Source organism: Astyanax mexicanus, chromosome 2 (genome assembly GCF_023375975.1).
Source record: "Astyanax mexicanus isolate ESR-SI-001 chromosome 2, AstMex3_surface, whole genome shotgun sequence".
Taxonomy (NCBI): domain Eukaryota; kingdom Metazoa; phylum Chordata; class Actinopteri; order Characiformes; family Acestrorhamphidae; genus Astyanax; species Astyanax mexicanus.
This window is the reverse complement of record NC_064409.1, coordinates 20,034,482-20,136,040: the sequence shown is the minus strand read 5'-3', so window position 1 is coordinate 20,136,040 and position 101,559 is coordinate 20,034,482. Positions and strand designations below refer to the sequence as shown.

Below are 101,559 nucleotides of genomic sequence, written 5' to 3'. Positions count from 1 at the left end.
AAAGCTCAATGAGGTTACCAAACCAATTTTGTGCTTCAGTCAGTCAGTAAAAAGTAGTTAGGAGTATTCAAATCAATAAAATGATAAGGGTGCTCAAACTTTTTCATATGACTGTATGTTTAAAATAAAAAAAATAGTTTGTTCAGAAAATGTTTTATATTCTTAGGCATTGTTAATTATATCAGAGTAGATGGGAAGGTCAGTTTCTAATACACATTTTAATTACATAACAGGTCTAAGTAAGGTCTTCAGTGTTTCAATGTTAATTAACATAATTCTGAATGGATTTCGCTCATTCAAACAGTCCGCCTGGCTTTAGGATTTATACAGAGAGGTCTGGTTTATTTTTTACGGCAGTTTAAACGCCGATACTCAGAATCCTTCGCAATGTTTAAATGCTTATGAAAATGCCATCAATGCCGCTCCATGACACTTAGATTTTCTTATGAATTAAGTCAAGTGTAAAGTAGAATTTTATTAAATTCAATTACCAACACAGCGGACATTTGAAGCACTTGGGGCTTTTATTTTACCTGAAGAAACAGTTCCCTGACAAAATCAGAGGGCTGAACTGCTTGGAGAAGGCGGGCATATGTAAATTCTGTCCGTTTTTGCATTTGAAACACCTGGAGGCGTTATAAAAAAGCCTGGAGGTGTTATGAAAACGCGGGGTGGCGTTACGTAAGCCCCTGGTGCTGCCACACGCTCTAAAATGCATGACGTAATCTCTAAACAACGTTTTGGACGGCGTTTTTTAAGCATTACGCACACATTATGCGTCGTCCATGTTTCAATGTGAGGGAAATTGAGACTATTAACCAATTAAAAATGATGTATTTCATTGAACACTGTGTTGTAAGATTTAACATTAAAACTAAATGTATGATTTGAACATGTCCTATTTTTCTTCTTTGTTCCTGCCTATACACTTCATGTTAGTTTCGCTTCCTTTTCTAAAAGAACATGACCCCCTAAAATTTAGAACATTAACTCAACACTGTGGTCACATTGTGTATGACTAGGCACATATAAGAGATGACTTTACCATGTATGGATGTTTCTAGAATGTTCTGTGCCTCCCAGAAAGGGGTATAAAGATGGTTTTAAGGGAAGTGAGAGCCAGAGCAACTGTGTGTCACTGAATGAATGTCTTTGTCTTTTTCAATAAATGTACTTTCTTATTACAATGAATGGTTGGCTCGATATGATGACCTTAAGCCTTAAGTTACTGTATGAAAACATTCAAACTGAAACATGTTTTTTTTATTAGCTCTAAAATTAGATATTTAAATAAATAAAAAAATATTAAAATGATGCTAGATTACAACAGATAATCAGTAATTATTGCTATTAAATTACAAAATATTATAAATATCCTAGATTACAACATTTATCGAGTAATTAACAAATTATTACCATTACATTACAAAATATTACAATTCTCCTAAATAACAAGAGATTAACCATTAACCATTAATTTACTAATTATTACTATTAAATTGTGGAAGATTGCCAGAATGGAACATTATAATAGATAACCAGAAGTTACAAAATATTACCATTAAATAACAGAAGATTACAATGATCCTAGATTACAACAGATAAGCAGTAATTTACAAATGATTACGATTAAATTACAAAATATTATAATTATTCTACATTACACCAGATAACCAGAAATGTTCATAATATTAGCATTAAATTATGGAATATTGCCAGAATGGAACATTATAATAGATAACCAGAAATGTTCATAATATTACTATCAATTTACAGACGATTACAATTATCCTAGATTACAACAGATAAGCAGTAATTTACAAAACATTACCATTAAATTACAGATGGTTACAATAATCCTAGAGTACAATAGATAACCCGTAATTAACAAATTATTACCATTAAATTACAGAAGATAACAATGATGCTAGATTACAACAGAGAACTTATAATTTACAAATGATTATCATTTAATTATGGAAGATGATCCTAGATGACAACAGACAACCAGTATTTTATAAATTAATATAATTAAATCATGGAAGGTCACAATTATGGTAGATTATAGCAAATTGCTGGAATTTATGTAAATAAACAATAAAAGTCATATGAATGTGTCATATTTACTAATTTAAAGAATTGTTTTCATTAAACGCACTTATGCCATTTTTAATTCAGATTTTTGCTGGGTTTTCAAGATTCTTTTTTTTCATTTACAGACAGCACTCTAAGATGTATAGTAGCCTATAATGTACAGTATGTGCACACTAAAGCAAATTGTCTATATAGCGTATATCTGAATCTCATCATCCTCTGTATATCTGTTTGCTTTAGGCTCATCTCTCTGGCTAATTGTTCTAAATACTGGCTAACAACGTCCGACATGTAAAAGTAGGGTTTACAGACGAGGCTAAGCCACAATGAACTGATTTCCATGTCAGTTATTATTAACTGACATTATCTGTATACCTAAACTTAGTCCACACTGGTGTCTCTGTTCACCAACTGTCATCTCAATAACCCCCCAGGCCATACCTGTCAAGTCTCCCGTTTTGGCCGGTAGGCTAATCATGTAAACTGTGATGAGATTTTTCTGATAGCTGCTTAAAAATACAACTTGTGACTTTAGAAAAAAATACAGCTTGTGACTCTAGAACTAGAAATGTGGAGAGGACCGAAATTAACTGAACTGATCAGGGGTGGAGTGATCAAAAGAAAGAAGTATTAATTAAAATTTATTGTGTAGGCCCCTTAGGACAAATTTTTACTGATGGAACATATCTGGGGTGGGTTTCCCGAAAACGATCAATCTTAGCGAATAACGAACGAACTAACGAATGACGTGTGTAAAGAACGAGCCAGTTCTGCGAGTGTTTCCCAAAGAGCTTCGCAACGTGAAAATTAACGAATGAGGTTAAAGAACATCTTTGTTGACTCCTCCCCCGAAACAGCGCGCTCAATCGATCCACAAATATCGATTCAACACTGCAATATGCAGTATTTATTCACTATTACACCCTAAAAACATAGAAATGTGTTGTAATTAACAACATTATACTCCTAAAGATATATATGACTAAATAAATACTCGAAAATCTAATCTATTTTAAAACATTAAACTTATTTTTTACATTTTTAAAACTATTATTGTTAATATATATTATATTAATAGATATTATACTAATATTATTAATAGTAATATTGATAGTAATATTAATTTATTATTATTCTAATTTTTAATATTATAAAAATAATATAATAATACATATGTTCCTGTGTGTGTGTATATATATATATATATATATATATATATATATATATATATATATATATATATATATATATATATATATATATATATATTACATTTTAAACCAACAGAAATATGTTTTGTACTTTATACTGTGAAGCTCCAGCTCATCCTAAATCACCATCTCAGTTGGGTTAATGTCAGGGGATTGTCAAAGCCATGCACCTTTTTGTCTACTAATTCCATTTGCGTCAATTAGTTTTCATGGTTTTAATATTAATCGACAATGTAAAAAAAAAAAAAAAACATGGAATGAGACGTGTCCAACTTTTGACTGATATTTGCGAGCTGACACACCCCAGAGTTTGCCCAGATGAACTTGGTGACTTTGCAGCTTTGCTTAGAACGTGAGCATCATCTGCAGGAATTGACTGATTGCATTTCTTGCAGCATTAATGTCAAGACTTCTGTCATCGCTAATCAGGATTTAAATAATTTACTCGTGGGTTTGATTGCCCAGTTAGACTACAAGCCACAGTTGGCATTATAATATAATATAATATAATATAATATAATATAATATAATATAACTTATTCACTCATTTACTCACTCGTCAACCGCTTTATCCGTCGATGCTTGGTGGCTGGAGTCTATACCAGCTGGCATCGGGCTGAAGGCAGTATACACCCTGGACAGGATGCCAATCCATCACAGGGCAGACAGACACAGACAGACACACAGACACATTCACTCACACACTCACACCTAAGGGGCAATTTTTATCCGACATCTAATTAGCCTGAACTAATTTCTTTGGACTGTGGGAGGAAATCGGAGCACCCGCAGACACGGGAAATAATATAATATAATATAATAATTATATAATATAATAATAATTATATAGTAATATAATTGATTATAATTAATAGTAATGTAATATAATTGCTTCAAACACGGAAATTATCATTTTTCTTCCTCAAAATTGGCGGTCCCTGGTGTTTAAGGTGCTGAACTGCAAGTCGAGATCCCCTAAAGAAGCTCGTTAAAAATAACGACTGGGTGAGGGCACTCGTTAATCTGCGATCGAGTTTACGTAGTACTTTAGTTACGCACGGGTTTGGGAAACACTCTTTAATTAACGATCAATCTTAAGTACGAGTTAACGAAGTTCTTAGCGTTACGAAGCTTTCGGGAAACCCACCCCTGGTCCATGTCCTTTTAGTAAAAGCTCATGATACTATTTTTAGTTCACCTACAGTCATTTTGCAGAATTTGTGCACCCTTTGTTCAATTTTAAATCCATTAAATAAATAAAAGATATATCATATAAAAGAGTGCATTTATTACAAAAAGACATGAAATCTTAATTTTTTTAAAAATATATAGAAAAGGGTATTTAATTTGGCTGTATTAAAAGAATGACATATGTAGGAATGTCCACAACATTTCAGATTCTGATAATCTAATTGTAGTGTGTAAGTGGTTCACTTGTGGTTATTTTAGATTTTTTGTAAACCCGTCTTAAAATGTAAGGGATACTGAACCTTCGTTGGGCTGGTGGGACGGCTTTAGGAGTACAGAGGAAAATATCCCTTATTCTTAAATCTAAAACTTGACAGGTATGCCCCAGGCACTTCCTATCACACAGCACCAGGGGCCAGATTTGCATACCTTTATTAACCCCTACAGCTCCTCACAGCTTTAGATAGAGCACATTTTGAGTCAATATATCTTGAACTGAACTCAGGGTAACAATGGATTGATTTTATATGGAATTATAAAATATCATATAATTTTAAATGTATTTTTTAAAAGTGTTTTCTTCCTTAATGAATTAAATAATTAAATAATTAAGAACAACAATATAAAAATATCTTAACCCTTGTGTGATGTTCATATTTTTGTTACTCGTTTACTTTGTTACTTGTATTTAATTCAGGAAAATTAAGCAATTTTACATTAAAATGCTTTACACATGCTTGCTTCACCTAAATTGCAAGCAATATAAACAGCTTACATGGTTAATATTTGCACTTTGTCGAAAATGTGTTTTGATATATGTTTTTCACAAAAAAAAAACAATGCCAATGAGTTTGAGTTAGAAAAAATATATTTTTAGTATCATTTGATGAAAAATGAAAACGGGTCCCACAGACCCGAACACCACACAAGGTTTAAAAATATGTCTTAATATTTTCAGACAATATTTTCTACTTCTAAAAGGGGTTATTTGTTTATTTGTTTCAAGATTTGTTTTTAAGAGAATTGGGTCTCATTCCCCAATATCTTTGTAAGAATTTTCCCAAATGTTCTCAGTCAATGTTCTTAGTTTCTACTAAATCACAAAATAAACATTTAAATAAAATGTACTGTAACAAAATACTGTAATAAAATGTACCGTAAATGTACATTGCCAAGATAAGCATTAACGTCTGACTGTTGACTGTTGTCTACATTAACTTTGATCAGTGGAGCACCTGTATTTTCCGTTGCCAAGATAACAATACTTCAGAAATTCACCTGAACACAGAAATATAGACACATATAGATATATTTGTGAGCTCCATTGCTATTCAAATGACGCAGGTGCAAGATGTAAAAATAGACTGTTTACATGATGCAGAGTGTAAAAAAGGGTCTCTAAGTCGGAAATTGAATGTCATTCTTCAAAATTTCTCAAATCCTAAAATGTTTTTTTTTCTCTTAGCAAACATTTCAAGAACTATTGATATTCTTAAAAAAAAAACATGTTAACTATAACCTCACAATCAGCTCACACCAGGTTGACACTCACACTAGACTTCAGAATGTTGATGAAACTAAGATAGTAAGATGTAGAAGGTATGAATAAAATAAAAATAATGAGAATCTTTAACTGCAATAGGTTAAACAAAAGTAAAAAAAATGTCTGTAATCCACATTATTTATTATTTTAAGTGATGTCAATCAAATCAAACAATATTCTGCAATTAACTGAGTTTAATCACACTTGTTCTTCTTAAGACACACATTTTAATATTGAACATCTCAGCTTGGTTGTAAGGATTTCTGAATTTCAAGCACACGCAAGACTTGGGCAGCAGGACATACCGACCGAATGAGTCAAAGGTGTGCAGAATGATCAATGAGGTGAGGAAGAATCCTTGAGCATCAGCTAAAGACTTACAGAAATCTTTGGCACATGCTAACATTTTTGTTGACAAATGTACAATACGGAAAACATGAAACAAAAATGGAGTTCATGGAAGTACAACATGGAGGAAGCCACTGCGGTGCAAAGCAAAACATTGCTGCACATCTGAAAGAGCACCTGGATGTTCCAAAGCACTACTGGCTAAATCAACTGTGGACAGATGAAACCAAAATTGAGTTGTTTGGAAAGAACTCCCAACGCTATGTGTGGAGAAAAAAAGGCACAGCACACCATCATCAAAACCTCATCCCAACTGTGAAATATAGTGGAGGCGGCATCATGGTTTGGGGCTGCTTTGCTGCCTCAGGGTCTGGACGGATTGCCATCATCAAAGGAAAAATGAATTCCCAAGTTTATCAAGACATTTTGCAGGAAAACTAAAGACCATCTGTCCACCAACTGAAGCTCAACAGAGGATGGATGATGCAACAGGACAACGACCCAAAACATAAGAGTAAATCAACAACCGTATGTCTACAACAGATTAAATACGCCTTCTGGAGAGTCCTGACCTCAACCCAATTGAGATGCTGTGGCATCATGACCTCAAGAGAGCGATTCACACCAGATATCCCAATAATATTACTGAACTGAAACAGTTTTATGAAGAGGAATGATCCAAAATTCCTCTTCACCTGAACACAAGCTGCAACTACAGGACACGTTTGGTTGAGGTTTTTGCTTTCAAAAGGAGGTTCAACCAGTTATTAAATCCAAAGGTTCACATACTTTTTCCACCCTGCACTGTAAATGTTAACATGTTCGATAAAACCATGCAAACATATATAATATTTGTGTGGTATTAGTTTAAGCAGACTAATTGTGTTTGTCTATTGTTTTAACTTAGATGAAGATCAGAACACATTTAATGACCAATTTATGCGGAAATCCAAGTAATCCCAAAGGGTTCTTGCAACTGTAACAGTACTTATGACTGTAATAAACATTGTTAAATGGTAAGCAATGTCTCTACCAGTTATTAATTCACACTAGTTAAGACATTATGAAACATTACTACATTTTAATGCTAAAACACAAAATATTATGTGTTTGAGTGTTTGACCTTTTTTTGGTGACTTTTTGTTTGATCAGGCAGTGTATTGTTTACAGTTTTAAACTGTGTTAAATGCCGGAACAGTAAAGTTATCAACAGTAACTCATTAAAATGTTTCTGAGGAACACCACCTTCTACTTGAAATGACTTTCATAAATTCTCAAACAAGTTTCCAAACCAGTGATTTACTGGTTCTTGTGTCTGGAGGAGCAGAACACCTTCACCGGTTTCTAAACATTCGCGCCCTGAGAGGAAAATGCTAAAAATGTCAGCTGATGAAGAGAGTATCTGTTGTTATGTGTGCTCCACAGGACCGGAATATGCTGCCGGGTGAGACTTTACTCTTCAACTGTGACTAATGGAAATATTTAACGAACTTGTTCTTCTTTCTGAATTTCACCATGCAGTTTCACACGCTATACAAACGAACATTACGCCAGACAGCTTTTTGGTGACTTATGAAAACAAAGGTGATTTATTGTGTTATGATATGAACTGAGATTCAAAGACATGGATCATGTTGTTTTAGCTGACTAAGGTGGTGCCACAGTTATCCAAAGATCACAGGTTCAAATAACTTTTTGAAGGGATGTTTGCTTAGTGGGTAACAGGTTCGCCCTGTCTGGGTGGAGTTTCAATGTTCGTGGGTTTAATCCGGAGACTCCGGTTTCCTCCCACCAGTGATGGTATAGTTACTTTGAAAAAGTAATCCGATTACTGATTACTGATTACTCCTTTAAAAAGTAACTTAGTTACTTTATGGATTACTTGATTTTAAAAGTAACTAAGTTACTTTACAAGTTACTTTATTAGTTACTTTCAGCAGCTGCAGACACCACCTCCCACCGCCTTAACATAAACATTATAACCAGTTTTGCCAATACTCCCTTTATTGGAAAATGCATTTTTAACAGCAACAGTGTATCTCTAGACATTTAAAGTTGAACTATTTCCTGAAAAAATAAGTTTTTTTTAAATAAAAAAAAATAAAAGACCATTTCTTTTGAATTAACTTAACATAAATATTTTTTTATAAAAAATAAAATATGGTCTTTCTTGATTTCACTTAACACAAATACTTGTTTTTAAACCGTGTATATGGTCTAGGCCAGGGATCACACATATGCGGACTGTGGTCCGGGTCCGGACCCAGACGTTGTCCAATGTGGACCCAAACCAATAAACTACTGAGAAGGATTTAATTCTGACAGTGTTCATTTAAAGCGTCAGAACTTTTCTTGTCTTTACGGTATACGCGCTCAGCAGCGCAGTAAACTTGCAGACCAATCACGTGTGGTGTAAAATCTTCAAACGCTCTCCTCTGCCAATCAGATCTGTGCAGACTGCTGCCCTGACTAGTGAATTGGGACGCGACCGGGAAAAACCAGAATGGGCGGAAACTAAAGACACGCCCAGAGCGAGAGAGAGAGAGACGGGGGAGAAAGTGAGATGCGTGTGATCGGGGGAGAGTGGAAAGGGAATGGGGAATGGAGCGGTGAGGGTGTGTGTGAGTGTGTTTGTGTGTGTGTGTGTGTGTGAGTGAGGTGGAGAGAGAGAGAAAGAGAGTAATGCACAGTGATTTGGATAAGTAACTTTAATCTGATTACTGGATTGGAAATAGTAACACGTTAGATTACTCGTTACTGAAAAAAAGGGTCAGATTAGAGTAACGCGTTACTGACATCACTGTTCCCCCCAGTTCAAAAACATGGAGATCAGGTAAACTGGATACACTAAATTGGCCAGAAAAATGCAATACTCTAAACTGATCTGCTGTGTTTGTGTAAAATGAACGATGGGAGTCGGCTCCTGAGAGTGACCCTTTTTTTTTGTTGGCATGTGATTGGTGTGTCTACACTGAGAAAAGGCGGAATGAAATGGAGAGTGCGCAGGATAAACGTAGTTTATTACACTGTAAGCCCGGATAAGTTGACTTTACTTAAAAAAAACTGAGGAAATTTCTGTTAGCAGTTCTAAATAAATTTGGATTTGGTCCATCCTTCATAAACTGGATTGAAACATTATATAGCTCTCCCAATGCACGGGTTAGGACAAATGATCTTATTTCACAAAGCTTTAGTCTGCAGAGAGGCACCAGACAGGGCTGCCTCTCTCCCTCACTTTTTGTATTTTTTATTGAACCACTAGCAGCAAAAATACGACAAAGTGTAGATATTAAAGGAATTCAAACAGAAAATACAGACCATAAGATAAGCCTTTATGCTGATGATGTATTACTTTTCCTTAGGGACTCACAAACTTCTCTGCTAAAGACAATCACAGTTCTCATCTGTATCAGATTATTCCATTAACTGGAGTAAATCAACAGTTCTACCTCTGAATTGTACATTTCAGAGCACTACTTCACTACAGTCGGGCAACATTAATATTTAGGTATACATTTTTCCCCCAAGCTATCAGACCTGATACGATTGAATCATACTCCTCTACTAAAAACAATAGAGGACGATCTCACACGATGGAATTCTCTACCTATATCTCTTATTGGGAGAGTTGCTACTGTAAAAATGCTAATTCTACCTAAAATCAATTATTTGTTTTCATTAATCCCTAATAAACCTCCTGCTGCTTGGTTTAAGTCATTAGACTCAAACATTTCAAAATTTTTATGGAAAAATAAAACATCGAGAATAAGTCTGAAGACTTTACAGAAGCTAAAATGCCATGGTGGTCTAGAACTACCAAACTTCTATCACTATTTTTTAGCCAATAGATTGCAATATGTTACAAGTTGGATTAAAACAAACCCTTTAGGCAGCCCTTGGCTGGACCTAGAACAAACACTCAGTGGAAAAGTGAAAATCTCTGACTTACCTTTCATTAGCTCCAGTATTAAACACTATAGCTGCTTTAAAAGCCTAAACATAAACACCACTCTGACAGCTTGGTGGGAATTTTTAAAGATAGCTAAGTCTTCACTAATACCATGTAAAAGGACACCCATTTGGAACAACCCAGATATATGTCAGAAAAAAACAGTTATTAATTTTTCGCAATGGCAAGAGAAAGGAATTAAGAATTTAGCAGGAGGGGACCTTTATGTCATTTGAAGATCTTATTTCAAAATAGGAAATTAGCAGTAGCAAATTTCTGGAGTATCTACAATTAAAGTCCATTATACAAGCAAGATTTAATTTAAATAATCTAACATTAGAAATCCCAGTATTGATAAAAGAGTTCATGAATCTCTATACTCCTAAATTGTTATCAAAAATATATAAGTTATTATCCAAAATTAATGATTCAATATCCCTCCCAATTACAAAATGGGATCGAGATCTCTCCATGAACCCAGATAAGAACTTTTGGACACAGATATGTTTAAACAATTTCAAAATGACGAAAAGTCCAAATTTACAACTCATACAATACAAAATTCTCCATAGAACACATTATAAAGGGCATAGAATGTTCCAAATGGGCCTTAGAGAAACAAATATATGCACTAACTGTTCGGGCAATCATATTGAGAATTATATACATGCTATATGGTTTTGCATGCCTGTTCAGAGATTCTGGCAGATGATATGTGAAGACTTATCTACCTGGTTTAATTGCAATATCCCAGCTTCACCCAAACTATGCATTTTAGGTGATGTAAGTGAACTAAACATGGAAACAAATATATTGCACATAGTTCTCACTGTCTTATGCATCGCTAAGAAAACTATCCTCATGAAGTGGAAATCAAAAAATGATTTATGCATAAATCACTATAGAAATTTACTTTTAGACCACATTAGTCTGGAAAGAATGTCTGCAACCTCAAAAAACCAATTGGCTACATTTGAATCTCTCTGGTTCCCACTGATCAGCTCCATCACATGATGGGGTGGGCGGCTGTAGTCGTGTCTCCTGGTGCGTCTGGCAGGTGGCTGGGGGGGGATCGGGGGATTCGGGTGTCTGATGGCTCTTGGACTGAGGACGGTGGCTGCCGCTTGGTGATTTCTGTGTGCGGGCCCTGGTTGTTGGTGGGGGGGGCCTGGATGTATGCTCTTGTGGTCTTGGGGTGTGGGTCTGGGGGGCCCATGGTGTTGGGTGCTGGCCCTGTCCGGTTGGCTGGGTTCCCCTGTGGCGGTCGGGGTGCGGAGTCCGGGGCCCTGGTGCCCGTGGGCGTCTGTCGCCTGTTTGGGTCCCTCCCTGCGCTGGGGAGGGTCTATGCCTCTCTTGGGCGCGCCGTCGTGGGGGGTGGTGGTTTGGTCCATGTTGGGGTGTCTGGTTGGCATTCCGGGATTCTGGGTGCCCTCCCTGTGGGGAGGTAGGGGCGCTCAGGTGGGGAAGCGGCAGTCTCCCACTTAAGACCGGTTGGTCCTGGGCTCAGAACCACTGTGTGTGTATGAGAAAGAGTGGGATGTTGAGTGTAAATGTGTCTGTGTGTGTGTGTGTGTGTGTGTGTGTGTGTGTGTGTGTGTGTGTGCGTGTGTGTAATATCTGTTGTCTTTTGTATGTGAGTGGGGTGTGTATTTATGTTGTATTGCAGTGTGGGGATGCGGGCGCTGTCTTGCAGAGCGGCGGTGTCCTGGGGCCGTAGCCACTCTACACCCTGGACTTGCCTTCCCTGTACTGCGGTTGGGTGTATGGAACTGGGTGCCTAGTGAGCCAGCAGTAGTTGGCTCTCTTCCTCCGGGGGTAGTCCTCTGCCCCTCGGTCCTTTCCTGGCCCTTCCCCGACTCCTACTCAGTCTAACATCGCATTACACATACAAACTCATCATACAGCTTACACACATCATATTACACATAGGGTTTTGGGGGGCAGGTGCTCCCTGCTCCTCAATTTTATTTTCGCATTTTAGACATTGAGGGCCTTTGGGGGGGCAGTGTGGTTGGGTGCTGTTATTCAGTTCTCATATTACAGCTGTCCCTCCAATTTTAATAGCACTGTAGCTTTCATTCATTCTTCTCATTATACACATTCATATCACTGCAACATGCTGGGTGGGGGGAGGAGGGGGGTCAGGTCTTCTCACACCCTGGTTTCGTGCACCCTGCCTGGGGTGTGGGTCGGGTGGTGGTTCGGGGCCGGGTTGGCTGCTTCCCTAGGTTGCCGCTGGCTCGGTACTGGTGCCCGCATGCCCGCATTAGGTGTTTATGTATGTTCTGTGTGTGTGACTGGTGTGCGTGACTGGTGTGTGTGACTGGTCTGTGAGTGAATGTGCACGTGTGCGACGGATGTGTGTGTGACGGGTGTGTGAATGTGCATGTGTGCGTGAACAGTTGGTCCTGGGTTTGGGGCTGACTGAGCATGGACACCTGTGGGACATGGTTGCGGAGGGCGGGTTTTTGCCCCCCCTACCGCTCCACGCTGCTCTCCGCCGATCGTCACTGCCGTTCATGGGGGGGTGGGCGTCCGTGGGTCCATGGGTGCGTGGCCGGATGCCCTAATGTGGTCTCTGGCCTGCCCCCTTGGTGGCCGTGGCCTGGGGGTGGCTTGGGCCCCCTTGGCGTTGGGGGGGGGGGGTGGCCTGCCGGGTGTTGGGCTGTTCCCGGGTGCTTGGGATCTCGGGGGCCGCATGCTCGGCTCGTGCAGGGGGTGCTGGCCTGCCGGGGGGGTGGGCTGCTCGCTTCCTTTGGCTCTCTGGACTCTTGCTCTTTGCCATGGGGGCTTCGTCTGGAGTCTCCCCCGTCCTCATCTGGGGTGTGCACATGGTTACCATCGGGATGTGTGGCCGCGGGTCTTCTGGGCTCCTAATGGGCTGTGGATGATCTGGGTCCACTGGGCTCTTCCCTATCTGCCTCTGGATCGCAGGGGCATGGTGGCGGTTTCTTGCCTCCATTGTGGTAGGCATTTCATGACATAATCCGTAACACATGACATATTTTTACAAAAAACAATAGAATAGAAGTAACTGTGCGTGTGTGTGTGTGTATTTATGTGTATGTATTAATATGTATGTATATTTATGTATGTGTGTATATGTATAAGCATATGTATAGTTAGATATGTGAGTATGTGTATATATGTATGTTTGTTTATTTTATGTTTATTTTATTTTATTATTATTATTATTTTTTTGTTTGTTTGTTTGTTTTTTGTTTAGTTTTTTTTTTTTTTTCTTCTTCTTGTACCCCCCTCCTGTACCTCACACTCCGATCCTTCCAACCCTGAACTCCCACAATTATATCCACACAAAATATATATATATATATATAAAAAAAAAAAATATATATATATATATATATATATATATATATATATATATATATATATATAATAATAATAATAATAATAATAATAATAATAATAATAATAATAATAAATAAAATAAATAAATAAATAAATAAATAAAAATAAAGTATTAATTGTCCTCCGAAGAGGGGGGTGGTGGTTGGGCCAAAAAAAAAAAAGAAAAAAAAAAAAAAAAGAAAAAAAAACTGAGGAAACTGTTGTTGGGTAATGGGTAATGAAAACTTAAGTCAGCATAACTTAAAACATCAAGTTATTACAACTAAAGGGAAAGTGATTTAACTTTTTTATTTTTGTTATACCGTAAGACCAGATAAGTTGAGTTTATTTAACTTTTTTAAAGCACCCGGTTTGCTCAATTTTTTAAGTAATGAGAAATGAAAACTTGAGTTAGCATAAATTAAAACATCAAGTTATTACAACTTAAGGGGAACTTGATCTATTTCTAAGGTAGTCCAGGAGGAATGACTACACACTGATGGTGAGTGTTAGTCAGAAACTGTTGGACACACCCAGTATGCAAACAGATTGTGACAGAAGCCAATGGAGAAGAAGCTGTCAATGGCAACAGACTAAACTCAGTTATTATAAGTTGGTTCAACTCAAAGATCTAAGTTTAAATGTTTATGTGCCCACAAATGTTCAGCTAACCCAACATAGTTGAGTATTGTTTAGAAATATCCAATTTTATGTAAAACAGACTTAAATCATTTGAGTTTAAACAACTTCTGGGTTTACAGTGTAGTTACAGTTATACAGTGTGAATCTCCTTCAGTCATAATAAGTGTAATTATATACAAAGTGTAATTATCGGTTATTATGCTTTCAAACTTTTTTTCTATATATTTAAACTTTTATTTAAAGTTTCAAGATGATACAAAGAGGGGTTTGGACAATGAAACTGAAACACCTGTTATTTTAGTGTGGCCAATCTTCATTAATTGGACATTGCACCAGTAAGAGCAGAGTGTGAAGGTTCAATTAGCAGGGTAAGAGCACAGTTCTGCTCAAAATATTGCAATGCACACAACATTATGGGCGACATACCAGAGTTCAAAAGAGGACAAATTGTTGGTGCACGTCTTGCCGGCGCATCTGTGACCAAGACAGCAAGTCTTTGTGATGTATCGAGAGCCACGGTATCCAGGGTGATCTCAGCATACCACCATGAAGGATGAACCACATCCAACAGGATTAACTGTGGATGCAAGAGAAAGTGAGAAAGTTGAAGTTGTTCCAGGGCTGGATACTTCAACAAGACAACGACCCTAAACACTAAATACTTCTCAAAATCTACTAAAGCATTCATGCAGAGGAACATATACAACGTTCTGGCATGATCATCTCAGTCCCCAGACCTGAATATTATTCAGAATCTCTGGTGTGATTTAAAGCGGGCTGTTTATGCTCAGAAAACATCAAAACTGACTGAACTGGAGATGTTTTGTAAAGAAGAATGATCCAAAATACCTTCAAACAGAAGCCAGACTCTCATTGGAAGCTATAGGAAGCGTTTAGAGGCTGTTATTTCTGCAAAAGGAGGATCTACTAAATACTGATGTATTTTTTTGGGTACCCAAATTTATGCACCTGCCTTATTTTGTTTAAATAATTATTGCACACTTTCTGATCCAAACAACCAATGATTTCTAAAGGAAAATATGGAAAATGATAAGGGGTGCCCAAACTTTTTCACACCACTGTAGAACAACAATCTGTGAATTGAAACACATGTTCACCTAAATCAAAATGTTGAGTAATATATGGAATGTGAAATATATATGGCATATATCTGCTTTATGTAAAGTGAAAGCCATACAGTAACTTACAGTGTCAAATTCATGTGAACCTGATCAACCCTAGTGAACTTGGATAAAAAACCCTCAACAGTGTGATCAATATATTAGTAATCAAACCACGGCGACACTATCAACATTAAATTACGTATAAAATAAGCTTCAAATCTAACATATAAAAATAATCAGCAACCAAAAGACATGCAACCAAATTCAGACATTCAAAACTTCCTGGTATAAAAAGAGAGATAATAAAAGGTGAAGACAGTAAATCTACTGTTCCTGTGGTTCTGACGCCACTGAAAAAAAAAACTAATTTTAAATTATGCAAAACATATAATTTATATCAAACCACAGAACCAGCATGTGTTTTAAAATATGAGTGACAGATGACCTAACCCTTTATTCTGCTGGTAGAGGACTTCCAAAAATATTTATTTTCTTCAGTAGCCTAAAAAAAGAAAGGAGACAATGGTGAAACAGTTTAAAAAATATATAGTGTTTCTAACATTTACTTTAACTTCCATTGATTGCAGAGAATATGAACCCAACATATTTCACGTTTTATCTGGTCATTTTATTTATTTAATATTCTGCGCATTAGCATAGCATGCATTTAACACTTTATAATGCTGCCATTCCGTCTCACAACACTAAAAAAAGAGTTATAAAAAGGTATTATTTTGGCCCATTGTTGCTGCAAACATGCTTTAACGTGTGCAACAAAAGTTGTCATTGAAGTATCTTTCTCTTTTAGAGGTGGTATTAGTGAATATAGAAACTCTGTATTGTAGAGCTTGTGTTCTGTACAGTAAAGTTGTGAGTGGTATTAGTGAATACAGTAACTCTGTATTGTAGAGCTTGTGTTCTGTACAGTAAAGTTGTGAGTGGTATTAGTGAATATGGTAACTCTGTATTGTAGAGCTTGTGTTCTGTACAGTAAAGTTGTGAGTGGTATTAGTGAATATGGTAACTCTGTATTGTAGAGCTTGTGTTCTGTACAGTAAAGTTGTGAGTGGTATTAGTGAATATAGTAACTCTGTATTGTAGAGCTTGTGTTCTGTACAGTAAAGTTGTGAGTGGTATTAGTGAATATAGTAACTCTGTATTGTAGAGCTTGTGTTCTGTACAGTAAAGTTGTGAGTGGTATTAGTGAATATAGTAACTCTGTATTGTAGAGCTTGTGTTCTGTACAGTAAAGTTGTGAGTGGTATTAGTGAATATAGTAACTCTGTATTGTAGAGCTTGTGTTCTGTACAGTACAGTTGTGAGTGGTATTAGTGAATATAGTAACTCTGTATTGTAGAGCTTGTGTTATGTACAGTAAAGTTGTGAGTGGTATTAGTGAATATAGTGACTCTGTATTGTAGAGCTTGTGTTGTGTACAGTAAAGTTGTGAGTGGTATTAGTGAATATAGTAACTCTGTATTGTAGAGTTTGTGTTCAGTACAGTAAAGCTGTGAGTGGTATTAGTGAATATGGTAACTCTGTATTGTAGAGCTTGTGTTCTGTACAGTAAAGTTGTGAGTGGTATTAGTGAATATAGTAACTCTGTATTGTAGAGCTTGTGTTCTGTACAGTACAGTTGTGAGTGGTATTATTGAATACAGTAACTCTGTATTGTAGAGCTTGTGTTCTGTACAGTAAAGTTGTGAGTGGTATTAGTGAATATAGTAACTCTGTATTGTAGAGCTTGTGTACTGTACAGTAAAGTTGTGAGTGGTATTAGTGAATATAATAACTCTGTATTATAGAGCGTGTTGTTGATAAAGGTTAGTAAAGTATTTTCTTGTTCATGCGATTCTATTAGCTACAGTTGAATGATGGTTCCTCATGCAGCGAAGAGTTCATTTGCAAAACAAATAGGAACTGGCCTTTAAACATGGAAACGTGCATCAGCTTTTGCAAATGAACTCAACTTGCAAACTTGCAAGTTTCACCCAAAAGGAAACAACTGACCTGAATAAATTTAGATAGCTAGTCAGAATAAATAGATTCACCATGAGTACACATTCAGAAGCCCTGCTGTCTAGGGTGCAATTTTGTTCAATGCCAGATAACCTTTGGTCTTCATTACAGATTAATCATTTATTATTCATGATTAAGGTATGATATCCTGCAACCAGTTCCAACAGGACAATACTCACCCACATACTGCTGCAGTCTCAAGAGCTTGCCTTGAAAATACAGGTACTATACCATGACCAGCTGCATCACCAGACCCATCACTAATTAAAAATGTGTGGGACACTATTGGACTAATTATTCTAAAATACATTCCTACTGCAAAATCTGCAAAAACTGTGTGTGAATATTGGAGCTGCGTGGGATGGATTAGAGCAGGACTGGCACACTGAAAAAAATGATGCGTTAAATTTACTTAAAAATAGTTTTGCAACTTTCTTAATTTGCTTTTTTTATGTAAATTTAATTATAGACAAATTTAAGTAACTTTAACTCGGTTTCAAGAATTAAATGTTACATAAGTAAATAAGTGAACTGAACTTCAGTCAATCCTTTCTTTTAATAAACTTTACTTAATTTATTTTTTCTGAATCAGTCCTTTATTTTAGTAAACTTTTCTTCATTTCTGCAAACAATATTACCTAATTACAATTAATCAATTTATACAATATCATTATACATAATTTTAGTTAAAACACACATTCAAATATTAATATAATCTCAAAGATTTATTCTGTAACTAAACCAAGTCTCACTGTCTCAACACATAGGTGGTATGTAATACATTCTTTTTAGTTTTAACAAAAATATTTACATTTCAGGAATTATAATATATTATGCATTATAAATTATTTGAGTAATATTGTGTAAATTAAGTAATTGTAATTAGGTAATATTGTTTGCAAAAATTAAGTAAAGTTTAATAAAGGAAATTATTGACTGAAGTTCAGTTCACTTATTTACTCTATGTAACATTTAAGTCTTGAAAGTTAAAGTAACAAAAAATTATCTGAAATTAAATTTACTTATAAAAAAGGAAATGCAGAAAGTTGTGAAACTTTTTTAAAGTAAATTTAACACATCTTTTTTAGTGCACACATTACACATTCATTCTGTGTGTATTTCAATAAATATAATATAAATATAAATATATAAAGAGTTACCCATATCAGTCTCAGTCCGTATCAGTTGTAATTATTTACTGTTCATGGCAGCCTTTCTTCTGAATAACATTGAATACACTGGTTGGAAAAAAATGTCTAAAGTGTATTAATTTACAGGCCAGAATTTTTTTTTATCAATTGTCTGTCTTAAGTGAATTAATCTGCATTAATTTCAGAAGTGAGCATTAATTACAGTGATTATATTTCATTTTGGCACAAATACAAATACTGCTTCCAGACAAAATGCAATCCTGTGCATTGTAATTTGCTTTTAAACATTTTAAGTACCGCACAATGCAGTTGAGCTGATTGCATTTTAAAAAGGTGTACAATTCTTGCACTAATTCAGCGAGTAGTAAACTCTTGTGTATGGTTCAAGTGCATTGGAATGTAATGTAATAGTGGTTCAACATTTCATTTTGGCACATATTCTGCATGTTAGTGAGGAAAGGCAATACATCTTGTGGATTGCATTTATGTTTTTCTACGGTAGTGTTTGTTTTTTAATTTAGCACTAATTCCTCTCCATACTTGTCAGTTCACTGTTATTGTTCTGTTCTTCCTTGTTTTTTTAGTCATATTTTATCAGTCTAATTTTCTTTTGCATTATCTTACCCGTGTTTGCTTTTGGTCTACTCATTACCTACCTTTACGTCCGCACCTTGACACTCTCTTTACAATACAGAACACTTCCAGGTGTATTAGTGAGCTATTAATGAACTTTTATTGACTTTATAAACTCCAATACAGCATTAAATCTGCCACTGTCTAAAACTCTCATGGAACTCTCATTGTGCTGCCAATCAAACACTAATAAAATATAGAACTAGAATGAACACTTCATTCTCTATAATTTGCTTAACAGGGTGGTAACACAGAGTTTAATGTGCATCATAACGAATAATACAGCTATTATTAGTGATTTACACAAAACATACCACACATTATGTACTAATAAAGGAACACAGTTTCAATAGAGCATAATAGTACTGAAACATTACATTGGCAGGGTGACATGTTGAATATTTATTTTGTGCTTTTTTTAGTTGATGATTATTGATTATTGTGTCAGGGTTCAACAATAAGGGGACACGGAGAGTGGACGCAAATGTAAGTATATTTATTAATAAACAAAGAAGACAAACAATAGACCAAAAACAGAAACTCTGGGTACAAATATGAAACATACAAAACCGACAAAGGGAACAGGAAACACAAGGCTGTAAATACACATGGGCGGGAAAGGAAACAGGGAACATCTGGAGAAGATAAAAGGGGGGGGGGGGGGGGATTGGGGGTTAGAGCTACAGATGAAACACAGGTGAAGGCACTAGACGAGGGTAGAGACACGGAAAAAGACAGAGCAGAGCACATAGAGGAGAAAAACAAACAAGAAGACGGTAGAAACACGGAGACAGAACAGGACAGACACGGAACAGGGACAGGATGTTACATATTGATACAGAATTCATTCATTTTATTTCCAAGGAATGTGGGTTTGCAGTGTTGAAAGATCTTTTCTTACAAACCCAGATAGCAAAAATTATCTGGCCCGGATCCGGCGCAAATCATCCAAATGTTCTGGCCCGGTGTCCTTTTGCACGGTGGGCCAATACAGGTACAGATTTGGTTTGCAGACATGGGTTAAATCCGGTCCAGCACCGGGCCAGATCTCAGCGATTTCTTTACTCATATGGCGCACATACTACAATAGTAGTAATCATAGACTCCAAATTATTCAATAATAAAGACCGCACATAGATTATTTACAAAAGTCCAATTTAAGCTTTACTGAGCAAAGATACAAAACAAGATATTAATGTGTCAAATCTGTGTTGTTTGTGTAAATAAAGTGATACCAAAACTGTTCATAACCCGTTTTAACACTTACTCTGCCAATGTAGGCCATCAAACCAAGCTGAACTGCTTAAATTTTTGCACCTGGAAGTGGCCTAAAGTTATCCAAAAGCATTGTGTAAGACTGGTGGAGGGGAACATGCCAAGCATGAAAACTGTGATTAAAAACCAGGGTTATTCCACCAAATATTGATTTGTGAACTCTTACAAATGTATGAATGTGAACTTGTTTTCTTTGCATTATTTGAGGTCTGAAAGCTCTGCATCTTTTTCGTTATTTCAGCCATTTCTTATTTTCTGCTAATAAATGTTCTAAATGAATTTGTTGTCCGAAAAATTAACTATACCTAAGAATATATAAATAAACAATGCTGTAACCTTAAGATAAGATATTAATGGCTCCTTAAATTTTATTTTTAGCTTCTACAGCTTTCATACAACCCTTCTAGCAATTCAGATGCCTTAAAAAAATTGTTTTACATTCTTTACTAGCTCTGACCTGATTTACCTCCCAGTGATGGTCTGGTGCAGCCCGTAATTCCACTGTCCAGGATAAACTGCTAAGCTGCTTATGGTGGTTTGAATCTAAAATAACAAAATATACATAAAATAAATACACTGACATGCCACAAGTAATGGGATAATGTAACGACCACTGTTTGACCATTAAATGAGTCTCAAACCAGGGCTGCTTTCCACTGTTTATTCTGAAACAGATTTTAAACCAAATAAATCTTCAGATCTTGCAATGTTATTCTGCAGGTGTAATACACATCCATCTCAGAGCACTCACTCGCCTGAATGTTCTTTTTAAAACAGTATTTTTCAAGTGATCGTATAGCTTGTTTTTCATAAAAATTATTTCAAAATTTACAGAGGAAAACATTGTTTTCTCTTAACACACAAAAGGATTAGAAAAAACAGTTCATAACATATTCAGAAATATTTATAGTGCATTTTTGCAGGGAAAATCTAGGGAGAAACATACCTGAAACTAAGATTTTAAACCAATTAAATCTTCAGATCTTGCAATGTTATTCTGCAGGTGTAACACACTGAGGTTGTAAATAAAATAAAATAAAAAGAAATGAGCTTAATTCACATTTTACTAATGGAAGCATGAGTTATATAATGGAAGAAACCTGGAAGAAACCATCACATCCACATTCAATGCAGGAGACCCCGCCCACATATCCCACAGATCAATGCAGTGTTTTATAGCTTTGTTTAAAAAATTAAATGTGGCAATAAATATGGGACACAATACTATGTCCCACCTGTTTATGTCCCGTGAATTTTGGCATTTTAGTGATGCTGCAATGCTGCAAAACTGAGCAATGCAGCACAACATACAATACATGTCCAAATGTTTGTGGACACACAATCCCAAAAGAATATGACTCTCAGGAGCAGATAAATTGAACATGAACCTTCTGGCACCATGACTACCATATTTTTCGCAATATAAGGCGCAATAAAATCCTTTAATTTTCCCAAAAATCATCAGTGCATCTTATAATCTGGTGCGCTTTATGTATTATTTTAGCAGTCAGGTTGTAAGGAGCAGTAAAGCCACTCTGCTGAAGTTCAGCCTTATACAGGAGTTTCAGTTAAGATCTCCAGAACCGAGACTTGAAACTGGAGCAGTATTAGCATTAGCTGCTAACCGCGTTAAGCGCTTGTTCTTTTTGGCACCCAAATAAACAGTTTTCAGGAGAGAAATCTGTGTATATAAACATCCAGTGCTCGTTTGACTTTGAAAGAAAATGGTGTTTTTAAGAATTTTGGTTTTGTTTACTTAACTTTGCTTTACTTAGTTACAGCAAATCACAACCGCAGAATTAGAAGGAAAACATGGCAACACTCCTGATCCTTCCTAGTGTTGCATAATATGCCTTATATTTCCGTGCACTTTATGTATAAAAATAGAATAATAATGGAAATAATAGAAAAATGGGCTAGACTTCATGCAGCACTTTTAAACTGGGATTTGTTGGTTGGTTGGTCAGTTGTAAATTAAGTTGGTTAAGGCTCATTCTACATCCTGACCTCAGTAATGTTATTGTTATTGTTGCTGAATGCAATCAAATTCTTACAAAAAATAAAATAAAACTGTCCATATAGTGTAGGAGGTAGAAGTTATATTTGTTGTTTTGTTTGTATGTGTTCTGGTGTATGTGTAAGGTTATTAACGAGTGGAGATAGAGGGTACATAACCCATTTTCTCAACACCAGCATTAGCACTACCTGCTAACCGTGCACTATCCGCTAACCGTACAAAGTGCTAGGTCTTTCGCTAATGCTAATGCTGCTCCACCTAGCCTTTGTGGAAATTTGGAAATCTAAGTTTACTGTAAATAAACGGAAGCATTTTACTCACCCAAATTTTCCCAAATAGTCCAAAAATACGGTAATACCATGTGTGGGCTAGACATCATCCAGCACTTTTAAACTGGGATGAGTTGGTTAGTTTTAAATGAAGTTAGCTGAGCCTCATCCTACATCCTGACCTCACTAATGATATTGTTATTGTTGCTGAATGCAATCAAATTCTTACAAAAATAAGCAGGTGTCTCTTGTTGTAGAAAAGAAAATGAAAGGTGGGCTAGCCCCCACCTCTCGTCCGGGGTACAACTCCCCTGCATGTTCGTTTGATAGAGAGAGTCAGACAGGTGGAGTGAAGTTGAAAGCAAACCAAGTATTTATTACAAAGTACTGAATATTCAGGAGAACTAACACATGAAAGACCGTCTAACAGCCGTCCCAGTATAAGTTCTGACCCCCCTCTAATCTGACTCCTTGTTTATACCCAAAGATGACGTGAAGCCTGTTGATGAGGCGTTGCTAAAATCATCTCATGTTAGTATGCGTAATTTCATGTGTTAGTGCTCAAGTTTCACAGGTCTGATCAGACCACTAGTGTTTGGCCTTGACTGTGTTCTTCCAGAATGGAACATCGTGGCACTATCTGTGTGTGTGCGTCACCCCCCTCTTTGAAGCCGCTGCAGGTTCCCCCACACACAGAAGGCCGCTTTGATCTAAAAGCCTCCTCTGTCGAGTTGATGACCGTTAGTTAGGGTCATGCAGTAAACAAAATACTTCAAGCCTGAGCTACATCTCATATGTTATATGTTAATGTGTTAGTAACGCGTGGTTAGTCCGCCATATAATAAATCCTATGTGTTAGTAAATGTATCATGTGGGTTAATTTGTCATATAATAGAGTCTGTGTTAGTCACATGCCTGATCAAACAATGTTTTACTATATATGTAAAGAGTATATTGTGATTATTGGTTAATCTTCTATATAATTGCGTGTAAAATACACTGTGAGTAAAAATGATCAAATATAATGTGAGTATTGGTTAATGCATATACAATACAAGGTTTCACACAATAATTATGTAATTATAGATACTAAGATAAGTAATCATAATTGAAAGATATTTGTCAATACACTCAAGGTAAAATAAACAGTTACTCTTCAATTCTCCCTTTTGACGTATCAACCAGATACGTCAACACATCGTAATTCCTCCAAATATGTATTTACATATGTTCAACACGTGATAAACATATGTGTGAACATTTAGCTAAAGGTGAGAGTGAAAACCTGTTCCGGCAGCCTACCAACCAATTTTGACAGGAAAAATTCTCCCACAGCCTCTCTGCCCCAGGCGGCTAATAATTCGAACTCTATCAAAGGAGGAAGTGACATCATTGCCTTAAAGTCATCCCCAAGACTGGTTGGTTTACAGCATTTCCTCCTGCTCTTCCTCACACTCCAGTATAGGTAACATATATGGCGGTTTATCGTCTTTGCCCTCCATCATTCGTGTTATCGTTCTTTCTATCAGGGATCTAATACACGGCACGCAGCAGCATCCGCATGTAACTAAAATAGCAGCGAATACAGCGAGTGCCGAAGCCATAGATACAAATACCCCCGTCCATTGTCCGAAAGTTCTCACCAGCCATTGAGTAATTGGATTATCTACCCCCGTGTTTTCTGCCATTTCTCTGGACAGGGCTTTTAGGGCAATTAACGCTTTAGTTACCATTCCATCTGGGGCCGTGTTATTAGGGATTACGGTACAACATACATCTCCGAACATATGACAAACGCCACCCTGATTCGCGAGTACCATATCTAATGCAATACGGTTTTGTATGGTCATTAGTGAGGTTGCTGATAACTGTTCTGATAAGCCTGTTATTGCCGCCCCGGTAATGTTAGCCAGTCTCATTACTTGGTAATTTACGTAATTAATTCGATCGACATTCTTGTTTGGTGTGATCCAAATTAAGATACTTTCCCATCCGGCGGCTATCTGATCCACTAATTTATGCTCGTCTGGCACGCCCCGAGGTACGCCTATTGCGTCTATGTACGTGGGAGTATTTTTGGTCGAAATCATAGTCATCCGATCTCATAGGCCTATTCAAATTAGAAACGGTTTTGTGTGCGCCGTACATAGTGATTGGGGAAATTAGTCTTACCATGGCGCAGAGGCCTTGGCTACGCGAGGGTAGTCTGAGCAGTAGGGTTGATCCTCCACAATAATAATACAGTCCCGCTCTAGCCCATGGGCCTATAGAGTTACCGGAATCGGCATTGAATATAGTGTGGCACAAATTAGGGTTTATATTGCCTAAGTGTTTCGGGTGCATTGTCTCATCCCCTGCCGTGTGGTTAAAACAAGTAAAATTACCTGAATCTGGAATCTGAAATTGTCCTGAGCCGGTGTTGTTTGCTATAACTGGGAAAATGTTTGACAGGGCAGTACAATTAGCGGGGTTTGGCATACGTGTTAAATTAATCATGCACTGGAATCCTATCGGGTCTTCTGTTGGAAACAGTGGTGCCGGACCTAAAAACAATGCCGGCCTAGCAGCGGCACATGCTACACACCCGTCCATGTTAGCTTCTCTTGCTTGTGCATTTATCCATTTTATCCATAAGTTGCTCCCTTCGAACCCTGTGCTTAGCTTTACGATCTGTTCAGTTGTCCATGTAGAATAATCTGCTCCCAGTATAGACCGATCCCCCCCATTGTTGTCTATTGCGTTTTTTGTGGCCTTGTCGGTGTCAATGGTCGGTTTATCTGTAACTCTAACTTTGATCCATCCCACAGGGTCATTACCATGTACATCCACCCCGACCCCTATGAAAAATGCCGAAGATCTTTCCCCATTAGGATCGGATTGCCACTCTAATGCAATGGTTATTAGATTGTTTATCGGATCGTTATCTCTTTGTATGTTAAGTTTGTGCCATTTTTCCCGCTCACGAGTCGCCCAACGTTCGCTCGGATCCCAATTGACATGCGTTGACCTAATTACGTGTTCCCACTTGTTACAAGGTCTGGCCTTATAAGCTGCTTGGTCGGTGTTATGGTTACACTTAAGATTATCATCACGAGACCAACACAAGTACACCGCTTCCCCCTTGGACCCCAGCTTACCACAAGTCACTACGTCGCATAAGTTCACTGTCCATGCGGTCGTTTCACCCCAATAATAGTCTAGTTCTATACCTCCCCAGCGCCTAATGCATTTTTAGTTGGACTGGGCGATGGTTGATCATTTGGTTCTATTAAGTTGTGTGGGCTGGTCTTTAGCTGTTGCATTTGTCGGGTGCATGGTCGCCGAAGTGTTCATAATTGTTCCCTCTACCGTTGTTAGTTGTTCTTGCTTTGAGACAATGGCCAGTGTTATTATCATTATACCCATGAGGGCAACGGTTATTATTATCTGGAGCCATATTGGAATAGCCAGAGGAAATGCTGGTTGGTTATAGTGTCCGTACTTTGACCTGTCCCACTCCCTTTTTCCGTACCAAGCCATTATTAAACCATAAATGTGTATTCCCTCTAAGTTTTACACTATTCAGTAAACTTGTTATCTATAGCCCTATATGTGTAAGTGTTAAGGTTACAGAGTGAATTTTTTTTTTTTTTTTTTTTTTACAATTTCGTTTTTTCAAGAGTCCAAGGCAACCTGCAAGGGAAAGCAATGTTCAGGACAACCTGTAAGGGAAAAATAATGTGTTCCCTCCCTAATTTAGCAAATCACAGTCTATGACCTTATATGTGTAAATATTAAAGTTGCAATGCGTGTAGTTCTCTTCTTCTTTCTTCTTGCTTCAGGATTCTGAAGGTAGACTCCCTCAGCCCCACGTACGAAGAGCTTTATTCTGGCTCTTGATGTCTGCAATATCAGTGAATGAAAAGTATGAGTTGGTGTGTGATAAGACCATGTGTGTTCTTCAATGAGATGTGTTTAAGAGTCTCTGTATGTAGTGTACTTTGACGCAATCGAAACGTTGCTGAATGAGTTACTCCCTCACTTCCGCTCCTCAGTTTTCTCCGCTGTGGCCAGGCCAGGCCCGTGCTGCGGGGGCTCTGCTGCCCCTCCTTCCTGCTGCTGCTGCTGCGGGGTGAGTGTGCTACCCCTCCTTCCTGCTGCGGGCCTGTTGCTGCACAGCTGTCGAACCCTCGCCTATCAGTTGATCTGCGTACGTTGTTCTCTCAGTCACCTGGAAAGGCCCAATCCAGCCAGACTCGTTCCCCTTTCGTGCGTAATGGCGGAGTAACCCTCACTCTGTGTCTGGACTGGTCCACCTTTGCACCACGTTCTCCTTCTCCCCCTGTGTAAACAGATCTGCTCAAAAAAGTGGCTCACATGTTGAATAATGAAAGTTTAATTTTGTGATTTCTGAGTTTCTTATTTCTTATTTTTAAATTAGGATTGAGTGTGTCTTGAAAGCTAAGACTTTTCCTTTTTTTTTTTTGAAAGTAATTGCTCATCTGCATAGTGGTTGTTTTAAAACCAAAAGTTAAAAATAAATAGATACATAAATAAACTAAAAGTTGAACAATGCTCTATATGTATAAAATAATGATTGGTAATTTTTTTTTAGTAATAGTGGTGAGGGATGAAAAAGGTAATAGGTTTTAAAAAGATAAAAAAGTATAAAATAATTATTGGGCAAATAATGGTGGTAATAATGATCATCTATTCACATCTCCCCCTTTTTCTGAAACAGAATTTCTGTTTCAGAGAACTTAACGCAAAATTGCTTCACCCTGGGGCTGGTCTACCCTGCCCAGGCCTCCACTGACACACACCCCATCACTTCATTCATCCACTCACTCTCGCCTGGGCTGCGCTTCCCTTCCATGATGTTTTCTCCGTGTTCTGTTAAAATGCATGTGGTGGTCAGATCGAGACTGTGCCTGCCTTAGGTTGTCCCTTTGTAGTACGTTGGGATCTTACCCGTCTTTGGCTAACCAGCCTAGCCCACTGAACCACACACAGCGTAGCAGCACTGTTTAATCTACATTCAGTGCTGTAGTGTTCCTGCAGGGTACAGCTAGGGAACGCCAACCCAGGTATGTCAGACTGTCATAAACTCACACTCTGATGTTGACCGCGAAAGCCCGTGCAAGGCACCAAGTACCCATGGTTTATGATTTGTTATTCTTGTATACATATTTCATTTATTACCATCAGTATCACCCCTTCTCTCCCACTGAATTTAGCTTAAATTATTTGCTTTGATGCCACTGCTCTGGAATAGACCCAAAAGAGTGCATGTCAATGAATAATTATTCAGATTTTGCATCTGTACCTGAAAGGTGTACCCTAAGGTTACCTTTTGGTCCAGTTTTATTTAATATATACATAAATTATATTGCTGGCTCTGCTTCTCAGATTGCAAACTTTACCATTATGCAGATGAAACAATTTTATATTGCTTAGCTGATTTTGTTCATGCTACAGCCAGAAAATCAGGCCTATGTTTTATAGGTGGCATTGTATAAGCATGAAAACTAAATTTATGCTGTTTTCCAGATCTCTTTCCAGTCTAATTTAATACTATACAGAAAGAAAGCAAAGCAAGTTCTTCATTGCAGAAAGTAAGCATATTGAAAACAAAATAGAAAGCTCAATTTTTTTTTTACGTTTGATTATGTCCCCTTATCAGAAAGATACCAAATTCCCTGTAGCTTGAAATAGATGCAACACTGCGTTTCCTTTAAGAAATAATAATAAAAATAAAAATAAGGTCTTTCCTCACTGGTTTCTGAAATCTACTCTTGCTCTTAAGAGGATCAAAATATCAGCATAGACGGAGATGCATAAAACTTAGAGAAATTAGATATTACATCTATCTTATATAGATCTCATTCAGCCAGGACTGAACTGAGATCAGTCTGAATAAGAAACGAATAGTAAGATAATTAACTAAATCACCTGATAGAAAAAGCTGTGTTTGGAATGGCTCACTTATTAACTCATTCACCATTCACTATGTAGCATTTTCCTATTTATTGAACTGATTATTTAACAATCAAACAAGAAACCATGTTTATTTGTCCTGCTCTGAGGACATCTTACACAGCAGTACTGCATGGTATAGTATATTTGGAATTTCTAGCATACATCTTCTGTACAATATTATCATAATATAATATAATGAATAGTGAACTATATGGGGAAAAATGTACTGCTGAGTTTCGACAAAGCATTGTAAAAATGGCCAGTCCAAATTGCTCAGTATTTCTGCAATAGGAAACGATTCCGACTCAGCCACACACCTTTATTATTTTCATTATTAGATTTGCTTATAGAATATAGAGTGAGACATATGTCCCTGTTAGGTTAGGGCCCCCAAGATATAGTCCAATACCCAAAATTAAGCTAATTATTTTCCTCAATTCTGACTCCCCCTTTTCTTTTTTTCTTTTTTATTTGTGTTGCTAACCAACCCCATAATCCCTTTATTAAATTCTATAAATTCTCTAATTATCTATCCAGTCACACACCTCTCTGACATCATTCAACAACTTAATTATTTATATTAACACTTCCCCAACCTTGCTTACATTAAAGTACACTGTACTCATGATAGGGTATTCACATGTTCACATTTTCATTTTAGAACTGTCTTATAACATATGCATATTTATATTATATTATATTTCTATGTCACATCAGTTACTTTACTCTGTTAATTATTTAATTATTTATGACCATTAGTAATATCTACTGCACTGCTCCGTTTACAGATAGATCTTTACCTTGTATAGTTAGGTTTTTTTATCCTTATATTTTCTTATATAGATATATCTATCTACCCATACAAAAGCATTTTCCCCCTGTTCACCTCTGTCCCCCATTTTCACTGTGTATTACTCTATTTCCCTACTGAACTTATGTTCTATTTTCTATGATGACTCACAAGCGTCAACAACCTCTCAGTCTAAAACCAATAGGCTGGACCAACGCCACCTACTTCACCTTGGACTCCTCCCCTGCAGTGGGACTCATCCATTCCTATTTCGTTGTCACACAAGATTTCGTACACTCAACCAATCACACTGCTCACCGGAGCTCCGCTCACACACAGTTTCCAACACATACACACACACTTCTGTTTCACGCACTCTGTCTTACACACACTCTTTAATTCGCTGCCATACACTTTCTCACTCACTGCCACACACACATTCTTTCTGTCCGCCACACAAAATAACACATTTTCTGTTTCTCTCTCAGGAAAACTGGACACGCACACTTTCACACTCACAGGTACACTTTTAATCCCTGTAACAGACACTCGTAGACCCTTTTCTTTTTCTCTCTGTCAGTCGCGCATACACAATCACAAAGTCAGACACACTCAGTCCCTGGAAGAAGCACACATACACACGCATACTCTCTCCCATTTATTGGCCACAGACTCACTTCCCTCAAACGTATAGTTTATACTGCTATGTATACCCCTTTTTATTTGTTTTCTTTTACCCCAGACAAGACACGAATAAGCCATGTACACAAGCATTGGGTCGCTGCCCACCCGCGAGATACCGCTCCCGGTCCGCCTTCGATTATACCTAAGGACCCCCGTTCACACTTTTAAGCTACTCATTTATTTTAAACTAACACTCACGCGCTAATGAAGGCGTTCCATATGGTCCCAGTCACGCTTCTTAAAGCCCGCAACTTTCAACATGAAACGCTCAATATATTAACCCGATCTTTTGTCAATTATTTCTATCTGTATTAATATGTAGTAGGTACAGCGTCTACTAATTTTTCACCAAATTTCTTGAGCAGGAACAGCATCTGCTTCTTTTTTAACAAAATCATATAATACTTGAGTATTACTATTTTTTATTTTATTGTCTTTTTTATGTATTTTTTTTTTTTTTTTTTTATTTATTTATGTATTTTTTTGTTCAGCCGAATAAAAATAGAGAAGTAGGTACAACGTCTACCCGAGCAGGGACAACATCTGCTCTTTTTAACCGAATTAAAATAGAGAAGTAGTGTACTTCGTCTACCCGAGCAGGCACAACATCTGCTCTTTTTAACCGAATTAAAATAGAGAAGTAGTGTACTTCGTCTACCCGAGCAGGTACAGCATCTGCTCTTTTTTAACCGAATTAAAATAGAGGTGAGTAGGTACAGTGTCTACTCTGGCTTGTTTACGAGCGGATCAATCTCGAGGTGAGCCTTACACCTGGCCTTTATCCGAACTTCTCGTCAGAAGCCGGGGGGACACGCCAGCTTCCAATCCTTAAAACCAGTAGGTACAGCGTCTACCGTTTAACACCCTGGAATAGGAACAGCTTCTATTCTCATTTAAAACTCTGGAGTAGGCACAACTTCTACTCTCAATTAAATAGCTTGGTATGCTGCCTGCTCCCCTCCGGACAGCAGCCCGACAGCCGCTCCACTCAAATTTGAAATAGCCAATATGCAGAATTTGATTAAACCGGCTCTGCTTACCTGGTTTGTTTAAGTTCGGCCGTGAGTGGATTAGTGCCGGATGCTGTCCTTCGTCAGACTCGTTCAGAGGTCGGGGTCACCAAATTGTTGTAGAAAAGAAAATGAAAGGTGGGCTACTCCCACCTCTCGTCCGGGGTACAACTCCCCTGCGTGTTCGTTTGATAGAGAGAGTCAGACAGGTGGAGTGAAGTTGAAAGCAAACCAAGTATTTATTACAAAGTACTGAATATTCAGGAGAACTAACACATGAAAGACCGTCTAACAGCCGTCCCAGTATAAGTTCTGACCCCCCTCTAATCTGACTCCATGTTTTATACCCCAAATGACGTGAAACCTGCTGATGAGGCGTTGCTAAAATCATCTCATGTTAGTATGCGTAATTTCATGTGTTTCACAGGTCTGATCAGACCACTAGTGTTTGGCCTTGACTGTGTTCTTCCAGAATGGAACATCGTGGCACTATCTGTGTGTGTGCGTCACCCCCCTCTTTGAAGCCGCTGCAGGTTCCCCCACACACAGAAGGCCGCTTTGATCTAAAAGCCTACTCTGTCGAGTTGATGACCGTTAGTTAGGGTCATGCAGTAAACAAAATACTTCAAGCCTGAGCTACATCTCATATGTTATATGTTAATGTGTTAGTAACGCGTGGTTAGTCCGCCATATAATAAATCCTATGTGTTAGTAAATGTATCATGTGGGTTAATTTGTCATATAATAGAGTCTGTGTTAGTCACATGCCTGATCAAACAATGTTTTACTATATATGTAAAGAGTATATTGTGATTATTGGTTAATCTTCTATATAATTGCGTGTAAAATACACTGTGAGTAAAAATGATCAAATATAATGTGAGTATTGGTTAATGCATATACAATACAAGGTTTCACACAATAATTATGTAATTATAGATACTAAGGTAAGTAATCATAATTGAAAGATATTTGTCAATACACTCAAGGTAAAATAAACAGTTACTCTTCACTCTCTACTTTTGTTCATATAGTGTAGGAGCTAGAGGTTATATATTGTGTGATGTGTGTGTGTTCTGGTGTATGTGTAAGGTTACTAGCGTGTGGAAATAGAGGATACATTACTAATTTCCTCAACACCAGCATTAGCACTACCCGCTAACCGCGCTAAGCGCTAGCTTGTTCTCTAATTCTAATGATGCTCCACCTAGCCTTATCTGGAAATCTGTAAGGTTACTAACGTGTGGAAATAGAGGGCACTTTACACATTTTCTTGAAACAAGACAATATCAAATGTTTCAGTACCAAATACATCTTTTTTTTTTAAACCTTTTAAACTCAGTATTCTGACTGTAACTAAACTGCAAATGCTGGATATCATATCATAAACCAATCAGCTCATGTTATCAGTACTGCTAGCATTTTAGTGCTTAAAACCTGTCTAATGTAGAAACAAATGAATAAATATACAATTTTTTTTACAGGTAAGTTTTTTATTTTTTTGGATTATTGCTTTTTTAAGTGTTTTGCTGTCATTTACTGATATAACAGGAAAATAGTAAACGTTTAAACTCCTATACTTTCGTTTAAACGTTTAAAGTTCCTATACTTTCTTACTCACTGAATGGAAACCAGCAGTGTTGTTCTGAAAAGTACTTGAGCACCACCTTGTGGTTGAATTGTATCACGTTTGCTGTGTCGGCTACTGAAATAGAAGGTACAATATTTGCATTAAAAAAACACCTTTTATTCCAGTATTTTCTGGTTGTTGGACTCTAAACTGAACATGAATGGGAGGCTGGTGAGTCCTGCTGTTAGAATGAGATGATACGGGCAGTTGTATTTATTCCAGGTGTGATGGCTCCAATTTGAAAATTAGAAATACTAAAAATATTGAATAATAATAGCAGTAGAACAATAAAAGCCCTAGAAAGATAACGCCATTTAATTTTCACCCACACAATTTTTTTCATGTGATTTTAATTGTGTTGCTGCTGTCTGAGTTGCATGGGACTTTGGGTAGCTTCAGGTTGCAAATTGATGTCATTAATGTTATGGTTGATTCCCTTCTCTTATCAATTTTTTTTTTAAGAGGCATGCATTTGGGTGATTTTCATCCGATGTTAGTGATAGAGATTAACATATTTTATGGGTGTAATTTACCTGATGTTAGTGTTTGTGTGTTTAAATCAGGCCCAGGAATGGGTGGACTAAAGACCAAGTTGCCAGCAGCATTCTTTTTTTTTAGGATATTACCTGTTACCAAAGGTGGAAAGTAACTAATTACATTTACTCACATTACTGTAATTGAGTAGATTTTATGAGTAATTTGTCATTTTTAAAGTAGTTTTTAAAATAAGTAATTTTACTTTTCCTCAAGTTCATTTTGACACAAGTTATTTACTTCACTACATTGGAAAACTCCCCATTACGGAGTAAAAAAAATAAATGCTGGGAAAAAAAAATCTGAAAAAAAAAAAATTTGAGTTTTGTTCTCCATGGCAGCGCAGCTGAACTTTTCCATGCTGTGTTTATTACGGTTAGTGGGAGAGACGCTGTGTGAATCAGCTGTGCTCGGGGGAACCGCCGTTCTGTCGAGTTATGCTACCTATCAATATGTGCTTCTTTGCGGCACTGCGCATGCGCCAACCAACAGTTTTTTTGTATGATTTCATGTTTTTAATAATAATCCCTTAAGTTTTAATTAGGAACATTAAACAATCTGCTTAAATGTAAAAAAAAAAACATGTAAATAGCAGTTAAAGCATAGCAATGGCAAGTTAAAAAATAATAATGAACTGTAAATCTATAAAAATACAGTTTACAGTCACCAATATGACCAAACATTTTAACTATTTTAACAGTAAAAAACAAAGGTGTCACATCTTCTGCCTATTCTCTGTCTGTTCTCTTGTCTGTATGTTCTCATGTGACCCGGCTCCTCTGTTTCATTCCCAGTGTTTTTCCACTCACCTGTGTTCATTTGTAGCTCCGCCCCTTCGTCCCAGGTGTTTCCTGTGTGTGTGTACCTCTATTTAAGGTCCGTGTTCCATTTCCCCGGTGTCGATCCTTGTATGTTTATCGTCTGTCAGTGCTGTATGTGTTCCCTAGTTTCCTCAGTCCTGTTTTCAGTTTATTCCCTGTGTATTTTGTATTTGTTTTCTTTAATAAATCCCTTTTTGTTTGCATTTGCGTCCGCCTCCGCGTCCTCCCTGCACCCTCACCTGACAAAAGGGATGATAGAAACCTATGCCACTTGTTCTTGAAAATGTTTTATGGGGTGGTCTGAACAAATATAGCCTACAACGTACACATTATTTAATTGAATAATTATTTAAATTATGATTTGTACTTTTTCACATAAAATAAATAAAAGTAACTATGTAACTTTTACTCAAAGTACATTTTAAATTGAGTACTTTTTTACTTTTTCTCAATTAGATTTTTAGATGGGTACTTTTACTTTTACTTGAGTTGAATTTTAACAAAGTAAAGGTAGTAAAGGTACTTTTACCTAATTACAATTTTTCAGTACTTTTTCCACCTCTGCCTGTTACCTGATTTTCCAATATTGTTCTGCTTTTTTAGAGGGTCATCCATGATACCTTTTTTATTTTATGTGATGTTGTATGTTGTAAAATTAAAGAAGGGTTCCAAAACTTGTCAAAAAGTGTATACCCAACGTTTGTGATGGCGTTACTAATTTTTACATCAGTGTTCTAGGGTTAAATAAACATTAAAAAGAACATGAAAAAAAAACAGAAACATATAAAAACAACAACAATATTTGGTGCTTTTACTTTAAAAGCAAATCAACACTATTGGCCTTCACAAACCAACAGAAAATCATTCCATAATCCATTACTGATTCATGGATTATCAAGTCCACTTCTTTGAGCATGAAGTAAAAAAGTTCATAAAAGTTCATAAAGTAGTCCTTGAGTTCTGTGGTGCTGTTAGTTATTCCACATTCCTCGCTTTGAGTGGTGAAAATGTAGGAAATTCCTGAGGTTCAGTCGCTCCACCTCCAGCTTGTTGCTCAGGATCCTAAATGGAAGATAAAAACAGACTGTTATCAGAATCAGTGCTGGTGAGGAAGCTCATCACCAAGTACAGAACTGTACTTAGTACAAATAGTACAAAATATTAATTTACCAGCTCGTTTTGTCGTTTTGTGGTGGGATGTGATGTGATAAAACATAGCTAAGCTAAGACATAGCACTGCTTATAAATCGTATTCTAATATTTCTCATTTTGAGAAAATCAAGGTAATATAATTACAACAATAACTTATTTTTAACTTCCTTGTTTTAAACTTGTTTTAAATAATTTAATCTAGTAAAAGTAATTTATTCAACTGACAGATCTTTTGCTTAATTTCGGGAATTTAATTTGTCCAATTATTACTTTTGAGCCCCTGAAATGAGGAGGCTTTTGTAAAAAAAAAAATGTTGTATTTCATAAACACTTAATAGGATATTTTTGTGCAACCCGTTGAATTAAACCTGAAAGTCTACAACTCAATAACATCTCATGTGTTTCATTTGAAATCCAGTTTTGTGGCATGCAGAGCTCAACGTATTAAGATTGTGTCACTTTCCAAATGTTTATGGGCCTAAATTAGTAGTTAGTGGAAATGTTAATGTTAATGTCAGTGTAATTACATTGTGTGGAATGTGTTAGATGTATGTGGTTGTAATTTATGTGCTTTTTATGTCATAGCCTTTATGCTGCTTGAAAAAAAATCCCCTGAGGACAATTAAGTTTCACTTTAGTAGTCTCCTCTTACCTGTCTAACAACTCCCAGTCCTCTCCTCCCCACTTATCCTTAAACTCTATAGTGTTCATGCCTCCGATCCTCTTCATGTCGGATTTATAGATTCCTAAAGGACCGTAGCCTGAAAGTTCCCAAAAACCTGTTCCATAATAAAGGTAAAGTAAGACAGAAGGAGTATAATATCAGAAAAAGATCATATTGCTTTTGATGAACATGAACAGCAACTACAACCCCAACGGCAAAAAATGGGATGCTGTGTAAAATGTATATAAAGCAAGACTAAATCAGAATGTGTTGATATTCAAATATCATTAGATGCATATTTGATTCACATTAGAATATAGAACATATATCAGATGCTGAAACTGAGATATTTTAGCATATCATGAAAAACAACAGCACATGTTGGCATAATGTTTGATAGATAGATATAGCTTAGAGCCCAGAAGGACTACAAGACAAACACAGAACTGCTGATATTCTCATTAACAAGTTAAAACTGGTAATTCAGCTAGGTAATTTATCAATTTCGCTAGTTGGGAGGGTAATTTTAGGTCATTTCAACAAGTCATTTCAATTCTCGTCTATGCAAAATACTTTATTTATATCATGAAATCATGAATTTGTTTAGAACTTAATAGCAGCAATGTATCTCAACAAAAATAGAACATAAACACAACAAAAAGCTGTTAATGTTATGGTTGATTCCCTTCTCTTATCTATTTTTTTTTAAGAGGCATGCATTCGTGTGATTTTCATCCGATGTTAGTGATAGAGATTAACATATTTTATGGGTGTAATTTACCTGATGTTAGTGTTTGTGTGTTTAAATCAGGCCCAGGAATGGGTGGACTAAAGACCAAGTTGCCAGCAGCATTCTTTTTTTTTTTAGGATATTACCTGTTACCAAAGGTGGAAAGTAACTAATTACATTTACTCACATTACTGTAATTGAGTAGATTTTATGAGTAATTTGTCATTTTTAAAGTAGTTTTTAAAATAGGTAATTTTACTTTTCCTCAAGTTCATTTTGACACAAGTTATTTACTTCACTACATTGGAAAACTCCCCATTACGGAGTAAAAAAAATAAATGCTGGGAAAAAAAAATCTGAAAAAAAAAAAAATTGAGTTTTGTTCTCCATGGCAGCGCAGCTGAACTTTTCCATGCAGTGTTTATTACGGTTAGCGGGAGAGACGCTGTGTGAATCAGCTGTGCTCGGGGGAACCGCCGTTCTGTCGAGTTATGCTACCTATCAATATGTGCTTCTTTGCGGCACTGCGCATGCGCCAACCAACAGTTTTTTTTTGTATGATTTCATGTTTTTAATAATAATCCCTTAAGTTTTAATTAGGAACATTAAACAATCTGCTTAAATGTAAAAAAAAAACATGTAAATAGCAGTTAAAGCATAGCAATGGCAAGTTAAAAAATAATAATGAACTGTAAATCTATAAAAATACAGTTTACAGTCACCAATATGACCAAACATTTTAACTATTTTAACAGTAAAAAACAAAAGGATGATAGAAACCTATGCCACTTGTTCTTGAAAATGTTTTATGGGGTGGTCTGAACAAATATAGCCTACAACGTACACATTGTTTAATTGAATAATTATTTAAATTATGATTTGTACTTTTTCACATAAAATAAATAAAAGTAACTATGTAACTTTTACTCAAAGTACATTTTAAATTGAGTACTTTTTTACTTTTTCTCAAGTAGATTTTTAGATGGGTACTTCTGGGTGTTCTAGGGTTAAATAAACATTAAAAAGAACATGAAAAAAAAAACAGAAACATATAAAAACAACAACAATATTTGGTGCTTTTACTTTAAAAGCAAATCAACACTATTGGCCTTCACAAACCAACAGAAAATCATTCCATAATCCATTACTGATTCATGGATTATCAAGTCCACTTCTTTGAGCATGAAGTAAAAAAGTTCATAAAAGTTCATAAAGTAGTCCTTGAGTTCTGTGGTGCTGTTAGTTATTCCACATTCCTCGCTTTGAGTGGTGAAAATGTAGGAAATTCCTGAGGTTCAGTCGCTCCACCTCCAGCTTGTTGCTCAGGATCCTAAATGGAAGATAAAAACAGACTGTTATCAGAATCAGTGCTGGTGAGGAAGCTCATCACCAAGTACAGAACTGTACTTAGTACAAATAGTACAAAATATTAATTTACCAGCTCGTTTTGTCGTTTTGTGGTGGGATGTGATGTGATAAAACATAGCTAAGCTAAGACATAGCACTGCTTATAAATCATATTCTAATATTTCTCATTTTGAGAAAATCAAGGTAATATAATTACAACAATAACTTATTTTTAACTTCCTTGTTTTAAACTTGTTTTAAATAATTTAATCTAGTAAAAGTAATTTATTCAACTGACAGATCTTTTGCTTAATTTCGGGAATTTAATTTGTCCAATTATTACTTTTGAGCCCCTGAAATGAGGAGGCTTTTGTAAAAAAAAAAGTTGTATTTCATAAACACTTAATAGGATATTTTTGTGCAACCCGTTGAATTAAACCTGAAAGTCTACAACTCAATAACATCTCATGTGTTTCATTTGAAATCCAGTTTTGTGGCATGCAGAGCTCAACGTATTAAGATTGTGTCACTTTCCAAATGTTTATGGGCCTAAATTAGTAGTTAGTGGAAATGTTAATGTTAATGTCAGTGTTATTACATTGTGTGGAATGTGTTAGGTGTATGTGGTTGTAATTTATGTGCTTTTTATGTCATAGCCTTTATGCTGCTTGAAAAAAATTCCCCTGAGGACAATTAAGTTTCACTTTAGTAGTCTCCTCTTACCTGTCTAACAACTCCCAGTCCTCTCCTCCCCACTTATCCTTAAACTCTATAGTGTTCATGCCTCCGATCCTCTTCATGTCGGATTTATAGATTCCTAAAGGACCGTAGCCTGAAAGTTCCCAAAAACCTGTTCCATAATAAAGGTAAAGTAAGACAGAAGGCGTATAATATCAGAAAAAGATCATATTGCTTTTGATGAACATGAACAGCAACTACAACCCCAACGGCAAAAAATGGGATGCTGTGTAAAATGTATATAAAGCAAGACTAAATCAGAATGTGTTGATATTCAAATATCATTAGATGCATATTTGATTCACATTAGAATATAGAACATATATCAGATGCTGAAACTGAGATATTTTAGCATATCATGAAAAACAACAGCACATGTTGGCATAATGTTTGATAGATAGATATAGCTTAGAGCCCAGAAGGACTCCAAGACAAACACAGAACTGCTGATATTCTCATTAACAAGTTAAAACTGGTAATTCAGCTAGGTAATTTATCAATTTCGCTAGTTGGGAGGGTAATTTTAGGTCATTTCAACAAGTCATTTCAATTCTCGTCTATGCAAAATACTTTATTTATATCATGAAATCATGAATTTGTTTAGAACTTAATAGCAGCAATGTATCTCAACAAAAATAGAACATAAACACAACAAAAAGCTGTTAATGTTATGGTTGATTCCCTTCTCTTATCTATTTTTTTTTTAAGAGGCATGCATTCGTGTGATTTTCATCCGATGTTAGTGATAGAGATTAACATATTTTATGGGTGTAATTTACCTGATGTTAGTGTTTGTGTGTTTAAATCAGGCCCAGGAATGGGTGGACTAAAGACCAAGTTGCCAGCAGCATTCTTTTTTTTTTTAGGATATTACCTGTTACCAAAGGTGGAAAGTAACTAATTACATTTACTCACATTACTGTAATTGAGTAGATTTTATGAGTAATTTGTCATTTTTAAAGTAGTTTTTAAAATAGGTAATTTTACTTTTCCTCAAGTTCATTTTGACACAAGTTATTTACTTCACTACATTGGAAAACTCCCCATTACGGAGTAAAAAAAATAAATGCTGGGAAAAAAAAAATCTGAAAAAAAAAAAATTTAGTTTTGTTCTCCATGGCAGCGCAGCTGAACTTTTCCATGCAGTGTTTATTACGGTTAGCGGGAGAGACGCTGTGTGAATCAGCTGTGCTCGGGGGAACCGCCGTTCTGTCGAGTTATGCTACCTATCAATATGTGCTTCTTTGCGGCACTGCGCATGCGCCAACCAACAGTTTTTTTTTGTATGATTTCATGTTTTTAATAATAATCCCTTAAGTTTTAATTAGGAACATTAAACAATCTGCTTAAATGTAAAAAAAAAACATGTAAATAGCAGTTAAAGCATAGCAATGGCAAGTTAAAAAATAATAATGAACTGTAAATCTATAAAAATACAGTTTACAGTCACCAATATGACCAAACATTTTAACTATTTTAACAGTAAAAAACAAAAGGATGATAGAAACCTATGCCACTTGTTCTTGAAAATGTTTTATGGGGTGGTCTGAACAAATATAGCCTACAACGTACACATTGTTTAATTGAATAATTATTTAAATTATGATTTGTACTTTTTCACATAAAATAAATAAAAGTAACTATGTAACTTTTACTCAAAGTACATTTTAAATTGAGTACTTTTTTACTTTTTCTCAAGTAGATTTTTAGATGGGTACTTCTGGGTGTTCTAGGGTTAAATAAACATTAAAAAGAACATGAAAAAAAAAACAGAAACATATAAAAACAACAACAATATTTGGTGCTTTTACTTTAAAAGCAAATCAACACTATTGGCCTTCACAAACCAACAGAAAATCATTCCATAATCCATTACTGATTCATGGATTATCAAGTCCACTTCTTTGAGCATGAAGTAAAAAAGTTCATAAAAGTTCATAAAGTAGTCCTTGAGTTCTGTGGTGCTGTTAGTTATTCCACATTCCTCGCTTTGAGTGGTGAAAATGTAGGAAATTCCTGAGGTTCAGTCGCTCCACCTCCAGCTTGTTGCTCAGGATCCTAAATGGAAGATAAAAACAGACTGTTATCAGAATCAGTGCTGGTGAGGAAGCTCATCACCAAGTACAGAACTGTACTTAGTACAAATAGTACAAAATATTAATTTACCAGCTCGTTTTGTCGTTTTGTGGTGGGATGTGATGTGATAAAACATAGCTAAGCTAAGACATAGCACTGCTTATAAATCGTATTCTAATATTTCTCATTTTGAGAAAATCAAGGTAATATAATTACAACAATAACTTATTTTTAACTTCCTTGTTTTAAACTTGTTTTAAATAATTTAATCTAGTAAAAGTAATTTATTCAACTGACAGATCTTTTGCTTAATTTCGGGAATTTAATTTGTCCAATTATTACTTTTGAGCCCCTGAAATGAGGAGGCTTTTGTAAAAAAAAAAAGTTGTATTTCATAAACACTTAATAGGATATTTTTGTGCAACCCGTTGAATTAAACCTGAAAGTCTACAACTCAATAACATCTCATGTGTTTCATTTGAAATCCAGTTTTGTGGCATGCAGAGCTCAACGTATTAAGATTGTGTCACTTTCCAAATGTTTATGGGCCTAAATTAGTAGTTAGTGGAAATGTTAATGTTAATGTCAGTGTTATTACATTGTGTGGAATGTGTTAGGTGTATGTGGTTGTAATTTATGTGCTTTTTATGTCATAGCCTTTATGCTGCTTGAAAAAAATTCCCCTGAGGACAATTAAGTTTCACTTTAGTAGTCTCCTCTTACCTGTCTAACAACTCCCAGTCCTCTCCTCCCCACTTATCCTTAAACTCTATAGTGTTCATGCCTCCGATCCTCTTCATGTCGGATTTATAGATTCCTAAAGGACCGTAGCCTGAAAGTTCCCAAAAACCTGTTCCATAATAAAGGTAAAGTAAGACAGAAGGCGTATAATATCAGAAAAAGATCATATTGCTTTTGATGAACATGAACAGCAACTACAACCCCAACGGCAAAAAATGGGATGCTGTGTAAAATGTATATAAAGCAAGACTAAATCAGAATGTGTTGATATTCAAATATCATTAGATGCATATTTGATTCACATTAGAATATAGAACATATATCAGATGCTGAAACTGAGATATTTTAGCATATCATGAAAAACAACAGCACATGTTGGCATAATGTTTGATAGATAGATATAGCTTAGAGCCCAGAAGGACTCCAAGACAAACACAGAACTGCTGATATTCTCATTAACAAGTTAAAACTGGTAATTCAGCTAGGTAATTTATCAATTTCGCTAGTTGGGAGGGTAATTTTAGGTCATTTCAACAAGTCATTTCAATTCTCGTCTATGCAAAATACTTTATTTATATCATGAAATCATGAATTTGTTTAGAACTTAATAGCAGCAATGTATCTCAACAAAAATAGAACATAAACACAACAAAAAGCTGTTAAATTAAGTGGCACTAATACAAACAGCTGCAATAGGAGTTTTAGAAAAAAGTGAAGTCTCTCAGAAGTAAAGATAAGCAGAGTTTTACCAATCTGCCAAAAGCTGTTTTTAAAAAATCTAAAAAAATATATTCCTTAATGAAAAAATTGTGAAAATTTAGATGTTCCACCATTTACAGCCCATCAAAATAACATCAAAAGATTTAGAGAATCTGGAAAAATCTCTGTGTGTAAGGAACAAGGCCGAGGGTCAGTACTGGTTGCTGGTGATCTTCGGCCACTCGGGCAGCACTGCATTAAAAACAGGCAGTACTGATTCTATGTTGGACAACATGGCCTGTTAACACAGCATCCTAACCATTTTATTTATTTTTTTATTGGGTTTTACATTAATGTTAATGTATAACCCAAACAGTCTGGGCTGTTTAACTCTCTTCAAGCATTCTGTTTGGTTTCCAAAACTGAACATGTGACCAGTGTTATAGGAGTTCAGTACCTGTAGGAGCTTGAGCTGTGGATCCACAGTCCAGTCTCATCACAACTGGAGCGAACACCATTTTCCCCCGCACGGTGTGTTTACGTATCGTGTGAATTATCGATGTGGGAAAATTAAAGTGCAGGTCACATATAAACAAAATACTGTTCTCATCCTGGGAGGACAAAAGAAAAAAAACTTTTTAAACAGGCACATTTTTTAAAAGATCAATATGTATAATATTTTCTAATTATGTTGATCAGATTCGGATATTAAGTAAACATGATACGTTTAAGCTCTGACATTTCATCCAGTATGTTCTTTAAATAACCCTTTACCGAGCAGACTGTTCCCTGTTATCACCCAGTCCTATTTCTACAACCCAGGTTGCTTGGTATGGATCACAATAGCAGGTAAACACAGTGGCAGCCTTCTACAAAGCTTTATGAGTGCAGACAGAGTAAAAGAAAAACACATGTTGCCAATATGTTTGATAAATAGAGATAGATTAGAGCCTAGAAGGACTACAAGACACATGCAGAGCTGCTAGTTTTCTTCTGAAGCTAATTGATCAATTCCGCTAGATGGGAGGCCAACTTTAAGTCATTTCAACAAATAATTTCAAGTCTCGCTTAAGCAAGTTACTTTATTTATATCAGTATATTCGGAGAGCCATGTCATCTGCTGGTGTTGGTCCACTGTGCTATATTAAGTCTAAAGTTGCAGTGTTTTTACAGAATATCTTACAGCACTTTATGCTTCCCTCTGCTGACAAGATGAGGGACGAGGATTTCATTTTCCAGCAGGAATTGGCACACTGCCCACACTTGCCAAAAGAACCAATTGATCTTATTTAATACATCCAAATAATAACTGAATTAAGGAAATTAAGTACGTTTTTGAGGATATGACTTTATATACATATGATAGGAGATCTGAACCAACTGCAAAACACAATGGTTAAATAAAGGTCATGTAGAAGGTGCCCAGGCAAATCACTCTTTCATGAAGTCCAACAGAGCGGTTGATGTCGCTAGAAGTGTACCGTATTTTTCGGGCTATAAGGCGCACTTAAAATACTTATTTTTTCCCAAAAATCGTCATTGCGCCTTATAATGCAGTGCGCCTTGTGTATGGATTTTGCTTGTGTTTACTGACCTCGATTTTTATGTGGTACACGGCACTCTGTTGTGCAGAATTCCTCACCCACGCCAGAAAAAGATCCCCCTCTTGGGCTAGCGCGCGGTTACCTTTGACTGCCGTACTGCCTCTCGGCTGTGGTTCAGGGTAGCTAGTTTCCACTGTAGCTCCGTGGCCAGAACAAGGTGCCGGTAAACTTTCCTTTCCACCCGTTCTGGGGTAATAGCACAAACTGTTTCTTTTTAGCGCCCACTTCTAAGTAAAGTTAACACGCGCTGGCCCACCGGCGGGCCAGAAATATTTAATATTTCATAACTGGCTGTGTTTCTGAATAGTTATGAACAGTTACAGGTTCAATATAGACATCCAATATACCATTTTAAAGCTTAGAATCTCTGCTTTTGAGCTATTTAGCCTATTTAGCGGAATATCCTTTCAGAAAATAAACATTTAGGGCGAAATATGCCTTGGTTATGATTTTAATAATTCATAACTCTCATATTTGCGTTTATCGTTCGTCCATATTTCATCGAATGCGGTCATGTCATACACCATTCGAACCGCCTGGCTCTCCGGATTCCAGAACTGTGCTTTTACTGTAGGATGTATGTTTCATGAATTAGAGCTGCGTCAGAGCGCATGTTTCCAGTAATAAAAGGCTCTCCTTTTGTCCTGGGGTAACCTCCGGTCACTGCCGCCACCCCCCGAACACACACCCGCGCTCAGCCACAGGTCCTACCTTCAAAACGCGTCCAGACTAAAGAGAATCCATCAATCCAGTCTCCTGTAATCCACAGTTATATCCAAACAGCGCTGGAAATCACTTCATCCAGAAATGAAACTTATCCAATCTTTATCTCTGTTTTAAAACCGTTTTATTCACCGAATTCGGCACAACACGCTATTATAGTCAGAAGCCTCGCGGAGTAATGCGGTACTTGCTGTGCTTCAACATAATATTATGGTCTGTCGGTGCGTTGCGGCTACCGTTGTCAGGAGCCTCGCGGAGTAATACGTACTTGCTGTGCTTCAACATAATATTATGGTCTGTCGGAGCGTTGCGGCTACCGTTGTCAGGAGCGTCGCGGAGTAATACGTACTTGCTGTGCTTGTTGATTTATTGCTCAGAGATGTTGTTATTTTTCACAGATATTGTGAAGGATTTATTGCTCAGAGTTATTGTTACTGATATAAATAAAGTTTCATTTAGTGCGCCTTATAATCCAGTGCGCCTTGTGTATGGACTAACACTAAAAATAGACCGTTCACTCATCGTGCGCCTTATAATACAGTGCGCCTTATAGTCCGAAAAATACGGTACTTAATAAAATAGCAACCCAGAGTATACAGGGTTTAGAAGGAATTGAAAGAAGAAGAAGAAGAAGAAGAAGACTGTGTTTCATACTTCACTGATATCAATTGCTGTTTGCAGTGCTGTTGTCTTTAGGAACCTTCCTTCCAGCCTCCTGTACTGGTAGCTTTAACAATGGATATTGTACATTAAATAAAGAAATAAAGAAATAAAGAAATATATAAATAACACACATTTATATAAACGCACAAGATACATATGTCAAATTTAAACTATTAAATGGCATTTCATTTTCTGACATAATGTGAATCTACCAGTTGTTACAACTACATTATATTATCATTTTTGATGAACAGGCCAATCGGAATGCTGTAAAAATTGGAATAAATTTGAAAAAAAAATTTTTTTTAGTAATTTCAGTTTGTATATTACCCAGATATTTACTATAATAAACAAACCTTTGCTCTATGTTAAACTATACAGGAATATGCTTTAGTTCACAACACAGGACTTTCTTCTTGTATTTACTTTCTTGTTACAGGTATAAAAACCTAAAGTGGAAAAAATATTAAAAAACTATAATAAACAGTAGGCTGTTGTACAACATGTACAACATACTCTAGAGCTTTGGTGTCAAAGTGGGTTTTGTTTGGGCATCAACAGATCTATAGACCTGATGTTTTCCCTCTTCCATCGTTCTTCAATTCAACTCACTAAACTTCCTGACTTCCACCCTTATTCTGCAACTAACTAGCATTAACCTTAAAATCAAACGTGATTAGTTTTATAGTACACACCTTTACAGTAGTTCTTTTTGCTTGCCCACGCCCTCCACTCAAGACTAGTCCTTTCCCTTTTGATGTAAAAAAAAAGTACCTTGGTAATTTAGCATTTTTCAGCGCCGCCTGGATATCCAGGTCATCACTGCTGTAATCTATGATGATGACGTTGAAGTTCTTATCTCCTGTGGTTTGGTAAATGTTCGCCATTTGTCTGATGAACTGGATCACCCACCTCCCCTGATTTTTCACTGTTGGAATAAAAAGATTTAAAAAATAAATAAAAATATTAACAAATACAGTATCAGTCAAATGTTTGAACCATAGACTGTATATAGCTGGACAGAGCATCGTCTCTTAAAAGTGAAGCCACCACAGGTCGGGCGCCCCCTGCTGTTCGGCTGCAGAAAGCTGTGTAACTCCACCCATCCCCATAGGTTTCAACGGCAAAACAGACAACTTTCAATCACGTTTTTTTCTAATATACTGTAATTCTAAGTCCATTATTTAAATGCAACAGCTAGTGTATCCTCTGCTTATATTGTCAAATTTTTATATAACCACAGAATTCGGTTTTTAAAACTTTATTCGGCTCTATTCAAAAAAGGTGTGGTTATGGTAAAAGGGCTGCTTATGGGCGGGACCAATAACAGACCGTCAGCTCCGCTCCGCCCCGCTCTGCAGTCTGTGACAGCGAGGCAGCCCTCAGGGGCAGGGTTATTCAAATGAGTAGGCAGTCTCTCCACAGCCTTTCTGCCTCCTCTGGTCTCTACTGCGCAGACTCTGGTCTCTGAATCGCCAAAATGGCGGAAGATTTTGGCTTCATTTTCATTGAATGAATGGGAACAGCGACACGGCGTCCATCTTTATATACAGTCTATGGTTTGAACAAACAAATACTATAAGGCACACTTAAAATCCATTAATTTTCTTTAAAAAATGACGCCCTGTGAGTGCGCCTTGATGTATATTTTTTACCAGTCAGGTATTAAGGAGCAGTAAAGCCACTCCGCTGCAGTACAGCTTTATACAGGAGTTTCAGTTTAGTTCTCTAGCACCAAGACTCGAGACTGGAGCAGTATTAGCATTAGCCGCTAACCGTGCTATGTTCTAGCTCTTTGGACGTTCAGAGGTGAGTATTATTGGCCTGTAGCCTGCTGCTAACCCGGCTAACACTGCTGAAGCAGCATTAGCATTAGCCATTAACTGTGCTAAGTGCTAGCTCTTTTGCCATTCAGAGGTGAGTATTATCAGCCTGTAGCCTGCTGTTAACCCCAGCTAGCACTGCTAGAGTAGCATTAGCCTCGAGCTCTTTCTCCATTCAGAGGTGAGTATATTGGAATGTAGTCTGCATGTTTACTGTGTTAAAATAAGCTACGTGGGACGAACCGCTAGCTGATATCACCCTGGCTTAACGGAGCACTCAGGGTTCCTCAGTGTAGCGCTGTCAGGTGGCATTCCCCACTAACCGCTAGTGCTAGCGGCTAATGCTAATACTCCAGCCTTAGTGCAGGAGAAATCTGGAAATCTAAGCTTACTGTAAATAAACAGTAGTGTTTTACTCACCCAAATAAAGAGAAATCTGTATAGATTAACATCCAGCACTCGATTGACTTTTTTTTAAGAATTACAGTTTATAATTAGCTTGTTTACTTACTTTTATAATTTTAAAAGCACAGTTTATATTTAATTGTATAATAAGGCGGGTATTAAATATAAAATAATAATTTATATTTAGTACGAGATGGCATGTCGTGTTTTATGTAAAGCTTTTTTTGCACATCCTTATTAGACTGCTTGTAATATTTGGGAATCTGCTTGTAAAGTTAGGGAACAAAAGCATACAGGACACACAGCAAAGTTATAAGAGCAATTAGGAAAATAAAAGAAATAAATGAAAAGATCCCACAGTTCTGACCTGTTAGGAGAACATCAACTCTAACGCTGGGGTCCCAGGAGAAGTCTTGAGGGCTGCAGAGAGAAAGCCACTCCACTGAGACTGGACCCTCCTTACTCGAGCTCTTCTCTACATAAAAATACTGAGACACCATCAGGATCTGGTTCTGCCCGTCCTCCAGCTCCAGCTCCAACAGGTACCGACTGCCCACGTCTCTGTCCTCCTTCCTCTCCACATTCAGTACACGCTTCAGCACCAGATCACTACTCACACATACAAACACACACACACATACAAAATACAGAACAAAACCCTAGTGAAGAAAAAGTAAATTGAACTATACTAAGCATTATTATGCTGTAGTGCTCTAAAGTGTACTTGTAGCCACATTGTTAATCAGCATATTTAAAGAGTGCTAAAATGGAACAACTTAGTTTGTACTTATTATACTTTAATTGTATAAAATAGTACAAACGTTCTACTGCTAAGTTTACTTAACTGTGCTAAAATTAAACTATTTTATTTATACTTACGTAACATTTAAACTACTTCCTGTACGTAACCCCTTATTTTAAATTTGCTTACAGTAAAATTATAATACATTTAATGAGTATTACAATTGTATCACTATTATACACCAGGTATATTAGGAATGTACTAAGAATTGATGTTAAATATATTTACATTAGAGTACAAATATGCTTTTTGTTCCTGCCTTTTTAAGTAGCACACTTCTAGTATACTTTGTTGGGTTCAAAAATATATATTTAATATACTGTATTACAATTTTTAGCGTGTTAAAAATGTAATTATTTAGTCATTTATTTTACTTTCTAAAAAGTTACATGATACATTGCACTTTAATTGAACTACTGTAACAGTTGTTTTAACACACTTTGCTAAAAATGTACAAAAGTATATTTAGGAATAAGTATATTAGAAGTATATTGAATTACAGTAAACTAAAAGTGTACTTCATAGAAGTTTTTTTTTTTCTCGCTTCCATTGTATAATTGTTATTGTTTGTTTTATTTTATGGCAGGTGGAGATGTATAGTAACGAAGTAAAAATATTTTACTACTGTACTTAAGTAGTAAAATGCTGTATCTGTACTTTACTGTAAGTATTATTTTTTTTCTCCTACCTCTAATTTTACTTCACTACATATTTTCCATGAGTTTAATACTTTTACTCCAACAGATTTTTACGTGCTGCATCATTACTCATTACCAGATTGTTGCCAGTCCTTTTTAGGGGCACAAACATTTGAGAATGATAATCTACCTTCTCTCCGCTGAGCATGCATACACGCGCACACAACATTAAACAGTGCTCTTTGTTCTGTTGTTGGCTGGTGTGTGCACCTCTGTGTGTGTGCTTGCATGTGTGTGTGTGTGCACCTGTGTGTGTGTGCTTGCATGTGTGTGTGTGTGTGTGTGTGTGTGTGTGTGGCTAGCCTGTTAGTTGAGTGAATACTGGGTTGGTTTTTCAAAATAAATTATTGTGTAATTATTGTATTTTATAGTATTAAAAGAATTAAGAATTAGGTAAAAAAGGTAAAAAATAAATGGTTTTTCATTGCTCAGTGTGAGCAGATGCCCTGAAAAAGATCCATACTGAGTTTTAAGTAGCTTATCAATTTTAGCTTACTTCCTTTATCTGCTGAAATGATGTTTAAAAAAGTAACACACCTGTCCCTGGAGGGAGGAGTATAGTGCTCCAGTAATTGCTGCCCTATTTATAGACTCGGCGGCCTTTTGACCAAGTAATTGGTATTTTATAAGTATTTACAGTACCTGTTATTTTTTGCCGTCCGCAGTTGATTGATAAAGGCATCCACCACAGGCATCACCTCCGTCTCCTCCATTATGATATTTCCCGCTCTTCTGCAGACGTCAGTTACTCGTGTGGGCTGCTTAGAATGGAAGTCCACTGGATCGATGTAGATGTCTTTCTCCCAGTTTGGATCAGATTTTTCTAAGTTTAATATGAAAAATAAAACAGTAAATAATAGCAGATTATTTTTATTTAGAGCCCCCTATAAACAGATAACTTTTTAAAGAGAGTAAATAAGAGGGTGGGAAACAGCAGACGTAAATAAAGTACTAAAGACTCAGAAATCTGGCCTGTGAAGTTATTTGATCTATAATAAACGAAAATGAAAAATAAATAAATAAATAAATAAAATGCTTCTCTGGCAAGCTTTAGTTTACATTACTCCCCTGTCTCTCTGTCGCGCACAGCGTAAGTTTAGTTTCTGCCTGTTCTCTTTTTCTGCCCGTTCTTGGGCTCCCTATCTCCTTATAAGGGGCAGCGATAGTGTATTGGACTGCGACCCTGCCGACCCAGGTTCAATCCCACGTGAGGAGCGTTTTTATTGTTTCCTTTGTTCTTGGGTTTACCTGCTTTGAATTCAACTGTTCTGCAACTGGGTTCAACAACCCTCTGGGCTGGAGAGCTACTAGTCTGTAGCACTCCATCCCATTACACTACATTTTCCTTAACAGGTTTTTTGTTTTGTGGCCCACCACTTATGGCTTAGAAAATATCTGGCCCGCGGCCAAACTTAATTGCAGACCCCTGTACTAAGGTATTCAACAAGTTTTATATTTAAGTATTGCAAGTAGTTTATTGCAAGATGTACTACTCAAGTACTTAAAGTAAAAGTAAAGTACTGTGTGGGAACAGGAACAGCACTGTCCTCTTATAATAGACTCCTATAATAGCTTGATCATTTCATTCGCTCAATGATGAGCAGTTTCATAGAACACGGTGCCATCTACCGCTTTGACATTGATAATGTGGGTTTGGAATGATTACAAACGTTTTTAGTAATATTTGCAACGAATAACGTTGCAAGTAAATTCATCAAAAATATGTAGTTAGGTAAAAGTGATGTAAGGTGAAAAAACAATACTGCAGTACAAGGTACTAATACAGCAGTTTACTACTGACTACTGAAAACGTATTTGCCCCCTATAGATTTCTACAAATTATTTTTGCTTTCTTGCCCTACTTACCCTTTTTTAGATTATCAAACAAACTTTAATATCAGACAAAGATAACCTGAGTAAATATAAAAAGCTAAATTATCTGTGATTAACTAAATTTTTTTGGAAATCTGTGTTTAATTTTACTAACCACAACCAGGCCTGATTACTGCCAGACCTGAAGAATTAAGAAATCAGTTAAATAGAACCTGTCTGACAACAAGAAGCAGATAAAAGATAAAAGAGAGCCATTATACTATACAATATACTATACAAAACTATACAATATTATAATATACTGTGCTATACTATCCTATTATATACTATAAATTACTACACTATACTATACATTACTATACTATGCATACTATACTAAACTATACTTTAAATTACAATACTATACTAAACTGTACTATACTATACATACTATAATATTCTGAACTGTACTGTACTTTACTAAACTGTGCTTTACTATACTATACATTACTATATTATACATAATATTCTATACTATTAATGTAATCTTTTGTATACCTAAGGTGATCTTAAAAATAAGTAAGTGAACACATTTTTTTCTTGTTTTTTTATGAGTGCAGTATGAGTATGAGTGTATAGTTACCTTTTTTGTCAGAGTTTTCAGGTTTTAGATACTGGACAAATCCACCTCTTTAATACAGAAGGATTCACACATATAATTAGAGTAATTAATACAGCACAAATCAATGTCTGCATTACTAACATGAATATATTTAAAAATGTGTTTTTATAAAGAGTTAAATCCTACCCTTTATCAAAATTTTCATCCTTTTTATAAAAGCACAGCTCCTCATCATTGGCTGCATGAGTCTGTCTCGTGTAGTCATTGGGATACACTTCTGAGAAGTAAACCTGAACAACAAACACATTTTTATTGACAATAAAACAAAGTCTCTTGTAGTTTGAATTGAAACTAAATTGTTTGCATGGACAAGTCTGGACAGATGTCACCGGTCACCATTATTACCATCATTACCACTGCACTCACTGTCCCGTCCATATGCACCCTCTATCAGTCCTCACTACAACTCCCATAATTCACCTCGCTTTGCCATGAGCACACTGTCCACTGTTTAACCTCACTCACCTCACATACAGGTCCAATAGAAATGATATCACAATATCTTGGGATCAAATCTTTTCACATTGACTTCCACTGAAATCTGATTACATCAAAATAATAAGTAATATAATACAGGAAATTGACAAATCCTGCACCTAACAGCTGGGGTTATGCATAGGGCTCAGCCAGGATCTACTACTCACTCAACTAACAGCAATAGCAAAACCACCACAATCTGATACTGGCTCGACAAGAATCCAGAAGCACAGCCTAACACTATGTTCATGGTCCATTGCCTCAACTGCCAAGTAACAGACCTACCAAAAAATAACCTATGAACAAACAGAATCCCTCCTTAATCTAAGCTCACTTCCTTTAACTATGGCAACAACACACTTACCTAAGCACAATCACACACAATAAATCACATTATAAGTTGCGTGAGCAGAACACAGCAACCACTACCATCTGATACTGGCTCGACAAGAATCCAGAAGCATAGCGAACTATGTTCATGGTCCGTGCCTCAACTGCCAAGTACTCAGACGTCTACAAAAACTCATGAGACAAATTATTACAAGAGCAGGACCACACCAATCCCCTTCATCCAAACTCTAACACAAACTTCAGTGCAAGCTCTTCTCAGGGGTCATCAGGCAGGCACCTTCCTTCGTCAGTGTTTCGCTGAATTAGGCCCACGACACCTCCAGAAGGCTCAACAGTGAAGTCTGGTGTCCCAGACCCACCCCCCTCCAAGCTTGCTGTAGAAGCACAAACTCACTCCCTTCCCCACACAGCCTCAGCCCTTCTGAACCACAACCACTGACTAGATCTTTCAGCTACATCTGACAACTCCTTCACTACAGTCCTTAGCACACGACCTCTAATTCCGAATTCAGACAGCAGTCTTGTGGCAGACTTCGCAACAAAGCCTCTAGTACCTACCTCTACCGGTCTAATATACGCTTGCCACCCACGCTCTCTCACCTCAGCCACCAAGTCTGTATACTTCAGCCTTTTCCTTTCATAAGCTCCATCTACCTCGTCTTCAAACGGAACAGTCAGCTCTATAAAATACACTATCCGCTTACTTTCAGAGTACAACACTACATCCGGCCTCAAGGTTGTAACCAGAATGCACTCTGGGATCTGCAGTTTACTACCTACATCCACTAATAACTTCCAATCTCGTGCATTGGCCCACTTACCAGCAGTTTTCAAGCACTGTGCTGTTTCTCCACTATGCTGCCCCTCACGCACAAACGTGATTACCCTACTGCAACCTACCACGGGCATGTTATTAACTTCTAACCGTTTCTTATCAAGTGCACCTGCAAGAGATCTAAGTACCTGATTATGCCTCCATGTGTAGCGCCCCTGGGATAGACTCACCTTACATGCTGTGGGGGAAAATCAACATTTATTCCATGTATTCCTGATTTACTTCATGTATTCATAATCAATTATACTGATTATTACTGTTAATCATTCAATATTCATCCTGTTAATCATTCAATGATAACATACTGATTGAATGATTAACAGGATGAATATTGAATGATTAACAGTAATAATCAGTATAATTGATTATGAATACATGAAGTAAATCAGGAATACATGGAATAAATGTTGATTTTCCCCCACATTTCCCCCCTTTTAATCAAAAATTTTCATTTTGATTATACAATAATAAAAAAAAAAATAATAATAATAATAATTTTCAACACATAAATGCTGATTACAATGATATCTGTGATGGTCAAATGCACAATGTCCTGCTGTTGTCCTGCTCCCAGAGCAACAAGGAAAAAATACATGAAAATCATCGTCTATAGTGGTTTGGCTTCCTTTTTCTCGTAGACTACCTCAGCCCCACGTACGAAGAGCTTTATTCTGGCTCTTGATGTTGTGTGATAAGACTATGTGTGTTTTTAATGAGATGTGTTTAAGAGTCTCTGTATGTAGTGTACTTTGACGCAAACGAAACGTTGCTGAATGAGTTACTTCCTCAATTTCGCTCCTCGGTCACAGCCAGGCACTGGCGTCCCTGCGGTGGGCTGCTCGTGCACCGGGACCTCTAGACCCTGCAAGAAAAGCGGAGGACGCTCTTGGGTTAAAAAAAAAAGAAACCCAACCTTAGAACCTCAACTGTTTTTTAGAGGAAAAGGCGTTTTCTCTGGGGGTCGAGGGGTGTCCGGGGCCGCTGCAGCCGCACCACGTGTGAGTATATTTTTATATCTTTCTTCGTCTGGTTTGAGCCCCCTGGCACACAGTCTGAGTTGATGTGAAGAGGTTAGAGGCAAAAGGAGGAACCTGTAATTCTTTGGTGCTGTGTGTTTGCCTCAATCCGAGATTTGGGGCATAACCCAGAGAAACTGGTTCCTGGGGCCGGATAACCCGCCTTTGTATGACGATATTTAAAGGTTAAAGATTTTTTCCCCTGTTTTTTTGTGAGAAAACGGAGGGCACAGTCTGACGGGGCTGTGAGCACATAGGCACAGCGATAGAGTCGCGAACCTGCTGGTGAAGAAAAATGGATCGATCCCTCATCTGTGTGTTGAGAGCGGGGGGTTTCGGGCCAGAGGGGAAACTTTGTTAAAGTACATTTTTCTAAGGGGAAATGAACGGGGATGCCGAAAGACAAGTGTCTTATAAATTTTTTTTGCTATCTAAATTTTTTTTGGCTTTGCTCCGCACCGCTTCCGTTCTTTTCTCACTTCTAAATTTTTCTGTCTGGTTTTTATCCTCTCGTCTTTTCCTGTTTAGAGTGAGTGAAACAGAAGTGTGTGCGACAGTGCGACTGACAGAGAGGAAAAAGAAAAGGGTGTACGAGTGTCTGTTAAAGGGATTAAAAGTGTACCTGTGAGTGTGAAAGTGTGCGGGTCCAGTTTTCCTGAGAGAGAAACAGAAAATGTGTATCTTGTGTTGGCGGAGAGAAAGAATGTGTGTGTGGCAGTGAGTGAGAAAGTGTATGGCAGCGAATTAAAGAGTGTGTGTACGAAGTCGTGAGTGACAACGAAATAGGAAATGGATGAGTCCCACTGCAGGGGAGGAGTCCAAGGTGAAGTAGGTGGAGTTGGTCCAGAATATTGGTTTTAGACTGAGAGGTTGGTTATTTGTGAATTAACGCTTGTGAGATATCATAGAAAATAGAACATAAGTTCAGTAGGGAAATAGAATAATACACAGAGGCGAACAGAAAAGGAAAAGGCTTTTGTGTGGGTAGATATGTATGTATATATATATATATATATATATATATATATATATATATATATGTGTGTGTATGTATATATATATATATATATATATATATGTGTGTATGTATATATATATATATATATATATATATAAGAAAATATAAGGATATAAAAAACCTAAATATACAAGGTAAAGATCTATCTGTAAACGGAGCAGTGCAGTAGATGTTACTAATGGTCATAAATAATTAAATAATTAACAGAGTAAAGTGCAATGACATCTATTATGACAGTGACTAATGTGAAATAGAAATATAATATAATATACATATGCATACGCTATAAGACAGTTCTAAAATAAAAATGTGAAAATGTGAATACCCAATCATGAGTACAGTGTACTTTAATGTAAGCAAGGTTGGGAAAAATGTTAATATAAATAATTAAGTTGTTGAATAATGTCGGAGAGGTATGTGACTGGATAGAATTTATAGAATTTAATAAAGGGATTATGGGGTTGGTTAGCAAAACAAATTAAAAATAAAAGTAACTGGAAATTCCAAAATATACTATGCCATGCAGTACTGCTGTGTAAGATGTCCTCAGAGCAGGACAAATAAACATGGTTTCTTGTTTGATTGTTAAATAAATAAGTTTAATAAATAGAAAATGCTACATAGTGAATAGTGAATGAATTAATGAGTGAGCCATTCCAAACACAGCTTTTTATCAGGTGATTTAGTCAATTATCTTACTATTCGTTTCTCATTCAGACTGATCTCAGTTCAGTCCTAGCTGAATGAGACTTATATAAGACGGATGTAATATCTAATTTCTCTATGTTACATTTTGATCCTCATAAGAGGGATAGTTGATTTCAGAAACCAATGAGAAAAGACCTTATTTATTTGAAAATGAAACTACAAGCTTTAGTGAATTGGGTCTTTCTCATTTTAAATAAGGGGAAATAAAGTGTATTTAAAAATGCAGCTCTCTGTTTTGCTTTACGGTATTAAATTAGACTAGAAAGAGATCTGGAAAACAGCATAGATTTAGTTTTCATGCTTATACAATGCCACCTATAAAACAAATGCATAATTTTCTGGCTGTAGCATGAACAAAATCAGCTAAGCAATATAAAATTGTTTCATCTGCATAATGGTAAAGTTTGCAATCTGAGAAGCAGAGCCAGCAATATAATTTATATATATATTAAATAAAACTGGACCAAACTTTAACCTTGTGGTACATCTGTGAGATACAGATGCCAAATCTGAATAATTATTCATTGACATGCACTCTTTTGGGTCTATTCCAGAGCAGTGTTATCAAAGCAAATAATTTAAGCTAAATTCAGTGGGAGAGAAAGGGTGATACTGATGGTAATAAGGAAAATCTGTATACAATAATAACAAATAATAAACCATGGGTACTCGGTGCCTTGCACAGGCTTTCACGGCGAACACCAGAGTGTGAGTTTGTGACAGTGTGACATACCTGGGTTTGTGCTCCCTGCAGAAACACTACAGCACTGAATGTTGATGAAACAGTGCTGCTACGCTGTGTGTGGTTCAGTGGGCTAGGCTGGTTAGCCAAAGACGGGTAAGATCCCAACATATTACACAGGGACAACCTAAGACAGGCACAGTCTCGATCTGACCACCACATGCATTTCAACAGAAAACGGAGAAAACATCGTGGAAGGGAAGCGCAGCCCAGGGGGGAGTGAGTGGATGAATGACGTGATGGGGTGTGGGTCAGTGGAGGCCTGGGCAGGGTAGACCAGCCCAATGGACAGTAAAGAGGGTGAAGCAATTTTGTGTTAAGTTCTCTGAAACAGAAATTCTGTTTCAGAAAAAGGGGGAGAGGTAAATAGATGATCATTATTGCCACCATTATTTGCCCAATAATTATTTTATAGATATAGAGCACATGTGTCAAACACAAGGCCCGCGGGCCAAATGTGGCCCGCCACGTCTTTTTATGTGGCCCGCGAGAGCTTGTAAAATCTTAGTGTCTATAATAAATAGGTCAGAAGCGTTCTTTGACCAAAAACTACATTTCCCAGAATGCTTGTCGATTGTGTTACCCGCGAAGTTACGGCTTACTGCCACTACACGGCAGTGTAGTCATTGATGTGGAAACCCTGCCGGAGGGAAGGTGTAACTTCGCGGGTGGAATTGGAATGTTTATCCCATAATATCCAGAAAAAGAAAAGTTGATGCAGACGGACGGCTGTGCTTCAAGGCGAAAGACCGGTATGCATTTTGTGTTACTGACCAAAATAAACGCTTTTTAGAAGAGATATAAATTATGTGTAAATATTTATAAGACAATAGCTGATAAAATCTGTTTTAATGAGGTTAATAAACATCACTGTGACAGCGCTAGTCACAGTTTCACCTCAGCAAAGTACGAGGAGGTGAATCACTTATCTAACCAGCCTTTACTGATTTCTGCCCTCAATAACCCTTTCAATAACCTCCAATAGCCTTTAATAGTCTTCAGTAGCCTTCAACAGTCTAACCTGGCGGCCGTGGTGTGTTCTAAACTCCGTAGTTATAAACATCCTGAGGTTAGCAGCGCGCTAACTGACCTGTTTATAATGTAATCCGAGCAGTGACTCCGGGATGGCTGCTCTAAACTGCTGCTGTTAGCTGCTTGGGCTGAAAGATGAACTGTAGAGAGCTGTATTATCCGGTTAGTGGGGTTATTTTATTTCATACACAGAAGAACTTAAAATTTTAAAAACGCTCCAGACTGGCTCAGCTGAGTCCTGTAGCCCGTGGCTGGGCTGTAGCTCTGACTCAGTAAAGACTGTGGGCTTGTGCTGCTGCAGCTCCCACTAGTGGTTGGATGAGGAAATGCTAAATCTGTCACAGCTCACAATTTTTGATTTTATATTTATTAAGCCTCTTTTCAGTATCAAACGTTTTGATCAAAGTTAATATAACTTGTATTTTATGTCATTTCTATTCACTTGTATAGTTTGGTTCTTGATTGATGGAGTTTTTGGATTTCATAACAGGATTTATGTTAATAGAGCAACAAGCAAACATTTTTTCCATGCAACTGTAATATTTGATTGAATAAATAATATATTGAGAGTTATTTAACATTAAGGAGTAATTACATTCATTTAAATATATTACATTTGGTTACATTTTCTTATATTTATAAGTTACATCTGGCCCTCGGAGGACAGCCAATATGCCAATGTGGCCCTCGGCCAAAATGAGTTTGACACCCCTGATATAGAGCATTTTTTTTTAAACTTTTAGCTTGTTTTATCTTTTAAAGTTTGGTTTTAAAACAACCTCTATGCAGATGAGCAATTACTCTCAGCAATATTGTAACAGTCTTAACTTTAAGACCAGTGTTGGGAAGTAACGGATTACATGTAACGGCGTTACGTAATCAGATTACAATTTATGAGTAACTGTAATCCGTTACAGTTACTGCTTCAGTAAATGGTAATCAGATTACAGTTACTCTGCTAAAATAAATGGATTACATTGCGGTACTTTCCTATTTTTGGTCTTCCAATCCAACACTGACAAAACGCAATCACTCCTCCCTATTTGTGTGTGCAGCGGTGTCTGTGTGCGTGCAGGCAGCGAGACGGGAGGAGGGGCAGACAGCGGCTCCACACACACAACGAGACGAAATTAACTGACATTTTCGTAGACGAATAAAAACGAGACGAAAATGTTTGGCAGGGACGAAATCCAATCAGAACTGAGTTAGTTCTGAAAGGTAAGGGACCAGTTAGGAAGAGCTCCAATCACTGCTACTTTAGCGAAGGTGGAGAGGCGGGATAAGCGGGGTACTCATCCAATCAGTACCCGCCTTCCTACAGGCTGCAGCGAGACGTACTTGGCGCGCTCAGTTACAAACCCGGGAATTAACCTGTCGTTACGGAGCTCGATGGGAAGTTAACTCGACAGTGTTCAGCAGGGAGAGAGAAGGGGAGAGGCGATATATTTCTCCTTTGACGTCGCGAAAAACAAGATAACGTGTAAACCGTGTGGAGCGACTCCATCTCCGGTAAAAACACCACTAATCTTTCAGCTTCTGCAGACCAGAGTCACACAGATCTCCATGCAGAGATCAGCGTTTTAATGCTGATGTTATTTCATGAGCTGATGTGTTTAACTCAGCAGTGCACTAAAACACAGAACTGATACAGAACTCACTCATTAAGATCAGATCATCTGTTTAGTCTCACAGTGGGAAAGATATAGCTAGTGTTAAATCAGCAGCAGGTCAGAAAGAAACTCAATAATATATCCAAAATAAAACAATAAAATAAGTGAATCTATGAACCCAAAAGTCTGTGTAAAGTTCCTTACAGCACTTTCTCATAAGTTTCTCACTTTAACTCATGAAGTCTCTCAGTACATCCTGAGAGCATCTCTACAGGACAGTGTGTGAAGGTGTGTTTTTGATCTCATTTATAGACTGTAGCTCCAGTAGGTGTGCAGGGTTACTGCTGGAGATAAAACTAGATCATTTAAAAGCTGTTTTTGCTTCCACAGCTCTGTTCAAACTATAATTTAACTATTCAGATGTTTTATGACCTGATTTCTAAAACAAATTTTTAAATGTAAAATATGTATAGTCACACACCTACAATAATAATAATAATATACATTAAATCATATATAAATATATTTCACATTAAACATTAACAATATTACTCAAGTGGTTATTAAACGTTTAATTTCGTATACGTGTATAGTTAATAATTCAAGGGAACTGATGAAAAAGCATTTACATTTACACCCTTTACATTTTTGTCGAATAAACTTACTGTAATTTTAGTTGACTATATTCTTATGACATTAAGTCGACTAAAACTAAAAACATTTCAGATGACTAAATTGTGACTAAAGCTAAATGCTATTTTCATCACAAAACTATGACTAAGACTAAATGAAAATTTGTTGTCAAAATTAACACTGGTGGCAAACCTGCAAATAGATAGCTTACAGTTGTTGTTACATTGTTTGGTTTTTAATGGTTTTATCATCAATTTATAGAAGTATTTTATAAAATTGTTTGATGAAATGGTTTCATAAGTATTTTTATAGGGTGATTGAAAAGGCTGTTTTATTTGTTTATCTATTTGTTAACTGGAAAGAAAAATAAAATAATAATATGCAATATGTGGTTGCTACATTCATTCAGGCTTAAAAAAACGAAAAAGTAATCCAAAGTAATCAGATTACGTTACTCACTTGAAGTAATGTAACTGATTACGTTACAAATTACATTTTGAGTGATGTAATCAGTAATCTGTAAGGGATTACATTTTAAAAGTAACCTTCCCAACACTGTTTAAGACACACCCAATCCTAATTTAAAAAGAAGAAATAAGAAACTTAGAAATCACAAAATTGAACTTTCACTATTCAACATGTGAGCCACTTTTGGAGCAAGGGAAACAGTAAGTGGGATTTGATAAATTGTTTAAGGAAATATATGTATTGTTGATAATTGTGAAAAGCAATCTGCTTGGCATTGTATATGCATAAATACATATTGAAAATATTGAAAAGTAAATGTAAAGCATTGCTCGGATTTACTTGCTATAATAACGTGGACAAAGCAAAGCATAACATCTGTGTTTATTAATATTGATAATATTATTGTCTGTAATGGAACGATTGATACAGAGAAAAATAATCACGTTCCACTTATCCCAATTCTTAAAGCACTAAATAAAATCAACTAAAACTAGAAATCAAGGCTTTATAAAAATCTTGGGAACTGAATAAAGTCAGAATCATAATTTCTTAATAAATAGCACACCGCAGAAAATTAAAGTGGCAGGTAAAATAATATAGCCACAAGCGGTGATGCAAAAGTTAAAGCAAAAGTAACCCAAGAAAGCCCAGTACATCAACATGGAACCATTCCTGAGACAAAAGCCACATTATGTGTAGTTTGTGCAGAGTTTAAAACTTTGGGCCCTGATATTCTATCAATCAGTGTGGAGATGAATGGGAGAATAGAGCAGCTGATCATTAAAACTTTGCATGGAGCAATGATAATAAACATGATTCAGATATATTTCCATATGTTTGTTCCTTATTTATTATCTATGTAGCACTATCAATACAATATAAGAGGATATGCAGGAAGCATTCAGTGGTAGGTTTAACAGCAGGTGCGTTTAAAGCAGCAGCTTTGGGCTGTGAAGCAGTAAAATATGGTCTGTACAATGATGCTGCAGAATTGAGGTGTGTGATCTTTAACTTTGGTAGTGTTTGTGAGAGTGGAAGTAGAAGTGTTTGAGTTTGTTTATGTGTACTTGTGTGTGTGTTTGTGTGTGTGCATGAGACATAGTGTGTGTCTAGTGGTAAACTAGGTGTTTGTAAAAGCTAATTTGGCTATAAGAGATTAGTTATAGCCATGGGGAAGCAGTTACACTAAAAGGGAAAGGGATGTGAACAAAAGTAAGGAAAAAAAACAGTAATTAATGGTGTTGATAATTAAATGTTGCAATTTAAAATTGAAAAATGACTAAATGCTAGGGATTTAAAGCACTTTTGACAGTAAAGATCATGATTGAGTATAACTGAAAATAAGGACAACCGAAGAAGGTAAGAAAACAAAATTGGGCTGAAATCTGTGCACAGACAAAATTTAAATATGAAATAATTAACTTCCAAGGGGAAATTAGAGCTCAAGTTAAGTGTGATAAATGTATTTTAACCATGTATTTTAACTTGCAGGAAGGAGACACGGAGGACCCCTTAACAGACTTCCAAAATGAATAGAGAACCTTAAACATGATTATAATGAATACAAAAGTCTCGTTTCAGATCTGTTTACACAGGGGGAGAAGGAGAACGTGGTGCAAAGGTGGACCAGTCCAGACACAGAGTGAGGGCTCCTCCGCCATTGCGCACAAAAGGGGAACGAGCATGGCTGGATTGAGCCTTTCCAGGTGACTGAGAGAACAACGCACGCAGATCAACTGAAAGGCGAGGGTTCTACAGCTGTGCAGCAACAGAGATCGCTCACAGAGCAAGCGGGAGGAGACGAGACAGCAGCAGCTGAATCGTCTGACTCAGACGAAGGCCGCAGCAGGAAGGAGGGGCAGCTGAAATTGCCCACAGCAGCAGACAGCACACAGCAGGGGCGTCAGTGCCTGGCTGTGACCGAGGAGCGAAATTGAGGAAGTAACTCATTCAGCAACGTTTCGTTTGCGTCAAAGTACACTACATACAGAGACTCTTAAACACATCTCATTAAAAACACACATAGTCTTATCACACAACATCAAGAGCCAGAATAAAGCTCTTCGTACGTGGGGCTGAGGTAGTCTACGAGAAAAAGGAAGCCAAACCACTATAGACGATGATTTTCATGTATTTTTTCCTTGTTGCTCTGGGAGCAGGACAACAGCAGGACATTGTGCATTTGACCATCACAGATATCATTGTAATCAGCATTTATGTGTTGAAAATTATTATTATTATTATTATTTTTTTTTATTATTGTATAATCAAAATGAAAATTTTTGATTAAAAGGGGGGAAATGTGGGGGAAAATCAACATTTATTCCATGTATTCCTGATTTACTTCATGTATTCATAATCAATTATACTGATTATTACTGTTAATCATTCAATATTCATCCTGTTAATCATTCAATCAGTATGTTATCATTGATTTTATGTGAACTGTGTATTCTCTGCTCCTGGGACATACAGGCTCAGATTTGAGGCCTAAAGAGATGAAAATTGAGTTCTGCCTGGAGACTAGCGGGTCATAGCAAATGGTGTTTTCTGATTTATGAATTATTCTCTCCTCAAGGAATGAAAATCAGGTTTGCCTGGAAACTGTTTTGTCATAGTAAAATAGAGCTTTCTGATTCATGAATTATTCTCTCCTAAAAAGCTTATCTTCTGGTACGTGCAGTTTCTGTTCCTCTTTTTATATTTGGTAGTGACCTGTTCCAAAACAGATCACGAGGGGATTGCCTCATGTATGCAGGGGGGGACTGTATAAAAATGCCCAGTCGACACAGAAAGGGGCTTTTTCCGACTTTCCTGACTACTCTCATTCTTCATCCATTGCTTTCGCTTTATTTTTGCTTTTTGCAACTTCAAAATAAAAACCTTCTCTTTTTGGCATCCCGGCTCGTTGACTGTCTTTGTCGATTTCCACGACAATGCCGACAAAATGTGCTTCAGCGTGCCACTTCCTGCACATAGCTTACAACTTGGATCCTCACCCACCCACTGAGCAAGGTTTTGTGGCGTTGGCAGAACATCATATGTAGCTCCCAAAATAAACTTTATACGGCCTGTATCCAATCCCCATAACTCTCGCCAGGTGATTCTCCGCTTCTCTACACTTTCCCATCTCATCCACTGCCCCTGTTTACTCTGCCCTGCTGCTTTTGCCCTCCTTGCTTCCTCCTCCTGCTCACGAATAAACCCTGTAACCATACGCCTTTTCTCAGGTGATGTGGCCTTGCCGAATGCTTTCCAAGAATCACCTAAACCTAATCCTGCCCTCCCATTTTGCACCTGCCCCACAACATCCCTGTGCTCCAGTGCCCTCCTTGCGGCTTGAGTAGCTTCTCGAGCATTCCACTTTCTCCCAGACCTAGTCACTGGTGCTGTTGCTTTAACCAGCCCGTCTTTTGACCCTAACAACTGCATTTCACGTCCTACCTTAGCACATTTGAACTCCTCAACCAAGCTCGTCAACGGCAGTTCCAGCATCCCTCTCCCACACCACGCCACACTACTAAGGCAACGCGGCACCCCCAACCATGTCCTTATAGCCTTGCTCATAACCCTTTCTAACCTCTCCACCTCAGAAATCGGAATATCATAAACTGTAAGTGGCCACCTTAGACGAGGCAACAAACCAAACTGCAGACACCACAATTTTAATTTACCTAGCAGAAAAGACTTATCAATTCTATTAATGGCCTCCACCATTTCTGTCCTCAACCCTTCCACCTGCTCTTTATCATTCAGTGCTGCAGTATACCACCTACCTAAACTCTTAACTGACTTTTCCAATATAGATGGTATGACTTCTCCCTCCATCATAAACCTTTCTTGTATCAATTTCCCTTTAACGATTGATACACTCCTAGACTTGCTCGGTTTAACTTTCATCCTAGCCAGCCTAAGATTATCATTTAACTTCCCTAGCAGTCGCCGGGTACATGGCACCGTGGTCGTTAATGTTGTCATATCGTCCATAAACGCCCTAACTGGTGGGAGCCGGGTGCCATCATGCAGCCTCTCCCCGCCTACGACCCACTTAGAAGCCCTAATAATCACCTCCATTGCCATCATAAACGCTAGCGGTGAAATTGTACAACCTGCCATTATACCTATTTCCAGTCGTTGCCAAGATGTGACACACTCCCCTACACTAAAGCAAAACTGTATGTCTTCAAAATAGGCTTTAACTAACCTTGAAATCTCTTCTGGAACCCTAAAAAAATTGAATGCCTTCCACAACAATGCATGCGGTACCGAACCAAAAGCATTAGCCAGATCTAAAAACACCACATGTAGATCCTTTTTCTCGGCTCTTGCTGTTTGAATCTGAATAAGAATATATCGTACAATATGGAAATAATATCTCAATATTTAATGACAACATCTCAAAGTATTGATAAATTATCTCAAAATAATGAATCAGCACGTCATAAAATTGTATAATGATCATAATCATCTCAAAATATTGAAACAATTTGGAAAAAAAAATCAAAATAATGAACCTGCATCTCATACAAACGACATAATGAATCTTTTTTCAAAATAAAAGTATTCAAAATAATGAACCTGCATCTCCTACAAAATATATAATAAGTAATAGTTCTCAACATTTCAAGACTTTTTCAAATAAAAGTATTCTAAAATAATAAACCTGCATCTTATATAAATGATATAATGAATAGTAATATTTTCAAGATATCAAGTTTTTTCAAAATAAAAGTATTTCAAAACGATGAACTTGCATCGCATACAAATGGTATAATGAATAATAATCTCAAAATATCAAGATTTTTTAAAAAGTATTTTAAAATAATGATCCTGCATCAAATGGTATAGTAAATAATAATAATCTTCTTAAAATATCAAGACTTTTCAAAATAAAAGTACTTCAAAATAATGAACCTGCATCTCATACAAATGATAATATAAATAATAATATTCCCAAAATATCAAGACTTTTCAAAATAAAAGTATTTCACAATAATGAACCTGCATCTCATACAAATTATATAATGAATAATAATCATCTCAAAATATCAAGATCTTTCAAAATAAAACTATTTCAAAATTATGAACCTGCATCTCATACAAATGGCATAGTGAATAATAATATTCCCAAAATATCAAGATTTTTCAAAATAAAAGTATTTCAAAATAATGAACCTGCATCTTATTCAAATGATAATATAAATAATAATATTCCCAAAATATCAAGATTTTTCAAAATAAAAATATTTAAAAATAATAAACCTGCATCTCCTACAAAATATATAATGAATAAGTATTTCAAAATAATGATATAAATAAATAATGAATACATAAACATAATGGTTAATAGCAAACTGGTTATGGATAAAATCTACAGAAAGTTAAAAAGGGTTTTTTTCTTACCCTCGGAAGCTAATATATTTGAAAATCCAAGGCTTTTGACGGACAGTGACAGAATGAATATAGATAAATAAAAATCATTTTATTTACATGTTAATATAACCATAAGATGTATTCTTATCTGTGCAATGCAAAATAAAGCCATACTCACATGAAACACACCCTGAAATCTTCGCATTTGTCCCCCACGGAACACATGAATGGGTTTATAATCACACTGAGGAAAGACGTTTCTCAGTCTGGATGCGTTTATCAGGGGAACTGCAGAGACAGAGGAGGAATAAGACCAGACATGCTGAGGGCTATTCTAATGACTTCAACACTGCATAAACCACAGAAGAAGAAAAATCTACTCACTGTTGTAGATGGAGTCTCGAGGGTCTTCTCTGACCATGTCCACCTCAGGATGGGGAGGCTCAGAGATCATCTCGTGACTGGCTGCAGTTTGGGGGATGTGAGCCGTACCCCCCAGTGTAGGTGAAGATTCATCTGCAGATATGTGAATAATAATTAAATAATAATAAAATAACGTTCAGAACAATGGCTCCAAACACTGGATTAATGATCGTGTAGCACCTGGCTACACAAAAACTATAAAAATTAGTTTATTAACTGGCCTAAGGTTGAAAGTTGTGATTAAATAATTTTTTAAACATTTAATTCGGAATAAGTGTTTGTTTCATCGAGTAACCTGATATCCAGTTTTCTGTTTTGGATATATAGTGTATATTGTTTAAACAATCGTGACGCTCCTTGCTATCTTACACCCTGTTATCAGTCTATTTTTTATAAGACATGGCATCAAAGTTTAAAAATCATGGTGTGGAAGTGAGGTGTGTTTAGGTAGATATCTGGTGTGTTCTGTCGTTCGTAATTTGACGACTCTTAGGCCTCCCTTAAAGGGAAGCCTTGGGCTAGCTTAAAATAGACTCTTAAAAGGTTATCTAGTCATGCATCACTACAAAGCTTTAAATTCAAAAGAAGATAAAATCAACAGACGAGTGCCTCAGTTAAAGAAAGGAGAAGACTTCTTTCCGATGTTCTAAGATGATTCTTTATTGTTCTTCAGTCAGGAGAATTCAGTCTTCTGATCATGCAAAGCAATACACACACTTTTATACAGTATTTGGGTGAATAAAGGTGGGGGCTTTAGGCTCCACCTTTTACCGTTATATAACCATCTTTTAGTTGAACATAATTGTTCTCAACATGATCATCTTTCAGGGAGGTTTTTTCCGGTCAAGGCTATGGGCATAATGCCATCAACCCCATAATTGAACTTAATTGTGATCAAATCAACATGGTATGTTTTTTTTAAAAACCTGACCTTCACCTGCCTCATGTTCCCAGGAGAACTAAGGCCTATGTGGACATCTGGTTTCTGTCCAATGAATTTAGAGATACGCTCCCTAGCCATTATGTAGCGTTTTCCGGGAAAGCAGCCAATTATGCCCTGTTATCTATAGCAGCTGTCTCTTGTGCCAGATATTTAAACTTGTTATGGAAAAGAGCAGACAGAGGATGAGCGAACTTAATGAACCTGCTCATATAAAGCCAAGTGTGCCTTTAGTATGTGAAGATTTATGCATATCGATCTCCAATATCCTAATTTAGGCCCCACAGTTCCTATCCTGGTGTCAGGACATACAGGTGCGCTACTGACCGATTAAAACCCTGACAACCGTCAACAGTCATCCACCCAATCCTATCTCACCCATGCGCGAGCACTGTGCGTACTGTGCACTCTTAGCACATGTTTTTCTATGCTCATTACACACTGCAGCATGCAAATCCAGCCTTAAGTCAACAATAAACAGAATAAAGAATAAAATAACATTGCTGTTCCCTTAAATTACCTTTACAGCATGAACGTGTAGGTCAGAATCCTTCTACTGAGACATGTGAAAGCACCAAATTGTTAAGATGTCAACGTGCCAAAGTCAAACTTCAACTGGCTCTTAAAAAGAATGACAACTGGCACACGTATTGGTTTATTTCACCCAAAACACACCCACGGTTAATTAAGAGAATTAGATCATGTCTTTGGGCATTTTAAGCCATGCAAAGGGTTATTTTGGGCAATTGACCGGTGCACTATAGATCGCTAAAATAGGGCTTTGTGTAACAAGATGCTTTATTGACACAAGTTTTGTTTAGATGTTTTCATTTTTGGCTTCAACTTGTTAAAGTTAACACAAGACTTAAAATAGAGAACAAATAAACTACAGTGAGATAAGCTACAGTTTTGAGTACAGAGTTTGAGGCAACCCTCTTAGGCAACCCTCACTTTTAACACTTTACAACGAGGGTCACAAATAAAACTACTTACATCTTATACTTATACAGCTCGGGAAAATTAAGAAAATTAAGAGACCATTTCAGTTTTCATGCATCGTGACATGTTCTCCTCCACCAGTCTTACACACTGCTTTTGGATAACTTTATGCCTTTACTCCTGGTGCAAAAATTCAAGCAGTTCAGTCTGGTTGGATGGCTTGTGATCATCCATCTTCCTCTTTAATGTGGTAAAATCAAAGATCCTCATAATAAGTGGTCTCTTATTTTTTTTTCTCTTATATATCTTATACTTAGATTTGAACTACTTTAATGCATAAGAATGTTGTAAATAATAATGAATTGTGAAATTAGTTAAAGTTCATGCGAACTTGATCAACCCTAGTGAACTTGGATAAAAACCCTCAATAGTGTGATCCATATCCCAGTAATCAAACCACTGAGCCACCATCAGAGGCACAAACAGAAAACAGCGGTATTAAATTACACATAAAATAAGCTTCAGTTCTAACATATGAAGAAGATCAGCACCAAAAAGACATGCAATGAAATTCAGACATTCAGAACTTACTGATATAAAGAGAGAGATATTCAGATGTGATGACAGTAAATCTATTGTTCCTGTGGTTCTGACGCCACTGGAAAAAATTATGCAAAACATATCAATGTGAAACCTTTAGCATTTACATCAAACCACAGAACCATTGTGTGCTTCAAAATAAGAGAAACAGAAAGAGACATACAGCAACTTCCAGATGATCTACCCCTTCGTTCTGCTGGTAGAGGACTTCAAAAAAATATTTCTTTTTTTTCAATAACCTAAAAAAGAAAGGATACAATGCGGAAACAGTTTAAACAAGGAAAAAATACAGTATTTGTTACATTTATTTGAACTTATATTTGGTTGCAGAGTGAATGAACCCAATATATTTCACGTTTTATCTGGTCATTTTATTTATTAATATACTGTACATTAGCATGCAAATACCACTTTGTAATGCTCCAACTCCATCTCACAACACTACAAAAGTGATTCAGGTGTTATTTTGCCCCATTTTTCCTGTAAACATGCTTTACGGTGCCCAACAGTATGAGGATGTCGTTGACGTACCTTTCTCCAAACATTCTCTAATAGGAACAGATCAGGGGTGGGTTTCCCAAAAGCATCACAAAGCTAAGAACTTCGTTAACTGGTACTTAAGATCAGTCATTAATTTAAAGAGTGTTTCCCAAACCCTTATGTAACTAAAGTGCTCGCAAATTAACGAGTAACCCGACTCAGTCGTTATTCTAAAAGAACTTCTGGATTTTGCTTGAAATTTAGCACCTTAAACACCAGAGACGCCAATTTTTGAGGGAGGAAACAGCATGATCAATAATCTTTGTTATTTCCATGGTTGATTCTATATGATACTATATTATGGCATATATACAGTAATGACAACACTCGTCTGTAGCTTGTAGTATAATTGGGCACTTTGTAATTAACCAATACAACCCACGCATAAATCATTCAAATGTAGAATGGTGTTGGTAGAGCTCATGACACCAATGCTGCAATGAATGCAATCAATGAATTCCTACTGATGCTTATCACTATACACTAAATAAATTAGGGGGCTCTTAACTGACATTGTGGCTGTATATATATATATATACAGTACCTGTCAAAAGTGTGGACACACTTTCTTGTGTCCAATGTTTTTATTTATTTATTTGTGTACTTAATGTTCTACACCGTATATTAATAGTAAAGACATAAAACAATTAAGGGACACATATGAAATTATGTACTAAACAATAAGAATGTTTTTCTCTACAATCCCCTGACCTAAACCCAACTGAGATGGTAATTATTTGGAATAAGCTAGCACCTCCAGCTACTATTCCAGGTGACTCTCCCTTACAAAACACTAAGATTAAAATACCTAGAGTGTGCAGATCTGTCCTCAAAGCTCTGGTTTGTTTAACACTTTTTGTGCTCCTGTATAGCTTTAATATCTTCAATATTAAATCTATGTAAAAATCATAAAAAGGAAGAAAGCATGTTGAATGAGAAGAGGTTTGCCCTAACGTTTGATAGTGCTGTATATATATATTTTTTTTATTTATTTATTTGGTCATTTGTGTGTATTAAAGAGTATTTTACTAGGCCTAAGTACAGTACTTTCATTTGTTAGTTGACTTTCAGAATATGTATAGTAATACTGAATAAAACACTTGGCTATGTTTTTTGGGCATAGTAGTGAATAAATACATTATATTTGTCAGTGTTAAATTGATAGTTGCATTTTGACTGAGTGCTCTGTTCTTTTATCTCGTATGGTAATGTTCACTTGAAGAACTGGGTCGTTCTTTTCTCATGTTATACATTAGTTTGTTCGTTACTCTCTAAGATTAATTGTTTTAATCTCTCTGTTGCACTCAGTGAGACTTTAGTTTCCGCCAGTCCTTGGGCTCCTTATCTCCTTATAAGGACATTTTTTTCCCGTCCGTGTCCCACTTCACTAGCTGGGGCAGTGGTAGTGTATCGGACCGCGACCCTGACTACACAAGTTCGATCCTCTGTGAAGAACAGTGTGTTTATTTATTTATTTATTTCCTTTCTTCTTACTTTTACCTGCTTTGAGATGATGTTCTGCAATTGGGTTCAACAACCCTCTGGGCTGGAGAGCTACTAGTCTGTAGCACTCCATCCCATTAATGAATACTGATTTACCTGACCACGATACACTGTGTTTCCACTGTGTTTTTGGCCCATCCAAGAAGTCTCAGAGCCCAGTGGAGAAGTGGATGGAGCTTCTAAACATGTTTTCTAAACATGTTTTGTGGTAAAGTGGTGTCGGGCATGTTGTTGTTAATGTTGTTGATAAGGTTAGTAGTAATATCTTGTTCATGCGTTTCTATGAAATAAGTTTAGGCAGCTACTCAGAATAAGATACAGCGCCCTCCATAATTATTCAAACCCCTGGTTAAGAAGTGTTCTTTTGCTTCTAATAAATTCTTTAAAATATATATATATATAATATAGGACAATAATGTAAAAAAAAAGAGAAATACTAAACTTCAGTTCAAGTGACTTTTTTTTGGGAAAAGAATCACACGTAAAAAAAAAAAAAATCTTTTAAATAAAATCATGTGTGCCACAATTATTGGCACCCCTGGTGTTAGTACCTGGTACAACCCCCTTTTTGCAACAAGACATCACTTAATCTTCTCCTATAACTCTTTACAAGATGGGAGAATACAGAAAAAAGGATCTTCAACCGTTCCTCTTTACACAACCTCTCTAAATCATACAGCATCCTGGATCTTCTTCTATGCACGCTCCTTTTCATCTTACCCCACAGCTTTCCTATTGGGTTGAGGTCTGGGGACTGAGATGGTCATGAAAGGAGTTTGATTTTGTGCCTTGTGAAGCATTTTTGAGTAGATTTGGCCACAGGTTTAGGGTCATTATCTTGCTGAAAGACCCAGTAATGACCCATATTCAGCTTTCAGGCAGAATCAGCTTTACCAGATTCTGACTCAACATGTCCTGATATTTCAAAGAGTTCATGATCCCATGTATCCTTACAAGGTTTCCAGGTCCCAGGGAGCTTTGGAAGAGAAACAGGCCCATAGCATCATCGATCCTCCCCCATACTTAACAGTGGACATGAGGTGTTTTTCTATTTTTCTATCTTGGTCTCATCTGACACACGGTCCCAGTTAAAATCCCAGCACTGCTTGGCAAATTCTACCCGTTAACGCTTATGATTATTACTCAGAAAAGGCTTTCACCGTTCTGCATCCCAATCAGCTTACTGGCATAGAGATAGCACATGATGATTGTTTGGGAGACCTCGTAACCCCAAGATGCTACCATTTGATTCAATTCTCTTCCAGTGAGCTTACAGTGAGATACACTTGCATTCTCTTCCAAGCTTGTTTCTCTCTGTTCCAGATGTTCCATCACTTTGTGATGATTGCTCTGACTGTAGATAAGGGCATCTGCAGGTAAGTGGCTATTTTATTGTAGCCATTGCCTGATTTTTGAAGGTCGACACACATCTGCTTTACTTAAAATAGTGTTCTCTTGTCTTTCCCATTGTTAAGAGTGAGTAAGAGAAACAGACATCTGGGTAACATGATATTTATACCTTAGGGAAACAGGCAGTAATGACCCTTTACTAATTAAAGGTTCCTAGATACTTTGATCCACTTTATAAACTACAGTAGAAATGACATAAATGGTTTAGATAGATGTATTTCCAATAAATTGTAAAGGATGCCAATAAATGTGGAACAGGTCATTTTATAATGATTTTCTTTCATTCATTCACTTGAAGATTAACGGTTGCTTTTTTCTAATTTGTTTCAATAAATAACTAAAAAAAAGAGAATATTGGGGCTGTATAGGAAGGATTAGAGCAGGACTGGCAGGCATTATACATTAATTCTGTGAATATCTCAATAAATATGATTCAGAGTTACCCGTATCAGTCTCAGTTGTAATTATTTACGTATTTATGTTCATGGTAACCTTTATCTTCTTTCTGAAAAACATTGCATACACTGGTTGAAAAAAAAACATCTAAAATGACTTACGTTGCAGGCTGAGATTTCTGAGAGGCAAATTTCCCATATTCTCCTGGAGCAGACCATTCAGCACCTGTCTAAATGAAATCAAATCATCATTTCTTTAGATCATTTCTATAAAAAGCCACACTATATTCCGAAAGTATGTACATTTTTAAAGTTTTAGTGTTTTTGAGATCAGATGGTAAATCAGATTGGTAGTGTTGGGTAACGTTTATTCAATGTTGAAATGCCAGCTGGGAATGTTTAAAAGCAAATCACAATGCACAGGATTGCATTTCGTCTAGGAGCAGCACTTTATTTGTGCCAAAATGAAATGTAATCACTGTCCAATCAGAACCCACTACTGACATTGGGGCGGCGCTGAAAAAACGGTCAGAAGCGAGCACTCAGCTGTACTTTAAACCAGGAAAAATGTCTTTTGTGACAGGATATAACAGAAAATAAACACTCTAATTTTTTTAATTAAGGCTGGCACAGTTAAAGATGACTGCATGCTTTTCAGAGCTGTGTAGATCAGTTCTCACACTAGCCTTTTTTCTAAGACCAGGTGTGCTTTCTCCTGGGCTTGGGTGCGTTTGGTCCACGCTGTTTCTGAGCCCAGGAGCAATCAGTCCAGAGTACTGGTGTCTGGTCAGTTGTCTGGGGTCAAAGACTGTGTTTGTCTATTGTTGTGACTTAGATGAAGATCAGAACACATTTCATGACTAATTTATGCAGAAATCCAAGTATTCCCAAACTAATCTCCTCCAGTTAGACGCTCCTAATCAACTCATTACCTGCATTAAATACAGATGTCTTAAACTGTCACCTGTATAAAAGACTCCTGTCCACAGACTCAATTGATCAGTCTGACTCTAACCTCTACAACATGGGCAAGATCAAAGAATGCCAGGGAAAGATTATAGACCTGAACAAGACTGGAATGGGCTACAAAACCATAAGTAAGACACTGTGTAAGAAGGAGACAACTGTTGGTGCAATAGTAAATGCAATTAGAAATACAAAATGACAGTCAATCAACATCAATCTGGGGTTCCATGCAAAATTTCACATTGTGGTTTATCCTTGATCATGAGGAAGGTGAGAGATCAGCCTAACACTACACGGGGGGAACTTGTTAATGATCTCAAGGCAGCTGGGACCACACTCACAAGGAAAACCACTGTGCCGTAAAGAATGTACAACCATGGACAAGGCTCTATTTATACTAAAGTGGACTATTTATACATACAGAAGGGGACAGGAAACAGGAAACACCTGGGGCAGGGTAACAAGGGGGCGGAGTTACAAAAGAACAGATGAGCACACTGAAGACAGGGGAGAGGTAAATAAACAAACATGAGTGCAGGAAAAAAACACAAAACAGGACAAGACCACAACACTTTGGGATTTGGTCCATTTTGATTGGTGCCCCTAAATGCCTTGAAATGGCCCTGTTAATAAATGCTAAATCTGTGTTGTTTAAATTAAAATTATACCAAAATTAACACTTACCCTGCCAATGTAGGCCAGCAATCTGATGTTCTGGGGCTCTTCATTTAAACTCAGCCAGAACTCTGAGTTCTTATCTGAGGAAATCGCAAAAATATACTGACCTACCAAAAACATACCAGAAGATATTCATTAGCAGTAAACTGAATTTCGATTTACCTTAATTAAACTCAAAAGAACCCATTGTGATATAAGTCTCACAGTACAATTCTTGATAGAACTCAGTCCTTATATATATATATATATATATATATATATATATATATATATATATATATATATATATATATATATATATGTATGCAAGGGTTGGACAATGAAACTGAAACACCTGTCATTTTAGTGTAGGAGGTTTCATGGCTAAATTGGATCAGCCTGGTGGCCAATCTTCATTAACTGCACATTGCACCAGTAAGAGCAGAGTGTGAAGGTTTAATTAGCAGGGTAAGAGCACAGTCTTGCTCAAAATATTGCAATGCACACAACATTATAGGAGACATACCAGAGTTCAAAAGAGGACAAACAGTTTGTGCACGTCTAGCTGGCGCATCTGTGACCAAAACAGCAAGTCTTTGTGATGTATCAAGAGCCACAGTATCCAGGGTAATGTCAGCATACCACCAAGAAGGACCAACCACATCCAACAGGATTAACTGTGGATGCAAGAGGAAGCTGTCTAAAAGGGATGTTCGGGTGCTAACCCGGATTGTATCCAAAAAATATAAAACCACGGCTGCCCAAATCATGGCAGAATTCAGTGTGAAACCTCAACTCATTGTCCAACCCCTGTATATAAATAAATGTTACAATGTTATTCCTATTACAGAGGAGGGTCAATGTAGTGTTGGGAGTCTTTCCCAAAGATTCTTATTGGTGTAGAACATGATTTGAACCCTAAAATATTTGCAGCCATGTGCCGACAATAAGAAAAGAACATGAACGAACGAATGGGTCAGAGCTCTTATTGGTTAGAACTACACTACGCTAAAACAAGCTCCTCCCAGTGATGGTCTGGTGCAGTACCCACCACTTGCTGAGGGATGAATGTATCCAAAGATCCTCAGCCCGTAATTCTTCTGTCCAGGATAAACTGCTAAGCTGCTTATGGTGGTCTGAATCTACAACAATAAAATATATATTAAAAACAAATACACTTACATGCCACAAGTCATAGGACAGGAGTATGTGAGGCTACATTCACATTACAGGACACATTGATCACATGCAAATTATTTGCTCAGATCGGATTTTGCAGATCTTGACGGTTCACATTCACAAATGCCTTTTATGCGCCTTCTTTACCAACAAAAAAAACTACATATTTGAGAGACGAATTGTAGCTTCATGAAGGGAAATGTATGGGTTAGCAGCTTATATGTGGATCATCTTTTGCTGGAGTGAAGAGTAAACAGTTGGTCTAAAGTACATGTTCAGGTTGAGGAGGTAAAAAAAGGTCTGTTTGCTTTTGCTGTTTTTGTAGCTATAGCTGCACAGCTGCACCAAGAGATGTGTGGGTACAAGAGAAAAACACGTAGCGCATGCAGAAAAGCAAAAAGACGCATGAATTCTGTTCTATTTTACCGTTCACATTCATGTCACATGTCCATGGATCAGATATGTATCCGATTTAGGACCACATATGAAAGTGACTCAAACCTGATTTGAAAAAAAAAAAATCAGATCTCAGCCACATTAAGCAAAAAACTAGATTTGAGTCACTTTAGCCTGGTAATGTGAACATAGCCTAAATGTAAGTGAATAGGATAATGAAGTGTTACCTTGGGAGGCAGCTTAAGAACACCTACACCTGTGAGGTAAGTTCTGAGGTGTTATCTTGTGAATGAGGTTGATTCAGTGTGCTTATGGTAAGGTGAAATTGTCGGGGCGGGGGTGTGAAGGTTCAATTAGCAGGGTAAGAACATAGTTCTGCTCAAAATATTGCAATGCACACAACATTATGGGTGACACACCAGAGTTCAAAAGAGGACAAATTGTTGGTGCACGTCTTGCTGGCACATCTGCGACCAAGACAGCAAGTCTTTGTGATGTATCAAGAGCCACGATGTCCATGGTAATGTCTGCATGCCAAGAAGGACCAACCACATCCAACAGGATTAACTGTGGACGCAAGAGGAAGCTGTCTGAAAGGGATGCTCGGGTGTTAACCTGAATTGTATCCAAAAAACATGCCCAAATCACGGCAGAATTTAATGTGCACCTCAACTCTCCTGTTTCCAGCAGAACTGTCCGTTGGGACAATCGATTATTGTGGTCTAAAACCAGGTGTTTCAGTTTCATTGTCCAACCCCTGTAGATCTGACACAGATGGGTAAAAGTACACCGTTACATAGTCCTTTGTCTAGTCACGGTAGTTCTGCCAAAAGAATAGAAATCTCAGGAGCAGATCAACTGAACGTGAACCTGTTGGCACCATGACTAACACCAGGTGTGGACTAGACTAACGAGATATACAGCCCGCCAGTATTGAGCTGTGGAGCAGGGGAGTAACTGTGTTCTCTGGAATAATGGAGCTCAATTCAGCACTCTTGTGTGCTAAGCTTGAGCTGGTATGACTTGGGCAAGGCTTATCCTACATCCTTTAATACTATAAAGGAGCTAGAGTTTATATTTGTGGGTTGTTTGCATGTGTTCTGGTGTATGGTTGTGTAAGGTTACTAACGTGTGGAAATAGAGGGTACAGCACGTTCCGTCTCAGCTGTTCTACAGATGTTCCACACCAGTCTTCAAACACGTGCATGTTGACTTGGCCTTGGTCCTGATCACATAATAAAAAATGTAGGAATGTAGGATGTAGAATTTAAATTCTGTCCTGAGAGACAAAGATTAAAAATAACAATGGGAGCTCACCGGTTGAGACGAGTTTCTTTTCCTGAAGATTATAGATTTTGGACGCTCTTGAGAGACCTTGACTTTCTCTGTCAGAAAAAATAAAATAAATCAGTGTGTTGAGTGTGGTGTGGTGATTAATCAGTGAGGTACAGTGAGTGAGTTGGCCATAATAGTCACAACCATTACATTGACATGATTGGAAATCACAAAAAAAAAATCTATAAAAAAAGAAAAAAATAGAAAACAAAAAAGGTTAGGATAGTATAGAAAATGCAATAATCAGTTTCTCTGATTTTGGTATTTATAGGCATATGTTTCAGTAAAATGAACATTGTTGTTTATTCTATAAACTACAGACAACATTTCTCCCAAATTCCACAAGTAATTTAATACAGGAAATTGACAAATCCTGCACCTAACAGCTGGGGTTATGCATAGGGCTCAGCCAGGATCTACTACTCACTCAACTAACAACAATAGCAAAACCACCACAATCTGATACTGGCTCGACAAGAATCCAGAAGCACAGCCTAACACTATGTTCATGGTCCATTGCCTCAACTGCCAAGTAACAGACCTACCAAAAAATAACCTATGAACACATAAAATCCCTCCTTAATCTAAGCTCACTTCCTTTAACTATGGCAACAACACACTTACCTAAGCACAATCACACACAATAAATCACATTATAAGTTGCGTGAGCAGAACACAGCAACCACTACCATCTGATACTGGCTCGACAAGAATCCAGAAGCATAGCGAACTATGTTCATGGTCCGTGCCTCAACTGCCAAGTACTCAGACGTCTACAAAAACTCATGAGACAAATTATTACAAGAGCAGGACCACACCAATCCCCTTCATCCAAACTTTAACACAAACTTCAGTGCAAGCTCTTCTCAGGGGTCATCAGGCAGGCACCTTCCTTCGTCAGTGTTTCGCTGAATTAGGCCCACATAAAAATATCATCATTTAGAGCATTTATTTGCGAAAATGAAAAATAGCTGAAATAACAAAAAGATGCGGAGCTTTCAGACCTTAAATAATGCAAAGAAAACAAGTTCATATTCATAAAGTTTTAAGAGTTCAATAATAATTTTTTTTGGAATAACTCCGGTTTTCAATCACAGTTTTCATGCATCTTGGCATGTTCTCCTCCACTAGTCTTACACACTGCTTTTGGATACCTTTATCCCACTCCTGGTGCAAAAAGTAAACAGTTCAGCTTGGTTTGATGGCTTGTGATCATCCATCTTCCTCTTGATTATATTCCAGAATGTTTCAATTTGGTAAAATCAAAGAAACTCATCGTTTTTAAGTGCTCTCTTATTTTTTCCATAGATGTTTAGTAACATAGTTGAGCTACTTCACCACTGTATCTGTATGGTGTATATATATATATACATATACATATATGTATATATATATATATATATATATATATATGTATATGTATATATATATATATATTTTCTCCTACTTACAATTTTAATTCATTCATACAATACATTTTGTGTTTCATATTTTTATACCAATACATTTTGAATGTGCTGTATTTGTAGTTATTAAAAATTGCTCATCATTGAACGAGTCAAGCAAACAAGCTGATCTTATAAGACAATTTTACAACTTCACTTTTGTACTTTTACTTTCAGTACCTAAGTACATAAAATGTTTAATACTTTAATAGTGCCCCTTCAAGGTCTCATTCCATCGTTTTTAAATTCATTTTAAAATGTCTAGTTGTGTCTCTAGTATGAATAAATGCCATGTGAGCTGTTTTTTTGTGAAAAAAAGTGTTCAGGTGTTTCTATTTAGCCCTGCTTTAGATTACTGAATGAGAGGTCTCTGAAGAAAGACTTCAGAGGTTTTGGCTCTTGCTCATGAATATTTATATATGCAATTATATCACCTCTGATTGGCTAAGAGCACTGCAGCAGAGAACCTACCTGCCTTTTCCCCCCACAGTCAATTTTACAGCTCTAAAACTCAAAGGACAAAATGTTTTTAGAGATACTGCCTTAGAAGTTATAAGGCAGCCGCGATGTCACTTGCCCCACGGCAGTGTGAATAACCAAAGGCTAAGGCTACTAAACTCTTACCTCAGACTTGGTGATTCACTGCTTGTGCAGTTTCACCATGCGAAGCCCCAGAGTCCGCTCTATATCTTAAAATCCAACACGAAAGGTGAGCGCTTGGTTGAGCTGCCTTGTCAAACCGTGCTCCCATAGTGTATATTTAAGGTCTCGGGAAAACGTGGAATCAACCGGAGATCCAATTTAAATCTACAGTAACTTACACAAGATAGCTAATGCTAACTAGCTCTGTAAATATAAGCTGTAAACAGAGCTGTGAGCTTCTCCTTAGCTATAGCTCCTAATTCTGTAGCCCGGGTTCAGCGCTGCCTGTGGGTGGTCCTGACCCGAGTTGGGCGAGGCCATGAACTCACTGGTTGGTGTAGGCACCCTAATATCCCTCTGTTCAACTCGTATTTCTGAGGATTTTCTTTTACTAGCTACTGCAAACAAGGGAGGCTTGAAGAACAGTATCATATGCAGCATCATATACAACTCAGAGAGACCTATAGTATTTCACGAAGAACAAGAAAAAGGTGGTACTTAAAGAACACTTCAGCTTCTACTCAAGTCACTCAAGTTTTGATAGAGCACTTAAAGTACTTGGTACCACTTTTAAATAGACTGCCTTTTATGAAGGGTTTATAAATGGTTTACAATTAGTTTATTAATGGTTACTAATAAGGTTGTAAATGCCTTAAAAATCCTTAATAATCAGTTATAACTCATACGTAGAAAGGGCAATAATGACCTGTTGTTTGCCAAATACTAAATGCACAGCCATCTATATTGTTGCCATTTCTATGTATGTGTTATAACTGATTATTAATGATTTTTAAGGCATTTACAACATAATTAGTAACAATTAATAAACTGATTAAATTGTAAACCCTTTTTAAACCCCTTATGAATGTAGTCTTATTTTAAAGTGCTACCAAGAACTTTTACTTAAATATGGTCTATCTACTAGTTTAAACATGGCTATGAGTTGTACTAGACATGTACTATAACCCAGTATTACTTTAGTGACAATAAGTTGAATTGAATTGAATTAAATTAAATTACTCACCATTGTCTGAAACCTGATTACGCTTCATTTGAAGAGTAAAAAATGTTGAATATATAATCAGAAGTAGCACACTCAGAACCAGCAGCAGCACAATGCTTTTCAGCCTTTTAAAGCCAAAAAGTTTAAAAAAACTGGACAAAACCTGACTCATATTTGAGTTTAAGTTATAGTTGAGTTCCTCTCAACACCAGATCACAGCTCTGCCTGCTTCTCACCCAGTGTCACCTTTCTGTTTGAGATTACTGTAAATTAAGCCGAGTCAGACTGAAGTGTTGTTTTATTGTGCCTGGCCAGGGTCCAAAGTTCACATTTTCCTCCTCTGGCTCCGCCCCCTTCAGTCTCATTGTGTTCACACCTGTTCACAGTTTACCTGTTCACCTGTTCATCATCTCTTCTCTCGTTTCTCAGTCAAAACTTAAAACCCCTTTTGTCTTATATACTGTATCGTCTGGATACGTACACTGGAAACCCAGAAGTTGTTTAAACTCAAATAATTGAAGTCTGTTTTACAAAAACGTTGATATTTCTAAACATTGCTCAACTATTTTGAGTTAGCTAAAAATCTATGGGCACATATACATTCAAACTGAGATCTTATAATAACCGAGTTTATTATGATTAACTGCTTCTGTTACAGCCTCTGTGTTGTAGGCTGTAAGAACAAGCAGCATAATTTTGTGCACTGCAGTAACTCCGCAGTGTTGCTATTTGCTCTCAATATGTTTTATTCTTTACTGTTTTCTTTCTTTATCTACTTTTCAATAAGTGTTAAAAAAAATAGTTAAATTAAATAAAATTGCGGAAAACCATTTCAGGTGACTCTTCACCTCTTGAAGCTCATTTAGAGAATGATTCCAAGAGTGTACAAAGTAGTAATCAGAGCAAAGGGTGGCTGTTTTGAAGAAACTAGAATAAAAACATGTTTTCAGTTATTTCACCTTTTTTTTTTTGTTAAGTACAAAACTCCACATGCGTTCATTCATAGTTTTGATGCCTTCAGTGAGAATCTACAATGTAAATAGTCATGAAAATAAAGAAAACGCACTGAAAAAGAGAAGGTCTGTCCAACTTTTGGCCTATAGTCTACAAGTCTGTGTTAAACTGTACAATCCAGTATCAGTTTATTGACAAATAAAGTTGAATTCAATTGAATTGAATTGAATTGAATTACTCACCACTGTCTGAAACCTGCTCATGCTCCATATGAAGAGTAAAAAAAATTAAAATATATAATCAGAAGTAGCACACTCAGAACCAGCAGCAGCACAATGCTTTTCAGCCTTTTAAAGCCAAAAAGTCTAGAAAAACTGTACAAAACCTGACTCATATTTGTGTTTGAGTTATAGCTGAGTCCCTCTGTTTCTCACCACTGTGCCACTTTTACATTCCTGATTTTGAGTCTAACCTGCTGGGTGGTGTTGTGCAAAAATCAATCAATCTAATACTCAGACATGTGGAGCATTTACTGTATTTGAGAACAAGGAAAGCATTTAAATGCAAGTTCAGAAGCGCTCTGTGTTATATATGATATGTTGGGGCGTGCCTTTCCATTAAAAGGTCACAATCAATACTATTGGCACAGAAGACAAGATCAAGCTTGTTGTTGGGGAGGGAGGAGAGTGTATCTTTGTCAGTGACATGTTTCTGTACAAGCAAGAATGTGGTTAGACTGGTATGTGTCCAACTGCCTGTGGTTCTGCCTGAAGATGAGGAAGACGCCGTAGACACTGTTCCTGCTCCCCCCCATTACATTACATTACATTTGGCAGACGCTTTTGTCCAAAGCGACTTACAATAGTCAAGTTCAAGGTAATAGAAGTTTAAGGTAAAACATCTTTAGATAGGGCTTAAAGGAGGTCAAAGGGAAATAATGGGATAGAGGAGTGAAAGAGGGAAAGAAGAAAATTAGGTTAGAAGTAGTTATAGTGTGTTAGAGGTGTTAGGAGAGTAAGTGCTCTTTGAAGAGCTCTGTCTTCAGGAGTTTATTAAAGATAGTGAGAGATGCTCCTGATCTGGTAGTAGAAGGTAGTTTGTTAGAGGTGTTAGGAGAGTAAGTGCTCTTTGAAGAGCTCTGTCTTCAGGAGTTTATTAAAGATAGTGAGAGATTCTCCTGATCTGGTAGTGGAAGGTAGTTTGTTCCACCATTGGGGAACTCTGTATGAGAACAGTCTGGATTGCTTTGTGTGAGTGTTTGTTTGGTAAAGCGAGGCGACGTTCACTGGAGGAGCGCATTGGCCGGGAGGTAGCATAAGTCTTCAGGAGTGAGTGCAGGTAGAAAGGAGCTGTTCTGTCATCACCTTGTAGGTGATTGTAAGAGCTTTGAATTTGATGCGAGCATCAACTGGTAGCCAAAGGAGCTCAATGAGCAGTGGAGTGACATGTGCCCGTTTTGGCTGGTTGAAGACTAGACGTGCCAGACGTCCTGCCCCCACAGAAGAAGAATGGTTACATACAATAGCGAAGAAAAAGAAAAAGAAAAACCATACGCTGAAAATGTATGTCAAAACCTTCCTCGTTCTGTGCACATGCTCACACTAAAGTGATAACAAGATCCTATTTTAAGAAGCTAATATGCTAGCCAATATGTAAGTGAAACAAAAAGTGGTTTGTTAAAGAACACTAGTGAACAATCAGGATCATGAAGACCAAGGAACTCACCAGACAGGTCAGAGATAAAGTTGTAAAGAAGTTTAAAGCAGGGTTAGGTTATACAAACATATTCCAAGCTTTGACCATCCCAAGGAGCACTATACCATCCATCATTCAAAAATGGAAAAAGTATTCTACAACTGCAAACCTACAAAATCATGGCCGTCTGCCCAAACTGACAGATCGAGCAAGGAGAGCACTAGACAGAGAAGCAACCAAGAGGTCCATGGTCACTCTGGAGAAGCTGCAGAAATCCACAGCTCAGGTAGGAGAATCTGCCAACAGGACAATTATACAATTATAAGTTGTGCACTCCACAAATCTAGCCTTTCATTTGATTATTTGAAAAATAAGAGACCACCTAAAAATGATCACAAGCCATTAAACCAAGCTGAACTGTGTGAATTTTATCCGGTTATCCAAAAGCAGTGTGTAAGACTGGTGGAGGAGAACATGCCAAGATGCATAAAAAACTGTAATAAAAAAAAAACAGGATTATTCCACCAAATATTTATTTGTGAACTCTTAAAACTTTATGAATATGAACTTGTTTTCTTTGCATTATTTAAGGTCTGAAAGCTCTCCATCTTTTTTGTTATTTCAGACATTTCTCAATTTCTGCAAATAAATGCTCTAAATGACAATATTTTTATTTGGAATTTTGGGAGAAATGTTGTCTGTAGTTTATAGAACAAAACAACGATGTTCCTATAAATAGCAAAATCAGAGAAACTGATTCAGAAGGTCTCTTATTTATTTATTTATTTTTTCAGAGCTGAATGTACAGTATATAATATTAGTTATTAATTTCTGACTACACCCTCTGCTATCAGGTGTATAAAATGAAGTGGAAAGCTGTAGAGTCTCCATAAACATGCACTGGAGATGAATTAATCATACTGAAGAGCATAGCACTTAAAACAGGATGCCACATTTGGCAGAAGTCCAATATTCATGAGATCAGGTGTGTCAGCCACACCTATTACTAGGAACTGTATTAAGCGCAAAGCCATGAAGTCTCTATGGTCAGTGGAATGGGACATACAGAATAGCTAAGTGATCTCTTTAACTCCTCCCATCGGGGACGGGATGCTGCTGACGACTGAGTTTAATCCAGGCACACCACTTGGACATTATTCAACAACTTAATTATTTATATTAACACTTCCCCAACCTCGCTTACATTTAAGTATACGTTACTCATGATTGGGTATTCACATTTTCACATTCTCTTTTTAGAATTGTCTTGTAACGTATGCATACTTATATTATATTATATTTCTATGTCACATCAGTCACTTTCTTAATCGATGTCATTGCACTTTACTCTGTTAATTATTTAATTATTTATGACCATTAGCAACATTTACTGCACTGCTCCGTTTACAGATAGATCCTTACCTTGTATAGTTAGTTTTTTTTTTTTATAAACTTATATATTTTCTATTCTTCTGTGTTTTGATTTGTCTGAGTATGTTTCTTATTGTATTGTGTTGTTGCTGCTGGATGCCTAAATTTCCTTTGGGATAAATAAAGTATCTATCTATCTATCTATCTATCTATCTATCTATCTATCTATCTATCTATCTATCTATCTATCTATCTATCTATCTATCTATCCATCCATCCATCCATCCATCCATCCATCCATCCATCCATCCATCCATCCATCCATCCATCCAACAATCCATTCATCCATCCATCCATCCATCCATATATCCATCCGTCCATCCATCCATCCATCCATCCATTCGTTCGGGTGCACTAAGCACCCAGCACACAAATCTACAGTGTTTTATTTAAAGTTTACAGCAAGGCAAAAAAAAGAAGAAACAAACAAAGCGAAAAGGAAATGGAATTAATGGTGATGAGGGCTTTCTGACTCAGTAACATTAGTCAGTTTAGGGTTTACAGCAGCCCTGCTGCAGGAAAAGAGACTCTATATTCAGTTCAACCTTTATTTTATGCTATTTATTGTAAGATCCCTACAAAAAGGCTCCATAACCCATTCATAAATACTAAATAATGGCTGCATTGAAGAGTTCCCGTCTATCTGTTTTTCAGATTCATGATCAAAATCTTACACACATAATCTAAAGCAAAGATCATTTTCTTCATTTGTTACACTCTTATAAAGCCTCATTCACATAGGATACATATCAGTTTTATTGATGATTTTGAGGCCCTCAAACTAAGGTACTAACAAACTTACTGTGCAGACTTCATTGGAAATGATGGCCGACAAAATAAAGCTAATTTTATAATGATCAAAATGATGAGTGAGTAAATATTCAATTATATGGTTTATCAACTGCATTATTCAGTGATAATATATGTGTTATAAAGCACCTTTCAAGTCAAGTCAATTTATTTATAAAGCACATTTTAAAGACATCAAGTGTCGACCAAAGTGCTGTACAATAAAACAAGATTTTAACCTTTGTATGGTGTTCATGTTGTTGTTACTCAGACAGTGTTCATGGGTCTGGTGGACCCGCTGCATTTTAAAGTTTTAAATTCTGCAAAATTATGAGATTCTACATTAAAATAGTTAAAAGATGCTTGCTTCACCTAAATTACAAGCAATATAAACAGCTTATATGGTTAATATTTGCCCTTTACCTTTCTTATGTTACATTTGTTTTAAACAGTGCTACTTGTTTTTTGTTAGTTTTTTTTATAAAATGGAAAAGAAAATGAATTAAAATAAAGGTATGATTGGAAAAAATTGGAACGTAAATGTACAAATGAAGCAATGTTTTTCTCAACTAATTTTAATTTATTTGAACTTCATTAGAACTTTTACACACGCTGAATATAAAGTAACCATGTCAGTCTACACCATACCCACTGAACACATTGCCTTTACATACAAGACTACACAACACATGAGGGGCAGAATTTTACTCTGAGTGTGTTGCATTTGTCCTTCTTGTACTTGATGTAGGTATATAGTGTTTTGTTTGGTTATTTTGTCCACCCCTCCTTTTTGTGGCATTATAACTCAGGATGATCTCTGGTTTTTGATGCTCCTGGATGCAGATTCGCACATTTCTGTGCAGTGTACTCATAAGTGCCACATAGGACACCAGGGAAGTGTTGGCTATGTACACAAACTTGGAAGAATTGACAGGCCTGTTCTTTATATTCAGCAGTTGGGGAAGAAGCACTGGCTTGTTTTCTGTATGGTTCCTACCATGGTCAACTTTTTTTAGGAGCTCCTGTCTCAGCTTGTGCGATGTACAAAAAGTTTCGCATGTGAGTCATGTCCAGGACAACTCTCATTTCTTGATTTTACTCAGGGACTCCATCTGGCTAAAATGTACACCTGTTGTCAGGGTGACCCAGGCAGGGAGACGAGGAGACGGACACAAGTGCAGGTAACGGCGAAAATAAATGATTTATTAAATAAATAACAAATAAACAAAGAAACAAGTAAACACGTAACAAATATAATAATCCAAAATAAACGAGGGAGACTAGAGAACATAAATAAACTAGAGATAATGAAAATAATAAACAAAAAGGGAATATATACAAGGATCTAGGGAACATGAAATAAAACAAGAAACTAGAAATAAACAAGGAAATAAACTATAAACGAGAAAACAAGAAATAAACAAGAAACAAGGAACTAAGGCTAAGAGAGACACTGAGAAACGCTTTGAAAACACAGAGAGAGACGAACGACAGGTGAAGGTGCAAAGACCGACGGAGGACAAGTGACACAGGAGGGCTATTTAACCAAACAGGACACACACTAGAATAGGAAACACCTGGGGAAGGGGCGGAGCTACAAATGAGAAACACGTGGTGGAAAAGTACTGAGACGGGAGACACAGGGAAGCACAGGTCACGTGGGGAAGACACACAGAGACACGAGACGAGGCCAGGACGTGACACCTGTAAATGGAATAGGTCCATCTTCGTTCCATTTTTCTCTAAAAAACAGGCCTTCCCTCTAAATAAGTGCAATTCAGAATAATGTTTTGGATGGGATCTGGAATAAAAAGCTCAAATAAAGACTTGATGTCCTGTACCGGAGAAACTGAAATCCGCTAACCCTTGTTGCATTCTTATCACATTGGGCAGCTGTGCATGGTGGCTCATTTTTTGGGCAAAAGAGCATTTAATTTCTGACAGGTATCCGTTCTACAACAATATTACAACCTTGTACAGAAACAAAACACACACAAACTACACACCCAGACAGGAGGAGAACAGAGGGAAGGTACACACCTTTATTAGCCCCGGGTCCAGTAGACCCGAACATCTTGTATGTAATATAAATGTGTAGGGGGGTGTACAGTGTGTGTTCATCAAAAATGTGTTCTGATATATGTTCTTCACAGAAAATGACCCAAAGCCAAAAAGTTTGAGTTAGAAATAATATTTAATTGTATATTTTTGATAAAAGTGTAAACGGGTCCCACAGACCAGAACACCACACAAGGGTTAAAAAGAAAGCAAATCAGTGGTAAAACTATAAAACATTCTTAAAGTATAACTCCTAGTCTTTAAAAAGAAAAGAAAAGAAAAAAAAGGAATAATTTACTTAAATGAATTAATTCACGTATTAACAATAAAAAAAAACAGGGGCCACCACACCATAAATCCCTAGAAAGATTTAAATGCCTGGGTGTATAGATGAGTCTTTAAATTAGTCTAAAAAGTTTATAGTGTAGGGGAACCTTTTATGAAAGATGGCAGGCTGTTCCAAAGTTTAGGCGCAGAGACTGAGAAAGCCCTATCACTCTTGACCTTTTCTTTTTGCCCATCAGAAGCCTGGCAGCAGCACCTTTCAAATAAATAGTTACAGATCAATCTTAAAATTAATGTGAAAGGGGAACAACAGGCTGAACCCTACTTCCCTCCAGCAACACCATTAACAAAAGAAAAGAAGAACCTCTAAGTGTCATGGTGTGCACAGAATACAGACACTCGCAGATGCAGTAAAACGGGTTGTTTATTAAAATAGCAGGCAGAAAAAAGGGTAGTCGTACAAACAGAGTTAGAGCACCGAAAAACAGAAGCAACGTAGGAATAACCATACCATGAGTGAGAGACAGTCCAGAGTTCAAACACAAGCAGGCCAACATCAGAGGTAATCCAAAATCGAACAAACGTGAAACAGTCCAGGTCATACACAAAAAATCCACAATCAGAGATAATCCAAAAATCGGCGTCGAGAAAAACAAAACAAGGTCATACACGAAGATAACAGAGACAAAAGATAGTAACGCTTAGTAATGAGGAAAATCCAACAATACCCGGCACAGAAGTGTGTGAGAGGTGTCCTTAAATAGTGCCAGACTAATATTCGGGGCTTCCTGGTTGGAGCAGGTGAGGTGACGTGTGACTAGGTGTGTGCGTGTCAGCGGGTGGTGCGTTCTGGGTAATGTAGTTGTTAGACTGAGAACCTCTGTCAGAGCTGGGTGCGTGAGAAACAGAGGAGCTAACAGCACCAGATGTGACAGTACCTCCCCCCGAGGGAGTCGGAACGGGAACGGAACGAGGACGACCACGACGACGCCCACCCGACGGACAGGGAGTACCGGCGGGAGGAACAGGAGTAGCCACAGAGGTGCCGGACAGGCGGGGGTTGCGGAGCTGGGAACCCCGACGAACCGGAACCGACGAGGAAAGTGAGCGCTTGGGACGCCCACGGGGTCTAGGAGCAGGTTTGCCCGGATGACGAGCATGAAATTCAGCCAAAAGAGCCGGATCCAGCACATCACTGGCAGCAACCCAAGAGCGCTCCTCGGGGCCGTAGCCCTCCCACTCAATGAGATACTGGAGCCCACCGCCGCGCCTGCGAGAATCCAGCACCTCTTTCACCGCGTAGGTGGATGAAGCCTCCCCCTCCACAGCCGCAGGCGGTACGTCATCCGGAAGACCCTCTGCGAGTGGACCTGGGACAAGAGGTTTCAGGAGAGAAACATGGAATGAATTATGGACTCTATACTGGGCTGGAAGTTCAATCTTATAAGTAACTTCGTTAATTTGAGACAAAACCTTGAAAGGCCCAATATACTTAGGCAGGAGTTTCCTGCACTCCCCCTCGAACCTCAAGTCCCGGGTGGACAACCATACTCGATCCCCGGGCTGATACTGGGGGGTACTGCCTCGGTGTCTGTCGGACTGCTCCTTGTATTTGCGTAACGCCTCCGAAACCTGCTGGTGAGTTTCCTCCCACACCTGCTCGCTCCGCTTCATCCAGTCGTCCACCGCAGGAACCTCAGAGGACACGGCTGTCCACGGAGCTAACGGAGGTTGGTAACCCAGAACGCACTGAAACGGTGTGAGACCAGAAGTGGAGTTAGTGAGAGAATTCTGCGCAATCTCAGCCCATATAAGGAACTGGGACCAGTCAGAGGGGTGTTTATAACAGTACAGACGGAGAAACTTGCCCAATTCTTGATTAACACGTTCACATTGACCGTTACTAGTGGGATGGAACCCTGAGGTTAAACTAACATGAACACCCAAATGTTCAAAAAATGCTTTCCAAACCCTGGAAGTAAACTGAGGACCCCGATCAGAGAGAATATCCTCTGGAATACCATAATGTCTAAACACGTGTGCGTAAATGGCTTGTGCAGTTTGAAGTGCAGTGGGCAAGGCAGAGAAAGGAATAAACTTAACCCCCCTGGAAAATGTATCCACAACAGTGAGTACTGTGGTGTAACCCTCGGAGACAGGTAAATCGGTGACGAAATCTACAGCTATGTGAGACCAGGGTCTCTCTGGTACAGGTAGAGGAACAAGCTTACCGGCTGGAAGGGTTTTTGGGGTTTTGCATTGAGCACAAACGGAACAGGAGGAGACGAAAGCGTGTATGTCAGCTCGCATGGTTTCCCACCAATAGCGAGCTGATACTAGCTGCAGAGTGCGCGTAATGCCGGGATGGCCCGAGGTGAGAGCAGAGTGAGCCCAGCTAATAAGACGATCTCTAAATTGTTCAGGAACGAAAGTTTTGTGAGAGGGACACCCCTCAGGAGGCGGTGAGTGCGCTACACTCTGTTGAATGAGATCATCTAATTCCCAGCGAATAGCTGCAATTTTGACGGCCGGAGGAAGAATGCGTTCAGGTTCGGAAGACTGAGATGCGCTATCCGGAGCAGTATAGACTCGGGATAGTGCGTCTGCCTTAGTGTTACGGTTGCCAGGGCGGAACGAAATAGAGAAATCGAATCTAGAGAAAAATAATGACCAACGAGCTTGGCGAGGATTAAGACGTTTGGCAGAGCGTAAATACTCAAGATTCTTGTGATCAGTGATAACAGTAAATGGGTGCGCGGCCCCCTCCAGCCAGTGACGCCATTCTTCGAGAGCCAGTTTGACAGCAAGAAGCTCTCTATCCCCTATGCCGTAGTTGCGCTCCGCAGGAGACATTTTTCGTGAAAAGAAGGCTATGGGATGCATTTTAGGCGGAGACCCACTACGCTGTGACAAAACAGCCCCTACCCCAGTATCAGAAGCGTCGACCTCGACAACGAACGGGAGTTCGGGCTTAGGGTGTGCTAGTATAGGCGCGGACACAAATGCAGTTTTAAGCTTATTAAAAGCTTGCTCAGCTTCGGGGGACCAATTCAGGATCTTAGTGGCTTTCTTGGTCAGAGCAGTAAGAGGGGCAGCTATACCACTGAAATTGCGGATAAATCGCCTATAGAAATTTGCAAAACCTAAAAAGCGCTGGAGATCCTTAATAGACTGCGGAACGGGCCAGTCAGTGACAGCTGAAACTTTTGTGTCGTCCATCAGGACGCCTTGGGAGCTAATAACATAGCCGAGAAAGGAGACTTGCTGACGGTGATATTCGCATTTCTCCGCTTTGGCATAAAGGCTATTCTCCAGTAAGCGTTGGAGAACGGAACGTACGTGGATCATGTGAGACTCAAAATCAGCCGAATAAATCAAAATGTCGTCTATAAATAGGACGACGTACTTTCCAATCATATCCCTAAATATGTCATTCATGAATGACTGGAAGACTGCCGGGGCGTTAGCGAGACCGAAACTCATCACCAAATATTCGTAGTGCCCATTAGTAGTGGTAAAGGCAGTCTTCCACTCATCACCCTCACGGATACGAATTAAATTATACGCGCTGCGCAAGTCTAATTTCGTAAAAAAGGAAGCTTCACGAAGTTGCTCGAGAGCGCTGGGTATGAGGGGTAACGGATATGCAAATTTCTTAGTTATGTCATTAAGCCCACGGTAGTCTATACAGGGTCTCAACCCCCCGTCTTTCTTCTTGACAAAGAAGAACCCTGAACCAACCGGAGATTTAGATGGGCGGATGAAACCCTGAGCGAGTGCCTCCTCAACATAGTCTGCCATAGCCTTCTCTTCATCGAGGGTGAGGGGATAGACTCTAGCTTTGGGCAGCGTAGCTCCCTCCACTAGATCTATAGCACAGTCATAAGGACGGTGTGGAGGCAATTTAGTGGCATTGGTTTTGCTAAAGACATCAAGAAAATCAGAGTATTCAGAGGGGATAACAGGAGTATCTACTGCGTCAGGACTTTCTACCGAGGTAGACGTTAAAGCTAACTCATTAAGAGCTAAACAATGTTCATAACAAGAGGGAGACCAAACCGTAATATCACCATCAGTCCAGGAAACCACAGGATCATGAAATTTGAGCCATGGCATGCCCAAAATCACCGGGTGTTCAGAGCAGGGAAGCACAAACAGGGGCAGTTCCTCGTGATGCAGAGCACTGGCTTGAAGAGCGACGGGAAGTGTCTGACGAGTGATAGCCTTGGAGCGTACAGTTTTCCCATCCACAGCGTGTATAGAAATGGGACGGCGCAGGTCACGGGTAGGGATGCCATGTTCCTTGACCAGGTCCCAGCTGATGAAGTTCCCCTCCGACCCGGAATCTACAAGCGCTGGGACACAGAACATACCAGTGGGTGAAGAAATAATAACAGGTAACGTAAAACATTTAGCTTTGTGATTAGAGATAGAATTACGTACCACGTTAGCGCGTGGAGAGCACCCCACGCGCTTTCCCAGGGCTGGAGCCTTCACGGATCGGGTCAGGAGACCACATGCAGCTTTGCGATGCCCAGCCTCTCCACAGTAGAGGCAAAGATGGAACCGAATGCGGCGTTGGCGTTCCGCTGGAGATAATCTGGACTTTTGAACATCCATGGGTTCCACTGTGGAGTCTGATGAAGCGTGAGGTAGCTCTGCTGGAGTGGGTTGTACGTGGAGGTTGGTCTTGGTTTGGCGAGAGAGCAGCTGGTCTAACCGAATGGAGAGGGAAATCAGTTGATCCAAGGTAAGGGATTCATCCTTGCATGCTAACTCCTTCAAAACTTCAGGGTTAAGTCCATTCTTGAACACAGAGATAAGTGCAGCGTTGTTCCAGCTGCCAGAGTGCGAAACTCCATGGCATATGAAGCAACAGTTTTCTGACCTTGTTTTAACGCCAGTAGAAGCTCTCCAGAGGATTGTCCGTAGCGTGAGTGATCAAAAACTGCTCGAAACAAAGTCAAAAACTCCGAATAGCTGGTTTCAGAAATGGTGTCCCAAACCGCCGTAGCCCAGTCAAGTGCTTTACCAGACAGCCTTGAAATAATAAAGCCGATCTTAGCTTTGTCTGTGGCGGGAGAAGCGTTACTAAAAAATACGGAGCATTGTAAGAGAAATCCGCTGCATTTCTCCGGGGAACCATCAAAATACTCCGGCTTGCACACCTGAAAGCCGGAGACAGGAGAGCTAATGGTGCTAGTGTTAGCTACAGGGCTAGCGTTAGCTACAGCTAAGCCCTTAAGGTGCTCGAGAATGCTAGAGAGCTGCTGCTGCTGGTTAGCTTGCTGGCTAGCTAACTCAGTAACGGCGTGGGTCACACCGGCGAGTGTTTGCTGGTGCTGACCGAGCAATCTGCCTTGATTAAACAACCCTGATCTTATCATATCCGCATCTGCTGTCTGATCGAGAGAGGCCGGGTATTCTGTCATGGTGTGCACAGAATACAGACACTCGCAGATGCAGTAAAACGGGTTGTTTATTAAAATAGCAGGCAGAAAAAAGGGTAGTCGTACAAACAGAGTTAGAGCACCGAAAAACAGAAGCAACGTAGGAATAACCATACCATGAGTGAGAGACAGTCCAGAGTTCAAACACAAGCAGGCCAACATCAGAGGTAATCCAAAATCGAACAAACGTGAAACAGTCCAGGTCATACACAAAAAATCCACAATCAGAGATAATCCAAAAATCGGCGTCGAGAAAAACAAAACAAGGTCATACACGAAGATAACAGAGACAAAAGATAGTAACGCTTAGTAATGAGGAAAATCCAACAATACCCGGAACAGAAGTGTGTGAGAGGTGTCCTTAAATAGTGCCAGACTAATATTCGGGGCTTCCTGGTTGGAGCAGGTGAGGTGACGTGTGACTAGGTGTGTGCGTGTCAGCGGGTGGTGCGTTCTGGGTAATGTAGTTGTTAGACTGAGAACCTCTGTCAGAGCTGGGTGCGTGAGAAACAGAGGAGCTAACAGCACCAGTTGTGACACTAAGACCTTCCTCTTAACGGTGCAGCCCCACCCATAAAACAATTGGACACTACCATAACCGACTAGTGGTGACTAAAACATAAACACATTAACACATACAATTACAGTTAATAACAGGTAATTTAAATCACTCACACAAATTACTGACATCAGTTATTTACAGTGACATGTCTTAACTTAACAGTTAAGTATCTACAGCATGTTTACTAATCTTATTTTCACTTTTCCCAAAGGTTTTACCTGAGAAGTGTAATACTTTCGTATGTTCAGACATCGCAGGACTACGTTACCCATAATTCATGTCTAACAGCGTAAATCACTAGTGTGTTTTTTACTGTAGGGACATCTGCACTACACTCTCTGCATCTACCTCTTTATTTTGAGTTTAGCGAGTGATTTAAAACTTCCTAAAACATTACAAGAAGCATTCCCGAGAAGTCCCACTAGTGAACTGAGGGCCCTTCATTCACCTAAGAGAGAGCTGGCAGACCACCAGTCTAACTCTCTCTAAAGTAGCTCCACACATCATTGGTGAAATCCGGAGAGCCCTGCCATTTAAAATGAGGCAATAACAACTTTTAAAGTGCACAAAGCCCTGCCATCTTAAGGTAAAGTCATGATCAGTAGAGTGATGGCGGCACCCGGAGATTAGGTCATCCTACGGGTTGTAAACATTGTTTTTTAATAAGCTTATACATGTTTATTAATGCAGTCATGTCATTTTAAAATGTCAGGGCTCTTTGGATTCTACCTTCTTCATAAGGAAGACTATTAAATGGCTTCACCAAAATCCGGTCCAACATTAAAACTGTCTGCCATTATGTGCAGCTTGGTACCTAGCGAGCTCGCTAGCTGGGACTGGCGCGAGGCTAGCGTGAAATGTGTCCTCCTGTGAGTGCTTTTGGCAGTGAAGGGGCTCAGCAGCATAAAGAGTGATAGAAGTCAAAAAGAGTGATAGAAGTCAGAAAGAGTGATAGAAGTCAGAAAGAGCGATAGAAGTCAGACAGAGTGATAGAGATCAGACACAGTGATAGGAGTCAGACACAGTGATAGAAGTCAGACACAGTGATAGAAGTCAGAAAGAGCGATAGAAGTCAGAAAGAGTGATAGAAGTCAGAAAGAGTGATAGAAGTCAGAAAGAGCGATAGAAGTCAGAAAGAGCAATAGAAGTCAGACAGAGTGATAGAAGTCAGAAAGAGTGATAGAAGTCAGAAAGAGTGATAGAAGTCAGAAAGAGCAATAGAAGTCAGACAGAGCGATAGAAGTCAGAAAGAGCAATATAAGTCAGACAGAGTGATAGAAGTCAGAAAGAGTGATAGAAGTCAGAAAGAATGATAGAAGTCAGACAGAGTGATAGAAGTCAGAAAGAGTGATAGAAGTCAGAAAGAATGATAGAAGTCAGAAAGAATGATAGAAGTCAGACAGAGTGATAGAAGTCAGAAAGAGTGATAGAAGTCAAAAAAGTGATAGAAGTCAGACAGAGTGATAGAAGTCAGAAAGAGCGATAGAAGTCAGAAAGAGTGATAGAAGTCAGAAAGAGTGATAGAAGTCAGAAAGAGCAATAGAAGTCAGACAGAGCGATAGAAGTCAGAAAGAGCAATAGAAGTCAGACAGAGTGATAGAAGTCAGAAAGAGTGATAGAAGTCAGAAAGAATGATAGAAGTCAGACAGAGTGATAGAAGTCAGAAAGAGTGATAGAAGTCAGAAAGAGTGATAGAAGTCAGAAAGAATGATAGAAGTCAGACAGAGTGATAGAAGTCAGAAATAGTGATAGAAGTCAGAAAGAGTGATAGAAGTCAGACAGAGTGATAGAAGTCAGAAAGAATGATAGAAGTCAGACAGAGTGATAGAAGTCAGAAATAGTGATAGAAGTCAGAAAGAGTGATAGAAGTCAGAAAGAATGATAGAAGTCAGACAGAGTGATAGAAGTCAGAAAGAGTGATAGAAGTCAGAAAGAATGATAGAAGTCAGACAGAGTGATAGAAGTCAGAAAGAGTGATGGAAGTCAGAAAGAGTGATAGAAGTCAGACAGAGTGATAGAAGTCAGACAGAGTGATAGAAGTCAGAAAGAGTGATAGAAGTCAGACAGAGTGATAGAAGTCAGAAAGAGTGATAGAAGTCAGTCTCCAAACACAAGCAGCTAAAAAAAAACACCAGAAATAGAAGCTTGATTTGTCGCTAGTTGTTTTTAACAAAGAAAATGCAGCTGAGAGGATTAGGAAAGTCTCCGGTTCAAATGCTCCCAGCACTGATGTTTACACCAAAAGATCGCTGATTCACTAATTTCGCTGTTAATCAAAAAGGGTTTGAAGCACTGTGAAGCTGCTGGAATGAGTGAGAGGAAATCTGCATTGTTACCAGTGATAAGTAAACAGTTTTTAATAAGTTTTTAATATGTATAGAGCCACTTTGAGCCTGGATAACGGTGGAAAAAAGCGATTTACAGAATCTGCAGGGGCAAGAATATGCCCCATATCATCCATTCCAAAGCACATTCCTACAAACAGAATGAAATTGCTGGATCTCTGAAAGCTGTGGGAGAACAAAGGTTGGCTATTCAACAAAGTTAAGTACTCTTTTTATCATGTTTTACTATGTGACGGATTCACGGCACCAGTGTGACGGACCCGTCAGCAGAACCAGCTTGTTTCACGACACCCCTCACCAATAGCACAGCAGCACACGCACACCCTCGTTAATGCTTTCATCCACTTTTATTCTGGAAAACAATAAGTACATATTTTTACTTCTGTCGTGGTGAAGTGGCTACTGCAGTTACTGCCAGCTGGTAAATAAATAAAAATATCTCTCATTAACAAAGAATAGAAAATGGAGGGAAAAACGGAGCCTCGTGTGAATCTCACCCAACTTTTAACAGAGGAGTGAGAAATAGACTCATAAACAGTTAACTACGACCTAAAACAATCAATTCTTCACAAAATAAGTTTTAATATGTTTTATTAACATAGTTAGAGCACAATTTTTAACCTAAAATATGTTTTTAACTATTATTTATTAAGAAAACTCGGAGCTCAGCACCTACCCGCAGCACAGAGAATCAGAGACTGCTGAGGGACGGTGGCTCAGAAGGATCAAACCGCGTAACTGCAGTTCACCACTTAACAGTAGGGTAACTCCATTTTAACTCCATTTTAGAACATTAAAGAGTCTGATTTTATGAAATTCATTTAAAACACAGGGATTTTCTTACTCTGTTACAACAAGTCCATTTCACACCAGAGTTCTCCTTTAAGCTTCTGAAGGGCGGGTTTTTAACAGACTTTGGGCTGGATATTTTTGTTGGCAACCCTACTCGCTTCAAATGTCACATCAATACAGAACAGGACTGGCAACTAATTTGTTGGTTTTGTCGCATACACCCAGCAATGTGAGTTAGTTGTAACTTCCTCCTGTTGCAACTGTTCCAGCCTTTCGTTGTCCCATATTAACCTTTGCTGAGATGTGCTGCTGTTATCAGGTTCTAAATAAGGTTATGTTTATTAAGAAATGGTGAAATGTCTCACTTTCAACATCTGATATATGTTCTATGTTCTACTGTGAATCGTCTTCTCGTCTTTAGTACATATAAACCCAGCTTCATGAGGAGTTTAAGTATGCACTGTTAGAGAACTTTACAAAGAAATGGGGCAACTATTTATCACCTCCTGAACTGAAATTCCTGATGGAGTGATTCAGGAATTAATGAGTCATTTAGTGGCTTTTGTAGTTTCCTTTGTTTTACTTCCTTATGCTTTCTGTATACATGCACATAAACTTTACTCCGCCTTACTATAGCTTGTATTCAGCTCAATCAAATCTTATTCATATAGTGCTTTCTACAACAAATGTTTTCACAAAGCAGCTTTACAGAGAAAACAGAAACTTTGACTTGATAGAACACAGTGGATCAACACCAGCAGATGACAGACATGTCTCTCCAAACCATCACTGATAGTGGAAACTTCACACTAGACCTCAAGCAGCTTGGACTGTGTGTCTCTCCACTCTTCCTCCAGACTCTGGTCCCCTGATTTCCAAATGAAATGTAACATTTACTGATGATCAGTGATGGTTTGGAGAGACTTGTCATCTGCTGGTGTTGATCCACTGTGTTTTATTATCAAGTCTTAAGTCAGTGCAGTTTTTTTTTCCACAGAAAATCTCACAGCACTTCATGCTTCCCTCTGCTGACAACTTTTATAGAAAAGCGTATTTCATTTTCCAGCAGGACTTGGCACACTGCCCACACTGCCAAAAGAACCAACTGGTCTTATATATTATTCTAATTTTCTGAGACACTGATGTTTGGGTTTTCATTGGCTCTAAGCCATTATCATTAACAATAAAACAATAAAAAAAACACTTAGAAATATAGAACACAAGAGGGAGTGTGTTATCACGAATAACATCACGGCTGTGATTTGGTCGTAGGCACGAGCCGAAGGCAAGTTATTCGTGATAACACACGACGTGGAGTGTTCTATTGCTTTTATACAACAGTTTTTTTTTTCAAAATGAATAAAGAAAATAAATCAAAGAACTTTAAGAAATCAAGAATGAATATGCTTTAATATGGACTGTGCCTTCCGCCAAAACGTAGTTCTATAACAACTGTCACAGAACTGAAACTTAACTACAAAATGGTGCATGGTTCATACAGACTAACACCACGAAAGTTAGCTTGAAATCAAAATTGGGAATAAGCGAAGATGGTAATTTTAGGACAGTAAAATAAGGCTAATACTCTCCTCTCCTGCTCCGTGGAGTCGTCTTCAGGTGAAAGCTGCGCATTTTTTGAGCATTTCTGCTTGTTTTGCAGGGTGGTGTTGGTTTTAGCTAGCCGGCTGGACTGTGGTTAGGTTAGCGTAGCTTGCTTTAGCTCAGTATTAACTTAGCTTAGCCTAGCCTGGCTGGTTAAGTTACCGTTCTGGCTGTCAGACGGCAGTAGCCAAGCGATTTTATTTTCCTTTTTCACAAAAGACGAGCCAGCACTGCGGGCCAGCGTGCTGCGGCTGAGCGCTAGCCTGTGCTAAGCTAACGCTGCTGCGGGTGTCCTGTGTATATACGCTGTTACTCTGCAAGTTTAGTGTGAGAAGGCTGTGATGTTATCACATATATCAGCACGGCTAGAACACTTCTCAATCATAGATCATATAGATTTATACTGTTTTATAAATCTATATAATGTATGAGTTTAACATTTTGAACTGAATTACTGAAATAAAGTAACTTTTAATAATATTCTAATTTTTTGAGATGCAGCACTGTAGTACAGCTGTCAGGTATATTCAGTTATGCCAACTTCATAAGAATCTTAATGCCTTAGTCATCTGTTCAAATAATAAACTGTACCACATATACAGATATGAACTGCCATCCCTGTATGTAAATTGATTATGAAATGTTACCTCAGGGGGAGGCAGCTTTAGAATGTCCACATATATATATAAGTTTTAAGGTGTTATCTTATGAGTGAGGTTAAGCACTGGCAAATAAAAGAAAAATAAAGGGGCTTTAAATGAATTTTTAGATGATGTCACAATGATGTTCATGAAATAGTCTTGTTTGTAGGAGATTCATTTAATGTGAGGAAACTTTGAAAAGCTTTAATTGGTTTCTATTACAAATGGCTCATTACGAATGGAACCAGAAGTGAAGAAAGAATGGGGTTTACTAAAAATAATTAATAATATTTAAAAAGTTTTATTAAAAATAATTAATGTGTATTTAAAAAGTCCTAAAAATATGCAATTCCCTATATGGCCACATGATGGAGAGAGAAGAACAGAGAAGAGTTTCAGAAGCTCAAACTCTTGAGATTAATCTACTGTGTTAATGCTTCCATAAGCCAAACACAGAGCCAGAAATGTATATGAGTTTATTTTTATATATTACATATTATCATGTATTAAATTATATATTTGGTGATATACTATTAAATATTTTAACATTTATATATTATTTTACATTCTTGTAATAAGAGGCAAAAGAAAGAAGATGGTGAGGAGAGAATATAGAAGTAAATATAAATAAGTTTGAAAACATTGACTTATACACTTTTAATCTTTTAAGAACAGGCATAAGAGAGAAGATGGTGAGGAGAGAAAATAAACCAAGAACATATCAGTAAATATAAATAAGTTTGAAAATATTGACTTATGCACTGTAAAGAAATCTTAATAAACTTTAAAAAAAAGTTTGAATGAGAGGTTGTATTAAGTTGATTGAGAGAGAGAAAGGTTATACAAAAAGTTAAAAAGGAGAGAGGAGCATTCAGGAGGGACAAGAACAGAAATTAGCAACTAAAAGTCAATTCTGTTTATTTATTTATTTTTTTGGTAATTATTTTAGTTTTAAATGTTCTTGTTTCTGACTGGGATATAAAACTGGTATAAAACAACTAATATATTACAGGAAAAGGTTACAGAATCTTAATGCTTAATCCTTCCATAAGTCAAATACACAGAGACAGAAATGTACATTAGTTTCTTTTTATATATAATAAATATTATCATGTATTAAATTATATATTTTGTCATATATTATTAAATAATTTCACAATTTATATTACTTTATATTCTTTTAAGAACAGGCATAAGAGAGAAGATGGTGAGGAGAGAAAATAAACCAAGAACATATCAGTAAATATAAATAAGTTTGAAAATATTGACTTATGCACTGTAAAGAAATCTTCATAAACTTTTTTAACAAGTTTGAATGAGAGGTTGTATTAAGTTGATTGAGAGAGAGAGAGAGGTTATAAAAAAAGTTAAAAAGGAGAGAGGAGCATTCAGGAGGGACAAGAACAGAAATGAGCAACTAAAAGTCAATTCTGTTTTTTTTTTGTTTTTTGCTAATTATTTTACTATTTAATGTTTTTGACTGGGATATAAACTGGTATAAAACAACTAATATATCACAGGAAAAGGTTACATAATCTTAATGCTTAATCCTTCCTTAAGCCAAGTACACAGATCCAAAAATGTACATTAGTTTCTTTTTATATATAATAAATATTATCATGTATTAAATAATATATTTTGTCATACAGTATTAAATATTTTCACATTTATATATTAGTTTACATTCTTGTAAGAATAATTGTGAGTAAATCTTAATAAACTTTTAGTTTTAAATGAATGACTGGTTTTATTAAGTTGATTGAGCAATTTTTTTTAACAAAAATCTGAGCAATAATCCATTGTACTTTATAAAAATAAGATTTTTTAATATATTTTTTAACAAATGTAAAAATAAAATAAAATATAGCCGCAAGCGGCAATCAGAGGGTTCAAGCACCAACTGGCACAATGGTGCCTACTAGAGCATTGAATGGTGATGTGTCAGAAGGTCTAATATGATTGGAGATGCCCTGTCACTTTTAGAAATTATCAAGTTTTTTACCTGTTATTAATGTTGAGCAGAGGCCTTTCAACATGATCAGTGCTTAAATCTAGATGCAAATCTATTGAAGTTTGTAGGATAGTCATCAAGTGAGTTAGAACTAGTCAAAAGGTGTCTACATGTTATGGGTATTGATCAGGTGGCTTCAACCAGAATGTTCACAAAGTGGTGTTCAGATTGACCTTTTGACCTTTGCAAAAACCCGCTGAAATGTTTGACCAAACAAGTTTACATTAACACAAAGGAGTGCATGTTCTGACATGACATGTAATTACAAAGTTATTCTTAATCTAGTTCTGTATTAAATGGCGCTTCATCAGAGTGATATTGTACAGAGGTCTTTAACATTGTGAGATTACAGCAAATACTGCAGAGTTACAGCAATTTAGGTTAGAAATTCCAAGGACGCACAGATTGCTTGATGCCTGGACACTATTGTATGTGAAATTTTCACAAATGTTTTTTAATGAATCTTTACCTAGAGACTCTACAGTGTGCAACAAGACCAAAATGGAGGTGATAGGCCAAATATCCAGAGACTGGTTTCAATATAGCTATTTTCAAACAATTAGCCATTATGAATAAACAAAGCACTTTTTAAACATAGTTGTATTGAGAAATTTGTCAGAGCCACTGTACTAAATATGGCAAAAAACAATTAGATGTCAAAATAGTTCAGTATGATTGACATATCCTAGTTTTTTTGGAACAGTGCCC

At 37.5% G+C, this 101,559-nt stretch overlaps 1 protein-coding gene and 1 long non-coding RNA gene across 10 annotated transcripts; both read right to left on the bottom strand.

Annotated features, from left to right (window-relative positions):
• Positions 1-29,457: 29,457 nt before the first annotated feature.
• On the bottom strand, positions 29,458-30,722 carry LOC125795452 (uncharacterized). Its single transcript, XR_007434448.1, has 2 exons — positions 29,784-30,722; positions 29,458-29,696 (listed from the first exon to the last, which is right to left on the bottom strand). It is a non-coding gene; the product is annotated as an uncharacterized LOC125795452 (long non-coding RNA).
• A 4,315-nt stretch (positions 30,723-35,037) lies between these two features.
• On the bottom strand, positions 35,038-81,565 carry LOC103025722 (beta-1,4-N-acetylgalactosaminyltransferase 3). 9 transcript variants are annotated; one of them, XM_049473797.1, is made up of 19 exons: positions 80,258-80,513; positions 77,129-77,196; positions 76,941-77,036; positions 75,288-75,378; positions 74,264-74,364; positions 72,776-72,843; positions 68,929-69,004; positions 68,757-68,823; positions 66,248-66,379; positions 66,042-66,151; positions 51,727-51,830; positions 51,562-51,608; positions 49,749-49,929; positions 47,974-48,215; positions 46,153-46,306; positions 45,370-45,442; positions 42,846-42,999; positions 38,858-38,984; positions 35,038-35,303 (listed from the first exon to the last, which is right to left on the bottom strand). In XM_049473797.1, exons 1-19 carry the CDS (start codon positions 80,406-80,408, stop codon positions 35,213-35,215), a joined length of 2,133 nt encoding a protein of 710 aa, XP_049329754.1. In that variant the 5' UTR covers positions 80,409-80,513; the 3' UTR covers positions 35,038-35,212. The 9 variants fall into 9 exon arrangements, with proteins under 9 accessions (XP_049329754.1, XP_049329743.1, XP_049329756.1 ...); XM_049473786.1 differs by lacking the exon at positions 38,858-38,984 and adding an exon at positions 36,046-36,172; XM_049473799.1 differs by lacking the exon at positions 38,858-38,984 and adding an exon at positions 41,672-41,798 and having other exon boundaries at positions 80,258-80,512.
• Positions 81,566-101,559: the final 19,994 nt, after the last annotated feature.

What these genes read in the sequence shown, in the direction of transcription:
- LOC103025722 (XM_049473797.1), bottom strand. Translation starts at nt 80,408, where the DNA reads ATGAGTCAGGTTTTGTCCAGTTTTTTTAAACTTTTTGGCTTTAAAAGG. An exon ending in ATATCTCTCTCTTTATATCA is followed by an intron (nt 66,380 to 68,756) that starts GTAAGTTCTGAA and finishes ACATATCTGCAG; the next exon opens with ATGAATCTTCACCTACACTG. An exon ending in GACTGGGAGTTGTTAGACAG is followed by an intron (nt 35,304 to 38,857) that starts GTAAGAGGAGAC and finishes TCTTCCATTTAG; the next exon opens with GATCCTGAGCAACAAGCTGG.